The sequence below is a fragment of the Bubalus bubalis genome, chromosome 24 (assembly GCF_019923935.1).
Source record: "Bubalus bubalis isolate 160015118507 breed Murrah chromosome 24, NDDB_SH_1, whole genome shotgun sequence".
Classification (NCBI taxonomy): domain Eukaryota; kingdom Metazoa; phylum Chordata; class Mammalia; order Artiodactyla; family Bovidae; genus Bubalus; species Bubalus bubalis.
In genome coordinates this window covers 34,383,474-34,510,710 of record NC_059180.1, presented here as the reverse complement: position 1 = coordinate 34,510,710, position 127,237 = coordinate 34,383,474, and the positions used below count along the sequence as shown (strand labels likewise).

The window sequence follows — 127,237 nt, the reverse complement described above, 5'->3', positions numbered from 1 at the left end:
TCACTCATGACACTTGTTAAAAAGGTAAGGCAGACTTTGTTCAGGACTATCGGGATAAGTTAGGGACCACCGAAAAATGAGGATGGTTTTGGCACAGATTGGGCTAAACTCCAAATGCAGCAGGGAAAAGTGGAAAGTTATAGCCAAAGTGGGTTGGAAGCATGATGGATGGAAAATTACTAAGGAGAAAAAACATCACAGGTCAAGGACAGTTCTGGATGAACTAGCTAGCTAGGATTCGTGCTGAAGGCAGGTCAATGTGATCAGAAATCACCTCCCCCCACACAACCACATCTCCCCCACTAGCAACATCCACACTAGTAACATTTACTGGTTACAACTGACCACTGACGTATCATTATCACCTGCAGCCACAGGAGGGCCCACCAGCTTCACGTGGTCAAATTCAGCCAAACTTTTTTTTTGCTGCTTCTGGGGATTTTGCCCAGCTGATAAGGTTAGACAAATACTCTGTGGCATTTCCTGTTTCCTTCTAATTCTTCCATCATTTTGAAGAGCCACTTTATATCTTCAGGATGTTTTGGTGAGCAGGGCAAGTGACCCCAGCCAGCTGTGCTGGGCTAGGATTGCAGGTTCTCGGGCCACAGATGGTGGGTGAACTTAGCTCCACCAGCATCTGGATCTGGGGACACTCTCTTCCCCTGCATCTTCTCAGGCTGCCTCACTCTGGTCATTGCAGCTCACTGAGGGGACTGTCCACCCACCCTGAACTAAGTGCGTGCCCCCCACCAGTCTGTCCCATCACCCGTGGCTACCATTCACCCTTCACCCCATGTGAATGTTGTGGACTACAAACTGCCAGTGGCCATCTACCTATCTTATGTCCGACTCAATGGACATGCGTCTGAACAAGCTCCGGGAGTTGGTGATAGGGAGGCCTGGCCTGCTGCAGCCCATGGGGTCACAAAGAGTCGGACGTGACTGAGTGACTGAACTGAACTATCTACCTCTGCAATGAGTTAAATCACGTGCTGCTGACCTTCAACACCCCCTGAAAGGAGTTCAGGGTGGAGAGCAGGAAGGAGGTGCTCTATGCTCTGGGGAAAACTGGCAGAATAGGTCTTCAGATAGTTAAATATTTTCAGGAACTGATTTTAGGAGCCCAATACTTGCATCCCCTTGTATCTAGAAAAGCATTAAAATCCTTTATGGTGATGACTGCTCCTTGTGACTACCAAAAGCCTCAGGAGACCAGTAGAAACCTTTTGGAAACATATGTGTTTGATCGCATGTACTCCCCCTTCACCAAAATCGCATATATACTGACCTTCCCCCCTATCTCTTTGGGGCAGTTTCTCAGAGCTCTCTCCCAGGCTTCAGTCCTCATTTTGCCCCAAATAAAACTTAACTTACAACTCTCACGTTCTGCATTTTTTTAAGTTGACAATGAGGTATTGATGCACACACACACCACACACAACACCCATATCCCCCCACCACACACACACACACACACACACATCACCTATGCAAACACACACAGTTAAAAACATGTAAAACTTCACACTGTCCCACTACACGGCTTTCTGGGTTCTCCCCCAAAGGTTTTCTGGATCTAGAGATAGTCCCCCTGCCGCCTCCTCCAGGCAGACCTCAGGGTTCAGTCTCAGAGTTCTGAGGGCAGAGAATGGAAGGCAGTCATTAGGGAAGAAGTCACCCCTATCTGGTATGCTCACTCTTCAGAGATTCGGCCTCTGTTGATGCCCAGGGGACAAGAATTCCCCCCACTCTCAACCCTCTGCCCAGGAAGCGATGGAACCTAGAGTGGAGGCACCTACAGTGGGCTTCCCATGTGGCACCAGTGGTTAAGAGCCTCCCAGGCAATGCAGGAGACATGAGAGATGTGGGTTTAACCCTTGGTTGGGAAGATCCCCTGAAGGAGAGACTGACAACCCACTCCAGTCTTCTTGCCTGGAGAATCCCACAGACAGAAGAGCCTGGCAAGCTACAGTCCATGGGGTCACCAAGAGTCAGAAGCAGCCCGTCTACCTCCCATGCCTCTTGCCCCCAGCTCACCACAAACTGGAAGGAAGAGAAAGCAGACGGGCTGGAAGTGCAGCCCAGAGACGTTAGGTGACATCCCTGTATAACCCAGGGCTCCAGGCTCTTCTTGCTGACTGATGACCCCTCTGATGGACAGGAGGACTGGGTGAAGCACAACCACTCCCTAGATTAGAGTTTCTCCATCTGCCCCCCGCCCCCACCCGCACCCCCCAGCCCCTTGGGAAACCAGCCCGGCTTCCATGACTTGCACAATAATTACAGTTACCACTCCTTCCTCCAGATTCCTTCTTCCTTATCTCATCACTTCCCTGCGAGAGCTGGGCCCTTCTGGGAAGACAATGAGCAGGAAGAAAAAAAACATCCCATCTCCCTTTCCCCTTGAGCAACCCCGGCTGTCAGAGTCTTTCTTTCTGCAGCGCGCAGAGAGGGTGAGGGAGGTATCAAGGGTCAAAAGCAGGAGAGGACCAGGGCTCCCCAGGAGTCCCGGCTGTCAGAACTCCAGGCTCATTCCATTCCCAGGACGGCCTGTCCACCCCTCTGCCCCCACCTTGGCTTTTGGGACTCTGCTTATTTTCATGTATTATTGTCCTGATTGTTGTTGTTCAGTAGCTCAGTCGTGTCTGACTCTGCGACTCCATGAACTGCAGCACACCAGGCTTCCCTGTCCTTCACCATCTCCCTGAGTATGCTCAAACTCATGTCCATTGAGTCGGTGATGCCATCCAACCATCTCATCCTCTGTCGTCTCCTTCTCCTCCTGCCCTCAATCTTTCCCAGCATCAGGGTCTTTTCCAGTGAATCAACTCTTCACATCAGGTGGCCAAAGTAATGGAATAGAAGGTAGGCATGGATGAAGGGTCAGCCAGCAAGGTAAAACTGTCTCCTTGAATCTTCTTAAGACCCTTGTGTGCATGCTAAGTTGCTTCAGTCGTGTCCGACTCTATGCAATCCCATGGACTGTACCCGGCCAGGTTCCTCTGTCCATGGGATTCTCCAGCAAGAATACTCAAGTGGGTTGCCATGCCCTCCTCTAGAGGATCTTTCCGACCCAGGATTGAAACCACATCTCCTATGTCTCCTGAATTGGCAGGCAGGCTCTTTACTACCTGTGCCACATGGGAAGCCCTCCTAAGACTCTTGCTGCTGCTGCTAAGTCACTTCAGTCGTGTCCGACTCTGTGCGACCCCATAGACGGCAGCCCACCAGGTTCCCCCATCCCTGGGATTCTCCAGGCAAGAACACTGAAGTGGATTGCCATTTCCTTCTCCAATGCATGAAAGTGAAAAGTGAAAGTGAAGTAGCTCAGTCGTGTCTGACTCTTAGCGACCCCATGGACTGCAGCCTACCAGGCTCCTCCATCCATGGGATTTTCCAGGCAAGAGTGGGGTGCCACTGCCTTCTCTGCCTAAGACTCTTAGCAATAAGCGATTATTATTATTACTTTTGATGCTTTTGAACTGTGGTATTGGAGAAGACTCTTGAGAGTGCCTTGGACTGCAAGGAGCTCAAACTAGTCAATCCTAAAGGAAATCAGTCCTGAATATTCATTGGCAAGACTGATGCTGAAGCTGAAACTCCAGTCCTTTGGCCACCTGATGGGAAGAATTGACTCCTTGGAAAAGACCCTGATTCTGGGAAAGATTGAAGGCAGGAGGAGAAGGGGATGACAGAGGATAAGCTGGTTGGATGGCATCACCTACTCAATGGACATGAGTTTGAGTAAGCTCCAGGAGTTGGTGGTAGACAGGGAAGTCTGGTATGCAGCAGTCCATGGGGTCACAAAGAGTTGGACACGACTGAGTAACTGAACTGAACTGATACCCATTTTACAGAGGAGGAATCTGAGGCTCAGAGAGGTGAAGACTCCTGCCCTGGGTTACACAGCTGGGAAAGACAGAACCCATGCTTTAACCATCTTCTTCCTCCTCCCTGCCAGATCTTATATAGGGGATGCAAAGGTGAAAAACAAACAAAGAAACAACAACAAAAGGGCTCCTCCAGGAGCCCCGAGCTTGCCCTCACAAAGCTGAAGTTTTAGGGTCAACAATGACCAAGCCAACTAAACAGGAACAGGACAAGCCCAGGCAGAGGTAAGAGCTGTCAAAACTGAACCAGGTAGGCTGGCTGATCACGGAGAACTCATCCTCAGGAAAAAGGCCCAGGAGGAGCCCAGCCAGGCCTCAGGCCCGCCCCATGCCCAGATCTGGGTGCCGAGGACTGGGATCCAAGGGGCCGCATGGCCTGGGGCTGGCCTCTAGCCCTCTTGCAGGTTGGCCTGAGGAGGGATGAGGTGGGACGGGAGACTTCAGCCCCAGGGCAATATGAAGGCACCAGGCCAGCCTTAAAGGGACGGTGGCAGGGGCGGGTTGGCATCCTGGGCTTCCCTACGCGGGGACGGGGGACCTCTCCGCCCGCGGAGCCCCAAGGGAGGAAGCGAGGCTGCCCCGCGCAGCCTGGTGCTGCCCCCTGGTGGCGATGACTGGGATGGCCGGAGACCGAGAACAAGGCGCATCTTCATTTCCCTCTCAAGAGTGTCCGAGCTCAGACGCACCAGCCGGTGTCCCAGCCCTGCGTTATGGGGACCATTGCCCCCAAAATCTCCAGAGAAGGAGGCGGTCCCCAACTCTATCCCGAGATGTATAACCTCAAGCCTATGCAAAGCCCCCTGCGCCCTGGGCCATAAAATCGGAAGGATTTTAAGCCAAATGGGGTGGGCGGCTCATTCATTCATTCACACAGTCAATCTGTATTTGTGCAGCTCCTCCTCTATATGCCAGCTGGGGCATGCAGAGGGCAGAAAGCAGGCATCAAACCGCAGACCACAATGCACACAGAGATATAAAGTGGTCCGAAGGAGACGGGGCGGGGGGCGGGGCAGGGGACAGAGCGAGAAGAGGGAGTGGGCAACGAACGCAAGGACGGAGCAGGCGCGCCTCGCTAGCTGTTTCAAGACTCTCGGGTGTGAAAACCATGGAATCGGTAAAAGAGCTGCAGAGAAGAGGGGTCAGAGGGCCCCCGAGCAGGGGAGATGGAGCGGGAAGAGGCGCTCCAGACCACAAAGGAGATACCTTTTTTCCAGGGAGACAAAATCTCTGTGGGAATCAGGAAATGGCTTCCTTAAGGTGCTTTTTCTCCATCAGCTGAATAACCCCGTTCGAAACAATTCACAGATCTAACGTATCTGTGATGTAAGTGGCTCTGATATGCCAGGCACAACTACCTTCATGCTCATATTCTCTGCCTTTGCAGGCGGCACCTCCATATCTACTGCCTCTCACAGCTTGGCCTGTTTCAGAACTTCAAATATATAGGCTCATAGGAGACATACTCTTCTGAGTCGGGCTTCTTGTGCTCAAAATCATTTTTTGAGACACATTCATCTTGCTGAGTATACCAATAGTTCATTCCTTCTACTGCTGTGCAGAATTCCTTGCAATAAATATACATGATGTGATGATCCACCCACCTGTTGACAAACATTTGGATGTTTCTAGATTTGGGGCTATTATGAATCAAGTTACTATGAATTTTCTCATACAGGCCTTTTTTTTTTTTTTTTTTGAACATGTATTTTTATTTCTCCTGGGTGAAAACCTGGGAGTGGAGGGAATTCCCTGGAGGCGGTCCAGTTGTCGGGACTCTGCACTTTCACTGCTGAGGACCAGGGTTCAATTCCTGGTCAGGGAACTAAGGTCACACAAGCCATGCAGCATGGCCAAAAAATAAAAACATTAAGACCTAGGGGTGGAATTCCTGGTCCCAGGTGTGCGGATGTCTGCCTTCAGGAGAAACTGTCGGTTTGTTAAAAATGATGAAGCATTTTACACTCACACCAGCAGAGTAGGAGGGTTCTAGTTATTCTGCATGCTTGTCAACACTCGGGATTGTCTGTTTTTAAAAGTTGAACCAGTGGAGGGACCTCCCTGGTGGTCCAGTGGTTAAGACTCCGGGCTTCCACTGCAGGGGGAGCAGGTTCAATCCCTGATAGGGAACTAAGATCCCATATGGCGCACGGCCAAAAATCAATCGATCAATCAATAACTAAGTGAAAAGACTCCACTTCCCTCCAACTTATTTATAAATAAAAAATAAATTTTAACCATTGGTAACTCAGCCTTTTATTTGCATCTCCTAGCTGAATAGGGATGCTGAGCATCTTTTAATGTGCATGTTGGTCATTTCTGTCTCTTCTTTTGTGAAGTGTCTGTTCAGGTCTTCTGCCCACTTTTAATATTGTGAGTTTTTCTTAGTTATGGAGTTGAAGGAGTTCTTTTGTACTCTGTATACTTGTCCTTTGGCCTGTAAATATTTTCTCCTGACCTGTAGCTTGCCTTTTTATTGTATCTATAGATGGTATCTTTTAAGAAGCAGGTGCTTTGATGAACTAGTCTTTCAAGTTTTTCTTTTATAGCTTGTGCTTCGTGCCTCGTGGTGTGTAAACTCTTGATACATGATCACATTTGTTAGCTTTCAGTTGCTTTCCGTTTTTTGGTGTTGCTTTTTTCTTTTTGATGTACTTCCTTTTTAATGAGTAAAAATAATGATATGGTTCCAAAGTCAAACTCGTGAACAAGAGAGAGAGAACCGGCTTCCATTTTCAACTTTAACCATTTTAGTTCTTAATTAATCCTTCTTTTATTTCTTCTCGGAGATTATTTATCTCCCTCTCCGTTTGCTTACATTGAAAGGAGTGCTAAATATGGGGAATTCCCTGGTGGTCCAGTGGTTAGGACTCAACACTTTCACTGCAGTTGCCTTGGTTTAATCCCTGGTTGGGAAACTAAGATCCCACAAGCCACATGGTAATGACCAAAAAAAAAAAAAAAGAGTACTATATATACATAAAAACACATATCTTCTTGTTTGTTTTTGGACAAGATATCCTGGAGAGGTTGCTCCATAGTAATATATGAAGATTTTCCTCTTTTTTCTCTCTTTACCCCTTTCTCTCCTCCCTCTCTCCCTTTATTTTGGGTAGCTGAAGAGTCCCTATATAGATGGACATTTGCGTTATTCCTAGTTTTTTGTTGCTACCCTGAATAGCCTGGCACCTACCTCACTTCATATTTTCGCTAGTCTATCTTTAGCAGTCCATTGGAGTCACAAAGAGTCAGACACGACTGAGCAACTGAACAACAACAAATCTTTAGGATGGATTTCTAGAAATGGTATTGCATGGTCAAAGGGTCACCCATCTGTAATTCTATTATGTACGTGTGCTCAGGTGCTCAGTTGCATCCAAAATATTTGCCACCCCATGGACTGTAGCCTGCCAGGCTCCTCTGCCCATGCAATTCTCCAGGCAAGAATACTGAAATGAGTAGCCATTCTCTTCTCCAGGGGATCTTCCCGACCCAGAGATCGAACCTGAGTCTCTTATGTCTCTTCTGCGTTGGCAAATGGGTTCTTTACCACTGTGCCACCTGGGCATTCTGTTGGATATGACCAATACCACCTTCTCGTTCTTGTATGGGAAAACTTGTTCCCCGCCCCTTCCCATCCACTGTAACTTTTGGTTTCTGCCAATTAGATAGAAGCAGGGCTATCTTAGACTATCTTGGACATTCTGGAGGCGTAATGAGAAGCCGTGGAGTATACAGGTCAAGCACACAGATGTCAATTCATGCCTTAAGCCCAGCTATGCGCTTCCTGGCCGTGACCCTAGGTGGAGCTCGGAGCCAGCCCCAGCGTGGAGACTGCCCTCTACAGTCGGGACCATCTCTTCCAGCTGTTTCATGTCACCAATCATCTCCCAGTAAAAATGCTGGCTTTACTCCCTGTGCCGAACCCTTTACCTGGGTTATGACATTTGATCCCATAACAACCCTATGAAGTAGCTATCTTACCCCCATTTTACAGATGGAGAAGCCGCAGGATGGAGGGTTAGAGAGAGTTAGGGTTTTGCCCTAACTCACAGCTAAACAAGCAGGAGAGGTAGCTAGACCATGAGGTGACATATAGACTGACACGTTTGTGTGCACATAATACCTGCGTGTTTATCCACACAACTGTGTGCCTATATTCATACACACCTGTATGTGTGTACTTGTGTCTCTGTGTGTGTATATATATGTGTGTGTGTGTGTGTGTGTGTGTGTGTGTATTCCCAGGTGGCATTAGTGGTAAAGAACACGCCTGCCAAGACAGGAGACTTAAGAAACTCAGGTTCAATCCCTGGGTCGGGAATTTTCCTTGGAGAAATAAATGGTAACCCACTCCAGTATTCTTGCCTGGAGAATTCCATGGACAGAGGAGCCTGGCGGGCTACAGTCCATAGGGTTGCAGAGTCGGACACAATTGAAGTGATTCAGCACATATATGTATATATACACGTGTGTAGCTGTGTACATACACCTACCAGCATTTCTAAAGAAGATGTGAACATCCTCACAGCTACATCTCTGTGTCCATGGGATGAATGAATGAATTGCTCACAACAGAATAACTTGCTCTTTTTTCTTTGACCGTGCCATGCACCATCTTAGTTACCAAAGATCAAACCTAGCACCCTGCAGTAGAATCATGAGTCTTAACCACTTGGACCACCAGGGAAGTCCCGGATTCATATATCTTTTTAAATATTTATTATTTGGCTGCATTGGGTCTTAGTTGTGGCGCATGGGCTCAGAAGTTCCACGACATGTGGGATCTTAGTTCCCCGACCAGGGATTGAACCCACGTCCCCTGCATTAGAAGACAGATTCTTAACCACTGGACCACTGGGAGAGCCCCCCGGATTCATATTTTTAAGGCTCCCACCCTGCCCTCTGATCCCGGCCACTTTCTGACAGGCCTGCAGCATGGGAAGGGGGCGTCATCTGATCTCTAAAGAGTTCTCAAGCTGGGCCCGTGGAGACCCTGCCCCCTCCCACAGGGAATGGGGACCAAGCCCCCCCACCCCACCCCTGGCCACTGGGAGGATACACATCACAATGGCTGTTCCACCCGAGCCAGGCCCAGCAAGAGGCCCTGGGGTGACCTGCACTCCCGCCCCCTGCGGACAGCCAGGCTGCAGGATGGGGGCCTCCCGAGGCCAGCACCGGGCCGCTCCGAGCTTGGAACCCAAAGCTGCCTCAACACCATTGCCGGAACAGACCTCCTGGGCCCCAGGAGGGTACTATGCCCAAGGTGAGGGTCTCCTCATTCAGGTGACACGCTGACTGCAGGGGCCCCCAGGCAGGGGCAGGGAGGCTACGGGTCCCCTTGCTGAACTGGGTCTGATTCCCGTCCTCACCCCACAAGTCACATTGCCCCCATCCACCCGGGGACCACGAGACCTGATGGGGACAAGGTGGGGCCCCATCAGGGTGGGGCACGGCCTGTACCCTCAAACTATCCATAGACTGATGAAGCCCCCATATCAGGTATGACATGCCCCTCCACCCACAGCCCACCCAGGGGCCAGAGGCAACCTGGAATGCCCTGGGGGTTTAGGGGGGAGGAAGGTCCCGGCCACGCTGCCATGGCCTCAGGTAAGTCCCCAAACCTCTTTTCTCATCTGAGAAAGGGTTGGGAGGGTTCAAAGAGATGATGGATGTAGGGCTGGGCAGTCAGTAACCGGGTCTGAGCTCAGAAGGACTTTCCAGCTGGTGGTCCCGGGCCATGTGGTTTAATTCCTGACCATTAGTTTGTGCATCTGTAAAATGGGTACAAATTCCAGCCCAGGCAGGGCTGCAGGGACCAATTGGGAGAGAAACCACTCGGGTCCCACAGAGCCTAGACTGAGTGGTGGGAAGTGGGGAGGGGCTTCCTGTTCTCCGGTTGCCCCCACTCTGGGAGGAGCCATGGGTGGGGGACAGCACAGGTGCCCTCCTCAAGCCTTGAGACTCCTTTCCTGAGAGGACCAGGTCCCCATGCAAAGCCCTGGAGAGGTTTCCAGTGAAAACACACAGGGACCCCACCCATCGGCCACACTGGTTAAGATTCGGGGGCTCCCCTCCTCCCCTCCAGACCTCTCTCTAGATACCTGGGATCCCAGAATTTCCTCCTCCAGACACCCTCACGTCTGCTTCCAGGGCCTGGGAGAGGAGGCTTCCCAGGGCCCTGGGGGCGGGCCGAGGGCTGACTCCTGGGAGGCAGGGTCTGAGCACCTGGTAGGGCAGGAGGGAGACAAGGCTGAAGAAGGAAGCCAGCCTGGGGCCCAGACAGTTCTTCTTGGAAGCAGCAGATGGAATGCTGCATCTTCTGGAGCCGTCCTGACCAGAGGCAAGGGACATGGCACTTAGGATCCTGGGCTCAGGAAGCAGGCCAACTTCAGTTCCATCCTTGACTCTGACGTCTGTGCTGGGTGATGTCAGGCAAGCTGCTTAACCTCTCTGAGCCTAGCTTCCACATCTGCAAAATTGGAATAATGCCACAATCTACCTTATTGGTGTTCTGGCGAGAGTAATCAAAGTAAGGCACATGAAGTGTTCAGCACAGAGTCTGGCACATAATAAGGGCTGATTATGAAAGTGTTAGTCACGCAGTCGTGTCTGACTCTTTGCAGCCCCCATGGACTGTAGCCTGCCAAGCTACATGGGATTCTCCAGGCAAGAATACTGGAGTGGGTTGCCATTTCCTTCTCCAGGGATTACAAAAAGAAGGAAAGAAAGAGAAGGATAGATTATGGGGTCTGTGTTATTTCTGCAGCCTCAAGCCCCTGGCATTGCCTTCAAGAAGAGCTTGCATCCTATGACACCCAGAGCAGAGTGTGGTCAGGAAATGCCTGGGTTCAAATCCAAGCTCTTCCATCTGCTGGCTGAAATCCTACTGGCAACTTGATCCATCCCTCCAGGCGTCAGCTTTCTCTCCTATAAAATGGGTCGCTGCCTCAGACCAGCCAAGTTTTCAGCTCAGCACCTGGCATGCAGTCAGCCTTCTAAGGGTCTAAGGGTGTTTCTCCTTCTTTCCTCCTCCAAGGACCTCCTCCTCCTTATTCTCCTTTGCCTCCAGGACTTGGAGCACCTCCGCCTCCTCCCCCGATGTCTGTTTATCCAGGTGAGTGTTCCTGCTGTCCTCCCCCTCGCCGCCTCCACACCCCCTTCCCCAGGCTTTCCCTGTCTTACACCCAGCACCGCTCTGACCATTCGCCAAGACTGTCCGAACAGCACCTCCTCTGGGAAGGTGTACGTCCTGCCTCCCAAGTGGTGTGATCTCTCCCTCCACAGCTGTGAGCCCCACACTGCCCACGGCCTGGAGCCCTTCTCTCTGATGTGCAGTCGTTGGTGGAAGGGGTTGGGACACAGTAGGTGCTCAGGAAATGTCTATGAAAAGAAGCCCTGTTCTCAACTCTGCAAATCCATCGCTCTTGAAACCAAAGAGAGGAATTCAGACAGCACCCACCCACCCAAGCTTGTAGGGTCTGGGCTTTGGGGAGATTTTTTTTTTTTTTTTTTTTGGCTGTACTGCTTAGCGACTTCTGGGATCTTAGTTCCCTGACCAAGGATCGAACCTGTGCCCCTAGCAATGGAGGCGTGGAGTCCCAATACTGGACCACCAGGGAAATCCAGAGGTGGGGGAGGGATTTCTAAATAAAGAAAAAGCTTGAGAGCTGGTGGGCTGGGTTGTCAAGTCTAGTGTGAGAGAGTGAGCTTTAAACCATGGGTCACCCCCGTCTAGCCAAACGTAGTTCTTTCCCTTGGTTTCCTGCCAAACTAGGGGTGAGGGTGCCACATTAGAGCCCAGCTCTCCAAACCCCAGCACCCCCTCCCCTCGGCCCCTCAGGAACCCAAAGTCTATAATGGTCATAGGCCCCTCCTCATGGCTTGACAGTCCACCTGGACCAGACGCCAACCCTTCCGTCTAGAGCATGAAAACTCCCTGGAATCCTATTTTCTTAACAAAATATTCAGCCACCACCAAAGACCTCACCTCTCTGCACACCCAAGACTATAAAAATGGTTGTTGTGTTTAAAAAAGCTAAATACAGATCAACTTTTTTTTCTGGAACCCCCACCCCAGAAAGATGCTGTGCTTGGGCAAGAAGAGGCAAGAATACCAAAAGGAAGTTTTTATAGGGGGTTGTTGTTTTCAAGCTACTGCGTCCCCAAGGGTGTCACTTAGAGTTATTGCTTTTTAAAAAAAAAAATTGGACCTATTCCTCTACAAACGCCTGTGAAATAAATGCTGGAGGTCTTAACTGAGCGAGAGCCCTGAGCCCTGGAGGCTGGTGGGTAGTGGGTAGTGCAAGGGGGAAGCTGGGCCCATTGGGACGGCCTGGGGGGCTCAGGGGAGCACAGAGAAACTGCAGCTGGGGCGGGCCCCCGTGTTGGATATAGGATGGGGGGGACAGGGGTGTGGCGTAGGGCCTGACATGTCCCTCCCCCAAGAACTGTTCAGGGTGCCAAGGCTGCAGTCCCCAGACCCGGTACAGTTCACATGTCCATACTGCATGAACCGGATCGTCACCGTGACCACACCGGTCCCAGGCATGCTCACCTGGCTCCTGTGCACCGGCATCTTCGTGGCTGGGTGAGTGGTGCCCCCTCGCCTCTGCTGGGGCCCTGGGCATCCGTGCTGGGAGCCTGCTGGTTTGGGGGGGTGCTGGCATGGGGCATGGAGGGAGGGGTGGTTTCCTAGCCCACCTCGCTGGCCGGGCAGCCCCAGGGGTGGGGTGGGGGGCTCGCAGGCTTGGCTTGGCCCCCAGTGAGTCCCCGCTGCTTCCGAGGCTGCAGGTGCTTCTTGGGCTGCTGCCTCGTCCCCTTCTGCGTGGACAGCTTGATGGACGTGAGGCACACGTGCCCCGTGTGTCGGCAGGAGCTCTTCCTCTACAAACGCCTGTGAAATAAATGCTAAGTGACTGTTGTCTGCCCACGTCTGTCCGCCAGGGGAGGCCGGTGAGTGCTGGCACACAGGAGGTGCCCTGTACTGACTGACCGCTGAGGGGCTGACCGATGGATGGTGTGCGTAGTGGCCCTCCCTTCTCAGGCTCCACCCTCTTCTTTCCTTCACAACTCTTTCCCATCAGACTTCCCTGCTGGCTCAGATGGTAAAAAAAAATCTGCTTGCAATGTGGGAGACCTGGGCTTGATCCCTCGGTCGGGAAGAATCCCCTGGAGAAGGGAATGGCGATCTACTCCAGGATTCTTGCCTGGAGCATTCCATGGACAGAGAAGCCTGGTTCGGGCTACACTCCATGGGGTCACGAAGAGTCGGACACGACTGAGTGACTAACACTTCTTCCATCAGTCAAGCTCCGTTGTCTTTGTGACAACGTCTCTGCAACTCCAGCCAGGTAACCTGCAGAGACGCACCTGCCCTTCGTGCTGGCAGAGAGCCTGTGAGCTCCCCTGGCTAAATCCCGCATCCTCCAGGCACTTTGCTCTCTTCTCTATCTGTCTGGGTACCCTTGGGGCTCAGAGGTAAACTATCCGTCTACAATGTGGGAGACCTGGGTTCAATAACTGGCTTGGGAAAATCCACCGGAGAAGGGACAGGCTACCCACTCCAGTATTCTTGGGCTTCCCTTGTGGCTCAGCTGGTAAAGAATCCGCCTGCAATGCAGGAGACCTGGGCTGGATCCCTGGGTTGGGAAGATCCCCTGGAGAAGGGAAAGGCTACCCACTCCAGTATTCTGGCCTGGAGAGTTCCATGGACTCTATAGTCCATGGGGTCGCAAAGAGCTGGACACGACTGAGCGACTTTGACTTCCCGACCTGCCTGGACCCTCGGCAGCCCGGGCCCTCCCTGCCACCTCCCCTGTCCGGCAGTGATGCTCTGGCCACATCTTGCACATCCTCTCAGCACACCCTGTTGGCCTGCTGTCCCCCCACCCCAGGGTCCTGTCTTGAGCCCTTTCCCTATTTAAGCCACTCCTGAGGTTTCCATTCTCACCTCCTGTACCCTACAGCCCTCCCCGGATGCCCAAAGGCCCCCCCAAACCCATCAGATCTCCAAGTCACTCATCTTCCCACCTCCTCAGGTGCCCCTGGCACGGCCACCTCTCTGCATCACCTCCTCTTATCCCTCAGCCCTCAGCCCCTCTCTGCACAAGCCCTGGGTCCTGTCCCCTCTGCCCTGCAATGATTTCTTTACCTCCCTGCTCCCCTACCCCTCTCTTCCTTAAAGGAGGCTAGAGTCCCTGATGGCGTCTCCCAGCTCCCAAGCCTTGACCATGCCTCCTGGTCCTCCCCTGTGGCGATGGCTGGCACAGAGTAAGCGCGATGATCAGGACAAGAGTTAGGACCTTTGGCTCTGACACAGCCCAGTTAGTGCTCACCACCAAGACCAGGCTCCTTTTTTGCACTTCCGTTTGTTTGCTTATGTTTGGCTGGGTCGGGTCTTGGTTGCTGTGTGCCGGCTTTCTCTAGTTGGGATGAGCGGGGGCTGCTCTTCCTTGCGGTTCACGGATTTCTCCCTGCAGTGGCTTCTCTTGCGGTGGAGCACAGGCTTCAGTAGTCGTGGTTCTGGGACTTGGTGGCTCTGCGGCAGGTGGGATCTTTCTGCACCAGGGATTGAACCCGTGACCCCTGCACTGGCAGGCGGAGTCTTAACCACTGGACCAACATGGGGCCCCTTTGAGGCCATTTGTGGTTCCTGCTCCCCTGAGCTCCAGCCAGCCAGAACCAAGAGAGCCCAAGTGTTCACCCGAGCGTCCAGACTCTGTCCCTGGCCTCTCCTGCAACTCCGTGCCTGCCCCCTTCTCTCCCCACCAATTCCTTCCAGCCCCATCACTGGCTCCTGGGTCTCTGTCACTTCCCCAGACCCCGGTGACCCCAGGTCCTGGCAGGGACAGATGGGTTTTTGGGAGCTGGGATGAGGGAACCAGTCTTCCCAAATCTCTGTGCCCAGTCCCCAACAAGAGGTTTAATCCTTTAAATCCCTTAAATTCCCTCGAGGCTACAGTAGAACAGCTTTTCTGTCCTGTGAAGGAAGCTATGCAGGAGGAATCTGGCAAATGCTTAGGACGTAAAAAGGTCCCAAGTTGGCTTCTGGGTGGGACCACTCCTGGGTACCCTGTTGCTGGCCTAGGGGGCAAGGCCAAGTGGGGCATGGGCTGAACATCACAATGAATGAAGGGATTTTTTTTAAAAAAAAAGAATTTCTATCTTAGCATGGAAACATATACATTGTGCATGCGTGCGTGTCAGTCGATTCAGTTGTATTCGACTCTGTGCAACTCCATGGACTGTAGCCCGCCAGGCGCATCTGTCCATGGGATTCTCCAGGCAAGAATACAAGAGTGGGTTGCCATGCCCTCCCCCAGGGGATCTTCCCGACCCAGGAATAGACAGCCAGTGGGAAATTGCTGTATGACTCAGGGAGCTCAAACTGGTGCTCTGTGACAATGAAGAGGGGTGGGATGGGGTGGGAGGTGGGAGGGAGGTTCAAGAGGGAGGGGACGTATATATACCCATGGCCGATTCATGTTGATGTTTGGCAGAAACCAACACAATATTGTAAAGCAATTATCCTTCAATTAAAAATAAATTTTAAAAATAATTTGTATCATAGGGCATTTCCCCTGTGTCTTTATTATTATTATTATAATTTTTGGCCACACAGCACAGCTTATGAGATTTTTAGTTCCCTAACCGGGGATTGAACCAGGACCTCTGGCACTGAGAGCTCAGAATTCTAAACACTGGGTTGCCAGGGAATCCCCTGAAGGGATATTTTCAGTTTTGCAAACTATAACAAATATTACTCACTCCTCTTTTCAATGAAAAGGAATTTGCTAGAGAAGGGGCAGAAGCGGGAGAATTAAGAGGCAGAGGAGGACGAGTAGTCAGGTGGGATGGTCACTGAGCTATGGCTTATTCACCAAAGGTGGCAGCTGCTTCCGTCCCTGCTCAGCACCGTCTGGGAAGGCAGATGCAGAAGCTGAGGCCGAGAGACGGCCAGTCTGGATCCAGTGACCAGACGGGGAGCTGGAACCTCAGCTCTGCCGGCCCGAGGCTCCTGCACAGGCAGAAGAGGGGCCAGGGTGGGATGGCCTGTGTGGAGAGTGGAGACGTGGCCGGGGAGCTGGCGTGGAAGCACCGTGCGGCCTTCAGGTGGTTGGCGCTGCTGGGTTGGTGCTGGCAGAGCATGTCACACCAGCAGGGGGAAAGGACCCGTAGGGGGATGGATTTCTCTGGATCTGGGTGTCAGCCTCCCTAGAGAGGCTGGCGGCAGCCCCTCTATCCCCTCCCCCGAAGATGCCCCGGAAAACCCGGGAGAGCACTGAACTCTGGGGGTTGCACCAGCTGCCGGACGGGAAGCCGGCTTCCACATCCAAACGGGGACCCATCTGTTTATGAGCGCACCCGGAAGCATGCAGAACTTCCTCGACCAGGGATGGAACCCATGCCCTCCCCCGCCCCGCAAAGGAAGCGCAGAGTCGTAACCACCAGACCGCCCGGGAAGCCCCTGGGACTTAAGATTTTTAAGGTTAGAAGATGAAGCATTTGGGCTTCCCTGGTGGCTCAGTGGTGAAGAATACACCTGCCAATGCAGGAGACACAGGGGATCCCTGATCCGGGAAGACCCCACGTGCGGAGGAGCAGCTAAGCCCATGAGCCTGCCTCCGCTATGGAGCCTGTGCTCTGAAGTCTGGGGGCCACAACTACTGAGCCCCCGTGCTGCAACTACTGAAGCTCGTCACCCTGGAGCCCATGCTCTGCAACAAGAGAAGCCCTTGCAACTAGACGCCCACACATCCCAGCTGGAGAGTAGCCCTCTGCTCACTGCAACTAGAGGAAAGCCCGGGCAGCAATGAAGATGCAGTGCAGCCAAAAATAAATTAAAAAAAAAAAGTGTGTGTGTGTGTATATATATATAAAGATGAAGATGAAACATCTGACACAAACTAGGCATCTAGCCCTGAGAACCAACTCATTCGTAATACATCAGGATGGGGGGCACCAAGTGGACCAGCTGTGTGTACTGACCACCAGGGAGGCCAGGCAGGCTCACGGGCCACCACGACCCCGAGGAAGGGGTGTGGAGCTAGGACTTGGTCAATCTGTGATTTGGAGGCCCACAGCCCCGCAGAGACACCCAGGCCAGGCGGCCCAGAGTCACTGAGCCTGCCTGGTTCTGCCAGAATTGGGCCAGGACCCAGACCCATATGCAGAGCTCCAGCCGGTGGTCTGATTCTGCACCCATCAGGCAACCTGCTGGGTTTTACTCGGACCTCCAGAGAGGTCCATGGGCAGAAGCGTTCGGTCCCATGGCCAACACTGTGCCAGCTATGGGTGGTGTCCCGGACCCTCCTTGATCGGCCTGCTTCAGTCACCATGGTCCACCCATGAGACCCTGTCTAGCTCCCCAGCAGTGCTCCATGAGCCCAGGGAGCCACTCCAGGCCTCTCTGACTCAGACTGCCCAGTGTCAAGTTAAAAAAAAAAAAATCCAGATTTTTCGGCTTCAAAATCTGTGCACAGGTGGGTTCAGTGGGTTTCGGGCTGTCCCCTTGGCCCAGCCCCTGAAGTCCCCATCATCCCAGAGCCTCCTCACTCGCTGCCTTGAACGACTTGACCTAGACCACCCTTCCTACTTCTTAGTCTAATTATTTTGTTGCTTTTTAATATTTATTTGGCTGTGTTGGGTGTGTGGGCTTAGCTGCTCCAAGGCATGTGGGATCTTAGTCCCCGAACCAGGGATCAAACCTGCATCCTCAGCACTGCCAGGTGGATTCCTAACCACTGGACCACCAGGGAAGTCCCACCCCTTGATGTCCGATGCCTTGGTTCTGGGTCCCCAGACCTCACTGTAGACCCAGGCTGGGGCGCATGGGACCCTCTTCTCTCCCTGAGGCTTTCCCAAGCTCCTTCTTCATCTGAACCGACCTCTGGGGCCAGCCAGGAGGGGCCGGGGCTCGGGCTGGGGGAGGCAGAGGAGGTTGGCCCAGCCCCTTTCTCCCAAAGCTCTCATCTTAAAGTGGGGTTCCCCTCCTTTCAGCAGGGAGGCGGCACTCAGAAAGGGGTGGCAGTGAGTGTGGGTCTCAGGGCTGGCTCTGCACTCAGCAGGCCGAGTGCCCAGCCAGGGGGCTTCACTCACTCCCTGACCTGGTCACTTGCCTCCTTGCTGGCACGTGGTACGCTCAGTGGTGACAGCCGGTATCAGGACCCTTGCTCTGGTTTTCCCAACCACATGGCCCCCCAGAGACGAGACAAAGAACACCCCCACCCCAACACAGGGGCACAGTGTGGCAGGCACTGGGGACGCCTCCCACGGCTTCCTGCCAGAGGTACCGTAGGGTCAGGAGAGCCAAGCGCGGCCACCTTGCCACCCTGTGTATCCACCGCCTGCCCAGCGCAGGGTGGGGTAGAACGAACCAGCCCAAGAGCAGCCCCAACCTGCGCAGTGCGGGGTCTGAACAGATGAAGGGCCGCCTCTCTGCAGTGGGGAAGGGACTGGGCGAGGCTCCACGGGGCTCTGAGTGCAGGTTCTCTCCCACAGCATCCCATGAACTCTGCATGCAAGCTGACTCGCTTCAGTCGTGTCTGCCTCTTCGCGACCTTATGGAGCCCTCTAGGCTCCTCTGTCCACGGGATTCTCCAGGCAAGGATACTACAGTCGGCACATGTATCAAACTGGCTCTATCTTGCTGTGAATGGGACTTCCCAGGTGGCGCTAGTGCTGAAGAATCTCCCTGTCAATGCAGGAGACCTGAGACGCGGGTTCAATCCCTGGGTCGGGAAGATCTAGAGCAGGGCATGGCAACCCACTTCAGTATTTTGCCTGGAGAACCCCACGGACAGAGGAGCCTGGAGGGCTACAGTTCATAGCGTCAGACACGACTGAGAGACTTTGCACACACACCACCCGGGATCCCTCCACTGATGATGCCTGCCCGCCCCCCTCCAACCCCAGCAGGTCAGCGGCCTCTCAGATCTCTGCTGAAAAGGGACCCTGCCTCTGAATGTGCAGACACCACTCTGATCAGCCTACTCCCCAAGGTGCCCAGGACCCTGCTTCCAGGTCTCATTAGAAGTTAACAGAGGGCACGAGGTGCTGAAGGAGGACCTTGGGGAACTGGGCCCTTATTTCGTTTGGTTCCCACCCTGCCCCTGGACGCGCCCACGGCTTCCTCTAATGAGGAGGTCAGGAAAACTCGCATGCACTGATGACGGCTTTATATACTAACTCAAGACGGCTCGAGGGAGCTCATCATACCATCACCACACAAAGCGAGGAAAATGTGGTCAGGAGCCTCAGTCACATGTGGCGATTTACAACTAAACCAGGGACTTCCCTGGTGGTTCAGTGGTCAAGAAACTGCCTTGCAGTACCAGGGACTCTGGCCTGATTGTTCCCTGGTGGCTCAGTGGGTAACATATCTGCCTGCAATGCAGAAGACCAAGGTTCCATCTCTGGGTTGGGAAGATCCCCTGGAGAAGGGAATGGCAACCCACTCCCGTGCTCTTGCCTGGGAAATCCCATGGAGAGAGGAGCCTGGCAGGCTACAGTCCATGGGGTAGCAAGAGTTGGACATGACTTACCGACTAAATCACCACCACCAGCGGGAACATAAGCCCATGCCACGTTGAAAGATCCTACATGGCACAGGTAAGCCCTGACTCAGCCAAATAAACTTAAAAAAATTAAATCAGTGATCAAAATTCACCTTCTGCTACTTCAGCCACATTTTAGATACTCAGTGGACACCGGGGGCGTGTGGCTCTCTCCCTGGGCAGGGGCACAGAGCATCCCCCAACCCGCCATGACTTAGGTCATTCTACTGGGCAGTGAGTGGTCAGGACGCCAAGGCCTAGACTGGCAGAGATGCCAGCACACGCTCAGTCGCTCAAGTCCTGTCCAATCTTTGAGACCCCCATGGGCTGTAGCCTGCTAGGCTCCTCTGTCCATGGAATTTTGCAGGCAAGAATCCTAAAGTTGGTTGCCATTTCCTATTCGAGGAAATGCCAGTATCGTCCATCCCACAACAGGGATCTGTGGTTTGACCTTGACATTTGAAATGGATGTTTGCAAACAGTTTGCTCCTCTAATCAAGGAGACTCTCCCGCTGTACTGCTTCTGGTAGTAACAGGAACCTCAAGCCCCTCGAGAATGATACACTGTGGTTCTGGGGTCCCCAAGCGAGGAGTTATTTTCAGGTTCAGCCCCATCCCCACTACCCCCATCGGTTTTATGAACTTGGACTCAAGGCTGTGGCTGGAAGGGAATGGAAAAGAATCCCATGCAGTGTGTGCTGACCACCCACACTGTTAAATGGCCTTTGAGAAAAGCCTACTAATAACTCGGGAGTAAGTTTCAGTGACCCAAGACCATCATCTACCATCGGCCAAAACCTAAAAAACAAAAAATCCCGAATACTTAAATAGATGTTCAAAGTTGCGCACCCGGGGAGTGACTTTCTGCAAAGACAGCGCCATCTATGGTCACTGCGGGGACCCGGGCAGGAAGGCCCTCCTCCAGGTGGAGAGCAGCCAGCGGACACGCTGTGTCAGGTGGGGGACGCGAGGCCACCTCCCCCTGGACCACACCTTCGGCCATTCCCGTATTTATGGTCATCTTAGTGTACTCGACTCCTGCCTGGAAAACCTCAATCTCTTAAGCTTCCAGAGGAGGAGGAAGAGGAGGCAAGAACCCCCAAAACCTTGCCATGAAGTGATAAAATGTTCCCCGGGCCTACCTGCAGGGAGAGCTGATGGCTCCCTCAACTTCCACGTCAACTCACTGAATTATCATTTTTATAGAAAATTTTATTCAACATACAACATTTTCCAGCAAAAAGGCAATATACAGGAAGAGTTGGTGTACACTGCTGCTACAGAAACAAACAAAAAAGTACTGGAAAAGGATGAAAACTAAGTGTGATCTGCTGATTCTATTTTTACTGCACTCAAAACTAGACACGCGGCTGGCGTCAGCTCCAAAGGAAACGGCCGGACTGAAAGAAAGCCACACACGATGAATGTCAACATCAGTGGGGGCCACTCAGTCACCCGACAGAAGCCACCACCTCCTCCCCGTGGTCAATTGTACATGTTCATTCATTAAATATACAATCTCATTTTTCCTTTTTTTTTTTTGCTTTTTTTTATTTAACTTTTTTTTTTTTTTTTTAACTTTTTTTATACAAAGTCAACAGCTTGCGAACACCAGTGGGCATACCCTCTTAGCTAAAAGGCCCTCCTTTCTTGGTTCCGTCTGTCCCATTTGAAGCAGACGAGTCTATTTATAATTTTTTCACCTGCTTGAATGAACTCTTGAGATCATTAGGTTTGCCCAGAGGCAGCATAGTACACCTTAATTGGATTTGAACAGTGTTTTTTTTTTTTCAGTTGAATAAAAAGACCCCAAAGTGTCTGGTCAAGCCTGTATTCAGTGCATCCGCTCTGCAAATGGGCTGTGGGACGCGGGGGCTGACGGAAGGGAGACGAGTTTATTAAAAAGACCCAGGCAGCCGGGGAGACCCAGGAAGGGGCGACAGGACACCAGTGAAGGAAAGAGCGCTATTTATTAGGTTGTGAGTTTCTCTGCTTCGCCTTTACAGATGCACAAAAGGTCATTGAAAGTATAACTGAGGGAAAGACGTCAGACGAGCCTAAACAGAAGACTTCCTAGCTGCGGGCTGGCGGCCGGGCCCCGGGGAGGGGTCAGCCGCGCCCGCCCAGCGCCGCGTCCGCCGGCCGCTCCCCGGCACGCTGACAGTGCCTGGCATCGTGGTCACCGTAAAATAACTCTCATTGGCATCCAAGCTTTATAAAAACACCTTCATTTTTCTCAAAAAGGGCAATCAATAGATACAGAGAAGCCAAACTGAACAGCCTCAACAAAATAAAATTAACACCAGCAGCAAATCCTCTTGCTGAAGACGTGGGGTGGTGCTCGCGCACCAGAGTTCCCGGCTGTTGGTAAGGGGCACACCCACCGCGGTCCGTCTCGCCCGCCCCTGGGGAGGAAGTCAGTTATGGATTTTGATGGCCTTTTCAAGGTATGTGTAGCGACTCCTCTTTGGGGCTTTGTTGAAGTGGTCGAGCCCAAGCCACGGCCGAGGATGAGACATGTTACCTGGTGGGGAGAGGAGACAGTCAGACCACTGAGCCAGCACTCGGGCCCTGGGGTCAGGAGAGGTCAAGGGGCCTCCTGGGCAGCATGGGTCCCACAGCTGGGACCCCGCACCCCACCAAGGTCACTGGCTCCCCGCGTAGCACTGTCAGGCCCTACCCCACTTGCCATCGTGTGACACCCACCAAAGTCACCGGAGGCAGGCCGCTGTCCCTCCCTGCTCCGCAGAGGATGAGAACGAGGCTCACTCCCCAGCCAGGAAAGGGAGGCCTGGCCCTTGAACACGGGGCCACCTGCCCCCTGGGCCCTGATGGCCTGCGTCTCCACGGGAGGGCTCTTACCAGGCTGAGGTTCAAAGTCTTTCAAGTTTACTTCATACTCATCTTCATTTATGTACTGATGTCGGCCCATCATCACAATTGCAAATTTAAACTGACAGACAAAACCAGAAAACTCCGTTAATTCCCAAGAGTAGCGAAACTCACACCGCGGGCAAAAAAAAAGTCAAGACTTCAGCATCCCACCCGACAAATGACTTAGCTGGTATCCAAGAAGCGTGTACCTTTTCAAACTCCTTTTCCTGGATGTCCAGCAGACTCTGAATCCGCTTCATCACTTCTCTGAAATGCTCGCCCTGTGGATGACAAAGGGCGTGTATGCTCACACGGTTCACCAAGCGGGGCGGACCCGGAGCGGCCAGCCAGCTGGCAGAAGGGTGCCTCACCTGGTGTATCCTCAGCAAGAACGGGATCCCGAACGTCCCGAACACCTCCTTGTGGAAATGAGCCACCGTGATGAGCATCTCGTTCTCCTTGTCGATGTCTACCTGGTCCAAAGGTATCTCCTGGGGACATACAGAGTGGACAGATGTTCGGTTAAGGCCAACACAGCACTGCACGTTTTAATTCTGAACTCTTGACTCGTTCCTCCAGCAAGAAAGTGAGGGCAGATTTTTGCCACAAGGTCACGTTAGGGGCTCATGAGAATGATGAGGGTTTAAAGTCAGAAGAAAGATCTAAACCTCAAAGAAAACACCGAGTTTCAAGAGACCAAATGGTGAATCACCGCAGCTACTGTGGCAATCTCAGCCGCTTCACAATTAACAGGGCTCGGTCATTTCTGGCTCGACGTAGTGACCACCGCTGAAATCAATTTCTAGGCACAAACAAGCGAGGCACTGGGAGTGGGGGGTGGGGCGGGGGCCTTGGGGGCAGATGGGCAGCGGTGACAACTGTCCAACCACACGGACGTACTCATGTCACCAAATGAAGCGGACACTTGAAACAGTAGCTTTTAGGTCAGGTCTACTCTATAAACATTTAGATTTTCAAAACCTGGGAGAATTAACCGCAGGGATGGCAGCATGTTCTGGGAGTTGCTGTGTTACCTGAACAACCTATGGCCCCCACCTCCCACCAGGTCATAGCAACCCCCTCCCAACTCCCCAACCCCCGCCCTCCACTGCAGTCAGAGAACACGCACCTCTATTCGAAACGTTCGACTCGTCGCAGGAGATAAACATTCTAATAGTTCATCTTCTTGATGCACACCAATAATTTTGTAGCTTACAATTTCTAGCAGCCTGTGCAAAGTAAGGAAGAAAATCAACTATACAAACTTATGGGGGAAAACCAACAAATGCTTTTCTACAAGGGTTTTATTACAAAGTTATGGAGATCTGCTTGTCCTTATGAAGATCTGAAGTGTCAAAAGCAGGTATCCGTGGGGAGCAGACAGAACACTGGCCATGGGTCCCCTCGGAAAGCATGGGAAGGCCAGTCTGAAGGGGACCCTCGGGCCAGGGCCCGGGGAGGGACCTGTGCAGGCCTTTCCCACAATGGTTCCAGAGAAAGCAGGGTTGGTGATATTCTTCTCACTCGTTAGATAATAAAGGCCTCATTCTTCTGTTAATTTTGCAAGGAAAACATTCTGGGGACCAAAAGCCCAAAAGACTGTTTCATCCTCTGTGCTGCCCAAAAGACAAGGTGGTAAGAACCGCACCCAACTCTTGGAAATAAAAACTGATCATCAAATCTGGTGCTTCTTCCCTCGGCCCGAACATGAGAGAAATGGAGGAGAAGCGACCCGATTTCCCCGACACAAGCGAGCCCCAAGTTTTCCAGTTTCAGCCAATCATTCTGCTTGAGTTCACTCTTCTCTGCTTCACTTTTTCTGCCTGAATTTCCCTTTGCACTGCTGCTAATTAGTGTCAAGAATTAGGGAGGGAAAAACCATGAAATATTTAAATAAACTGCTGCCAAAGACAGAAAAGCTGAGTACGGTGATGATGCGTCAGGGGCAACGGTGGGGTCGGGCTGGGGCCACCCCAAGCTCCACCTTCGGGAAATACTCGCCTAAGTTTCCCTGATGCCTTCTCGCCGAGCTCCACAGCCTTTTTACATTCCTCTAACAGGTCTCGGACGCACCCGTGCTTGTCTGGATATAGTGTTATTTCCTAAGAAATGACAAGATCAAGGCTTTAGGGGAACCATGACACATGTGGGGCCTGTGCACTCAGCTCTGACACCTCCCCACCGACCTTCACGCAGACCACCCGCCCAGCCTGGGACCCACCCCACAGTGCTGTGCAGCTATCAAAGGCCATGTTGAGGCAAAAAGCTCGTGGTTCCCAGGACAGCTCCTCAGAATTTCTCCCCCGGAACAGTCACTAAGAGCCTGTCCAGTTCTCAACGCTGAGACAGAGGACGAGGCCCAGGGTGGACTTTGTCTCCTTATCGCGACAGCGCGCGGCGGGCAATACTGATGGTGTGTGCTCCAGGTCCCTCTCCAGCCGGTGGGGCCAGAGGCGAACGGCTAGGGGTCTGACTTGCCAGAAGAGCCACCCAACACGGGGCAGGGTGCCTTCAAGGTGCCAGGAGAGGCTGCCGGCCCCAGGGCCGAGCATCCAGGTCCCCGTCTGTGACAACAGTCCCCGATACCGTCACACCGTCACACCGTCACTCCACTGCAGCCCTGGGGGCCGGGGAAGGACAGAGCTCACCCCACCTCCCATCTAGTTCTCAGACTCTGGGGCAGGGTCTCTAACACACGCTGCGGCTTATGAGCTTTCTTTGGTTGTTTCAGTTATCAAGGTCTTGTTTAGTCGCTTCAGTTGTGTCCAACTCTTTGTGACCCTACGGACTGTAGCCCACCAGGCTCCTCTGTCCATGGGGTTCTCCAGGCAAGAATACTGAAGTGGGGTTGCCATTCCCTTCTCCAGGGCATCTTCCCGACACAGGGATAAAACCCATGTCTCCTGCATTGCAGGCAGATTCTTTTTCTGCTGAGCCACCAGGGAAGCCCTTTGACCCTGTTACCAGGAGTTTTTCAAGGCCTAAGTAGAGAGAAACAATAAACAAGCCACAATAAAAATAAAAATTTCACATCATGAAAATACTTACCTCTTCCCTAAATTGGCTGTTTAACCATATACACTTAAAACTTCGCCTGTTCTCAAAGTCTGTGATTTTCATCTTAAGCTGTTAAGAAAAGAGAAAGGCATTTTAGACCCGTCCCAACAGAAACCCGGGTCTTCTATGACCCACGGTCTGTTAACTTGGGCTCATACCTGCTGATAGTACAGTTTCTTAGGTTGTCTAGGCTTGAAGAACTGTAGCAGATCTCTTAAAGTACCTTCATAATTATGTCTAAGAGGATTACCTGGGCCATCCCTGTAACTACACAAGAAAACAGTACATCAATACAAAGCTTGTTTATTTGCCTAAAACACACACGCGTGAGTGAGCATCAAAGCAAACCTCTGCTCTGCCCCCTCGCCCTGCAATGTGGCCCCCATCCCTGGTCCCCAGTCCCTGTGTCTGTCACACACGAACGTTCTCTGAACGGTACATGGAGTCCCGGCTGGGACGGGCCCAGCCAGAACACGGGAGGGGAGGCATGCGGTCTTTAGAGTAAGGCTGGCTTTAGACAAGGCTGCCGGCTGTTCTGACACCTTGAGCTGTGGGGTCAAGATGTGAGTGGTGACAATTCTATGCTGAAACTAGGCGAGCGAGGTGGCCGGCTGCGAGCTGTGTCCATCGAGGGCTCTAACTGACGGGCGGGCTACGGGAAGCGTGCAGGCAGGACCCGACGGCGGGTGTCTGCGCATGCGGCTCACCCTTGAGACTTGAAGAACTGGAGCAGCATCGGGTCGGTGTTGAGCCTCTGGGCGACCGTCTTTGCCACCTGGGGGGGAGCAGAGAGTGAGGCTTCCATCCGCAGAGCAGACTGAGCCAGGCCCATGCACTTAGCACTGACTAACTGCTTAATGTTCTTAAAAAATGGGGCATAAGCTGCCAGAATTTAAATGCCCCAGAAATTTATTATTTAACAGGAATAAACTATACTTCTTAGTATGTATCCATGGGAACAGCATATCTGAGGAAGAACTTTAAAAGCACTTTTCACTTTTAATAGGGAGGTCTATATTTTCTTTAGACGATTTTAATAGCTCACACTTCGCATTATTAAAACGGAAGCAAAGCTGCTGTTAAAATTATGATCTCTGAAACCACCTTATGCCAGGGGTAGGGAGGATCTTGAAGAGAACACGGCCGGGGGCGGGGGAGTCGGGGGGAAACTGCTTCTGGTCCCCTGGCACCGACAACACCAACCAGCCTGGAGCAGAAACTTCCTCAGACAGTGGATGGTAACCCCTCCCCCAGAACCAAATCCACTGCACAGCCTCATGGGCAAGACAGTTTTAACGTAAGAAGGCAGTCTTCCTGGTGTGGAATCTGAAGAGAAAAGTGTTTGATCCAATACCTGGAAATAATTCATCCTGTTTGACAGCGTCACCACGAATCCAGGATCGTTGGGGATCGTTTTATCACAGAAAATCACATCGACACGGTGGTAGAGGTCTCGGAAGTATTCCTTTGCAGTGGGTAATTCACTGTTATCGTTTTCGGGGTCATCCCTGGGGAAGCAAGAGAAACACAGACGATCGAAATCCAGGCCAAGGTTCACTGTTCACTTGTTTTAAAAAGGCACCGTCTCCCAAGCAACAGTGGCACGAGCGCTGCAGATCTGAACTCAGGCCAGCGTTTCCCAAAGCCGGGAGCCTGCCCGGCCACCAGGAAAAGGGGACCACGGACAGAAGGTGTGCCCTGAGCGGCATAGGGCAGCTGCTTTCCACGCCTGATCTCACTCCCAAAACAGAATGGTGCCCTCTGGACAAGGGGGAGGACTCAGGACGCACGGCGGGGCCCACCCTGCCAGCTGTGCAGGCCCCTCCCTGACCGGGGCTCGGTGGGCTGGCACTTGCCTTCGAAGGAAGCCGGTCACCACTAAACCTACAGTCCTCACTGCCTGGCCCTCAAGGAGAAGTCTGCCGCCCCACTCTTGGCCCCGTGTGCGGCGGCCTCCCCGTGGCCAGGGTCCAGGACTGTCCTGCCCAGCCAGAAGGCCTCAGGAGCCCGGCTGTGTCACCAGGCTGCCTTCAGACCACACACCTGCTGGCTCTCAAGCGATTGCCCGAGTAGGTGCAGGCTAAGGAATTTCATGTTTTCAGGAAAACACAACGCTTTCGCTATTCCATAAAGACCTCTGTCCCCCTGCAAACAGTTATCACGCTCACTGTTGCCATTTTTAGGAACTAAAAGCATTCAGTGAGGAAAAAGCTCACCACCCCTAACTCCCAAACTCGAGAGGCGGCCAGCTGCGGTCAACACGCTGCCAACACCAAACAAAACGTGTCTCAGGGTCTAGAGGTGATCTGTTTTCTGGTTCCAGGACTTTGGATCTTCGTGCAAAGAGAGAAAAGCCCTTCAAAGGGTACGTACTTCTGAAACACTATAATGTCACCATCCATTAGCTCATCGAGGGCTTTGTCAAGAGACACATCGTAGTCCTGAATTCTCTCTGTTAAATTCGGTTTAACTTCCTGCAGTGAAAGAAACGGTATGGTTATAACGCAACGCCTGTCCAGTGTTTAATGCGGCCACACACTGAATGTCCTTCCTCTACACCCAATTCCATCAGCGCTACGTTTTTAATAATAATCATGGACACCCAGAGGGGACAGTCAGAAGTGGACAGAGAGAATCCTGACACCACCCCACTTGGCTGTGGTCTTCACACTGCAAATTCCGGGGAGCCACACAGACAGGACCCGTCCTTCCCAAACCACCACCAACATGAGGATTACAGAAAAATAAGGATCCAAACCTCATAGAGGATAAGGCTAGTATCCTGGATAAATCCTGCTCTGTCACACATAACCGGGAGCAAGTCACCTAGGTTCAAGAAAAATAAGGAATCCAAGGCTGCGACATGTGGCGACTTGAGCAAAACCTGTTCAGAAGGCGACTGCAGTCAGACTTACGTATTTTACAGGATATTGGTGTGTAGATATGCCCACAGTAATTCAAGCTCCGTGTTTTGGGATCGTACATCTTCAAAAATAACATCACATCATCTGCAGGGTTAACAGACAGGCTGTGTTGGGATCTTCCAGTCAGTGCAATGCTAACACATATCCACAGTAAGTTTCAGGAACAACTGAACCGACAGCGTGGAGCACTGGCGGTTACCGCGCGCCACGAGGGTTCTTAGAGGCTGCGCCCAGGACTGGAGCGTCATTTCAAACATGAACCCCACGGAGGTGCTGCATTTGCAGCAGCAAAGATGAGAGAAAGTGCAGAGAACGTAGGAAACCTAGTTTCGAGACCCGAAACTCACTAGCTACCAGGGGATACCTGTTCAGGGTTGTGTCTGCATTTTTGCCAGAGAAGTGACCACTTGAAGCAATACAAAAGAGCACACTCAGACCCACCCGTTTTGTAAATAAAGTTGTGCTGAAGTAGGGCTCTCTTGCCTAATCTCTGTGGCCACTTGGTTGCTTCAATGGCAGGCAGAGGGTCATGGCCCACAAAGTGCCAAGGATTTACTGCCAGCCCTTGAGAGTGACCCTGCTCCGTCCCCTGTCACGTGCAGAGCAGCAGAGCAGGGGACATGACCAGTGGCCGCCACCTTCTCTTCACCTGCCAGATACTACAGCCCATAGTCGGTCTGACTTGACCTGACCATAGAGATGTTAACGAGTATTCTGGGGACTAGTGAGATTTCTTTGCGAGAAAATGCTTAGCCCTGTGTTTAGAACGATGGTCCAGGACTTAACTCTGCCCTCTGGGGGTGCCAGGCTGGGCGAGGGGGGCACTTACGATCTTTATCAAACTTGGGTAGCGTGGCTCCACTAGCAGCTAGCTCCGGATCAACTGTTTCCAGGAATATCGTCCAGGGGTTTTCATTATCACTGAGCTCAATCATCTATTTCCGAGAGAGAGGCTGGGTTTAGGAGACTGAAATGGCTGAGAGAGACTCGAGTAACTGACAAGTCCAATCCCGTGCCCCTGGACCACAGGCCGTACAGCAGGGCCCGCGGTGTGCACCGTGCAAGCCCAGCCGCTGGCCGCGCTCACCGTCTTGCTGCCGTCGGCTTCGTTGTCCAGCATGGCCGGCCGCTTGGTGCCGTTGCTCCTCGCCTGCATGGGCCACAACCGAATCTGATCTTGTGGGAATCCCTGGAAATATTCAGAGTTCAATTAATTGAAGCACAATCAGTTTGTAGTCTCATTTGACATCAAGGCGATGGTTCTGTGATTAGAAGGGGAGAAGCGATGCTGACACCTCCCCCCACGGGTGTGGGCGGCGGTGCGCTGGCGGCAGGGGGAGCCGATGAGGGCACAACCGGAAGGGAAGGAGCCCAGCAGCACCAGCCCCGGGGGTGACTACCCCACCCGGGGGTGGAGGAGGGAGAGGATCACCCGCAGGGGGACGCGCGCTCACCATGGTCTGAGAGAGGTTCTGGACAAACTCCGAAAGCGAGGAGTTTTTCAGCACTTTGAACACAGTGTATCTCACTTTTTCTTCATCGTACATGTCATTCCCTTGATGGCCACAAAACTGGTCCTCTGCAACGATCTGCCAAGAGGTGTGGAAACACAGGCCAGGGTTTACACCCAAAAGGCAGAACAGAACCAGGCCACACAGACGGAAGCCAAGGTTCCAACACTAAGAGCAAGAGCGACTTGTCTTTTGCCTTCTTCAGAAGCCCCACGCAGAGAAACCCCAAATGACCAAGCATGAGGTCAGATATTCATTTATTTAGAAAAGACCAAACTGAACATTTATATGCAGCCAGTCTAAACTCATCCACAAGCTTTAACTGCAAGTTCACCTGGGTGAGAATCCCTAATTATAAAGCCAGGATGCACACGTACTTTTTACCCAGATGGTCAGTCAACTTGTTACAATTGCCTGTTTTCTAATTGCAACTAAATCATGAACCAACAGGAGCCCTCGCCTACCCCGACAGCACTCTCCCGGGCCCTGCTCACCCGCTGTTCTCCAGGCCCCTGCCCGTTTCATGAATGCTCGCACACCGCTGCCTTCTCTGGCAGCTTGAGAACCTCTCCCATCCATCTAAGCCGCCCCCTGAATTGGTAAGAATACTCCGAACGGTCAGGGGACTAGCCCGAGTGTCCCCTCGGCTGTGTGCTCACGGGGCTCGCCTGCCCTGGCACCCGTACTCAGGAGGAAGCCCAGGTCTGTGGAGCTGCCGCGCCGGCCGGAGGCTGACCTGCACTTGCATGTAGAGATGGGCCTCCTGCCGCTCCTTCCGCTTCTGCGCCTCGATCCTCTTCTCCTCCTGCAATCGTTCCACCAACTGCTGAGGGATGTCCTGGTCGGTGACAGCTTGTAAAACCTCACCTGGGGGACAAAGGCACCTGCCTTCACCTCTGTGCATTACGCCGGCACGAACAAAGCCATTCTTTAGGGCAGCGCCACTCTCCACCCTCGGTCTACATCCAAACCCACGGGCTCATGCCGGCTGCTCCCAGGCGGCTGGGAGGCAGGGCAAGCTGCACGCGTCTGGACGGCGGCTCCAGCTCAGGCCCGCGGTCAGGAGGGGAGCAGGCCCGGCAAGGGCAGGCGCCCGGCGCACTCACTGAGCTTGGACTCGCGGATGTAGACCAGCATGTAGGCGTTGGTGCAGTGCCGCACCGACAGGTCGTCGTCGTGGCCCCCGTAGTTGTGCTCGATGGCTTCCTCCTTCGTGCACCTGGACACCACGTCGTCGTCAAACTTACACCACTGTGACGGCAACAACAGGGGTAAGGCACACAGGAGGAGGTGGCGTTTCCCTGAAACACATCCTCTGCCACGGGCGACCTGCAGAAACTTGCCAGCGCTCTCGCCTTCCTTGTCCCAAACTCCGGGGAAATTGCTGACATCCACCCACGGGCAGTTTTTATAAGGTGCTCAGATATCAGCCCAGCTTCAGCTCAGGCTCCATCTCAGTCCACCGGGCACTAATGCCTTCGGCTGCAGGCTCTGCACCTGGCCGTGGGGGTACCGCCATCAAATCCCCCTGCATGAACTAGCAGGGCTCAACCTGCTCTGTTCCTTGCTGGGCGTGGACACAGACCCCCAGACCCGCATCTGCTCCGCCTGGTGAAGGTTACGTGATAGGATCCATGTGAACCAGGCAAAGCCAGAGCATTCATTATACATGGCACACGCGGGAACAAGCATCAGTCGCCGCCCCACCCTCGAGGGCCACAGATGATAAGTGTCAGACGTAAAGGGATCCTGTCAGATCCAATGTCCGATACTAAGATTGTATATATAAAGGACTATCACAACTTAAATCCACTTTGAACGTATCAACAGTTAACACAGATCAGAATGTGTAGACACGTCAGAGGCCAAGAAGGAATCCTTGGCCGCTAACGCCAAGTCTAAAGCGAGCGTCACTGAATTCCCACACAGCCTCCTGACCACCCCACCCCCTGACCCAGACTTACTTTGCCATCCCCTTTGGGGTTGAGATAAACCACATAATGTCCACCATGATTATCTCCACTATGAACCAGGACTGCATGAAGAATGTAATTTGCAGGGTCTTTAGGATCAGTTTTTTGCAAAAATTCATCAAGTGGTAACTGTTCAGGAAATTCAAACCTATTTAAAAACAAAAAACCAAAAAAATCATTTAAAGAGAAATCCAGGTTTCACTTCCGGTAAGACACTTCACTGTAAGGTTTTATTTGCTACCAGGCTCTCTAATTCACTGGCTCCTTGTTATGTGGAGAGGGCAGGGAATTTGACATGCAAGGTCCCCAGAACTCCTTCAGAGGACTCGCACATTGACAAAAATCTGAGGCTTGATTTGAGAAAAATGCCTGCAGAGTACTGATACACCTACCGGAATCCCCCAATTCCAGGATATTGCGACAAAACACACTACCTTTTCTAGAGAGTGGGTATCTCCTGGAGGACTGCGGTGGGAGGCAGAGCCCGCCCCACACCGCCCTCAGGGACTCGGGGCCGGCATCATGCAATGTACCAAGTACTCTGCAGGCATTTTTCTCAAATCAAGCCTCAGATGCCAGAAATCAGGACTTCCATGTGACAGCTCATGACGTGAAAAAATGTTGGCAACTGATTCTAATAAAACCAGGAAGAAAACCAAGGTGAGGGCCCAACAAAGCTCCTCAGCAGGTTGGACGGGCCTGCGGGCGGCTGGTCTGCGAGCTCCGCTGTCTCAGGGCCCACGGTGAGGGGCAAGGACAGACTAGCAAGCCCGGCTTCTGCAGGAGATGTGGTCAAGCCGCGCCCTCCCCCGAGTCTCGGGTGACTGGCCCACGTCCAGGAGGCCGGTTACTATCAGGCAGTACCCTCTGACCACGGGGTCAGAGTCACCGGTCCAAGTTCTGTCTGCTGAACCAGATGAAGCTGTGTGGGGTACCAAACTTTTACAGGTGCTTTAAGGGCCTAGAAAACACATGGGGCGGTGGGGGGAGCACACCTACCCACACCAGCAGCCCTGACAATTCTAGCACATTCTGCAAGTCGATAGGAACCCAGATACAACAAGCCATTGGAGAATCCTGGGTAAAGCAATAGAGGGATATCGAGCCCCACTTCTAGGGCAAGCAGAGCCTGAGCAGCAGAAAGCACCCGCCCTGGGGCATCATCTGCCTAAGGGTAGACAGAGGGGCTCCCTGCGCAGGAGACATGGGTTCGCAGCCCCTGAAGCCATCCCTTCAAAAGTGTAGATCAGACTTCCCCAGCGGCCCAGTGGTTGGGACTCCACGCTCCTCATGCAGGGCACACGGGTTCGCTCCCTAGTCGGGGAAGATCCCATGTGCCGTGAGGCTCGGCCTCCCAGTGCACTGCCCCCCTCCACCCCCAGAAAAGTTTGTCCCGAGGTGTCTGTCTCGGGACACCTAGGCAGAGGGGAAACCTAAACAAATGAGAGATGAGAGCGAGAATACAAAGACTTTAACAAGGCACCGAGACTACTCCCGAGTCCGGATGCTGGGTAAATCTTAAGTCTCACAAGCCCACTCTAGATTACCTGTCATTGATCTTGATGTTTTGGTCCGTCTGAGGATCATACATAAATCGCATCAGTTGCAGATGTAACACTGGTGGCAGCGTCAGGAATTTCACTCCTTTTTCTGCTTCCTGAACATTGAAAAAGAAACGCAGGTTTAGTTCGCCTCTGGTTACTTCTCCCAGCCACCAAAGCATTTCACAGCAGGATGGGAACACGTGGGGGACGTCTGCTGGGGAGACAGGTACGGGGGCCTTTAAATGCTCTACATGTGAGATCTCCTCTCAGTCTACATCACACTATCTTATTGCCCAGTGACAGGGATGGGGAAGGAAACCAAGGCGCAGTCACTTGCTGCCCTAACAACACAGTCATTAGACTCCGAAATTCTGGAGAAGTATGAGAAAACCAAAAGGAAGAGAGGAAAGCTGCCTGTGGGCGCCATCAGTCCCCAGGGCAGTCAGTGCTGGCCGTCCACTTCCACTTCTGAACACGCTCCCTCTTGCTAACAGCAAGGTCCCCTGCCCGCTGGCACGGCCCCTGCCCAGCCCCCGCCTTCCTCCCCCACCTCCGCTCCGCCTCGGCCAGCTCTTTCCTCACTAAAAGCAGCCTTGGCCGAATCCAGCCGCCACCAGGCCATCAGCCCTTCCTTCTGAGCTGTGAACCTTACGTCCAACACCCGTGAGGAAACGCCCACCTGGAGGAACGGGTGTCCACGAGCAGCCACACCTATGTGGCAAGGTTCTCTGATGTACATTCTCGTATTTAGAGAACAGGGCAGTTCTGGGAAGAAAACCAAAAGCCCAGGAACCCATTGCCACGCAAAGGAATGGCATGGTTTTGGGACCACTCAGGAGAATAATAGAAGGCTCCTATTTCTTGGCCACTGTCTCCAGAGACTCTGATTCTAATATACATATTGCTCACCCAGACTCTAAAACATTCAGTGTGGGTAAGGGCGGTTCTTGTGACTTGTGTTTCCTAAGTATACAGCAGTATGTTCCCTAAGAGACTTCCTGATCTACACCCCAGCACCCCGAGTGGCCTGACCCGGCAGGAGGACAGCAGGTCTGTGGCTCACTGCAACACGGGTTCACTCGCGCACACACTGCTTTAGCAAGCTTGGTAAACACGGGGCGGTCTGAAACACTCATGAATTAGCTGAGGCAGTTGGTTGAGATTTACGGGGCCGGGTGGTTGGACCCACGTGGACGCTGCTGATCCACCAAGCAGCCTGACCGGCAGCCTGCACAGGCCACAGGCCACGCCCTGTGACCGCAGACTGTGGCTGGGTCACACCCTCTGGGCCCCGCGGAGTTCCTGCAAGGCCAAGTGGCAGAGAGGCGGGGACACCGAGCGCTTGTGCAACACCAGAAACGCGCTCCTCACGCTGGAAGTCAGGATTCTCAGAAAACTAGCAAGAAAGAAAGGCCAAGCACCATCGCCACCAGCCACCAAAAGTGGAGTCCAGTGACTGAGCAGCTCTCCCTGTGCCCAGGAGAGACAGGAGAGTGCCGAGTCGGAGGACACGCTGGGTCAGGGGCAGCGTCGGATGGAGTGGGAGGGGCAGGGGAGTCGGGTGATAGTCCCGCCTCCGATCCACAGGAGGATCAGCCACCTCCTGCCCACAGCCTCCCCAGCCGGGCACCAGCGACAAGACCAGCTCTCTGCTGTCACGTCCAGACTGAGAAACACGATCCTTCCGCGCGCTCCACACCAGCGGTGCGTGGACAGACTCTAGGGGGTCTCCAGCTCGTGGTTAAGCGCGGGGTCTGAACACAGAGCACCAGGACCGGAGGGGACAGCGGCCCACAGTCTCGGTTACCTGCAGGCCGTGCTCCCCGGCGTCGTATTTATTGTCGCCGTCCAGCTGTTCTACCGCCACGTAGTCCACAAACGATTCAAATACTTTCAGGAGAGAGAGAGGAAAGTCAGCCAAAGTTATCACTGAAGCTTCGATCATAACACAGCCAACCGCTCAATTCAGGTGCCAGAGAGGAACGAACATACCAACAACCGCAGCCGTGAACACGAACTCCCAGGTCTGCGCCTTCACTGACCCAGGGAGAGGTGTACACTCTTAAGCAAACAGGGTGCTGCTGAGTTGGCCAGAAAGTTTGTTTGGGTTTTTCGTAATATCTTACAACATTATCTTGTCTTATGATAACACGGAGTGGATGTTTTATTAATAACAACATCAGCAACATTAGAAACAGCCGAGAATGCGGCCACGTGTAACTCTGAACACTAGAACCTAAGTGTTCTCACCCCCTAAATTTAAAACAGAAATGGTAGTGAAATAATGGATGGGTTCACGGACTAGACAGGGGAGTAATTCTCTCACAATATCCATGCACATCAAATCATGATGAATACTTGTTAACCCTTTTATGATTGCATCAGTTATACCACCAGGAAGCTGAAAAGGAAGAACCCAGAATTCATCCAAGGATGGTAGCCAATGGACCAGCACAAGAGTCTAGAAACAGGCCTACACAGATACGCAGGGCTCACTGCTGACAGGGGGCAGGCAGAACACCTCGGGGCCACACTGGCCCCAAGTAGAAAGGAACTGCTCTGGGTGGGTTGGAGATCAACAGAAAAGATAAAAGAATTGTCTGATGACTTCAGGGAAGGCATTCTTAGGCACAAAAAGCAGAGTGAAACACTGGATTTCACAATTATGAAATTCTGTTAAACATATGGCTAGATGGCAAGAGCAAAAAAAGTGAGCCCCAGATGCAGGAAGAGCCCCAAAACCCAGCCCAGCGTCCAGAGGCCATGAGGAAGCAGCAGCACGGTGGTCGTGATGCGGAGCAAGCAGCGCCCCCCGCGCTGGACTTGATTACAAGGGCAGCCACCACTTTCACACCCTGAGTGAAGGCAGCGCAGGACCCCGTGAGCCTCCAAGGCCCCGGGTCACTTTCTGGACCTTCCAGGTGGCAGCGCTGGGGAGGGAAACCCCAGAATCTCAGAGTGTGGGGATTATAGAGGCCCCAGGCAGCTGGCCTCTGCAGGATGGAGGGCCCAGGAGAGCCCAGGCAATGTACTGAGGCTTCTCCGAGAGCCTTGCTGAGCACTGACCAGGGAGGGACAGTCCCCACAGCTCACCCCAGCCTGGAACAGCCCTGCTCTCTGCAGCCACAGTGAGAAAGCCCCACAGGGACGGGACCTCGGGCAGAAAACCTGCCAGATACTGCCTCGGTTGTGGGGACAACTGAACCCCACAGTTGCGGCAAGAGACCACACTTAAATAGGCCTTGAAAGCATCAACTATCTCCATATAACTGAAATGTGCCCCAGAACAGAGGTGAAGAACAGCCAACACCAACAAGATAAAAATCATGACAGCTGGCATGTAATGAAAGACGACTGGACAGGCAACAGGGCTGGAACTCACAGCCCGTGATGAAAAACGAGTCGACGGAGATAGATCCAGAAATCACAGGATTAGCAGACACGGACATCAAGTTACCGTGAACGACGTTCCGCACGTTCCAGGAGATATCCAAATCACCAATGAGCTTTTGAAAAGGTGAACTCTCCCTGACTTCTAGGCAAATGCAAATTAACCCAAGACAGCACCATCTTCTACCATCCTGATGACTAATTGGATGTGGAACAAGTGTTCGCACCTTGCTAAGGGGTGGCAGGGATAAATGGCTGCTTCTGTTAAGCTCGAAAAGAATGGCTTTCAAAGTCTTGTGTTACATCCCCAAAGCGGAATACTACACAGCAATGAAAATGATCAGGTAACTGCTGCCACAAGTGCGTGGAGGCAACGCTGAGATAAAGCAAACTGCCAGTTACAAGACTATGTCCTACGTGCTCCATCCTTGTAAACTAACCCAGCAAAGGATGTTAGAAGCCCAGTGTCCCCGGGAGGAGAGGCAGGCAGTGGAGGAAAGGGCCAACGTCTTCCTTAATTAGCAAACGTTTTAGTTTCTTGGCCTGAGTGGGGTTACCTGTCTGTGTTCATGAGATACATTCGTCACTTGGGCCATTCTCTATAGTGTATTTCAATAAAAACCACTCGCATCAATGAAGCATTACAATGAATTATGAAAAGGTTGTGCTATATGTACACAGAACTTACTGTTTTTCTTTCCTTTTATACTTAGCTGGATATCATAATAATCTTCTCTTCTATCAGATCGGTAGTCTACTTCTTTACACTGGATATAAGACTACAAATAAGGAAAATAAGGTGGCTTAAGCATTAAGCGTCAAAATACGGACACTGAAAAATTTTTACACAAATCATTCTTTAAAACTGGTAATCACATACCACCATCTTGCCTCTGAATAATTTAGGTATGGTGCCTTCTACACATGTGCCTTTCATCTTGTTTTCCACATTATCAAGCAACTGGAAGAGAAAGTTTTGGCTTTCAGAAAATGTTACGCTTAAGCATTATGCAGTAATTTGAAACGTGACTAGGAAATTTCAATGGTCAAAGAAATTCTAGACTATAAATATTATGACCTTTAGCATGCAATTATCAAAAACATACAAAATCTTCTTTCTTGGTTGGATATTTACAAAAATAACTACATGCAACAGTTGAGATTAACCCTCTATACAGCCTTTGGAATGAATTAGTAATTTGTAGTGCCTTTAGAAGCATTTTTTTATATTCATTTTTACCTCTGTGGAAAAGCATGTAAATTGAGCACTAAACTTAACTCGTATTGGTCCACACCAAGAGATTAATGAGGTTGAGCCTGTCAACAGGATTGACTGGTTTGTCCATGGATATTTAATGAACTGGATTCAATCCAGCTAGTGCTGCAAAAAAGAAAACACACCTTGCCCAGCCAATCACCTTGAATTGCCATTTCACGTGTGTGTGTGTGTGTGTGTGTGTGTGTGTGTGTGTGTCTTGCATCACGACTGGAAAGTGGGTGCCTGCTAGTGACTAGAGGCGGCTTGGGGGAGAATCACCCACACAAAGGTCTGCCTCAACCAGGACTCATTTCTTGGGTTACTAACTGGTAGATTATGCCAATTTAACAAATTAACAGTCCACTACCTATACGGTTTCCCCTCACACTTTCCTACCAAATCATTTTCAGTCTTTCTGACCTTTAAATGAGATACGCGCCATCTTTTCTTTCTAGCTTAGTCCTGGTCCTGAACAAAGATGGGCATAACTGGAGTAACAGTGACTAAAGTAGGTCTGAGGTTCTGTTTGGTAACAACTTCTGATAGTGCTTCGAAATATGAAATGTAAGAGGAAAAAAATTATGGCAGGAAACTCACCACTCGACAGAGCTCTTGAACATCGTGTTGCATGAAGCTATCTAACGTTTCCCACCTTAGAAAGATAAAATGAATATACATTGAAACTTCTAAATTTCACACAAGATTAAGTTAACAAACTACACCATACCACCAGTCATCATTCTTAAACTAATTTAGAGGATTATTTGGGGGGTTATAATTCAAAGCCAAGTTGAATTGTATCCGGACACCAAAACACTCCCAACTTTCTCTTGTTCTGAACGTCTTACTGCACGAGGAGGTCAAGTTTGCAAGTACACGCACAGAAAGCTTGAAGACCATTACCTATCCTTTTCCTGACAGGCAAACCTAAGTGGTGCATTAGTTCTCAAGCAAAATTCTAAGAGCCCCCATTTACAAAGAGGTCAAACCAAGAACACTGGTAAAATGCCTGACACCACTGCGCGCCTGTGCTATGCTCTCAACCCCTCTGCGTCCACTAGCTGGAAAGGTCTCCCCACACGCACCCGAATGACTTGGTCAGCTTCTTTGTTCCTACGGGCTTATCGCTGTGCTGTAACTCGTAGAACACTCTTTGTAATGCTAAAGGGACACTTTTGGATGAATCGTCGCCCTCTGTTGGCATCATGTACACAGCCTAAAAGAAGCAATTCAGAAGTAAAAATGGAATCTTATGTGAAAGTATCATTTCTACCACAACGACTAAGGTAGATGGGCAGGGCTTCTCACTATCCCCCCAAAGAGCCAGAATATTCTTCCAACAATTATGGACGTCTTTAGAGATAATCTAGAAGTTACAAGAAAGTGCAAAAACAATTTTAAGCATTACTCATAGCGTACCATCCAACAAGAATCACTTCTATTTCATACTTCTTAGAGCAACATTTTTTTAACATAACTTGACATATGAGCAAAAAGAATTGATGAAACCTTCAACGCTACTGAAATTATCCACACTCAGCCTCTGATCTAATCCTATCAAGGTAATTACTGCTTCCTGGAAGACTAGTGCGATGCAAATAGGAGTGCCAGCAGACCCGCCAATGTGTCTGTGCTATTCTCATGACCTTCCTAAAGTACAAGTAACTATCCTGTTAGATTTTACATTTTATCTATAAAAACTGAAAAATCAGATTACTGGCCAGTAGTCTTTCAACTCATCACCCTCCATATAAAACTTTTCATATCTTCCTACTACTGACTTTCATATTAAAAAAAAAAAGCTTGATTATTTCTAGCCTAATAACGTTAGGTTTGCTGGCTGTACTAAGCTTTTCATCACACCACTTGGCTTCACAAGTGTCTGAACATCGAGGAATGAGGCTACGTGTAAGCATGAGGCAGGGCCCTCCCTGGAGACAAGCCTGGGGCCGGGCTGTTCTTGCCCCAGAATCCTGCAGAGAGAAGGCAGGCTGGGGAAGGTTGAGCGAGAGAAACACCATCCATTTACCTTGCGTAGCTGGTTTGTGAAAAATAAAGTCTGCAGTAGGCTGTTCATGTAGCAAGTCGCTCCCTGATTCTTTAAGCCGACGTAGCCCGTGTGCTTCTTTGAGTCCCACCTACAAAATCAGTTTGAGGTTCAGGCAAGGCTGCGCCCCCACGTTTCTGCCACATGGCTGGGGCCGGCTGCTCTGTGCAACCACCTCCGCCCCCTTCCTGACACGAGGTGACGTCTGAGCACCCACCTCCAAGGGAGTTAATTCGTCGCAAAGCCAGGAGTCCTGCTCACCCGGCTCCCTCCAACGTCACCCGTGTGGTTCACTCAAGTGTGGGGACTAGGGGGAACTCGGTCTGACTGGAGCAGCTGCATGGCTGTCATGTGCCCAGGGCACTGCTTCCACATACAAGCTATACAGCAATCAGACTGGTTCCCTCGCACACGCATCACACACACGTTGGTCGTACAAGGCAGAAACCGCTGAAACCCTCTTTTCTGTAGTATCACATACGCGAGCAAGGACACGTATGGCGACAGGATCAGACCTCAACTCCTAGGGCCTTTTCTCGAGTCCGTTTTATCTCTGGCTGCTTAGGACAGTGAACCGTCTGCAGCACCCCCACAACCCCCCGTAGTAACAGGAAGCAGAGGAGCCCTCCCTCTGCACAATGCGAACACGTGGCCAATGCTAGACGTTTCCTGTGAGGTCAGCATCAGCAAAGACTCGGACACTGCGGGTATTAGGTTTTCTTAAGACAGTTTTGACTGCTAAGTCTGAAAAACCCAATCTGCTATTTTTGTCAGTTAAAAGACATATCGTAAGTATAGGGGAACACGTTTTTAAAACAAGGGCAAAAAAACCCCACAAAAAACTAGAAATACCACCTTGTTGCCCACCCTTGACCCCGGATATCTGAACATGATTCAAGTGTACAATTCAAGTGTGTGTTTCAAAAAGGAGAGTCTGATTTCTCTGAAAGTAGCCCAATTAATATGAAAACCAGCAGATCTCATTTGTTTTTTAAAATTCCCAGTGCCACCAAGCCACCCAGGTCAGTCTACACACTCTTGCCAGAGGAGGGCCACGTGGGAAGAGAAACACACGTGAGCAGGCAGGGCACCTGAGCCTGCCTCGTTCCTAGACCGCACTGTGCTGCTTTAGTGCTTGGCCTCGGACACCTGTTCAGCTCCAACCTGATCCCAGCGCACCAGCTGAGCCTCCAGTGGCCCCTGCAGACTCCCCTGACACCCTGCCCATTCCTCTCCCTTCTTACCCATCAAGGACCCAAAGCTACATATTCTTCAAGGCCAAAACCTTGCTCTTGCACACAGCCCTCCCAGACCTGGGAAAGGAGCGCATCCTTCCAGCTGCCCACCCTCTCCCCACCATCACACGCGTCATAGCGCTGCGCAACCCGCCAACAAAATAGCAAGTGCATATGCTGCCGCAGTTCCTGTTATTAACTCCTCTGCCCGACGGGTCCCCAGGTTCTTTGAGGCTGTAAAACCGTAGCTGCCTCGTTCACCACAGTTACAGCCCCCAGAGCCCAGCAGCGTGTCTGGCTCACGGAACTGTTACTTGCTCAGTCGTGTCCGACTCTGTTACCCCATGGACCGTAGGCCACCAGATTCTTCTGTCCGTGGGATTCTCCAGAGAAGAATACTGGAGTGGGTTGCCATGCCCTCCTCCAGGGGAGCTTCCTGACCCAGGGATGGAACCCGGATCTCCTGCATTACAGGTGGATTCTTTACCATCTGAGGCACTAGGGAAGCCCAGGCTCATACAAACTGCTCGATAAATGTGCCACACAAAGGCACCGACGTGAAGCTGGCACACACGTCTGTGTGCCACAGGGCAAGCACAGAAAGGGTGCGTCTCTCCTGACACAGGCACCTCTGCTCACTCCTTTCACTACAGCACCCAATCAAAGGAAAACTTACGCAACTCCATGGGGGGCGTCCGCCTGCACAAAGACTTCAAAAGTGACTTTGTCATCATCAATAAATCCTTTCTCAGGATCAGTCACTTCCTATAAAAAAAAAAGAATATCCAACTTGCATGAGAACACATGAATGCTCGCTTCATTTCAAACAATCACCCTGGTGCCTGGTACTTAACAGATTAAAATACTGCTTTTTCAAAACACTGAAGTTGTGCTTTCTAGTTCTGCAGTGCTCTGGCCTGTTTTCAACAATGTTGTCCTCTGAATGAAATCAGCCAAAGTCTGGATGCCTCCTGGAGGAGTCGGGGGAGACCACCTCTCAGACCCAAGGCCTCCATGTCCACTTAGCAGGCAGGGTCCCAGGAGGCCACCGAGAACACTCTAGAGAGCTGAGCAGGGTGTTCCTACGTCCTACTGGCTTCTGCTCCTGCAAAAGCAGCCCCAAAGCACTGACGTGAGAATTCACTGGTTACTGGAATCTCCCTGCACCGTGCCAGCCTCAGTATTATTTTTCTTAAAGGAAATCTAGCCTATCCAAAAAGCGCTAGACTACTTTACCTTACAATGTCTGATCGGAACACTGGCTGCTGAAAACCTCAGCAAGGAATCGGGAGGAAACCCGTTTTCAGTTACCTATCCAACTCGCAGAGCAAATGTTTCTGATTCCGAAACGAATGGACAGAGGAGCTGAAGAATCAAGGATCAGGGAGCGAGGATCGGGGCTCGGATGATTCAGTCTGAGTAACTGCTACTTACGCTCCAGGCCATGAAATTGGAAAATCCCCAGTCGTTCTCTTTATGGAAGAACAAGTGACTGATGCGCCGGCTGAACGACTTCTCGTCATCTCTGTAGTTGATGATCTTCAGCACCGCCTGCGCGTGACAGGACCAAGACCTGTGCGAGGAGGGCGACCTGAGCCTCAGTCCACAGGCGGACCCACACCGACCCCGTTTTTAAGAGCACACAAAATCGCCCGTATCATTTCCTTCTATTTTTGTTTTAGATGGAATAAAGGGCACACATGTCGATCTTTAATGAAGAAAGAAGTGAAGAGGGTCCCGGGGTGCCCCTGTGTAGTCTGGAGGGATTTCAGTCTACGTTTTATGTCTTTTTGATTTCTAAAAGGTTTCAAGTTTTTTCTTGATATCTATAAAACACAAGTGTTTGAACTTCAAATAGCGTCCTGAGATTTGACAAGAGACGATAGCTTTTTGGTCAGATAGCAGTTCTAGTATCACATACGCTGGGGCTGCTTGAAAAGCACTGAAGAATGATGAACCTGTTGGTTGTCAGATGGACAGACCTAAAGCCCCAGGTTCTACAGTGTCACTCCTGCCCCTCCCCCGGGGCTGCGAGGCTCCCGGGTCGGGCTGTGCAGGGGGCTCCGAGAAGGACCCCGCCACTGGGGAGCGACTGCAGGTGCAGACATCCGGGGCAGACTGCACGTTAAATGCTTGAGGCCCAACTCAGAGCTCACAGGATGGCTTCAAACGACCTCTGACATGCCGCAGACCCGAGAGCACAGGGGCAGCAACTGCTGTCCGCTCGGGCCCCCGTGTGGGCTGCGCCTGAACCAGCTGCTGCTCAGGCTCAGGCTGTCTGCTGGACTAAACAAACCCAGCCCAAAGGCTTGTCCGATCAGGTCAGATTGTAATGTGAACTGAACACAGAAGTAAAAACACAGCCGAGGCCCTGATTGCTCCTTAAAACTGGCTTCTGAAACACTCAGGTAAAGAGGAAAAATGAAAGGAGCTGGGTCCCCCCAGGGCCGCGGCAGACTGCTGGAGCCAGTTCGGGAGCATCTGCATTGAGGTGCCAAGAGCCACGATCTGGGGGCGGCAGGCAGACGTGGGCCAGGGAGGCGGCCTTCTCCTGGGATGGTCAATGGAGAATGAGGCAAGGAGACAAAGTGAGCTGGGATCCCCTCAATCGCTCAACTGCGCTGCTGAGAAGCACTGGGCAGCAAGAGCTTGGTCTTTAAGTTTCCAAATAACCCACAGAGTCAGTTAACATACAGTGCGGAGGTCTGCCTGGCGAGTTTTCCTTAACTATCGTCTTCCCCTCTGGCAGTTATTGGTAGGATAAGAATTACGGTAGTCCAGAGAGGCCCTAATTCCATGTTCCACGGGCAGGTAGATTCTCACATACACAAAGTTTAGTGTTTTATTTGCAGGAAAAATATACACCTTTTCTAGTTTGGAGATAATACCTACCAGTGAGTTTTTAAAGAGGGAAATGCATTGAATCTAATTGAAAATCAAATTGCTATGTAGAGGCAGCAAGGAAATTCACAGAGAAATCCAAAATTCAAAGAGGCCAATCTGGCTTATAACTAATTGTGGATTTGTAATTGCATCATTTAAACTGTCTTACGTGGAATCAGATTCAGCATTGCACTGGAGAAAGAATCCTACGCTTTTTTGGTGTGGTCTGTCTGGATAAAAGCGTGGCATCACCATAATCTTCCACGGCAGATTTCGCACAAAACACGGAGGGCTAAGGACCGACTCACTCAGTCTGCTGAAGCGCTCGACAGTGAACTGAAAGGTTGCCTCGGAGCGCCAACTCGTGTCTGCAAGAGAACGCTTTGTCAATCACAGGGCCCAGGGACCGCCGGACAACACTGAAAGCAGGACAAACCTGGGATAAACATTCTCTACGATGGCAATTCAACTGCTGAAGCCTACCCCTCTGGGGCAAGGAGAGCATCATCTCCAATTCAGTATCAGTCTAAACTGTGAGATGACATACAGGTTGTGTGAATAAAACCCCAGACTGAGAGGGCCAGCAACACACATCTGCCTTCCCACCAGACCGGCTCAGTGTGATTAAGAATGTCTACTCTACTCTGTCTTAATTCCCAAGTAATCTGCAGCGAGTGGAGAGACTGGAGGAAAGGAATAAACTTCTGTCACATCTGTTCAAGGACAGGGCTTCGGGAGGGAAAGAAAAGGGCTTGAGACCTGGGCTGAGTGTAGAGAAGAGACATGGATTTGCAGGCAAACAGGGCCTTCTGAGGAGTGGGGACAGCCATCCCTGGGAAGTGCAGCACTGCTTAGAGATAAGACCATTCCTAAGAAGTTAGCTAAAATAAACATTAGCTTCACCAGTTCACCATTTTGGTGAAATAGCACACTAGATTCTCTAAGGGGAAACATTGTGGGGGGTGAAAAATGAAGAAACTGGTATTCCTTTGGACCTGAACAGAATGAACAGTTAAATTTACTCAGCAAGACCAAAGGCCAACTTAAGGAATCAAGGTTTCTTCCAATAAAAAGCAAAGCATTGGTAAGAATTAAACTAAAAAGTCACATTTTGAATTCTAGCCTTTTCTGCTGGTGACTACTCATTTCAAGTGACCCCAGGCAGTGATACTAAGCGCCGATAACCCATTAGCCTTCTGCAGCTGTCCAACACCCCCCCCCCCAAAAAAAAACCTGTTACCGGCCAGCACATACGAAAACTGCAGCGGGGAGGACAAATTGCTACACAACTTTCCAAGCAGGTCCCTGCTCTTTATAAGCCTGTCTCGTGGCAGGAGGGGTAGTGCACAGGCGCAGGGGCCGAGGGCCACACGTGACCTACAGAGTAACAGGAGGGCCTTTTCTGGCTGAGCAGCAGGGGCTACTTTGTCACCCCCAAGTCCAGGCACAAGTGGGGTTCTCAGGCCTAGGGAAAGGGTGCCGAGAACACGCCCAGGCCCTTCACACTTCACTTCTTCGCACACAGAAACTGCCCCCACTGTGGCTGAGTTTGTTCTTAAGAAAACATGTCCATCAATCCTCATGAGAGGGTAATATTCTTTACCAAAGAAAGAAAACCCCACAGGATGTGCTAACAGCGCTTTTCTCTCCATTTAAAGGCTCTGTCCCCACTTGTTTTACTACCCATAACCCGGCTCTTTGCAGAGGCCCTCAAAGCAAGAGCAGCTGCATGGCATGCGATGCATTCAGGCCTCTGCAGGGGTCATCCTCATCCGTTCCCGACATAAGAGTCCACGGAAAAGGCAAAACGCTTGTTGCAGAGAATGCGGTCCAGAACGCCGGGGAGAGAAGTGGGCCACTCCTCCACAGCCACATATATCGTATTTGAGCAGAGTCCAAACCCCGCAGCCAGGCAAGGCAGGTGCGACTCAGCTCCCACATTACAGGTGGGGACACCAAGGCTTGCTGAGGTTAAGTGGCTTGTCTCATCCAAGGTATCACAGGGGGTCTCAGGACCCAAGAGCTGTGGACACTAAACACAGTGACCAAAGCCATCTTAAGAGTTTAGGGGACCACACCCAGAGCCCGATTAAACCAGCCACTATCTGGTGATGACAGGACACGTTCCGGGACCCAAAGACATGACGTCACAAGCCCCCACCTGCGTGACTTTCCGTTACCATTCAGGTTTTTGTAGGATGAGTTTTATACAAAAAAATGCCTTTTTGCTCTTCCTCCCCACACTTCAGTCAAACAGGACCACACGAACCTGGCGTGGGTGCAGAAGCAGGCCAGCCCCCCAGGGCTCCTGGTGCCGCCCTAGCCCGCCTCCTCCCCTCCCCTCCCCCACACAGTTCACACTTGCTGAATCACACACCAGATGTGAGATGCTGCTTCACGCCCAAGGCACAGGATTATCTTCCAAAATATGCTAATCAGGAGGTTTGATGTGAGATTTCATGTGAATAAAAATGTCACCACCCCGTCTTCAAGCCCTTCGTACCCATGGCATTGGTGGCCGAGACCAGAGCGCAGCTGCCCCCCAAGCTCTTCCCGCTAACGGAGCAGCTGAGAACCTGTACTAAGTACCAGCAGGTCCAGACAGGCAGGGGTACAGCAGAGCGGCAGACAGGAAGCCCCAGTCTCTCTGGCGGACAGGGCTGGCCTCGTGACCGTCCTCTGAGGAGGTAGGAGAGAAAACGGGTGGAAGGTACCCAGGACCCCATGGACTATTTATGCAGCTTTCTCTATCTGCAATGGCTTCAAAGTGAAACCCTTTTGGGTAAAAGTGGTACACTTGGGATTATAAAGACTACCTCCTATCCTGTCGGATTATTGCCTCATCCAAATAGACTCTGACCTGCCTGAGCACCACGGGACATTGACTGACCCACGCTAGCGTCTGTTGGCGAGCTTTTGTGCCGCCTGTTGCCCTCACATATCCTGGCAGAAAACCTGGTCCCCCAAAAGGTGGGCCTGAGGTTCCCCCAAAGGGCACTCTGGCAGAAACTGTATCAAACCTCAATTATTCGTTCTAATACAAATCTCTGCACATCCCAGTTAATCACCCCCGCCCCATGAAAAAAACAAAAACAACTATTCCTCCGCGGGCACCAACCGCCTGCATCTACAATCCCTCTACCTCGACTGGACATTTCTCCCACCTCTGCTGTCAGCCACTCAACTGCCGTGTAAGAGCCTCCCCGCCACGAAGGCGTCTCTGTGTGGACTGAGGCTCCTACCCTGCGGTTCCCCACACCGTGTGCCCTCCCTACATTACGCTGCCAAAGGAGACTCGGGAAAAAGGGGTGCTAGCGTATCAGAGGCTTGGGGAATCATCAACAACAACAAAAAGGGCTTTCGGAGAAACATGTTAGGAGGCTAACGGCTCACAAGTACTCAGTAAAGAAACGTGCTTAACCCAGCACTCCTCTCACTTTCTGCAGATTTCTGAACAATTTCACACGCACATATTCTGCCATTAAATGGTTCAAAATAACTATCACCACGGCCCCCCGCCCCACAGACACCATCTTTTCACTCTCCTGCCCCTGGGCCTTTGAGAAGACCAGGAACAAAGGGTATTGAAGACCACTGCTACTTTGTCCTGTAAAGTGCTTTTTCCAGCTGATAATTCACAGTAGGAGCATTTCTGCTTTTAGGTTCCGTAACGCCATCATTGACTACTAACAATTTAGTACAATTGGCCTCAAAAGGAAGGGATGTTGTGTACACTGTGCTCTCCTTACACTGGTTCTCAGGTGAGGCAATCTGGGGCCCCCGGGAGACTTCTAGCCACTATGAGAGACATCTGGAGCTGTCACGACTAGGGAGGGAGGAGGGGATAACACGGCAACCTAAAAAGTACAGGACGGCCCCTTCTGAGCAAGAAGGACCCACCAAAAGGCTTGGAGGCCTCGGAAGCCTGCGCCTGGATCCACATCTGCGCCTCCTCCCGAGCCCTCCCTCCCCAAGGACACCTGGGGCGACGCCAGGACGAGCCTGCACTGTGGAACCAGCTAAGGGCAGGGCTCTGGCTGGCTGGGGCGGCTCCCTGCTCTGGGAGAGGCTACCATCGACCCCTGCCTCGGGCCTTCCCCGCGGCGCTCTCTGAACCACTGCTGGCCTCTCCAGGGTCTGCGATGGAACCAAAGGGCCCCCGCAGCCGGGGGGCCACCCCACACCGTCGCCCTCTGGTCTGCGGTGGAAAGCGCACTCCACAGGTAACAAAGCAGCGGGTCAGACCACGCCTCTTTACCTTCCTCAGATATGGCCTCAGCCCGCTGCCAGGGGTAAAGCGCACTGTGAGAGAACTCTCAACTACGGCTGCAGTTTCTCATGGAGGCTGAACTTTTGGCAGGAGGTCTGAACAGCAGTCCTTCTGGTGGTGCAGCCCGTGACTGACGGTTTCTTTCAACTGCCCCGTTACACCCCTGGGAAGGACACAACCCTCATGAGGATTGATGGACACGCTTTTGACAGAACACGGTTTCATATTACACTGCAAGACTCCGGGGGGCCGCATAAAGTGACTATTGGCTGCTACCTTCTCGTGGGGTTGACCTGGCAAACGCACAGGTCACACCCGTCTGATAAGGCATAATGAAGAAATAGCCTCGAGAGAAAGTGCTTCCCTAGGCCCAAAATGCCCATGCATGTACAAATGTGTATACTTTGCGCAGAGAAGATAAAAGACCAAAAGTCAGTCTGGGGGATGAAGCCCAAAGCTCGATTCTGATTTTTGAACCTAACCGGAGGGGGGAGGGGTGATCAGCTACAGACAACTGATACACCTGCTACAGTAAGAATGCAATGGGAAGCCACGTTCCAGTGTCTAGAAGTAGTGTGCTGCAGACGGAAAGGAAAGGACAGTAAGGTACTTGTTCTGAGTACTAGGAGTGGCTGGAAAATTAACTGCAGGCCTGAGCAAATACCCGTCAATTACAGACTTCTGTATTTCCACCTTCTCGCCTAGGCTGGGGAGAATCAACTTACCTTGAAATTTGCAGGCAATCGTGAAATTCAAAACCAAACCAGGCTCCTAAATTTTGCTCAGATACAACTTCCTGAAAACTAGCTACTCTTAAAGAGACTCAACAGTCCTCACGGAAGAGGTGTCTGCTTCTGACCTCTTTTTGCCCAACACGAGGAGACGAAGCCCGGATACTCACCGTCCTCCATATCCTCCTCCGTGTTGCTGTGCCCGTCACTCATGGCCACATTCCCGTTGATTACAGGGTTTTGGGTAATTCTCGGTGGGTCATCTGTATCTCCAGCTTTGAAGGAAACAAAGAAATTCCACGATTTTTACCTTCCTGGCTTGGATCAAGTAAACAAAAACATATCTGTACTCTGGACGATTTCCAGTCACTAATAAGTTCCAACCATGCCAAATAACTATACTCTACCCCAAAAGATACTTACTGGTATGTATGCTAAACAAACTTTTGTTCCTTTCAAAATGCTAAGTGGGTTCTGAACACACAATAATCGGCTGAATTTGCAATGAAATTTATTTTGAAAAAGGTTTCTACTCATTAAAACTCAATCCTAGAGAAAATATTGTTTGGGGGTGGGGGGTTTAAAACAGCATACGTTAGAATCTTCCATCATGGATACACGTGCCTTAAAACAGCAAGGTCATTCTAAACTGTTACTGGACACTTCAATCATATAAAGTATGTATCCATACCAAAGAACAGGAATGGCATTTTGGGGTGTGGGGAATTTGAAAAGGGGATCCCTGGGAGGATGAGAATGGACAAAGATCCTACAAAGGATCTTGAGATTAGCAGAATGCTTGCTGAAGGCTGGCCTGGAAAACATTTATATAAAATCAGAAGTGAGGATTTAAAACTTTTAACCAATGACTGGCAAGTATGAAGTATAAACTCCAACTGTAACACTCCCATCCCTCTTCATTCATTAACTACAATCTTCTTTGAGACATAGGGCCATGGTTTAAAAGAAAAAAAATTTTTTTAAACTTCTGGCAGGAATTAGGATTTAAATAGCCTCTAAGAACCCACGGAGGATGAAAGGAGTGAGGAAAAGGGGGACATGGAGGTTCTGGAAGGTTGTAAAGGCTCTAGTAATGGAGCCCAGGACCACGAGGCTCCTGAGCCCTTCAGCAGCCCAGTGTCTGAAAAAGGGAACCATCTCCAAGGAGTGGCTGGATGTTACTTATTCAAGTGTCTGATAAACGTTAAGGAGGTGGTAGATGACGCCTTGGTTGAAGTGCACTGGGTTGAGGGCCACTTTCCCTTTTTACTTCCATGCATTGGAGAAGGAAAGGGCAACCCACCCCAGTGGTCTTGCCTGGAGAATCCCAGGACGGGGGAGTCTAGTGGGCTGCCGTCTATGGGGTCGCACAGAGTCGGACACAACTGAAGCGACTTAGCAGCAGAGGGCCAGAACAGGGATTTGATGAACCCGCTTTGTACTTATATACGTAACCAAATTTTCAGGCTTGTTGCTAGTTAACTCCAAAGTTCTCACACAGCTGGGAAAGTTCTATAAAGCCGCTTGCTTTGAAGAGTGGCCTGGGCGGGGCGGGGGTGGCAAGCTGAATTCCATCATTAGCCCACTAGTAACATTATGTGGAATTGTCTTAAAAAAACAACAAATGAGTCCATTTTTAAACACCTGCCTCCTTTAAAAAAAAAAAAAAAGAATTACAGGGCATTGTAGTATGGTAGTTCAGAGAAAGAATTGTGGTGATCAGCATCAACAAAATGCCATCAGTAAACTCATAAGGGATTTAAACCTGACTTAAGCTGATCCCTTTGGAGAAAGAATTGGCAACCCACTCCAGTATTCTTGCCTGGAAAATCCGATGGACAGAGGAATCTTGCAGGCTGCAGTCCATGGGGTCACAAGAGTCGGACACGACTGAGTGACTTTGACTACTCTGACTTGACTGACTGGTCAAAATGGCCATACTTTTAATTTAATCCTGTCCTTCTGGCAAACAGAACAGTTTACTGCAACTAATGATGTTCTGTGTTTCCTTGTATGGTCAGCTTTCCCTGGCAACTCAAACACTCCAACAGAAATTAAGAATACCAGCTACAAACAGGAGATGTGGTTTTTTTAAAGTAGCTACATAGCTGTGTATTTGGACTTCAGTATTTCAGAGCCTTTCCACCACTCCAACAAGCAGTGGGTCTGATTCAGCACCATGGACAGCACCCTTCCCTTTCTCCTCTAGGCAAGTTCCAAACCTCAACTTCAGGTTACATTTCTCAAATAATTCCTGAATATAAACCGTCCTTTTTTTCCTTGAGTATCTCAAAACACACCTTAGAGTTCCTTGGAAGCCAAGAAACAGGTATTACCACCCAAATTTAGACCACTGCCAGTCTTGATGTTTTTGTTTTTATTAAATATCAATAAACCAGTGAAGTTGCTCAGATGTGTCTGACTCTTTGCGACCCCATGGACTGCAGCCCACCAGGTTCCTTCATCCATGTAATTTTCCAGGCAAGAATACTGGAGTGGGTTGCCAAGAAGGATCTCCAGGGGATCTTCCCGAACCAGAGATCAAACCCAGGTCTCTCACATTACAGGCAGAGCCACCAGGGAAGCCCAAAGTGAAAGTCACTCAGTCATATCCAACTCTTTGCGATGCATGTATAGTCCATGGAATTCTCCAAGCCAGAATACTGGAGTGGGTAGCCTTTCCCTTCCCCAGGGGATCTTCCCAACCCAGGGATCAAACCCAGGTCTCCCACATTGCAGGCAGATTCTTTACCAGCTGAGCCACTAAATATCAATATATACATTTAATTAATTTTTGTCAGGGTTATCAATAAAAGCTGTTTATGAAAACACAATTTTTAAACTGGCCCCCCAATCATGACACCCTGACAAAAAAACTGGAAAGTAAGAAGTAAGGAAAGTAGAAATTCCTTTTCCCGTTGCTTATCTAGCTTGAACCATATATGGTAAAAATGTACTTTGACTGAAATTTCTACATTTACCCTCCTAAATTAATTACCTCAAACCATCAAAAAATATTTTGAGGAAAAATCCTACAAAGGCCTATGAAATAAACAACACATTCCACCAATGGAGTATTATACAGCAGTTTTTTTTTTTAAGGTTCTTGGGGAATTCCCTGGCAGCCCAAGTGGTTAGCACTCACACCTTCGCTGCCCAGGGCCCAGGTTCAATCCCTGATCGGGGAACTAAAGGTTCTCAGTGTACCTATATGAGGTTCTGAGTTAATAATATTAAATTTTTTAAAATGAAGATGCCATATCTATCATCATAGCTATAAAAGAGATAAGAGTTTTGTTGGAGTAAGACTATATAAACTCTTATTGCCCTTTACACCAATAAACAAACACAGACTAGAACACAAGCTAGTAGGAGGTTCTGAAGCAGTGGTGACTCCCCCCTGCAGACACACCCCCGTCACGTGAATGCACCAGGGATCTTGAAGCCATTTGCTCGACATGTGCCTGGTACTCTGACTGTAGTTCCTCAGGTCTTTAGAAGAGCTTTAAAGCATGGTTTATAGTGCACACGTGCAAAAACGACAAGTTTCTCTGAAGTTGGCTCCTAAAGGCAAGGCGGGTAGGGTTCCACAGTTAGAACGAGGTTCTCCTGAGCACCGTCCCATCTTCTACATAGTACACATTCCTGCTGGGCTGACCAGTTTTCCACACGTCACAGGCATGGTGACAGTGGCCCAGGCCGGTGGCTGTCCAACTGCAGAAAAGCCCCCGGCTGGCCCGTGACGTACGTGGGCAACTGTCGGCAACAGGCCCTCCCAACCAACTGGCACGGGACCCGTGGAGAAAAGGTCGGCAACTCAAGTCTAGCTCCTAAGGGACTGTATCCAGTTAAAATAAGCTCCTCATCAACGAGTCAGTTCAACAAAAGGATTAAAAATTTAATTAAGACACAGTAAATCCCTGGACCAGAATTAAATGATGGAAGTGCCTGATATCACAATCTGAACTAGGCTTCCAGAAATATCCTAAACGATAAGGCTATCTATATCATCAAGGAAGAAGTGCAAGATTGGCATTTATGTTTATTTATCACCATGTAAACTGATCCTGTTCTGAATTTCTTATCTTGCTTAGCTGGAATTTTCTCAAGTATGTTAACTCTCATTCGGCCAAATATGAGCGAAGACACAATGATTAGAAACACCACTGACAATAGAGAATGCCTCAAGTATACAGACCAAGTCTCTGGTACACTTAAGTGTCAGGGAGGGGAAGGGGGTGATTATCATTCTGAAATATACACATGACGCCCAGAAATACAACAGATCATTTCCATTACTCATGATTAGTAGGCCTTTTGACAACAGCATTGTGATAGTATCAGTGGCAAATTTTAATACACACGTATGGCACAAAATACCTTTTTAAAAGAGTGACTTTAGAAACACAAAAGGCTCCCCTGTTTAGTTACAAAGCCTGTATTTCCTCCTTTTTTACTGGGGCTCCCTGTGCCTATCTATATCCAGCTTTACTCTTCTCAGACCTCTGTGATGTCACAACCCAGAGCCGGCCAATTGCTATGGAAATGAGGTGGTCCCGATTTAGCGCCTGAATCTCACTCCAGGAGGAGAAAAACAGAAAATTCCACTTTGATGGCCTTGACGTCTTCCATCACTTCTCAAACTTTTCCCAAAAAGGTTGGGGAGAGGGGACCAAACAACCCCAATAAAACCTCATGGCCTTCCAACTAAGTCTATATGCTGCCCCCAGGAGCTAGTTGGGCCACAAGGGTCCAGCCATGCCTCAGAGTCGCTCTCCACTCAGGAACCCCCCCATCCCTGCAAACTTCTCCTCAAAATCCCAACTAGTGATACAACCCTGTGAGCAAAACCCATGACTTGGTTTAAAAAGGGCAGACAGGGTAAGTGGAGGGCCACAGACACCATGGTGACCTTGACATGGAAGGCTCCTTGAATGGGTCAAGCAGAGCCTTACCAGCCCAGCTTAAGCCCCACCCCACCAGTCCACCCTGACTTTCAGGTCAGAGCCCCCAGGCTTCTGCTTGGTCCCCCTCCTCTCCTCTCGGAGTCATGAGGCCCCCTCTGGGCTCGCGAGTCACCTTCTGGTCCAAGTGCGCAGTTCCCCGCCATGTCTGCATGGCTCTGCAGCAGAATCTGCTGGGGGTGGGGGGAGGGGAGGGCAGGGTTCTCTCAGCCACATCAGAGTGACTGCATAGAACCTCCAGGAGCTCTCGCTCAGCATTCTCTTTTTAAAGCTGCCCACAGTTATCAGGCCCAGACACATAATCAAGCAACCATCAGTTGAGATGATCACCTTCAAAAGGCAAAGTGGTCCAGAAATAGAGTTTTGTACAGGTCCGAACAGAGATGTGCATATATATCCTGTTTCAGCTCCATCACTTTCTCTCAAGAATTCAGATACACTCGATTTCCAAAGGTTCTGATCCACAAAACCCCTGGCTCTGAGCTCAAAGAAGCAACTGATAACTCAATGGTGAGAGACAGAAGATGAACCACTCCTGCTGAGCCCGGCTGAGAGGCTAGGCTGATTAGAGGAAGGCGTGGTGGGGAGTGGGGGCGGGGGGCAGGCAGCAGCTGGGGCCCCGCCCCCAGCAGAGGATGGGGAGGAGGGGGTCTGATAAGGCTTCCACAAAAGCAGAGACCCACAGGTGTCAGCTGTCACACTCCCCAAGAAGCCAGAACCTCCTGGGTGTTGGGAAACAATTCCGGACACCCCTACAAAACCTACAATTCTGTGGGAGAACTCTGCTCGGTGTCAACTCCGGTCCTCCTGGGGGAGTCTTGGGGCAAGCCGGGCCTTGCACAGATGGGGAAGAGGCAGAGGACGCATCCTTGGGCAGAACATGGAGGTCACCGAGGACACAGACATGGGGCGGGATGGCCAGTCTGAACTGTCTGCTCTCACCACCCCAGCAACCGCCGGGCGGGAAGGAGCCAGTGCCGACCAGGCAGCAGAGCCCACAGGCTCTGCCAACAAGCTCACTCCATCCTGGCCCAGTCGGACAAGGACCACAGTGCCCGTGGGCTGTGAGCAAACGCCCTCCCTCCCTCTATGATACCTCCTAGAAATGAAAAACTTTGACTACGCTTCAAAAAAGTCATTTCGAATCCACTATCACACCAGCAGGCTCTCCATTCCCTCAGGGGGTAGACTGACTTCCTGACACTGGTCTGCACACACGACCCATCTGGGAGGCGAAGCAGGCTGCCCTCCTCTCACAGAGGTTAGTCCCTCTCCCAGCAAGTGTCGAGATGTGTCAAGAGCAGGCTGGGCCGGGCGGCGGGGAGAACTGATAAGCAGACCCTGGACACGAGGGCTAAGGTGACAGAAGGGCAGACAGACACACAGGCCGGGACCAGAGACAGGGGGCTGGCCGGGCAGAGGTCCCGAGAAGCACCTGCCAGGCTCCACAGTGAACAGGAGCCAGGCTGCGGGCGGGCACAGGGGGAGGTGGGCAGTGAGGCTCAGGCAGAGGGCGGGCAGGGCCTTGAAAACTCCCGAGTGCACACAAGCACCCGTCCCAAGAGGAACCACCTGCGGCCCGGAAGCACGTGACACTCGGAATAGGGGGGTCAGGACTGAGAAGTCCTGGGTCTGGACCTGGCTGCCAGCCCCAGGCAGCCATCTGACCGAGCCTGTCCAACCACCGCGGGCCCAGGCATCTGTCCGTAGCTGGTCCTAGGAGGAAGTGGGGAGTGTGCATGTGTGTGTGTGTGTGTGTGTGTGTGTGATAGAGAGAGAGCTTCTGTGCTCTCGTGTGTGTGTGAGAGAGAGCTTCTGTGCTCTCGTGTGTGTGCGCGTGAGAGCTTCTGTGCTCTCGTGTGTGTATGTGTGTGTGTGAGTGAGAGAGTGTGCTTCTGTGCTCGTGTGTGCATGCGTGAGAGCTTCTGTGCTCTCGTGTATGTGCAAGAGCTTCTGTGCTCTCATGAGTGAGTGTGTGTGCATGAGTGTGTGTGTGTGCGAGAGAGAGCTTCTGTGCTCCCGTGTGTGTGTGTGTGTGTGTGTGTGTGTGTGTGTGAGAGCGTGTGCTTCTGTGCTCTCGTGCCCTGGCCCCCAGGAAGGGCAGCCTGCAGCAATTCTGGACTTCCTCTGGATATGTTAACAGTGAGACCGTGACTTGATCAACACTAAGTTGTGTTAACACGTGCTCTGGGTTTAATTTTATGCGCTCTGGCTCCGTAAAGGGAGCTGGAAGCCCATTCCCTGCTAAACCGGGGCTTCTCAGCTCCTGCCTTGCGGAGAGCCTGAAAGTTCCAAGCAGAAGCAGTGTGCTGAAGCCCAACAGCGGGCTCCATACTCTTAAATAATTCAGATTTACATCAGTTATAGGAAAATAAAGCCCCAAGGAAGGCCACGGATAAACTTGTGTTCCTTAAATAAGATTATTTGTTTGGGGCTCTCCGTTTGGCTTCATTATGCAGTTTGGCTTCATTATGCAAAAATCGTCTGTTCTCTGGAGGACCGTGCTAACCCGCCATCACGTCTGCCCCACAAACCACGACTGCAGACTGGTGTGGACACTGGCCAGGCTCAGAGAGGGGCGTGCACCCGGCCCAACTGAGGAACCTATAATTACGTCCCAGCTGCTTTCTTACATGTCCTGTCTCATCTGCTCTACTGCGTAGGGCTGTCCGGTTGCCGGGGAGGAAAACAAGTGCCAACAAGCCCAGCAGAGGGGGCACGATGTGGACGCTCCAGGACGGAGGAAGACTACGAGCAGCCCACAGCAGCCAGAGGGTTCACGAGATGCTGAAGCCAAGACGACACAAGCCAACTGCAGCCAAGGAGAGGTCCTGAAGAAATACAAGTAACAAGTACGCCCAACCCCCCTAATTAACAGGACACCCCTTTCCGACTACCACATCAACAGTGAAAAATACTGGAGATGCCCACAGATGCGGAGGGTCTCACATCATAAAATGGGTGCCAAGTGGCTAGAGTCTAAACTTATAGTCAAATCATTCTCCCCAAAGGTGATATTTATGAAAGCCAAAGTCGTAACTCAGAATGTCATTTCTAGACACCTATTCTCAGAAAACTAGCATATATGCCCCAAATTGTACACAAGCATGTTTCTTACACTTCAGCACGCTTCACAGAGAAAACCTTATAAAACACAAGTGCTCATTAATTCTAAGGGCCATATGTGGTGTGGCTCCATTCGTTCGTATCAGGTGTTCAGAAGAGTGATTTCCACAGAGTTAGAAGGCACAGTGGCTGCCCAGAGCTGGGAGGGAGACTGGAAGGGCGATGGCTAAGGGGCACAGGGTTCCTCTTAGGCAACATAAACCGATTGCAGCGATGGGTGAATACGTTTATTAAAAACTGATGAATTGCAGGGTATATGGAATATCTCAATAAAGCTGCACTGTTTGGGGGAGGAGGGGACAAGAACTGAATAGAAACAGGCCATTCTGCATGGGGACAAACCAGTTTCAGAGAGCACAGCCGTCCTGAGGGCTCTGCCTGGAACTGCTGTGTGCACTGAATGCCTGAGAGTGAAAGTGAAGGTCGCGTCTGCCTCTCTGCGACCCCACGGACTATACAGTCCATGGAATTCTCCAGGCCAGAACACGGGAGTGGGTAGCCGTTTCCTTCTCCAGGGGATCTTCCGACCCAGGGATCCAACCCAGGTCTCCCGCATTGCAGGCGGATTCTTTACCAGCTGAGCCACAGGGGAAGCCTAAGAATACTGGAGTGGGTAGCCTATCCCTTCTCCAGCAGATCTTCCCGACCCAGGACTTGATCTGGGGTCTCTTGCACTGCAGGCGGATTCTTTCCCAACTGAAGCTAAACATCTGAGGCAGGTGTAAATGCTCTACTTCCTGCACTATTTCTCTAGAAATAAACATTCTGGGGCTCCCCTGGAGGTGCAGTGGTAAAGAATCTACCTGCCAATGCAGGAGACACGGGTTCCATCTCTGGTCGGGGAAAACCCCAAGTGCTGGGGAGCAACTAAGCCCATGCGCCTCAACTATGGAGCCCACGAGCCTGGGAGCTCTGCAACGAGAGAGGCTGCCACAGTGAGAAGCCCGTGACCACAGCTAGAGAAAAGCCTGTGCAGCGACAAAGACCCAGTACAGCCAAAAATTTAAAAAAAAAAAAAAAAAATCCATTGTGGTGTTTGAAAAACCCATTTATCTATAAAATTTATTTGTGCGTATGAATTCACCCCACATTCGTGTAGTTTTAAAGAAAGCAAGACTATTAAGGGAGAATGTCCACCCAGAGAGGACTCTGAGCAGGAAGTCCTTAGGGGAGAAAGCGGTGTGTGTGGGCAGAGCAACACCCCTCGTGCATTAAGTACACAGTGTTCACCCCTTGGACGGAGCCTTGCTTGCCCTCCTGTCGCCTCAGCAAGTACACATGCCTTTACAGTTCAGTTTGGTTGCTCAGTCTTGTCCAGGACTCTCTGTAACCCCACAGTGCAAAGAAAAGGCACGAGCAGAACACAGCCTGCAGCCTGAGCGCACCAGCCAGGCTGCAGCAGGCAGGAAGGGGTGCGGAGCTGCCCTTCTGGGCAGAGGCGGCGGGGCTCCTCCAGCAGACCCACACAAAGGAACTGCCTCCCTTATCTGTGACCATGGGGGTCGGCCTTGCACACCTGGGCAGACAGCAACACCCGCCCTTAAATGCCTGCATTTTCTACTCACAGAGACAAGGAAATCCGGGGACTGAAGAATGGGGTCAGAAGCAGAGGAGAGATTTTAAAATACATACTCTGACTGTGCTAATTAAAACTTTAACAAGCCAGTCAAGCGCAGCCCATGTCAGGGGAGTTCCTTTATTGGTATAAAGCCACAAACAGAACAGTCTGGGACGGAGGACCAAGCCGTTTCTGGTTGATGTTTTTTTTCTCCCCACATTGGTGCCATTGGACTATCACTCAGGCCTGACCCTACTTTTTGGGGGGCCCACCCAGACTATCAAGGAACACTCACATCCAAGACCTTCTAAAAAAAACTATAGTGTCAAAAGAAAGTGGGAGGAAGACTAGTTTCCCACGTAAAGTCACCAGAGCAGGAGACTGACCACGTTCAGGGGCTGGAAGGCGGGGTGAAGACTTCAGTTCTCCCCAAATCATTCGGTATGTTGATACACAATTCCAGTCAAATTCCCAGCACAGTAAGGGAAACAATTCTGAAAGGAGAAGTTGAGTTGCTCCAGTAGCTGAGACGGAGCTGTGTTAGCAAAGGGGTGGACTCAGAACAGAACAGGAGAGTCCACAAAAACGCCCACGTCAACATTACTGCCTGATTCTTGACAAAGGTGCAAGTAATTCAGAGGAAAAGAGACAGTCTTTTCAACACACAGTAAAGAAACAGTTGGACGTTCATAGGCAAAAATAAATAAACTGCAACCTCGCACCTTCAAATTCTAACTCATAATGGACCTTAGGTGAACAAACATTTAAACTTTAAAAAGTAATCATGTGATACCCAGCAAAGAATTGTTAGACATAACACCAAAAGGCAAGATCAATAAAAGAATTTTAATAAAATGGACTTTTCTGTAAAGACATCATTAAGGAAAAAAACAGACAAGCTATAGGTTGGGAGAAAATATTTGCAGATCACCTGACAAAGGACTTACACTAAATACATCAAGAGCTCCCCAAACTTGACAGTAATAAGAATTTTAAAAAGCCCAATACTTAAGCAGACACGTAAGAGAGGGTACAAGGATGGCAAATAAGCAAAAAGATGTATGCCTGAGCTATCAGATATCTGTGAATTAAAACGACCGCCACCTATAAGATGACTGAGATGAAACCTCTGGCGAGGCCGAGGAGGCGGTGCAGAGGACCCAGGCGCACGGACAGCAAGCAGGTGGGCAGTTCCCCACGGAGCACGCCTCACCCAACAACTCGACACCTTCCTCTAGAGAAAGGAAGACTCATGTTCACACAAAAGCCTGAACATGGGTATTTATAGTGGCTTCATTTGTAACTGCCAAAAACTGGAGACAACCCAGATGTCCCTCTGTGGAATAGAGCCCAGGAATAAAAAGCAATGAACTACTGATCAGGTTACAAGCTGTACGATTCTGCAAGATGACAAGACTGCACAGAGACACACGGGCAGCTAGGCGTGAGGGGCTGCTCCGGGCCCCGCCGGGCCAGGGGGCACACACAGACCTGCCCCCGAGCTGAAACGCTGAGCTGCCAAGCTCACTATATGTAAAACCAAGGGAAAAACACCTGTAGGGCAAGGAGAAGAATGTGATTTACCAACTCTCTAAATAAACACCGCCTTGGGTTATGAGTTCAGAACTTTATCCACATGGGAAAAGAAAACAGAGCATAAAAGATGCAGGTCTGAGTCTTTCTACCCCAGGACCTGCGGGCGGCTGTGCCCATAAATGACTGCAGCACAGCTCGTTTTCTCTGGGGAGAGAGGGAGAGGGAGTCGGGTACGTCAAGAAGCCAGGAAAACGGGAGGTCAGATACACACTCTGCTCCAGTGAACTCGGGTACATAAATAAGGTGTGCTGTTTCAAAAGCTATGTTTAAATTCAGAGTTCCTCCAAGTGTTCCACACAAGCCACTGGAAAATGGAGAAAGTGAGGGGAAAGACCCAAAGAGAATAGGAAGTGGAATGCTGGCCATGAGGAAGGAGCGGGAAGCAAAATAATAAAAATCACAAATTATTTCTACTTAATTGTCCTCTCCTTGAATTCTCACAGAATATCTGTTCATCTTAATGGAACCTATACATTTTTATGTATCCATAAAAATACATTCTATATATTTTTAAGTGTGTGTGTGGGACCACAGGACAAGTTCCCATTGCGGGGGACCACCCAACACTGCCTGAATCTGGAATTAGCTGCTGTAGACAACTAGGCTGCCAGTTGCTAATTATCATCCAACCATCTTCACTGGGTGGGCTTCCCCGTGGCTCATCTGGGAAAGAAACCAACTGCAATGCAGGAGACCCCGGTTCGATTCCTGGGTCAGGAAGATCCCCTGGAGAAGGGATAGGCTACCCACTCCAGGATTCTTGGGCTTCCCTGGTGGCTGAGCTGGTAAAGACTCTGCCTGCAATGTGGGAGACCTGGGTTCGATCCCTGGGTCTGGAAGATCCCCGGGAGGAGGGAACAGCTACCAACTCTGGTGTTCTGGCCTGGAGAATTACATGGACTGTGTAGTCCATGGGGTCTCGAAGAGTTGGACATGACTGAGTGACTTTCATATTCACCTGCCAAGTAGTGGGGACTCGAACATATAGATCGAAAGTCACCACTCTTTGTGCCATGAGCTTTCTGGAGATTTAACTACAACCCTGCTCCCAATGAGGTAACAGCGATGGGCTGAATGAAAATGTGATGTTTTAAGGACTTTTTAATGTAACTGTACAATGAAATACACCAACATTTAAAAGGTCTGTAAACTGTGAATCAGAATTTTCAAATGACCAATGAATAGTATTAGAAATGCAGCATTCAATGTTCAAGACAAACCAATGAGTTTTAATGTAATAGAGCATGAAAAGTTAACTCAGAGTTTTCAAATTGCATGTTGCAATGAACCCAAGCTGCTACCAAACTGTGGTGCAGTATGAACGAATGGCCACAGTTACCTGGGCAAGGCTGTACCTCTGTAAGTATATGCCTTCTAAGACTGGGTTTCTTTATCTCTCCAGTAAAATTTACATTGCAGCTGTCAGCAAAAGCAGATATGAAAATCCAGCTGACTCCCATCAAGCCTGACAATGAATCTGCAAAATGTATGAACAATGCCATTCCTCATTAAACTTCATTTTGGAAAGCATCTCCTGCACGTGTGGGTGTCCCCTGGCAAGCCGGTGGCTAGGACTCTGTGCTCTCACTGCCAGAGGCTCTGGTCGGAGAACTGATATCCCACGGCTGTGCTGCATGGCCAAAAAAACCCACTGTATTAAATGTGCTACCACATACTGATTTATTCTAAATGAATAACTAATTTTTAATTTCTAACCTGGCAAATAATGATAGATATAACCCACCTACCCAGCAGCTCTCCGGGGTTCTCAGCAGTGACAGCCCCGAGACCAGGCCGCCTGGTGGATGTCTGTCACCCGAGCGACCCTGCAACCCAGGCCCCTCCCTGCGGAGCTCCAGCAGCGAGGAGGGTGCAGCAAAGGAGCCCCGTGTTGCCCAACGCCCGGTGCTTGTCTGCCTCCTGGCCCCTTTGCTTTGTGAGGACAGCACCAGCAGGCAGGGAGAAGCCCACAGGGATGCGCTCCAGCCTCGCTCACCCACCTGCCACCATCTTCCTTCGCAGCCCACGGGCCAGGTGGCCTCCCGTGCCAGCGCCAGTAGACAGCCAGCAACTCGCAGAGCTGCGCGCGGGAGAAACCTAGTAAGTGCCTCCATGGGCTCTACTGCTGCTGACAGCCCTCCCCTGACACTGATACACCCTCACCCCGCACCACCCGGCTGCTTACATTCGGCGGTGAATCACATCCTCAACAAAGTTCCAAGTCCCTTTTAAAAACATTGAATAAAACCTCTTACAGACGACAGAATCATGAGAGCCTGCACATCTTCTGATCCCACACAAATCACAGCCAGGCGCCACAGGATGGAATACTATTGAGCAATAAAAAGGGACAGCGCGCTGATCCTTCCCTCTCATGCTACAGAAAGGAGCCAGACGCCAGAGGCCACACGAAGTGTGAGGCGGCTACACACGTCCACAACAGGCAGGGAGAGGGCAGACTGGGGGCTGCCTGGGGCTGAATACAGGACTTCTTTAGCAGGTACAGAGATGTTCAAAATTTGTGCTGATGGTCACAATAAATTGAATGCTTTAAATGGGTGGTTTAAATTGTGACGGATGGGAATCATCAATATAACTCATTATTTTAAAATTTGTGGTGACTACTGACATTTTTTCAGAGACTTGCAGACAGGCAGATGCAAATCTAACCTTTACAATAGTTCCCAAAGCAGGTAAAATGAAGGTTAAGTGGCACTGCGCACGGTGGCCCTTCCTGGCCTACTGAAACTAAAACATAAAAACACAGTGCATTCAGTTAACTGGTAGAAACGGCGGCTCACGGTGGAGAGACCGGAATGCCGATGGCCTCAGAGACGAACGGGGGGAGAGCAGAGAAACACAGCTCAATCCACACGCCCGGGCAAGAAGCAAAGAGGTCTCTGCCTCCATCCACCCAAAGCCAGACCGCTGCCACTCTCGCCTCGAGTCCTCAGAACTCACACCGTAGCCCCTCCCCGCTCAGAGCCTGGGCTCTGCACCTCTGTGGCGGCCATCCCTCTCTCTCCACATTAACTGTGCATTCCCGGGGCCGTCTAGATCCCTCGGACTCCCCTCCGGCTGACACCTGATCCCCTCTTCCTCTGTGTCAAGCACCCGGGCCAGCGCCTGAGGCAGAGATCTGAGGCGAAGGGCGAACAGAACAGGCGCTCGGGGGAGCTCGGGGGAGTCAATCTGCAGATCCCTCTTCCTGGGTTTTCTACAGAAGAAAATGCTTGGTTTTCTGTTACTCTGAGCAATCCGCTCCAAGGCAGTCTCCCAAAACCAGTTCACAGGCTGGATCTGGAGCAGCAACTGGCCACTAGAACTGTCTGTGACGATGGAGACCATCCACCGCTGCGAAGCGGCGAGCCACGGGTGCTACGTGCCCCTTAACAGATCTGGTGAGACTGGGGAGCTGAGTATTTACTTGACTTCAATCACTTCACCCTCCCGGAGACTTGGGTCTCTTGGCCTCTAGAGTAAGGGGTGTAATAATCACAGTCTGCTCTAAAGCAAAATCACATGACCACGAGCCCTCCAACAACACAGCCACAATGAAAGCAATATTTTAAGAACAGCAGCCCTTAAAAAGTATAGGACTGAACTTCATCAAAAGAGAAATTAAGATTTTAAATAATAACCTCTGATTCCCAAGAAAATACTGGCTATCACAGAAAACTCTCGAATCTGTGATTCTCACTCCTTCCCCGAGCCCTCGGGGTAAGCAGTGACCACCTACAGGAGAATTCTGAGGACTGTTAACAGCTCCCGGGGACCCTGCCTGTAACATCACCAGGCCCATGACCTGGGCGTCCGGCAGGAGCCCACAGCCACCACCAGTCCGGACCCCGAGGGGCAGTGTCTGGATCACTGCCCGCCACATGCCTTGAGGCGGAACAAGTCACCTCTACGGATCATTTGCGTTCTGGGTCTTAACCAGGACGCCCCTGAGTTACCTCGCTTATCTCCACCTTCTCCAGACACCCCCAAACCACGTGCTTCAAGGTCGCAATTTGGCCAACGCAGCGGTGAGTGTATTAGCAGTATGTGTGTATCTATCTTGTGTTTTAAACCTTTAAAACTGTCAGGAAAAGAGGCCCAGGAGGAGGACCTTCAGGATACGCCCCCATGCTGCTAGCTGATGTCAGGAGTGAGGGGACTGGCTGGCCTCTCAGCCCCTGCCTGCTGAGGAACCCAGCTCTGGCCCCTCCGACCCTGTCTTCTTTCCACCTGGTGAAAGCTGCTGCCTTAAGAAAACAGATGGTTCAGGCGGCTCTGAGGAGACGAATTCAAGTGGCTGCAGCTTGGAGACAGAGTGGGGGGACAGCCGGGATGGTGCCATCTGCGTGGCTGAAGGAGCCTCATCTGCTCACGAGCGGAGGCAGGGCTGTGTGGGTGAGCTGACCGGAGGACCGGGGTGGACGAGCGGCCTCGGGGGCTCCAACCTGTGGCTCCGCAGAGCTGGGGTCTGTGCCCTGAGCCCTGGCAGACAAGGCTCCCCGCCTTATCAAGTTTAAATCTCTCCAGATGCCCAGAGCCCTGAATGGTTTGTTTAGGGTGATTCACTTCGGCTCAGGTTCACGTTACTGAGGACCTGATTCAGTGAGGAAGGCAAGTATCTACCTTCAGAAACATCTCGAGTCTCCCTCTGCCACCCACCACTCCCCACGTGCTCAAGCAGAAGGCGGCCCCGGCTGACTCTGCAGTGAGCTGCCTTCTACATTCAAAGCATGTGGTGAACCACACAAAAACCTTCCGACTAAGGAGCCCACCTGCAGCCTGCCACTTTGGGCGGGGAGACAGGAACCGTTGGAGAGGGCAGCAGAGGGGTGACCACGACGTCAGGACCAAGTGTCTGCTGAATGTGACGAGATGCAAATTTCTGTGCCGCTGGCTGCCTTGATTCAAAGCCTGCCACTGCCACCAAGCCCTGGTAGGCTGTGGACTGTGCTCAGCACCTCTGTTGTGCTCAGGGGTGAAATGGGGATGCTGCTGCCGCTATGTCAGAGCTGTGGGAAGGAGCCAATGAGCAGACATGGGCACAGCCCCCGCGTCCAGCAGCCTGGCCCCGGGAGGGGCGGCCATGCTCTCCCAGCCTCTGTGCAGCTTCCCGGACACCTGCCTGCCGCATCTCATCCGCTCCCTGGACCCTGACCTATTTCCTGGCAGCTCAACACATCGCCACAGTCTCACTGGCTTAAACAGCACATACTTATCCTTTCAGCTTTGGAGGTCAGAAGTCCACAATGGGCCTCCCTGGGCTCCAATCAATGTATCCGCAAGGCAAGGTTCCTTCTGGAGACGGGACCTGCTTCCTGGTCTCCTCCTGCTTCTCCTGGGTTCCTCACCTAGCCTCAAGCCAGCAGCAGCCTCTCACATCACGTCACCTTGAGCCTCTTTCTCAGGGGAAGGAGGGCCCTGTGATCACCCTGGGGCCACCTGGCTAACACTGGATCACCTCCCCACCCAGTCAACGCCAAAGGAAATCAACCTGAATATTCACTGGAAGGGCTGAAGCTGAAGTTCCAATACTTTGGCCACCTGATGCGAAGAATCGACTCACCGGAAAAAACCCTGATGCCAGGAAAGAAACACGGCAGGAGGAGAAGGGGGCGACAGAGGATGAAATGGTTGGATGGCCTCATGAACTCAATGGACATGAGTCTGCGCAAACTCGGGGAGATGGTGATGGACAGGCAGGCCTGGCATGCTGCAGTCCATGGGTTCGCAAAGAGTAGGACACAACTCAGTGACTGAACATCTCCCCATGCGGGGATCCTGAACTTAACCACACCTGCGAAGCACCCTGTCAGGCAGTAGTGGTCACAGCTTCCAGGGGATCAGGACAGACTCTGTGGGCCACGATTCTGGGGCCACAGATCCTCTCCCACTAGGTCCCAAGGCCACGGTGCTGTTCGCCACCTCCCGCCTGAGCACAACACCCTCATGCTTCTACTGACCCACCCCTTTAGGCCAGCCCTCCCTGCACATGTTCACCAGGAGCCCTCACTCAAGCACAGGGGGCGGCCAGCACGGCACTGCCAGTCGGGAGGGTCCTCTATCTGAGGACAGAAGCCCTGCAGCAGGCTCAGGGGGCGGCGGACTCAGGAGCAGGCCTGGTGCTCAGAGAGACCCAGCAAAAAGTGGGGTGGGGAGGACCAAGGGCGCCTTTGCAGGAGCCTGCGGGCTGGTGCCATCTTCGGGCCTCACCGAAACGAGAAGCAAGGGAGGAGACTTTTCAGCAACCTGACTTTCCTGACACATCCGAGCACGGGCTAGTTTACCCGCTGTCAAACTGGAGAGTGGCGTCATGTGTCCCACATGGCTCCCAATGCACACCTCTGCAGCCCTGGACTCACGTGCATACTATTTACGGTTGGTAAAACAGACATCGAGATGGCCTGAATCAACACGCTCCACGAGGAGCAAGGATGTCCCCCAAGCAAACAGGAGCAAGATTACTTGTTACTGAAAACTAGTCAGTGGGCTTCCCTGGTGGTTCAACGGTAAAGAATCTGCCTGCCAATGCAGGAGACACAGGTTCTATCCCTGGTCCGGGAAGATCCCATACGTGGAGGAGCAACTAAGCCCGGGCGCCCCAACTACTGAGCCTGTACTCTAGAGCCTGCAAGTCCCAACTGAGCCCACGTGCTGCAACTACTGAAGGCCAAGCACCCTAGACCTGTGCTCCCCAAGAGAAGCTAGTGCAGTGAGAACCCTGAAAACCCGCAACTGGAGAGCCGGCCCCACGCGCCACAACCAGAGAAAAGCCTGTACAGCAAGGCAAATGAAGACCCAGCACAGCCAAAATTATCAAAAACAAAACAAACAAGACCAGTTGTATATGTGGCATTCCTTCCAAGTGCGCAAGTAAGCTTTTAATATGGGGAACTGCTATTTCACACCAAACTGTTTAGTTACCACAGGGGCATGACAAAGTCACAGGGGCACAGCACAGTTCCGCATACTAATGGCCTCTACACACTTTCAGTGGATATATATAACTTCTGCCAGTCTTTCTTTCTATGTGTTTGTTCTAAGTGATAACTGCTGAAATGTGACTTTAATGTAGTAATGATGTGGGGTGTGCATTCTGTATGTGCCTTTTAATTTCATTTCTTAAATAATTTGTTTACCCTGTATTGCTTACCAAACACAGAAAGAAACTGTCCACAAGCGGACTGGAAATTTAAAAAAGACAAATAAATTGGATCTTCCACAAATAACCGAAGAAAGCCTGCTCTGTAGCATTTGCCTAGGAACTATTTATTCACTCATTTTAATTTAGCTTTTCCAGGACACACTGTGTCTTTCCAACGCCCAACGTGACACTAACGCTACCAGAAACACCGCTAGCTAAGGCTCCAACCAGACTGTTCAGGCGAACTCTGGCCACGAACACTTTCTGCACGACAGACACATGCTGTATCTGCTCGTCCCGGGTGGTGGCGTTGGCCACGGGCGGCAACCAAACCCCTGCAGCGTGGCTGGTCAGTGAAGGACTGCGATTGCCACCATGTGGCCAGTGGCCACCTTACTGCACAGCGCAGGTGACACCCTGAGCATCCTCTCTCCTGCTCCCAAGACCCCGAGCGGCCTTCTCCAGCAGCATGGGGCTTGGGAGGAAAACAGGTTTAATCTGTCCTCATCAGTAGCAGCAGGAGACTTGGAGTGCTTCAGAAAGAGGAGGAGCCCTCTGGCTAGCACGGGCTGGACGTCACTCAGAGCTGTGTGAGGAGGGGGACTGCCCAAAGCATGGGGCTCAGCTCAGCAACCTCACCAACCAGCTTCTTGGGGGACATCCTGCGGGCCAGGCACACCAGCCCCATCTGCTTTGCCCACACAAGCTAAAGACAGGAGGGAAAGGCTGAGATTCGTGGGGAAAAACTCTTAGTGGTCCATCGATGATGGTTATAGAAGAGGAACTGAGGTTAGGGATTGAGGAATGTCTTTAGCCAATTCACACCCAATTTGTTTGACTGAATAGTTTCTCCTCCAAGCTGACAAACTACCAACTCTAAGAAGCAAGCACTTCCAAATTACCTACTACCAACTATACTTCTATTAGAAAACGAAAACTACCTGCCCTTCACTATTTCAGAGGAGGAGCTGGAGATCTAACCATGTAACAGGCTAAAGACTATTACAGGTGCTTGTTTGAAAACCACAATTGCACCGGGTCAATTAAGAGCCTTGAAACGTAATTTATTCCCCAAAGTCATATTGATGAAATGTACTTGCAATTCTAGGTGCATAAGCCTAGTTTGCTCAGCCTATATACCCTAGAGAAAAGCCCCCTCAAGTCCTTCTGAAAGCACCATAAAGGGGGTGGTGGGAGGGAGCCAAGAGGTCAGACTGCCACCCAGACACCTGGAGTCACGCCCTGGATGTGATGGTGCTCTGCATCACAGATCACCCCAACAATCTCACACAAGCCCTCTCCCAAGCACAGGCCAGTTTAACAACTTACTGCACGAGTCAGACCTTCCCCTGGTTGGTATTCTGGGGCTGGCACCTCGCACGGGACGCTGCCCTCCCAGTAGCAGGACCTCAGGGAAACCAGTCACTGGCATCCCTCGCCCAGGGAGGGCGGGCCGGCCTGGTTTTCAAATATCCTATGCCAGGCGGGAGAAGCATGTGGAACTGTTGTGGCTGCACAAGGAAGGGAACTTCCCTCTTTATCATTTAGGTTCCCAGTTCAGTCGTGTGCAACTCTTTGCGACCCCATGAACTGCAGCACACCAGGCCTCCCTGTCCATCACCACCCCCGGAGTCCACTCAAACCCCCCAAATGACACAAAAAGAAGGGCAAACCACCCACCGCCCTGAGACTCAGACATGGTGCTCACTCACATTTGGTAAGATAAAGCCCCGGTCAATCGGGTGACCTGCACTCCCTGGAAGGACACCCGGGCATCTCTGTGAACATTAACAGCTGTGCCCGTGCTAACAGGGTCCCAGCCAAAGGGGCATCAAGGCAGCACCAGCCCCCGCCAGCGCACGCGAGCAGTGCGCCCTCCAGTCGGGGGTCTCTGCCTAACACCAATGGCAGTGACGCTCCTCCCCAAGGTGTGACCCCGGGACGCCCCTTCCCCTCATCCCCACACCCCGGCTCTAGAACTAGAGTTCACGCCAGCATCTTCGTTAAGTTCTGGAAGCACTCACTCTTATCCAGGTCGGTGTATTTCCCTACCCAACAAACTTCCCAGTTACCTCCACTGCCAACTTCCAAGTCTATACCACCAACGCTCAGAAGTAGGCCTGCTTCTCTTCAAGAGGGTTTCAACACATGTGACTTCTCATTAGCCGAGTCGTGTGTTAACTTACTACCAAAATGGCATAACTGACTTTCTTGCCTACGCCTGACACTTAAAAATCCTGCTTCCTCCAACTTTCCTAAGTCCAAATTAGTTCAGAACAAGAAGTTTGTGAAGCAGGTGACATTTTAACATTTAACTGTCATAGTACATGTCAAGAAATACCATGTTACAACGCCAGTCTCCAAAGTTCCTTTGCCTTGGAAATCAAGGAGAAGCAGCCAGGCTACAAACTACTCAGGCAAAAAAACAGAAACAATAACAAACTCAGAAATACTCAAAAGGAAACATCATTAAGGTTCATTGATGCCCTGTGTGTGGAAAAGGACTTTTTCCTGGCAAAAGGATCAAAAATGCCAATCGAAGCAACTGAACGTTAAAAGCAATAAAACTGAATTAGCAGCTATCAAAGCGAAATTGGTTTATGGCTTCGGCATTCTCTTTCACACCGACTTGGCCAGCCAGCCACCTCCGGTACTACTGTTTTGCCGTTTCCTGAATGAGTGTCTCCCACAGAAACACTTAACAGAAAAGGAACAGTCCCGGGGTGAGGAAGATGAGGATACAGTGGCAATCCCACAGGTCAAAGACACAGCTCTCATGCAAGGCTAGTGCCTGAGACCACCAGACAAGTTTGGGAAAATGAATGACAGGCTTCTGAGCCTCTTTCCTGGGGTCTCTGCGCTGTGTGCAGTCAGGGAGAGGCAGACACTACCCATGCAAGAGCAGGGCCTGAGAGCCACGGCTGAACCCTGTGCAGTGCAGGTGTGTGCGCGCGCTCGGAGCCTGAAGCACAAACCGGGTCAGGGATCCCATCAGTAGGCCTGGGCAACTAGCCATCACCTGCATGAGGAAGGCAGCCCACCTGAGTCCTTTAAGCAGGGCGGGGACCAGGCAGCCGTGGGGGGAAGAGAGGAAGCAGGGAACATTAAGAGGCCTATTGCAAAGTCCCGGCATGAGGCAACAGGGGCCTGGCGGGTGGAACACCAAAAGGGCTTGGTAACAGGATGTGGGATTTAGAGACAAGAATTCAGGGCCAACTCCCACGTTGGGACACTCCTGTGACCTGGCCTCCCTGTGACAAACCTGATTGGCAACCATGTCAATTTTGGATGCTGGATAATGGTCAAGTAACACCCTCAGCAGAAGGCCCCCAAGCTGACCAGGTGTCACGAGCAGTGCCCCACCGCACCAAACCCACCGTCCTCTCCTCCTGAGCCCATTGCACTTTTCTTAAAATATTCTATCATTAACTTTAAATATCTACTTAGGAACATCAAGCCCATTCATAAACAATGCTGCTTGGACCGAGGCCGGTCAGTTTGCGTCCTAATCCGTGTTAGGATATAATTACTGCAGAACCACGAATGCCAACCAGCCCCGCCTGTGCACCTGATTAACCTGCGCCTGTCCCCGCCCAGGTGCGACCCTGTCGCCATCACCACACCGAGACTGAACGCCACAGCGCCCCGCTCCGCGCCCAGCACTGCACACGTGCTTTATGCCTCCACCCTCATGACCACCCTGCAGGGTCCCACCGACCTCCTTTTCCAGGATGCCACAACTGAGAGCTTAAGCAAAGTGCTGAGGTCACACAACAATTAAATGGCAAAGTCCACGCTCAGACTCGGGCCTGGCACTAAGCCTGTACTCGCTCTCACTCCACTTGCCTTCCTTGAGTTAACTCAACAGCTTCTTTCTCCCCTTCCACAAAACTGACTGCACTCCCACCCCTAAAAAAGCCAAGATGAAGGTATACACTTCTTCCCCAATACGTGTGATAAAACTTGATCAATCTTTTGTTTATCTTAAGTCAGCAGTCTGGAAGAATCAGGAGGGTAAATGCCTGTGGCGAGTAACTTCCAAACCCATCAAAACTTGACAGGCTCACATCACAGTCAGATGTTTCTAGGTCTGGCCTAAATTCTTCCATTTTTTTTCCCCCTGGATTCTCCAAGTTGATGCTCACTTCGAAGGGTTCTTTTACCAACTGAAGCTACTGTGAGAGGATAACCTATATTCTCATATTATTTGACTTTTGCCTTGTTACGGTGCTATTTGAAAAGGAAACATGCCTTAGACTAAAATGCCCAGGTGTAGTCTATTTGGATGCATGTACACAAGGCAACTCACTTTCTATTCCTAAACCTGCTTCAGCAGAAAAGTAACTTGAAACTCTGTGAAATCTACCCACACAGGTTTGAAAGAAAAAGAAATCCACCACTGGGGCACCCCAAACAAAAAGACACAGCAGTCAGTGACGAATTCTTTTCAGAAACGGTAGACCACACTCATTCATTTGCTCCCACCTTGGCGTCCTGATAGCAATGGTCTGAGCACTGTACAAAAGTACAAAATGAAACTGTCTGTCCCCATTAGTCTCAAAGATGACACTCAGAAATAGACTGCTCACACGGGCAGCAGAATCTCACCAGGGAGCAGACATCGAGGTACCGACACTGGTGCCAGCCAGCCCAGAGCAGGAGGCAGGCCTCGGGGAAACTTCCTGTTGACTCCGAGGGAGCATGAACAGCCCTGATTATCTCAAGTACTCCAGAGGGCAGAGGCCAGTGCGGGTCCCTCCTGCAGCCCCCTGGCCTGCACTGCCTCTGAGTTGGAGGGTAAATAAACTGCCGAGCAAATTCATTCCTGGCCAGGCCCCGACGGAGGCCACGCCTCCACGATGCTGTTTGCCTCCCAACCTGAAAACGTGCACAGGCCTCACAGGAAGGAAGCATGTGGTCTCGACCCCAATGAACTGCCACCATACCCGCCCCATCTTTTCCCTCGCTGCCCTTCCGAACTTTCCCAACTGCTCAAAACAAGACATTTTAAAAATAACTTGGCCTGGGCAGTTTTTCTCCAGCAGACATACAAAGGCTGTGCAGAGTCAGTCAAGAAAAAAATAAATAAATGCGACCCCTTTACAGCAGAGCAGAAGGAGAGCCAATTAACCTGTTGATAGGGGAAATGCGCCAATCTTACCAGCCTCTCCGGCTCCCGGCTCCTTTGAAACCACCCTGCCTAGGAGCAGTGGGAAAGCAATGCTCCTCAAGGGCAGAGCTCCTCAAGCTGATCAGAGCCCTGACAGCTTTCAGCTGCTGAGTCTATGGGAACCAAGGCGAACACCAAACAGGTGCGAGTCATTCCCAGAGCCTGGCTTATGAAGCCAGGCACAGTGGATCACCACAACCCCACCCTTCTCCCTTTTTAATAGGAAGGATTCTTTTGCTCTTCCCGACCCTAAAGTACAATATATAAACTGAGCACCACACTTGAGGAGTGGGAAGGCTTAAGAAAGGCTGACAGAGATTGCCTGAGACAGGGGCGGCTATCTCACCTGTAGGTGCTCACAGGGTGTCGACAGCCATAAGCCTACCAGGACAAGGTGACGACTGTAAGCCCTACAAAGACAAGGTACCTTCTGGAAAATAAATCCAGGACAGAGACCCACTTGAAAGAAACAAGACTTGTAAGTTTATAGAATGAGTAATAATAAACTACAACCTCTGCGATCCAGTTTGAAATGGCAGTAAATTTGCAGATTAGTGATTTTATGGGTGACTTTTCCAACGCAAACTTGGATATGAGAACCAAAAACTCCTTGAAAAAATAAAGTAGTCTTAAAAGCAGGCATGACTTCTGAAAATTCTTCCCCCACTCAACACTCTCTGGTCTTAGAGAAAAGCCCTTGTAACTTGTGGACATGACTACTTCCCCAGAGACGCAGCTCTACACCAGAAATCTGCTCTGCAGTGGGGTCCATGCTGATCAGCTCTTGTTCCTGTTCAAAAGACTTAAAAAAGTGCTAAGACAACATAAATATTGGGTTTTTGTCTTGATTGGATGATACTTAAAAAGGACACTAAAAAGCAACCCCTTTTTTAAATATTCAAAATCCTCCCGGGCAATGTACTCCTCTGGCTAGTTGGCTTACTGACACATGACAAAAGCTCTATGAAGTTACTGCCTTGCTGGAGTCAGAAGACACAGCCCCAGCCTGGCCGCGGACGGGCTGCCCTGTCTCGCATTAGTGGCCACTGAAGTCCCAGTGGGAAGTGCCTTCTGCCGGCATCTCCACCACTTTGCCTTTTGCCATCCTGTAGACCAATTTTTTTCAGGGCACACTGAATTGCTGGCCGCCCCTTGTTATTCACAGGGGAGTACCAGTTACGGTGAGAGTTCCCACCAACCAGGGTGCAGCACCCCACGGTAGGAACGCTTCCTTAGCGCCCCTGTTCATTTCCGCAGCTCAAAATCTCTGGCTAAAAGCAACATAAGTACAGCTCATTCAATACCCCCTTCATTCAGAAGCCCTCTTTTTGACTCCTGCCTGTCTGTCCCCCTCTCGAAATAGCTAAGGACCCTCTCTGAATACTTCTTACACTTTGCCCTTTCAAGCACTTGGGCCACGAGCCTTCGAACCACCAGCACTGATTGCTCTATGTAAGCTCAAGCAAGACCCTTTCCTGTCCAGACCCTCTACATCAAACCTCTATTACCAAGCCCTTGTTATCATCTCAAAGCTGGGTACTCTCAAACAAACTGCCGGCACCTAGGCAAAAAATTAAGTTACCTTTCAAGTCAGGTTGAATTCAGAGGTAAGGAGTCGTAGGCTGGGGAGAGGGTGTGTGTGTGTTGTGGGCGGGGCGGGGGGGGGGGGGTCACGTAGTTTCAAACGCATACCTGGCCGGAGGCACCTCACACAGCCTGGTTACCTAACTCCCCGAAAAACGGCTTAACTCGGAAAGGAAGAGCGCGCCCGGTTCCGAATTCTGGGCCCGTCCAGAGGCTGCGAGCCTCTACGCCCCTTGCAGGTGTTTCCAAACCAAGCCCGAGGCCAGCAAGTGTTGCTACGGAGCGATCGGGGTGGGGGTGGGGGGTCGGGGGGGAGCCCCGCTTCGAAGTCCCCGGTGAGCTCTCCGAGGGAGAGAGAGCGTGCGCGAGCAGGTGCGGCCCGAGCCCCGGAGCCCACGGAGATCTCGTTTCCCGAGCGTAAGCGGGGAAACCACGCGACGCCCCACCGGGGCCGTGGGGGACACAGCTCCCCGGAGCCCGGCTTCCCCAGCCGGGGCGCACGGCAGAGCCCGCAAGCGCCCGCGTCCCCCCGCGGCCGGGCCCGGAGCGCCCTCCTTTACAACTCGGGGGGCTCCGGGCGCTTTGTGCCGGCGAGGAAGGCCGCCTGGGGGCCCCGCGGGCCGGACAATGCAGCGGGCGGGGAGGCGCGGGGGAGGGGGGGGGCGCACGCCGCCCGCCCCCCGCCCGCCGGGCCCCCGGCATGACGGTGCAGCCTCGCCCGGGCCGGGGCAGCCGGGCCGAGGCCCGCGGGCCGCCCGGGGCCTGCGTAAAGATGGCGAGCCCCTCGCGTGGCTCCCGCGGCTCTCCGCCCCCCCCCACCCCGCCCCGGCCACAATGGAAGGCGCCCCCCGGCCCCCGCCGCGGCCGGCCCGCGGGGCCTCACCTTCCATCTCCATGTCCTCGGGCTCGCTGAGCTGCTGCTCGCCCGCTTTCTGCTGTTGCTGCTGCTGCTGCTGGTGGTTCATGTCGGCCGCGGCCTGGGCCTCGCCTGCGGCCGGGGGCCGGGGCTGCGGGCCCGGCGGGCGGGCGGCGGCGGCGAGCCGGGGCGGCGGCGGCGGCGGCGGCGGCGGCGGGGCGGCCTCCTCCTCCTCCTCGCGCGCGTCGTCGGCGGCGGCGGCCCCGGGGCGGCCCACGGCGGGCGGCGGCGGAGGCAGGGAGACGCGCACGTACTTGCTCGCGATTCGCCCAATCTCGGCGCCGAGGCGGGCGGGCGGGCGGCGGGTCGGGCCGGGCGGCCTCGTCGCTCGCTGCTGCGGCCGCCGCCGCCTCAGCCGCCGCTCCCGCCGCCGCCGCCGCCGCCGCGGGGCCCGCCTCCCGCCGCCGGGGCCGGGGCTGCGGGGCCGCGGGCCGGCCGGGGGCGGAGGGCGGCCGGGCGGGGGCCGCGGAGTCAGCCCCGCCTCGGGCCGGGCGCGGCGGGCGGGAGGCCTGGCCGGCCGCGGCGGGCCTGCGGGGCCGGGGGCCGGCGGGAGCGGCGGCGGCGGCGGCGGCGCGGGCGGGCGACGGGCCGGCCGCGCTCGGGGCGCTGTGGCCTCCGCCTTATCGGCGTCGTCGTCGAGGCTCCGGCAGCGGACGCGGCGCCCGGCGGCTCGGCTCGGCTCGCTCTCAAAATGGCGGCGGCGTGAAATGTCACATCCGCATGGGGGGCCCGAGAGCGAGCTTGCGAGCGACGAGAGCGGGCGGGCGGACGGGCGGCGCAGCGAGCGGGCGGGCGGGCGCCGCGCTGGAGGGCGGAGCGGGAGCGGGAGGCGGAGCGGGGAGGCGGAGCCGGGCGCGGCCAGCCCAACGCCGCCGCCGCCGCCGCCGCCGCCGCCTGGGTCCGCCCGCCCGCCTGCTCGCGGCCCTCAGCGCAGCGGCCCCGCGCCCCGCGCCCCGCGCCCCGCGCCGCCCGCCTCGGCCTCTCCCGACCCGAGGGGCCCGCCTCGGAGCCTCGCGGCCCAGCCCCGGCGTGCGCGCCCGGGGGCCCCAGCCCTAGCGGGGCGAGTGGCCCCAGCAGGTGCCCGGCAGGGCGTGTGGTCAATCCAGGAAGCCCAGGGCAGTCCGGGGAGGGGGGCGGGGGATGCAGGGGCCGAAACCCTGCCCGGGGCCCGGTTGACCGCGGGAGGGTTGGCTGATGTCGCCCGGGGACTCGACAGAAGACGGCCCGATTGGAGCGAGTGGCCGGTGCCGGTCAGCCCTTGCTGGCCCTGGTGATGATTATTTTACCTCTTTGAAAACAGATGTGTGATTCATTCAACCCAGTACCGCGCTGTGCGAGAACTTTTCTCACTGTAGCCCAAACCAGACACCAGGTTTTGGTCCCCTCAAAACCAGCCAAAGTATCTCTTGATCTGGCATCAATTGATTCCCTTCACATCAACCCAATCTGATTTAGATCCTTTAGGGCCTGCCTCCTTCCCATTCCTTGGGAGACCGGCGATAGGGGTCTCAACTTTCTGATGAAATCCAAGGCAGTGTGGATGAAGAAGGGAGTGGAGAAGGATACGTACATCTCTGCGTCTCTACTGTATCTCTTAGTGACCGTCTCCAGGGAGAATATAATTTTGCCCTCAAATGACCAGAAAGATTTTCTATCTGCTCATCTGTCCCTGCATTTTTCTCGGGTTTTCTCTACTTGATTCACTGTCCGTCTCCCTTCCGGGAAAAGAATGTTTTGTTCTCTGTGGTATCCCAAGCACCCTGAGACAGAACAAGTACTCGGATACATATTTGTTGAATGAATGTGTAATTAAAATGTGATGAGATCCAGGCCCCCACCCCCTATCCCTCAAGCATTTCCCACCAGTGAATTTCTAGCTGGACCCAAGCAATGACATTCAAGAGGGAAGGAACCACTTCACGACGAATCAGTCCAGCCCCAGCTTCACCCCCCAGATTAGGAAGAGGTGTTGTTATTCCCACAAATGCTAATGAAAGGTTCTCAGATGCAAATGAACCCTTCTCACTTGGGGGAGGGCAGACGGGACCGCTCTGGTGGAAGGGGTGGCAGGCAACGATAATGGTGCCTATCGGGTTCCACACTGGCCAACCTTATCTTCATCACTTGGGTTCAGAACCAACCCGGGAATTAAAAAAGGATAAGAGTAGGGAATACCTTGCATGATGGTTAAACTAAATGTGGTACACCCAGTACAGTAAAATACTATTTGGCAATGAAGAATGGATTAATATAAATTAATTAAATGTATATCTATTATATTTAAATTATTAATGACATCATTCAAGATGCTCCTATTCTTATTTTTTCTGCACTTGATAAAATATTCTCAGAGAAATGCTAATGTCTCACTATGATTATATATTTTTTCTTTTCCCTCTTATTCTGATTTTTTGCTATATGTATCTTTGTTTCTTTGTTGTTAGGTGTCTAATGATTTATGATGCCTATCTTTGTGAATTATACCTTTTATCGTTAGAAATATTCATCGTTTCATTTAAAATAAATTTAATTTTTTTAAAAAATTGGATGAGGCTTGAAAACACTGTGCTGAGTTAAAGAAGCCAGACAGAAAGGATCTTATGGTGTATGATGATTCCAATGACACAGAATGCCCAGAGCAGGAAAATCAACTTATAGAGAGATAAATTAAGGACAGTTAAGGGTTTGGGTGTGACTGCTAGAAAGTACAGGGTTTCTTTGGGGGGCGGGGTGATGAAAATATCCAAAATCTGATTCTGGTGATTATCCAACTTGGTGAATATAGTGAAAATACTGAATTGTGCACTTTAAATGGGTAAATTATATGTTATGGGTCAGATTGCAATAAAATTTAAAAACAAGAAAAAGATGAGGAGACTTCCCTGGGGGTCCAGTGGCTAAGGCTCCACACTCCCAACACAGGGGGCCCGGGTTGGATCCCTGGTCAGGGAACTAGACCCCACACTCCCAACATAGGGGGCCCGGGTTCGATCCCTGGTCAGGGAACTAGATCCCACGTGCTGCAGCTAAAGATACTGTATGCCACAACTAAGACCACCGCAGTCAAATAAACATATAATAAAATTTACAAATAAAAAGATGAGAATGAGAATAAAAGACCCGAGTGAAAGCTGTTCGTAGTCTAGGAGAGTGCTGGAGATGGAGTGGCCTGGGGTGGGGGCGGGGGTGGAGATGGAGAAAACAGGTTAGTCTGTAGGCAGGTCAAGTTGCTGATAGCCTGGAGTTGGGTGGGACAGAAGAGAGAAGAATCAAGTATTACTCTCAGATTTCTGGTTTCAGCAACTAAGTGAATGATGGTGCCAATTACCAACATGGGGGAGAAGTCTGGGGGAGGCACAGATTTGGGAGTAAAATTGAGAGGTTTTTCTGGCTTTGCTTTAGGGAGCTGGGAGGGGGTTGTTGTTTTTGTGTTTGCCTTTTCTTCTTTTTTTACTGTATTACATTTGAAGTGCTTGTTAGATATTATCTATGCATGCCTGCTCAGTCATGTCCTACTCTTTGCGACCCTATGAACTGTAGTCCACCAGGCTCCTCTGTCCATGGGATATTACTGACAAGAATGCTGGAATGGGTTGCTGTTTTCTCCTCCAGAGGATTTTCCCAGCCTAAGGATCGAACCTGCATCTCCTGAGTCTCCTGCATTGGCAGGTGGATTTTTTTTTTTTTCCTTTTTCTTTTTTAAATCACTGAGTCACCTGGGAAGTCCCAGACATTATCCATATGGAGGTGTGAAGAAATTAGTTCAACAGGATTCTGGACTGAGGGGTAGAAATGTGTGGAGATGGTATGAGAGCCTAGAGGTCACTTAGGGAGGTGGGGATATATTATATATAGCAAATGTGGGCCACAGTCATATGCTGATACAAAGAGGGACCCACAGAGGAGACGACAATTCTGGGAACTGGTTTACTTTTTCATAGTACTTCCTAGCATTCTTATTCCCTACAACCTTCATCCTTGATGGCTTCCCTGGTAGCTCAGGTGGTAAAGAATCTGCCTGCAATGCAGGAGATCTGGGTTTAATCCCTGGGTCAGAAAGATCCCCTGGAGAAGGAAATGGCAACCCACTCCAGTATTCTTGCCTGGGAAATCCCATGAACAGAGGAGCCTGGTGGGCTACAGTCCATGGGGTTGCAAAGAGTCTGACAGCTGAAACGACTTAGCAAGCACGCATTGTACAGCAAAAAGAGAAAAACAAACAAACAAAACGAACATGTGTAAATAATCTCTGTCCACTCCTAGAAGCATCTTGATGAAAGAAATTATCTTTCTCACAGCTCTGTCCACAGAACCTAGCACAGTGCCTGACACAGCAGATGCTCAATAAAGGTTGAATCAATGCTTCCACCCCAGCTGATGCTTACTAACTGCGTGTGAGGAGCTAGGAGCCGTCTGGGGCAATGATGGGAAAGACAGTGCCTGCTTGCTTTCAAGGCATCTCAGATGGATTTTCGTACTTATTTGCTCTTTTCTTCCTTTGCCCATCTTTCACAGAGGAGTGGATGGCAGGTGGAAAATTTATCCCTAGGCCCCCATGGCTACTAGGAAAGCAAGACCAGTGCATTTTTAGGCCTACCAAGAAGGCCCAGACTCAGTTATTCCTGAGGGCTATGCTAGTGTGTTTTCTTCTTGGCCCAGTGGAATTATAGCCCCTTTACATGCAGAAGGGGTTGTTGGAAAAGAACTCCGCAGAAGATGTGAATCAGCTGCGGAAAGCCTGCTTCCTGGGAGCCTTAATGCCAAGATGCTTCAAAGAAGCTGTTTGGAGAACTCTGTTTGGGCAAGAGGATTGGCACTATTTCTGATCACTGCCAATTTGTTTTAAATTTCACAACCCCTACCCTGGTTCCGAGAAACAAGGGACCAGAGAAAGAGAGAGAAAACTGGGGAGACTGGAACCTCTGGACCAGCTGCCTTGTCAGTAGGTAGAGCCAAGTAGGGAGGGGCCACCCTATCACTACTGTCTGAGCAAAACATATTTTGCTGCTCCCAGGGCCCCAGCCATGACTCGGCATAAACAGCTGGTCAGGTTTTTTTTTTTTTTCTTGAGACCCACCCAGACTATTTACCTACTTGGAAGGTAGGTTCTCATCAGGGTCTAAAATAAATTAATGGACATGTCAAAGAAGAAATGGGAGTACCAAGCACATTTTTTCTTTTTCTTTTTCTTTTTTTTTTCAGCGTAAGTGTTATAATCCATAGTTAGAAAGATACAACTTAAACCCCTAACCCCAAGGTTAGTGAGGATGTGGGCATAGAGATAAGGCATTCGGTAAAGATCGTGTAGCTGTAAGCAGTTCGGGAGGGTAAGGGGCTTTAGGGTGAGGAATCAGGTGGTCCAAGGGGGTTCCGCAAACTTGAACTTGGGAGACTGACCCAACCTCTTAGAACTCAAGGTTCTTATCAAGGAAATGGGGAGGCTCGTTTCTGTCTAAAGGGGCTGTTATGGAAACCAAGTGAAAAGATAAGACTTTTCTCAAATAGTTTCCCATCCAGAGCTTGCGAGATGGTTCTTGTAAAAGAATGGATGAGACCCTAGCCCTTCCCCATTCCTGACACATCATCCTTTCACTCAAAACTATTCATAGGCCTAACCCTAACCCACTGTGTGAAAAGGACAGGGCTGCCTGAGTTAAACAAATGGCAAAAATGACCATCAGTTCAGTCGCTCAGTCGTATCTGACTCTTTGCGACCCCATGAATTGCAGCACACCAGGCCTCCCTGTCCATCACCAACTCCCGGAGTTCAAACTCACGTCCATCTAGTCGGTGATGCCATCCAGCCATCTCATCCTCTGTCGCCCCCTTCTCCTCCTGCCCCCAATCCCTCCCAGCATCAGAGTCTTTTCCAATGAGTTAACTCTTCAAATGAGGTGGCCAAAGTACTGGAGTTTCAGCTTTAGCATCATTCCTTCCAAAGAATCCCAGGGCTGATCTTCAGAATGGACTGGTTGGATCTCCTTGCAGTCCAAGGGACTCTCAAGAGTGACCATGGGGGTGGCTAATGAAGTCACGTGGCCAATATGCTTCTGGGCTGTGAAGCAACAAAACCTTAATTCCTTTCTTTCTTTTTTTTTTTAAAGATTTCTTTGGATGTGGAGCATTTTTTTTTAAGTCTTTTCTGAATTTGTTACAATATTCCTTCTGTGTTATGTTTTGGTTTTTTGGCTTCTAGGCATGTGGGATCTTAGCTTCCTGACCAGGGATCCAACCTGCACCTCCTGCATTGGAAGGCAAAGTCCTACTTAACCAGTGGACCACCAGGGAAGTTGCAAAACCTTAAAGCAAACTCTTTTCGTGGTTGGCTGGTGTGCTATAGATATTGGGATATCGTTTACTCAAAAAAAGAAAAGAAACAGCTCACAAAAAGATGCTTTGGTAATATGAATGGGTTGCCTCAAAGTTTAAAGACAAAGATGCCCTAATGAGAGGCAGTGAGACTGTGGGTGCCTTCTTTTTCTGTTTCTGTTTGTTTGCGTTTTAGGAAAATTTGTCAGACAACTATCACCCCTCTTGGTCAGATCTTCTTAAAAGAGTAAAACTGTGGAAGTGAAAGTGAAGTCACTCAGTTGTGTCTGACTCTTTACGACCTCATGGACTGTAGCCTACCAGGCTCCTCCGTCCATGGAATTTTCCAGGCAAGAGTACTGGAGTGGGTGGCCATTTTCTTCTCCAGGGGATCTTCCCGATCCAGGGATCGAACCTGGGTCTCCCGCATTGCAGGCAGACTCTTTACCATCTGAGCCACCAGGGAAACCCAAGACTATGGAACAATGGGGTAATTAAAAAAGAAAAAAATATATAAGTGCTCCGTTAAACAGCCCTTATTGTGAGGCAGGAACTTGTTGAAGCACTTCATGTGTTACCCAGTTCATTTCATTCTCACTGCAACCCTGTGAGGCAGGCGCTCTGATGCCCATTTCATGGAGGAGGTCACTGAGGCTCCCGGTTAAGTAACTGGCTCAAGGTCACACAGCTGATAACGAAGAAGTCCAAATTTGAACCCAAGCAGTGTGGCTCCAAATTGCCACAATAAAAAAAAAAAAACATTGCTAAGCAACTCATTTGATACCCACAATGTGAAATCCTCCCACCCCACTGGAATCAGGACCCTCACAATTTGGTGACTGTGTTCACACTATCTTCTCATTCTGAAAAGAGATACAGGCCACCTTTCAATGGCACTGCTCATGCCAAATCTTCAGGAATCTTCCTTTCTGTGGAGTCTTATAAATTTGATTTATAATTTTATTTTATTTATTTATTTGGCTGTGCTGGGTCTTCATTGCTGTGCGGCCTTTTCTCAAGTTACAGGGAGCAGGGGCTGCTCTCCAGTTGCCATGCTCAGGTTTCTCAATGCAGTAGATTCTCTTGCTGTGGAGCACAGCCTCTATCTAGAAGGTGAGAACTTCAGTAGCTGCAGCACGTGGGATCTTCCTGGAGCAAGGATCGAACTGTAGCCCTCAAACGAAAACTTGTACACAGATGTTCATTGCAGCAAGAGGCATGATAGTTTCCTATCAAAAGATTGTTTCCATGGAAACAACCAAATTTCCAGGGACAGATGAACAGATTGACAAAAGGCGATGTATCCTACAGAAGAATATTACTCAGCCCTTAAAAAGGAAGCGTGTATACCTGTTTCTCTGTCCATGAGATTTCCCAGGCAAGAATACTGGAGCGGGTAGCCATTCCCTTCTCCAGGGGATCTTTCTGACCCAGGGATTAATCCCAGATCTCCTGCATTGCAGGCAGATTCTTTACCTCTGAGCCACCAGGGAAGCCATGTTTTATTTTAGTTTTATCATTTATTTATTTTTTTGGCCTCACAGCACGTTGGATATCTTAGTTCCCTGACTAGGGATCGAACCCACGCCCCCTGCATTGGAAGCATGGAGTCTTAACCACTGGGCCACCAGTGAAGTTCCACCATCCCTTTGTTTTAAAAGGCAATTGACTCGTGTTTGACCAGTATCAGCCTAGAAGTTTGTCGCATCGCACACATTCTTGACAGAATTTTCTTAGCACGAATTGTAAACCAAATAATAAGTAACTCCTCAAAGAGCCAGGTGGCATGCTTTGTGTTTGAGCATCTTAATCCCCACAATCAGATAAGAGCAATAGTAATTGCTTGTGTTTATTGAGTGCTTCCCTGTGCCAGGCACTGAACCAAGGGCTTACAGTAACTCCTTCGTTTAGTCCTCTCAACTGCCGTTTGAAATAAAACCGCGCACCCCTCTTTACAGGAGAGGAAACCAAGGCGCAAAGAAGGAAAGGGCTAAGAGGTAATAAAAAACAAGGGAAGGGATTCTTAATACAGGTTAAACATAGACTTAGCACGGGATGACCCAGCTATGCCACTCATGGAGATGTACCCAACAGAATGGAAAACAGGGTCTCAGACAAAAACTTGTACACAGATGTTCATTGCAGCAAGAGGCATGATAGTTTCCTATCAAAAGATTGTTTCCATGGAAACAACCAAATTTCCATGGACAGATGAACAGATTAACAAAAGGCGATGTATCCTACAGAAGAATATTACTCAGCCCTTAAAAAGGAAGCGTGTATACCTGTTTCAATAAACCTTGAGAGCATTACATTGAGTAAAAAGCCAGCCACAAAAGGCCACATACTATGAGTCCATTTATATGAAATATCCAGAATGGCCAAATCCAGAGACAGAGAGCAGATTAATGGCTGCTAGAGGCTGGGTATGGGGGTGGAAGGCATGACTACTGAATGGATATGTGGTTTCTGGGAGCAAGGTAGTGAAAATTTTCCAGAAATACTGGTGATGATTGCATAACATGGTGAATGGATGAAATGTCATTAATGGTAAATTTTATCTTATGTACTTTAACTATACTAAAACATAAGGTAAAGATTTGAACCAGGGTGGCTTCGTGGTAAAGAATCCGTCTGCTAATGCAGGAGCAAGGGTTCCATTCCTGGGTCCAGAAGATCCCCTGGAGAAGGAAATGGCAGCCCACTCCAGTATTCCTGCCTGGAGAATCCCATGGACAGAGGAGCCTGGAGGACAAAGGGTCGCACACGACTGAGCAGCTAACACTTCGCTTTTTCCCTGCACGCTGTAGGATGTTTATCCGAATCCTTGGTCCACCCACTGAATGCTGGCAGCAGCTATGACAAACACAAATGCCTCGCGACTTGGCATTGGCTTGTTCAGTGACTCGACTTACTCTTCTCCTAATTAGCCTAAAAATAAACTGCAGACCTGGAAAACTATTTTCAAAGACATTTGAAAACGAGGGTGGAGAACATCCATGCGTTCAAAGTAAAATGTATTTAACCTCACATCCAATCATTCACTCATGCAACAAATGCAGAATGCTTCTCCAGCACCCCCATACTCAAGGTCTGGATGAAGGCAGAAAAAAAGGAACGTTGCTTCAAGGCCATGATGTGGGTCCCCTGGCCAGTGAGGTTGTCACATCCTTGGATCCCCTGTCTCCCATCTCTTAGGACACATGGACACAGGGCACAGCTAAGCTATTAATACTAGGCTCTATGGCTGGTCGGGAAATAAGTCTTTCCTTCCATAGTTCTTGCTCAGGAAAAATTTTTTTTTAATGTTTATTTATTTGGTTGCCCTGGGTCATAGTTGTGGCATGGTAAGTGAAAGTGTTAGTCGCTCCGTCGTGTTCAACTCTTTGCAAGCCCACAGACTGTAACCCTCCAGGTTCTTCTGTCCATGGAACTCTCCAGGCAAGAATACTGGAGTGGGTAGCCATTCCCTTCTCCAGGGGATTTTCCCTACTCAAGGATGAAACCCCGGTCTCCTGCATTGGAGGCAGATTCTTTACCATCTGAGCCCCCAGGGAAGCCCTAGTCGTGGCCTGTGGGAATCTAGTGCCCTGACCAGGGATTGAACCCCCTGCATTGGGAATGTGGAGTTTTAGCCACTGGACCACCAGGGAAGTTACACAGAGTAATATTTTGATTGACTCACTGAATACACACGCTGGCAACAAGCAGATTTTTTGCACCACTGTTTGGAGTTCAGTGACTGTTGCAAGCAGCAACTGGATTTTATCTGCCAGATGGGATCTCAGGGAATTTAAATTAATTAAAATAATGGCATTTGGTATCAAGGTTGATAGGGAAAGAGTCTCAGGTTCTGAGGCAACCAACTTGAGAACACTGAGGTCCCTTTTAAAGAAAATTACATACAAAATGGACAACTTTTATTAAGCAGTTACTATGTGCCAGGCACCCTGGGGATTTTTTAAGATAATATCCCATATTAATAATTATTTCTTTAGAGTAGTTTTTATTCATAAATAATCTCTGTTCCTGCTCAGCACATCAACCAAAGGAAAGTAGAAAGGAAATTCTTGTCAATACTTTAAGAATCTACATTTTGAGAGAGCCTTTTGAATTTCTTCTTTTTTTTTTTTTAAACAACTATAGTATCTTTAAATGGCAAGGAACAATGTGTTTCAGGATTTGGTGTTATCAAGATATTTTTTTCTTACAATAAAAATGTTCAAGGCCTAGAGAAAGACTGTCCTTGTTAGCTGAGTCCTAAAAACCTTGTTTTTTCCTGGATTAATTCTGCTGTTGACTTGAAGTAATGTCCCAAGAAGATAAATGCAAGCAGGCAGTGGTAAATTAATACAGAATTCAGTTCTTAGATACTCTGAGAGTAGAAATTCAAAAGCAGAGGACAAAGTAGATAAATCTGCAATTAATAAATCTACATGGATGCTCAAATGTTGGGTTAAATTAACTGGGCCAAATTTAACTTGAACTGCCCTGATTCTGTAGGAGAATGCTTATCATTCTGGAGTATTTTTTAAAATCAAATGATGCAACACACATTTTTGGAACATCTACTAAGTTATCCTAAAGATAGGAACCATTTATGTTAAATCGTTTCCATTGTTATTTATCAACTCTGACTTGCTTTATCAATTAAAAAAAAATAATAATAACGTGGGGGGGCTTCCGTGGTGGCTCAGTGGTAAGGAATCTGCCTGCCAATGCAGGAGACACAGGTTCGATCCCTGATCCGGGAGGATCCCAGATGCTTGGGAATAACTAAGCGCATGCACCACAACAATTGAGCCTGATTTCCGGAGCCCAGGAACTACAAGTACTGAGCCCACAAGCCCTAGAGCCCATGCTCAACAAGAGAAGCCACCGCAATGAGAAGCCCTCACACCACACCTAGAGAGTAGCTCCCACTCGCTGCAGCTAGAGAAAGCTCTCACAGCAACGAAGACCCAGCGCAGCCAAAAATAAATAAAATAAATAAGTAAAATTATGAAAAAAAAACAAAAAACAAAAAATCGGACTTCCCTGGTGGTGATGTGGTTAAGAATTTGTGTTCCGCAGGCAGTGGGGATGGGTTCGATCCCTGGTCGGGGAACTAGATCCTACATACCACAACTAAGACCCAGCACAGCCAAATAAAAATATATTTTAAAAAAGTATGTTTTTAATCTGTTACATTCAAGGTATTTAAGGAAGTAAAAAAACGGTTTGGGCTTTTTGGGTTTCACTGAAAATTATGATGCCACCTGGCTTATTTTATTTTGCCTTTATATAAAAACTTGACTTTTGTGCTTTTAGCCACAATACTAATATGCAAGAAAATTAACAGTGGTTTCCTTGGAGGAATTTGGGAACAGGAAGAGATTCCATGTTTATTTTTTTTTTTTTTTAACTTTACTTTTCCACAGGAATTAGTAAACTAAGGCCCACTGGCCAAAAATGCAAGTACTTGCTTTTAAAAATAAGGTTTATTTCAAGGAGTAAGAGATAAACTGGGAGACTGAGCTTGAGATATATATATATATATATATATAATGTGCTGTACTTAATCATTCAGTCCTGTCCATTCACTGGACTGTGGCCCACCAAGTTCCTCTGTCCATGGGATTTTTAGGCAAGAATACTGGAGTGGGTTGCAATTTCTTCCTCCAGGGGATCTTCCTGACCCAAGAATCGAACCAGAGTCTCGATCTGCTAAGCTACTGGGAAAGTCCCATATATACAATACTACTATATATAAAGTAGATAATTGCTATACATCTGAACTAACACAAATTCTTAAAGAGATGGGAATACCAGACCACATTACCTTACTCCTGAGAAATCTGTATGCAGGTCAAGAAACAACAGTTGGAACCGGACATGGAACAACAGATTGGTTCCCAATCGGGAAAGGAGTACGTCAAGGCTGTATATTGTCACCCTGCTTATTTAACTTATATGCCGAGTACATCATGAGAAACGCTGGGCTGGATGAAGCACAAGCTGGAATCAAGATTGCCAGGAGAAATATCAACAACCTTGGATACACAGATGACACCACCCTTATGGCAGAAAGCAAAGAAGAACTGAAGAGCCTCTTGATGAAAGTGAAAGAGGAAAGTGAAAAAGTTGACTGAAAACCCGGCATTCAAAAAACTAAGATCACGGCATCCAGTCCCATCACTTCATGGCAAATAGATGGGGAAACAATGGAAACAGTGATAAACTTTATTTTCTTGGGCTCCAAAAATCACTGCGGATGGTGAAATTAAAAGACACTTGCTCCTTGAAAAAAAAGTTATAACCAACCTAGACAGCATATTAAAAAGCAGAGACATTACTTTGCCAACAAAGGCCTGTCTAGTCAAAGCTGTGGTCTTTCCAGTGGTCATGTCTGGATGTGAGAGTTGGACTATAATGAAAACTGAGTGCCAAAGAATGGATGCTTTTGAACTGTCGTGTTGGAGAAGAGTCTTGAGAGTCCCTTGGACTGCAAGGAGATCCAACCAGTGCACCCTAAAGGAAATCAGTCCTGAATATTCACTGGAAGGACTGATGCTGAAGCTGACTCCAATACTTTGGCCACCTGATGCGAAGAACTGACTCATTGGAAAAGGCCTGATGCTAGGAAAGATTGACGGTGGGAGGAGAAGGGGACAACAGAGGATGAGATGGTTGGATGGCATTACTGACTTAATGGACATGAGTTTGAGCAAACTCCAGGAGTTGGTGATGGACAGGGAAGCCTGGCGTGCTGCAGTCCATGGCATCGCAAAGAGTCGGACACGACTGAGTAGCTGAACTAAACACAAATTGTAAATTTCCATATTGAAAAATTAAATTTTGGCCTCCCTGGTGGCTCAGTGGTAAAGAATCCTCCTGCCATTGCAGGAGACATGGGTTCGATCCCTGATGCGAGAAGATCCCACTTGCCTCAGAACAATTGGACCCTTGTACCAAAACTATTGAGGCTGTGCTCTAGAGCCCATGCTCTGAAACAAGAGAATCTACCACAATGAGAAGCCCACGAGGCCTGTGCACGGCAATGGAAGATAGCCCCTGCTCGCCAAAACTAGAGAAAAGCCCTGGCAGCGATGTAGACCCAGTACAGCCAAAGAGGAATATAAATAAATAAATAAAATTATTTAAAAAAATTAAGTTTTGTTGGAACACAGCATTCATTCATATGTGTGTTATCTATCACTACTTTCACCAGATGAAGACAAAATTAATAGCTGCAATAGAGATCAGAGGTCATACACAAGGCCCGCAAAGCCAAAAGTACTTACCAAGGACTTACTCGGCCCTTAATGGAAAGTGTGTCAATTCCTGCTGTACTGTTTGAATTTTTTCTGTGCATGTAATAATTTTATCATGTGCATATAATACTGTAATAATAACATCTGGAGGAAACATATCAAAACCATATAGCATTAGAGCAGAGCTCCAGGGAACCTGAGATGAGAAGGCTGAGAACCCAGGGCTCTCGAGTCTTGGTTGGTGGTGGGGGGTCCAAGGGGCCCTTATCTGGGACCTCCACCCTAGTACCATTTTTCTTGGTTGCCTCCTCCAGGGTACAATGGGCTCCCAGGTTCTGCCAGAGCTGGCGCTATGGAAAAACTCTTTTGTCCCCTTTTCCCCCGGGGGTCACCAGAACTTCTCTAGCACTTTCTGACCCACATTATACAAGTCATCCCAAAGCAGGTTCTCAGAACATGGTCCCAGGGCCTTCAGCATCACCATCCCAGGAAAGGCTGTTTGTTTTTTAAGAACTCGCCTCTTTGAGGTGTTCAGTTCAGTCGCTCAGTCGTGTCCGACTCTTTGCGACCCCATGAACTGCAGCACAAGACGCTTACTCCTTGGAAGAAAAGTTATGACCAACCTAGATAGCATATTGAAAAGCAGAGACATTACTTTGCCAACAAAGGTCCATCTAGTCAAGGCTATGGTTTTTCCAGTGGTCATGTATGGATGTGAGAGTTGGACTGTGAAGAAGGCTGAGCACCAAAGAATTGATGCTTTTGAACTGTGGTGTTGGAGAAGACTCTTGAGAGTCCCTTGGACTGCAAGGAGATCCAACCAGTCCATTCTGAAGGAGATCAGCCCTGGGATTTCTTTGGAAGGAATGATGCTAAAGCTGAAACTCCAGTACTTTGGCCACCTCATGGGAAGAGTTGACTCATTGGAAAAGACTCTGATGCTGGAAGGGATTGGGGGCAGGAGGAGAAGGGGATGACAGAGGATGAGATGGCTGGATGGCATCACTGACTCAATGGACCATGATGGATGGTCAGTGGACCAACTCCGGGAGTTGGTGATGGACAGGGAGGCCTGGCATGCTATGATTCATGGGGTAACAAAGAGTTGGACATGACTGAGTGACTGAACTGAACTGAACTGAGGCCTCCCTGTCCATCACCAACTCCTGGAGTTCACCCAGACTCATGTCCATTGAGTCGGTGATGCCATCCAGCCATCTCATCCTCTGTCATCCCCTTTGCCTCCTGCCCCTAATCCCTCCCAGCATCAGAGTCTTTTCCAATGAGTCAACTCTTCGCATGAGGTGGCCAGAGTATTGGAGTTTCTAATTAATTCAGGTGGAGCTTTAGCATCAGTCCTTCCAAAGAACACCCAGGACTGATCTCCTTTAGAATGGATTGGTTGGATCTCCTTGCAGTCCAAGGGACTCTCAAGAGTCTTCTCCAACCCCACAGTTCAAAAGCATCAATTCTTCGGTGCTCAGCTTTCTTCACAGTCCAACTCTCATATCCATACATGACCACAGGAAAAACCATAGCCTTGACTGGATGGACCTTTGTGTAGTTCTGCATAAATCTTTTATGTATTTACTGCTGCACCGGGTCTTTGTTTCTGCACACGGGCCCTCTCTAGCTGTGGTGAGTCATGGCTACTCTTGGTCCTGGTGCTCAGGCTTCTTGCTGTGGAGCACAGGCTCTAGGCTCATGGGCATGGGCTTAGTTGCCCCGCGGCATGTGCAATCTTCCTGGGCCAGGGATGGAACCCATATCCACTGCATTGGCAGGTGGATTCTTAACCACTGGACCACTGGGAAGTCCTCCTAGGTGTATCATTAATTCAGATGTATTCAGAGATTTGTACAACCATCACCATGGCCAATTGAATATTTTCATTTCTCCCCCCAAATCCTCTACCCACTGGGGCTTCCCAGGTGGCCTTAAGTGGTAAAGAACCTGCCTACGAATGCAGGAGACATAGATGACACAGGTTTGATCCCTCCTCCCTGGAGAAGGACATAGCAACCCACTCCAGTATTCTTGCCTGGAGAATCCCATGGACAGAGGAGCCTGGTGGGCTATGGTCCATAGGGTCGCAAAGGGTTGGATACAGCTGAAATGACTTAGCACGCATGCACTAAGTCCATATTTCCTGTCCCCACAGCCTTTGGCAACCACGAATCTGCTTTCTGTCTCTGTGGATAAACTTATTCTGAACATTTCACATAAATGGAATCAGAGCATATGTGGCCTTTTGTGTCTGGCTTATTTCACTCAGCCTGTTATCTTCAAGGTTCATCAAGATGGCGTGTATCACTGTGTAGGTCCTTTTTCTGGCTGAATAAAATTCCATGGCAGGACGTACAACTTTTATTTCTCTATTCATCTGTTCCTAGGTATTTTGAGTTACTTCCAGAAGCTAAACCTTGACCCTTCATTGGGCCAGTTCTTGGATCAGTTAACCTCCTCTTCTGTCTTGGCTTGCCCGTCTGTAAAGTGGGGTAATGGCTCCAGGTCGTAGGCAGGGCCAGGACTCGCCTACACAGCCCCTTTGTTTGAAATAGAAGTGCCCCTCTTGGCAGACACTTGTCTCATCACAGGGCGGTGTGCACAGACAGAGCCTTTGTTACCGTACAGGAGCAAGAGTGGACAGAGGTTCTTGGGCTGGGTTTTACACCCTGCTGCTAAGTCACTTCCGTCGTGTCCGACTCTGTGCAACCCCATAGACGGCGGCCCACCAGGCTCCCCTGTCCCTGGGATTCTCTGGGCAAGAACACTGGAGTGGGTTGCCATTTCCTTCTCCAGTGCATGAAAGGGAGAAGTGAAAGTGAAGTCGCTCAGTCATGTCCGACTCTTCGCGACCCCATGGTCTGCAGCTTACCAGGCTCCACCGTCCATGGGATTTTCCAGGCAAGAGTACTGGAGTGGGGTGCCATTGCCTTCTCCATTTACACCCTACCCTCTACCTTTTTCAAAAATGTCCAGTGCTTTGATTTTAGCTTCATAGTTTCCATTAAAAATGCCATTGTCCAAAGTCATTTAAGTCAGCTTCTATTTTCTCCCGCCCCCTTCAGTGAGCTTTTGTCAAATACTTGTAGTATATAGTTGGATTCATTTGTTACTGTCTGCATTTTGTCCTGGGACCACCCTGCCTCAATATCCCTCTTGACTTTTAACACAATTTGTGTGCATTAAAAGTTCACTCTTGCTACTTCCCTGGTGGTCCAGTGGCTAAGACTCCGTGCTCCAACTGCCTGGGGGGCCCAGATTCCACCCCTGGTCACGAAATTAGATCCCACATGCCACAATCAAGACCCAGCGCAGCCATGCACCAAATAGATGACGTTCATTCTTTGTACAGTTCTATCGGTTTTACAAATGCATAGGGATGAGTATCCCCCTCCCCCACTATCAAAATGAACATCCTAAAAATTCCTCTGCCTCCCCCACCCCCACCCCACTGTTGACTTTCTCCCTTCTCCCTGATCCTCCCTTCTCCCTTCTCCCTTCCACCTTCTCCCTTCTCCCTTCTCTCTGACCCTGCCCAACTCTGATCCCTTGCCTCACACTTGGTACTATGCACACATTAGACAACCGCAAGCACAGCTCTCTGCCCGTGGGGTTGTTAGGACACGTAGATGAATTCGTGGGAAGCACTCAGGACAGGCTGGACAATCCCCGTGGCTCAGCGGTAAAGAATTCGCCTACAATGCAGGAGACGCAGGAGATGTGGGTTCAGTGGAGCAACTAAGCCCGGGTGCCAGAACGCCCTGGAGCCTGTGCTCTGCAAGAGAGAAGCCACCGCAAGGGAAGCCACTGCAAGGAAGAGACACCACAACCAGAACCCATCTGCAGCAGCGAAGACCCAGCACAGCCAAAAAATAACTAATTAATTATATACCTAGGAGAGTTGTGCAGTATGTAGACGATATCTCACTAAAGCTGTTATTTCAAACAAAACAAGACACAAAAGATTTCTACTGTTGCAGCTTTAGCCCCGCTCCATAGGAGGTCACATCAGCTTGCTCTAACTCAGGCAGGCCTGTCAAATTTCAAACCCACATCCCAGAAATTCCTGGATTAATACTCTGCCACTGAACTAATACAAACAGCCATTATTTAGCCTGGCCCACCCTGTGCCAGCTACTTTCCTTACTTTTTTTTAAAACTTATTTTTCAAATTTTACTTTTTGATTGCACACATGTGGAATCTTAGTTCCCAGACCAGGGATCAAACCTGTTAAACCCAGGTCCTTTGCATTGGCCACTGGACCATCAGGGAAGTCCTGTTACTTTTTTTTACTTTTAACTCCACTTTTCACACTAGCTGGGTAAGATGGATTCCAGGCTCCCATATTTTCTGGGCAGGTTGTGTTCCTGAAGACTTGGCAACATTTATAAAGTTTAATCATTCAAAATTACCCTTGACAATGGAAGGCGGATTATTTCTGTTTACCTGCTCAGGTGGGGTCAGAGTAGAGACACACTAAGTCTTCTTCAGGCCTCTTGGTCCTATGAGCCTTGAGATTACTGGAGCCTTAAATAAATGTGGGGGTCAAAGGAATTTGGGCTTCCCTGCTGGCTTAGCATTAAAGAATCCACCTGCCAATGCAGGAGACTTGGGTTCAATTCCTGGTCTGGAAAGATCCCCTGGAGAAGGAAATGGCAACCCACTCCAGTATTCTTGCCTGGGAAATCTCACGGACAGAGGAACTGGCCAGCTACAGTCCATGGGGTTGCAAAAGATTTGGACACAACTTAGCGACTAAACAAACAAGAACAAGCAATTTGTATTACTTCACATGAGGACAAAAAGTGAGGTTTGACCCATATTTTTATGTCATTGATTGAGATTTGAAAAACGACAACACTAAGAGCTGATTGGTTTATGCAGAGGTTGGCAGTAGTTTGTCCAAAGTCACACAGCAAGTGTTAGGACCAGGATTCTAAGTCTGTCTACACTCTGAAGCTGGGGCTCCACCGCTTGGTTGACTTAATTGCTCCCAATGCAGGGGACTCAGGTTGGATCCCTGCTTAGGGAACTAGATCCCAGAGGACCCAACCAAAGATTCTGAAGGCAGCAACTGAAGATCCTGCATGCCACACTTGAGACCCATCACAGCCAAATGAAGAAATAAACATTAAAAAGAAAAACCCACCTGCTGAGTTTAAAGTGGGTAGCCCTGACGGGATCCAGTTTGGCAAGCAAAGTATTCAAATAACTATTCTCAAAGGGACATGGTATTCTTTCTTTGAAGTATTTAGTCTTGGGAGGAATTTGTTAAAACTTTAAATTCATTACAAACTTAAGTTTCTAAACCTGTAACAGTTTGGATTTGAATAAAAGCTTTTGGCTTCCAATGAACTGTTTGCTGTTGGCTTCTCCTTTGAGCATCTGTGAGCCACAGGGCAGAACCCAATCAGCTCTGTGCCCTCTCCTCCCTGAACCTGCCTCTGCATGCGTTGAAAGCGGAGAATCCTGCTTCCGTCAATCTCACTGAGCTACAGTCAAGTTCAAAAGCGATAAAGCAAGGGTTGGCCGACTATAGCCCGTGGGCCACATTTTTCTGGTCTACTTCCTGTTTTTGTATAGCCCGAGAATGAAGAATGGTTTTTACATTTTTTGTCAACGGTTGGGGGAAAAAGATCAGTGAATAGTATTTTCAAAAATTATGAAACTTTACATTTCAGTATCCATTAATAAGGTTTATTGGAACAGGGCCACAGCCATTCATTTATTGCCTGTGGCTCTTAGGGTAGCACATTGGAGTGGTTGAGACAGATTGTGTGGTCCAAACTATTTAATATCTGAACCTTTACAAAAAAAAAAAAAAAGACCGAAGATGCAGAATGCTCTGGGTAAAATGGCACTTACCAGGTAAATTGTTCTTGTTATTGTTTAGTTGCTAAGTTGTATGCAACCCCATGGACTATAGCCCACCAGGCTTCTCTGTCCATGGAATTTCCCAGGCAAGAATATCTGAGTGGGCTGTCATTTCCTTCTCCAGGGGATCTTCCTAATCCAGCAATCGAATCTACATCTCTTACATTGGCAGGTGGGTTCTTTACCACTGAGCCACCAGGGAAGCCTGCCATATAAATATCAACTACTATTTATTCTTCTTTATCAATCATTTTCCTAATACACACACACCAATCTTTTTCTTAGCTTGTATTTTAAATTAATTAGATTTATTTGCAAGCATTCATTTTCTTCTAGAAGATTATTTTTCAAAATATTTAGTTGGGAATTCCCTGAAAGTCCAGTGGTTAGGACTCTGCACTTTCAATCCCTGGTCAGGGAACTCGGATTCTGAATCTGAGCAGTGCAGCCAAATTAAAAAAAAAAAAAAAATATATATATATATATATATATATTCTTGTTAAGCCAACAAATGGCAAATAGGGAAAAAATACTCATGAAATAAACAAACAAAAATCATTGTTGTTAAGTCAATGAATGATAGAGAAAAAATAGTCATGACATAGACAAAGGATGGAAATCCTTCTTGCGGAAAAGAATATTTTTCGATAAAAACAAAGTTTTATTAATTAATTTGGCCATAAAACCAAATAGTAAATAATGAACAAACAGAAGGTAGCCAACCTAGTTACTAGCAAAGAAATCTAAATTAAAACAAGGTACTTTTTCACCCAGCAAATAGACCATAGTTGAAAACTTAAAGGATGAATACCCAGTGATGGAGATGATTCATGAAAATGGACTTCTATTGCAGATGGGATGTTATCCTGAGTAATAATTTTTTGGCTTTTAGGACCTAAGTTCTTCAACCAAGGACTGAACCCAGGTCCCAGCAGTGAAAACACCAAGTCTTAATCACTGGACCGCCAGGGAATCCCCATGAATAATAAATTTTAAGTGTTTAAAATTTTTCAATTTAAAATGTCTTTAAGTTTAAAACACATAGGTTTGAAACAAACAAAAAAATTTTTTTTCCCCATTATTTTTTCAACAAATATTTGAATGAGCATCAAATGAGTGCCAGGCCATGGGAAAGAATTTACATTTGATATATTTGGAATGGAGAAGCCCATTGAAGTGTTTTAGACAGGGAATAGCATGGTCAGATTTACACTTTTAAAAATATCTCTGGCTGTTGGAGGAGATTTGGCCCTGGAGCAGGGAGACCACAGGTGGCAGAGGATGAGATGGTTAGATAGCATCACTGACTCTATGGACATGAGTTTGAGCGAACTTCGGGAGATAGTGAAGGACAGGGGAGCCTGGCGTGCTACGGTTCATGGGGTCGCAAAGAGTCAGACGCAACTTAGCGACTGAGCAACAGCAATAACAACAGAGAGACCAGTTAGCAGGCTTTGGCAATTACCATTTAAATATTATTTATATGTAATAAATATACTTCATTTAACTCAATTATATCTAAGCTTATCTCATTTTCTTTTTGGCCACAGTATACAGCTTGCAGGACTTTAGTTCCCCAACTAGGGTTTGAACCTGGGTCCCGTCAGTGAAAGTGACAGGAGTCCTAACCACTGAATCGCCTAGGAAGTCCCTCCAAGTTTATCATTTCAATAGGTAATTGACATAAAAAATTAATAATGGGACACTTTACATACATAATTTTTCTCGGTAAATCTTCAAAATCTGGCCTATATTTCACATTTACAACATATCTCAATTTAGATGTCAAAATTTCATTGGGAAATACTTGATGTCCATTTAGATTTCAAAAAATTTGCCCTTGAAAAATTAGTCAAAATGTTATCAAGAACAGTTTAAATGGTATTTCTATGTATTTCAAATTTCCTTTGAAGATAATATCAATATTCAAAAGTAGAACTATATAACCAAGTTATTTCAAAAACACTTAAAATTTCTTCAGTAACAGAATCAAGCATCAGTTCTTAAACTTGAATTAATTCAAATTAAATTCAATTAGATGTTCAGCTCCTCAGTCGCACTATTTATATTTCAAAGGCCCAGCTGCCAGGGGCCTGTGGCTGCTGTTCTGGGCAGCCCTGATATAGAACATTTCCATTATGGCAGAAAGTTTGGCTTGAAGCACAAGGTTAGAGGGTTATTATGAAGATTAATCGAATTCATGGGTTTAGTTGTGCTTCCCTGGTGGCTCAGTGGTAAAGAATCCACCTGCCAATGCAGGAGCCATGAGTTCAATCCCTAGGCCAGGAAGATGTCCTGGAGAAAGAAATGGCAACCAACCCACTCCAGTATTCTCGCCTGGGAAACCCCATGGACTGAGAAGCCTGGTGGGCTACAGTCCATGAGGTCACAAATGAGCTGGACACGACTTAGTGACTAAATAACAGCAACAACAAAGAGTTTAGTTAGCACTTTTCATCTCCAGCTCTCAAAAGATTGCTGAGTACCATGCAGGTACTTCACTGGAACAACCTCCAGGTAGCCCAGTATTCCTAGATGGGTCAAGCCCAAGTCTGTCCATCATATGCCTTATCCTCTCTTCCTGCCTGGAACTCTATTCTGCCTCCTAAGAGCTCCTAATGAGTCACCTGCCTCTGTCCATCCCTGCCTGCCCAAGTTCATGCCAATGTTCTTTCTCACCCTCCTGTTCATCTCTTTGACTCTCTTTCCCCTCTACCCTCCCAGGGAGGCCCCGGTTTTCCAGGCCCATCCATTCAGACACTCCCAGGTCTAAGCCACTCCTCCCACCATAACCAGAGTCATCCTTTCAAATGTGATGGGATAACTCCCTTAAGAACCTTCTAGATACCACCTTGCTTTATCTGGACCCTCCCTGCCTGCCTTTCCACCTCATCTTAAATCTGAAGGCCTCAAGGACTTTCTGGAGATGCCCATCTAACGTTTGTCCCAGGTGACATCATTCACTTTCTTTAAAAAAGAAAAACAAATTTTTATTTCATATTGGCTGGGCGGGAGCGCTGGGGGGCTTCTCAAATGGAACTAGTGGTAAAGAACCTGCTTGCCAATGCAGGAGACACAAGCAACGCAGGTTTGATCCCTGGGTCAGGAAGATCCCCTGGAGGAGGGCATGGCAACCCACTCCAGAATTCTTGCCTAGAGAATCCCATGGACAGAGAAGCCTGGAGGGCTACAGTGAGGTTGCAAAAGAGTTGGACATGACTTAGCACTCACACAGGCATAGCGGATTAACAACGTTTCCATAGTTTCAGGAGAACAGAGAAGGGACTCACCCATACATAAACATGTATCCATTCTCCCCCAAAGTCCCCTCCCATCCAGGCTGGCACATAATCTGGGCAGATTCCATGTGCTATACAGTAAGTCCTTGTTAGTTATCCATTTTAAATATAGCGGGGTGTATAGTTCAGTTCAGTTCAGTTGCTCAGTCGTGTCCGATTCCTTGTGACCCCATGCACTGCAGCACACCAGGCCTCCCTGTCCATTGCCAACTCCCGGAGTTTACTCAAACTCATGTCCATGGAGTCAGTGATGCCATCCAACCCTCTCATCCTCTGTCATCCCCTTCTCCTGCTGCCTTCAATCTTTCCCAGTATCAGGGTCTTTTCAAATGAGTCAGTTCTTCGCATCAGGTGACCAAAGTATTGGAGCTTCAGCTTTAGCATCAGTCCTTCGAGTGAATATTCAGGACTGATTTCCTTTAGGATGGACTGGTTGGATCTTCTTGCTGTCCAAGGGACTCTCAAGAGTCTTCTCCAACACCACAGTTCACAAGCATCAAATCTTCGGCGCTCAGCTTTCTTTATAGTCCAACTCTCATGTCCATACATGACTACTGGAAAAACCACAGCTTTGACTAGACAGGCCTTTGTTGGAAAGTAATGTCTTTGCTTTTTAACATGCTGTCTAGGTTGGTCATAACTTTTCTTCCAAGGAGAAAGCGTCTTTTAATTTCACGGCTGCAGTCACCATCTGCAGTGATTTTGGAGCCCCCCAAAATACAGTCTGTCATTGTTTCCATTGTTTCTCCATCTATTTCCCATGAAGTGATGGGACCACATGCCATGATCTTAGTTTTCTGAATGTTGAGTTTTAAGCCAATTTTTTCACTTTCCTCTTTCACTTTCATCAAGAGGCTCTTCAGTTCTTCTTCACTTTCTGCCATAAGGATAGTGTCATCTGCATATCTGAGGTTATTGATAATTCTCCCAGCAATCTTGATTCCAGCTTGTGCTTCTTCCAGCCCAGCGTTTCTCATAATGTACTCTGCATATAAGTTAAATAAACAGGGTGACAATATACAGCTTTGACGTATTTCTTTCCCTATTTGGAACTAGTCTGTTGTTCCATGTCCAGTTCTAACTGTTGCTTCCTGACCTGCATACAGATTTCTCAAGAGGCAGGTCAGGTGGTCTCGTATTCCTATCTCTTTCAGAATTTTCCAGAGTTTGTTGTGGTCCACACAGTCAAAGGCTTTGGTATAGTCAACAAAGCAGAAATAGATGTTTTTCTGGAACTCTCTTGCTTTTTCCATGATCCAGTGGATGTTGGCAATTTGATCTCTGGTTCCTCTGCCTTTTCTAAATCCAGCTTGAACATCTGAAAGTTCATGGTTCACGTATTGCTGAAGCCTGGCTTGGAGAATTTTGAGCATTACTTTACTAGCATGTGAGATGAGTGCAATTGTGTAGTAGTTTGAGCATTCTTTGGCATTGCCTTTCTTTGGGATTGGAATGAAAACTGACCTTTTCCAGTCCCGTGGCCACTGCTGAGTTTTACAAATTTGTTGGCACGTTGAGTGCAGCACTTTCACAGCATCATCTTTCAGGATTTGGAATAGCTCAACTGGAATTCCATCACCTCCACTAACTTTGTTCATAGTGATGCTTCCTAAGGCCCACTTGACTTCGCATTCCAGGATGTCTGGCTCTAGGTGAGTGATCACACCATTTTGATTGTCTGGGTCGTGAAGATCTTTTTTGTATAGCTCTTCTGTATATTCTTGCCACCTCTTCTTAATATGAAGACCTACAAGACCTTCTAGAACTAACACCCCCAAAAGATGTCCTTTTCATTAGAGGGGACTGGAATGCAAAAGTAGGAAGTCAAGAAACACCTGGAGTAACAGGCAAATTTGGCCTTGGAGTACAGAATGAAGCAGGGCAAAGGCTAATAGAGTTTTGTCAAGAGAACGCACTGGTCATTGCAAACACCCTCTTCCAACAACACAAGAAAAGTCTCTACACATGGACATCACCAGATGGTCAACACCAAAATCAGACTGATTATATTCTTTGCAGATAAAGATAGAGAAGTTCTATACAGTCAGCAAAAACAAGACTGGGAGCTGATTGTGGCACAGACTATGAACTCCTTATTGCCAAATTCAGACATAAATTGAAGAAAGTAGGGAAAAACCACTAGACCATTCAGGTATGACCTAAATCAAATCCTTTAGGATTATACAGGGGAATTGAGAAATAGATTCAAGGGATTAGATCTGATAGAGTGCTTGAAGAACTATGGATGGCGGTTCCTGACATTGTACAGGAGGCAGGGATCAAAACCATCCCCAAGAAAAAGAAATGCAAAAATGAAAGAAGAAAGGCAAAATGGTTGTCTGAGGAGGCCTTACAAATAGCTGAGGAAAGAAGAGAAGGGAAAGGCAAAGGAGAAAAGCAAAGATATATCCATCTGAATGCCGAGTTCCAAAGAATATTAAGGAGAGGTAGGAAAGCCTTTCTCAGTGATCAGTGCAAAGAAATAGAGGAAAAGAATAGAATGGGAAAGTCTAGCGATCTCTTCAGGAAAATTAGAGATACCAAGGGAACATTTCATGCAAAGATGGGCTCAATAAAGGACAGAAATGGCATGGGTCTAACAGAAGCAGAAGCTATTAAGAAGAGGTGTGTACATGTGCATCCTAAACTCCTTAACTATCACTTCTCCCCATTCTTTACCCTAGAAACCCATAAGTATTCCATATTTATCTGAAATATATACTAGATTTCAAAGATTTACTAAGAGAAATGATGCAAAATGTTTCCTTCATTTTCTTAAGGTCCTCTGTAGCACCCATCACTGTACCTGATACTTCTTCACAGCCATCGTGGCAGTTGATTAAAAGAACTGATGACTTAACACTTGTTATGTGTTTTGCCATTTTTTTTCTTTCAATTTTTGGCTGTGCCGCATGGCATGTAGGACTTAACACCTGTTATGTGTTTTGCCTTTTTTTTTTCCTTTCAATTTTTGGCTGTGCCGCATGGCATGTAGGATCTTAGTTCCCCGATCAGGGATCGAACCCACGCCCCCTGCATTGAAAGTGCAGAGTCTTAACCACTGGACTGTCAGTGGTGTTTTGCCAAAAATCCCTGTTTCACCTTTTCCCTACTAGATGTGAGTTTCTTCAATGAAGCAGAACCCCATTCCCTAGGGCCTGGTACACATAGGTGCTCAATGTGAGCTGACATTTTGCTAAATATAGATTAAAAAACAAAAAATCTCTGTCTCCTCCAGCAGAATGTATCCATCCTCCTTAAGGTAGTAACTGCCCTTATCTCATTCTAGTTAGAATCCACAGGAAAGACTCAAATATTGCCTAAAGGAATAAACCAATACCTTTGTAGGGTTTGTAGGTTTCTCTGAGCCAGGATGTCTGTGGCAGCTGTGGGAACTAGCAGAGCTTTGCAGGCACCCCACCCACTAAGGAGCACCTTCCTCCAACATCCCCAACTCCAACCTCACCCTCAGGCACACAACCCTCTCCCTGTCTGTGGGGTTCCGAAGGCTGAATTCCCTGTGCAGGTAAAACTAAGTCACTTTAGTTGTGTCAATGGACTGAAGAAGCTAGGCTCTTCTGTCCATGGGGATTCTCCAGATAAGAATACTGTAGTGGGTTGCCATTTCCTGCTCCAGGGGATCTTCCCAACCCAGAGATAGAACCAGCGTCTCTTTTGTCTCCCTCATTGGCAGGCAGGTTCTTGACCACTAGCGCTACCTGGAAAGCCCTTATCCACTGCGTGTGGGCTCAGTCGGGTCCAACTCTTTGTGACCCCATGGACGGTAGCCCATGAGGCGCCTCTGTCCATTTGATTCCCCAGGCAAGAAATACAGGAGTAGGTTGCCATTTCCTCCTCCAGGGGGTCTTCCTGGCCTGGAGATCGAACCGAATCAAGTGTCCTGTGTCTCCTGCATTCGCAGGTGGGTATTTTTTAACCACTGTGCCGCCTGGGAAGCCCATCCAAGGAATGGGGGACTACAAAAAAATATGCAGAAGGAAGCTGAAGATGGTGTTTATGTGATGCCCAGAATGTCAGTTTCAAAGGGATGGGAGTAAGGGCCGCGAGCCTCAGATGAAACCAAGGGAGGAAAAAGATCTTACAGAGATAGAACAAATGCTCAGTATTTTCATGTTAACTTATACAACGTCAGCTCTGGACTGAGGTGATTCCAGATTTGAAGTTTTTTTTTTTTGAAGGAGGGAAAAGTAATGACATTTCTAAACACAATTCAGCTGTACTCAATTAGGTAATCTTGTTCTTACCTTGGAAGATAACTGGATTTTAAAAAGGTAACAAAAGTGACTTAAGGGATTTTCAAGGGTGATTATGACTGCTCTTGGGCATCTGTGCCCATCCCATGTTGGAGCCTGGTGCTGTGGAGGAGCGCTTTTAGCCATGATCCTGGTTCAACTGATAAAGCACCCACCGGCCTTTCCTCTTCACCCATCCACTAACCTCTGTGCCCACCCCTCTCTTTCCACCCAACCTCAATTTGGTCAATTCAACTTCCAAAGAGAAACCACCAAATGCAAGAGAAGGAGAGACAGAAGCTCAACTGCAAAGGAAAAGATGTATTTGCATGCAGACCTACATCCTCCCTGGAGAAGAAACAAACCAGCTCTGGAAGGCAAAGTTAAGATTTCTGTAAGGTGGCCCATGGCAAGATCTACCTCCCTAAAATCAACAGCTTTCTTATGAACCAGCAATTGAGTTGGAAAACGTCATTGCAAAGAGCATACCTTGTCTTGTGTTCCTCCAGGCTTCCAGGAACCACCTGCAGGCTAAGCTGGTGCTGGGGGTGTTAGGGGAGAGCTGTCTCGGCAATTGGGGTCCATTTGACCCTTTGGTCCTCCGGCCATACACAGGCTTTCGTTTCCGTTTCTGAGGTGTCCTTGACTTCGATAGCATGGCAAATCTCAAGACAGTCAGTTGTCTTTGAGCATAAAGAGGGCCCTGCGTCTGGGAGAGCCAGCAGTAACGGGAAAGAGTTCTGGTCCTTCCCTTCTCAGCCTCCACTTATTATAGGCTCCCTCCCACCACCCTCCTCCCTACCCCAGCTCTTCCGAAGGCAGGGTCTGGAATCCTCACTCATTTGCATAGCTTAAAGGTTTACTCCAGGTATGGTTCCAGATTAGGGTTAGATGGCAACAAGGACTGCGGTTACAGCAATTTGGAGTCTCTGCCTTTTACTGAATTACTGTGCAAAATCCACCTTGTACTTGGACTTTCACTCAAATATTCGCTATGATATTTTCCTAGGTAGGTAGATAAGATAGATGATCAGATCAGATCAGATCAGGTCAGTCGCTCAGTTGTGTCCAACTCTCTGTGACCCCATGAATCGCAGCATGCCAGGCCTCCCTGTCCATCACCAACTCCTGGAGTTGAGTCAGTGATGCCATCCAGCCATCTCATCCTCTGTCATCCCCTTCTCCTCTTGCCCTCAATCCCTCCCAGCATCAGAGTCTTTTCCAATGAGTCAACTCTTCGCATGAGGTGGCCAAAGTACTGGAGTTTCAGCTTTAGCATCATTCCTTCCAAAGAAATCCCAGGGCTGATCTCCTTCATGGTCCAAATCAGTGTCTACCATTTCAACTGTGCGTCTCAAGAATGGGTTTATCTATGAAACGGAAACAGACCCGAGAACACAGAACAAACTTTGGTTGCCAAGGGGGAGGTGAGGATGGGAGGAATGGGTTGGGAGTATGGGATTAGTTGTTGTTTAGTCCCCAAGTCGCGTCTGACTCTTTGAGACCCCTGTGGACTGTAGCCCGCCAGGCTCCTCTGTCCATGGGATTTCCAGACAAGAATACAGGAGTGGGTTGCCATTTCTTTCTCCAGGGGATCTTCCCGACTCGGATTGAACCCGTGTCCCCCTGAATTGGCAGGCAGATTCTATACTGCCGAACCAGCCACCTGGTAGCTGTTCAGTTGCTAAGTCGTGTCTGACTCTTTGCAACCCCACGAACTGCACCACACCAGGCTTCCCTGTCCTTCACTATCTCCCTGAGTTTGCTCAAACTCATGTCCACTGAGTCAGTGATGCCATCCAGTCATCTGATCCTCTGCCCGCTTCTCCTCTTGCCCTCAGTCTTTCCCAGCATTAGGGTCTTTTCCAATGAGTCTGCCCTTCACAACAGGTGGCCAAAGTATTGGAGCTTCATCATCAGTCCTTCCAAAGAATAAAGAAAGAAAGTGTTAGTCATTCAGTTGTGTCCAAATCTCTGTGACCCCTTGGACTGTAGCCCACCAGGCTTCTCTGTCCAAGGGATTTTCCAGACAAAAATACCTGGAGTGGGTTGCCATTTCCTTCTCCAGGGGATCTTCCCATTTAGGATTGACTGTCTTGATCTTCTTGCTGTCCAAGGGACTCTCAAGAATCTTCTCCAGCACCACAGTTCGAAAGCATCAATTCTTTGATGCTCAGCCTTCTTTATGGTCCAGCTCTTACATCCGTGCATGACTATTGAAAAAACCATAGCTTTGACTATGTGTATATTTGTTGGCAAAGTGATGCCTCTTCTTTTTAATATGCTGTCTAGGTTTGTCATAGCTTTTCTTCCAAGGAGCAAGCGTCTTAATTTAATGACGGCAATCACCATTCACAGTGATTTTGGAACCCAAGGGGGAAAAAAAGATGTGCTTTTCATCATGCTGCTGCTGCTGCTGCTAAGTCGCTTCAGTCATGTCCGACTCTGTGAGGACTGGAATGCAAAAGTAGGAAGTCAAGAGACACTTAGAGTAACAGGCAAGTTTGGCCTTGGAGCACAAAGTGAAGCAGGGCAAAGGCTAATAGAGTTTTGCCAAGAGAACGCACTGGTCATAGCAAATGCCTTCTTCCAACAACACAAGAGACAACTCTACACATGGACACCACCAGATAGCCAATACCGAAATCAGATTGGTTATATTCTTCACAGCCAAAGATGGAAGAGTTCTATACAGTCAGCAAAAACAAGACCAGGAGCTGACTGTGGCTCAGATCATCAGCTCCTTATTGCAAAATTCAGGCTCAAATTGAAGAAAGTAGGGAAAACCACTAGGTCATTCAAGTATGACCTAAATCAAATCTCTTATGATTGTACAGTGCAGGTGACAAATAGATTCAAGGGATTAGATACGACAGACACAGTGCCTGAAGAACTATGGACAGAGGTTCTTAGCATTGTACAGAAGGTGATGACCAAAACCATCCCCAAGAAAAAGAAATGCAAGAACGCAAAGTAGTTGTCTGAGAAATCCTTCCCAACAGCTGCGAAAAGAAGAGAAGCGAAGGGCAAAGGAGAAAGGGAAAGATATACCCAATTGAACGCAGAGTTCCAAAGAACAGCAAGGAGAGGTAAGAAGGCCTTCTTAAGGGAACAATGCAACATAGAGGAAAACAATAGAATGGGAAAGGCTAGAGACCGGTGGTGGAAGTAAACTATTATATTTAGACTGGATAAACAACAATGCTACTGTATAGCACATGGAATTATATCAATTTCCTGTGACAAACACTAATGGAAAAGAATTTGAAAAAGAATGTGTATACCTATATAACCGAGTCACTTTGCTGTCCAGCGGAATTTAACACAACACTGTACAGCAACTATACTTAAATAAAATAAATTAAAAAAAAAAAAAAACGCTGTTCATTTCATCTCACCCATTCTTTCCCTGAAGACTTACCCTTTCATAGGTTCCAAAGTTGGCTAGGTATGTTGGGGGCTATTGAAACTAGGTCCACTTTAGATATTTCCCTTGTAACCTTAACACATTATTCATTGTTTAATCATATTACAGTACAAGTTCATTGTACAAAGGAAACATAATTTTATACAACATTATTATATGCCATACATACTGTACCATATCGATGCCTACTTCACAAAGTTCCCACTAACAAATTCACTGCTGTGAAATAATCAGGTAATTTTAAAAGCTTTATATTTTGAATAAATGCTTACCAGGTTGTCATACGGGTGTTTGAGAATGCTTTGGGAACATACTATTTAGGTAGGAACATATTATTCTTTCTCTAATTAAAAAAATTTTTTTAATGTTCTTTTAAAATTGTTTAGTTTATTTTTGTCTGCACCGGGTCTTTGTGGCTGCGTGGGCTTTCTCGAGTTGCAGCAAGTGGGAACTACTCTCTATTTGTTGTGCCTAGGCTTCTCATTACAGTGGTTTCTCTTGTTGCAGAGCATGGGCTCTAGGGCTTCAGCAGTTTTGGTGTTCCAGCTTTGCTGTCCCATGGCATGTGGACTGGGGATGGAACCTGAGTTTCCTGCATTGGCAGGCAGATTCCAATTGGACCTCTAGGGAAGTCTGAATTATTCTTTTTCTTTAAGTAATAGGATATACTAATAGCAATAGCAACAACAAAAGCCTTAGAAATAGCTCAAGTGTCCATCAACAGGAGAATGGTTAAATTATTTTTAGTATAATCATACTGTGGAATACTCTAGAGCAAAGAAAAGTGAAAGTTAGTTTCACAGTCGTGTCGACTCTTTGCGACCCCATGGACTATAGCCCGCCAGGCTCCTCTGTCCGTGGAATTCTCCAGGCAAGAATATGAAGTGGGTTGCCATTTCTTTCTCCAGGGCTCTGTAGCAATAAAAAAACAAATTATTGAGATGTGACAACATGACAAACATTTTATTTACATCAACTACAAGAAGGGGAAAAACTAATCAATGGTGCTAGAACTTGGCATCATGGTTACCACTGGACAGGGAAGGGAGAAGGGGTATGGTGAGGGGAAATTTGGGGTGCTGGAAATATTCTGTTAGTTGGTGTTGGTTTGTATGGTGGTTGCAGGATATGGCTACATGTAAAAAGTCATCAAAAAAAAAAGAAAAGAATAAAGTCATCAAGCCACTACACTTAAGATTAGGGCACTGTTTCCAGTAGTCTGTACTTATGTGAGAGTTGGACCATAAAGAAAGCTGAGTGCCAAAGAATTCATGGTTTGGAATTGTGGTGCTGGAGAAGACTCTTGAGAGTCCCTTGGACTGCAAGGAGATCCAACCAGTCCATCCTAAAGGAAATCAGTCCTGAATATTCACTCAAAGGACTGATGCTGAAGCTGAAACTCCAATACTTTGGCCACCTGATGCGAAGAACTGACTCCTTTGAAAAGACCCTGAAGCTGGGAAAGATTGAAGGCAGGAGAAGGGGATGACAGAAGATGAGACGGTTGGATGGCATCACTGACTCAATGCACATGAGTTTGAGTAAACTCTGGGAGTTGGTGATGCACAGGGAAGCCTAGCATGCTGCAGTCCATGGGGTTGCAAAGAGTCGGACACAACTCAATGACTGAACTGACGATCCAACCTGCCAGTTGACTCCTAGGTATTTATCCCAAAGACATGAAAAGAGGCAGCCATAAAGCCTTCCAGTCAACATTTCTTCAGTCTATGCTGTGATTAGTCGCTCAGTTGTGTCCAGCTCTTTGCAACCCTGAGGACTGTAGCCCACCAGGCTGCTCTGTCCATAGGAATTCTCCAGGCAAGAATACTAGAGTGGGTTGACATTCCCTTCTCCAGGGGATCTTCCCAACCCAGCGGTCAAACCCAAGTCTCCTGCAGTGCAGGCAGATTCTTTACCAAGGAGCCTCTGGAAAAACCCTCAGTGAAAGAAGCCAGATGCAAAATACCACACGGAATAGGATTGCAATTATATGAAATGTCCAGAATAAGCAAATGCATTGAGACAGAGAGTGGATTAGTGGTTGCCCGGGGCTGGTGGAGCAAACGGGATTAACTGTAAATGGACCCAAGGGATCCTTTGAGAGTGATGGAAAGTTTCTAAAATTAGATTATAGTGGAAGTGCATGTCAGTAAACTTACTAAAAATCATTGGATTGTACACTTTAAATGGGTTAATTTTATGATGTGTAAATTATACCTCAATAAAGGTGAAAAATAAAACCCTTCTAGTGCTGATGCAAAATCTGCTGCAGATATAACCGTAAATATGCAGCCACTTGAGTCATAAGTACTTCAAAAAGGACTTGCTGGCCTGACAAACTGCCACTCCCTACAAAACCCCTCATGCTTAGCTACCCAGGGTACTTGGAGTTCTTCTAATGTCAGTCACTGCTTTACTTTTTTATTTCTTTTTTGCATTTTAGTTTCTTATTATATTTTTAAAAATTGTATACAACTTGAAAGACTATTTTCCACTTCCAATTATTATAAAATATGGGCTGGGACTTCCCTGGTGGTCCACTGGTTAAAAATCCACCTTCGAATGCAGGGGACGAAGTGTTGATCCTTGGTCTGGGAACTAAGATACCAGATGCTACAGAGCAACTCATTCCACATGCCTCAACTACTGAGTTGAGTAAACTCCGGGAGTTGAGTTGAGTGTGAGTAAACTCCGGGAGTTGGTGATGGACAGGCAGGCCTGGCGTGCTGCAGTCCATGGAGCCGCAAAGGGTCAGACACGACTGAGCGACTGAACTGGACAACTACTGAGCCCAAGCGCCACAACTGGAGAGTCCGTGCACCATAACCAAAGATCCCACAAAATGCAGCAAAGATTCCATGTGCCACAACTAAGACCCAATGAAGCCAAATAAATAAACAAATACTAAAAAAATTGGCTATATCACCTGTGTTGTGCAATATCTCATCCTTTAGCCTATCTTACACCGAATACTTTGTATCTCCCGCTCCCCCCATGGGGCTTCCCAGGTGGCGCTAGTGGTAAAGAACCCACCTGCCAATGCTGGAGACATACGAGATGTGGGTTCGATCCCTGGGTGGGGAAGATCGCCTGGGGGAAGGCATGGCAACCCACTGCAGTATCCTTGGCTGGAGAATCCCATGGACAGAGGAGCCTGGTGGGCTCTAGTCCATGGGGTCCCAAAGAGTCAGACATGACTGAAGAGACTTAGTTCCCCTCATAGCCCCTCTCCCACCCTCACCCCCACTGGTAACCACTAGTGTGTTGTATCCCTGAGTCTGCCCCTTTTTTGTCATATTTGATAGTTTGTTGTATTTTTAAGATTCCGCATGTAAGTAATATTATACAGTATTTGTCTCACTCTACCTCCACACTTTTGTTCCAGCAGTTTCCATGGCCCACAGGAGATGAAATTCTGGACATTTTTCAGAGTATTTCTCAGATTTCTGCCCTTTCAGAAGGCTTCTCCAGTAGCCCCGCTCTTCACACTCTACGCCTGCCTCACTCCCCACAGAATGGATTATTCCCTGCTCCAGCTTTGGTCTAACTGCATGATGAGAAAATTCCAAAGACCTGCTGTGCAACCTAGGTCCTGCGGTTAACATCGTGGTGTCGTGAACTTGGGCTTCCCGGGTGGTTCAGTGGTCAAGAACCCGCCTGCCAAGGCAGGAGATGCACAAACTTGGGTTCGATCCCCGAGTCAGGAAGCTCCCCCGGAGGTGACAGTGGAAGCACCCTCCAGTACTCTTGCCTGGGAAATCCCAGGGATAGAGGAGCCTGGTGGGCTGCAGTCCATGGGATCGCCAAGAGTCAGACATGACTGAGTGAGCACGCACGCATGTCACTCACTTAAAAACTTGTGGAGAAGGCAGATCTCAGGGTGAGTGTTTTTACTACAAAAGAAGAAAAAGAAAGAAAGAAAAAAAAGAAGGGACACAAGAAATCTTTGGGAGGTGATGAATATTTTTGTTCCCTTGAGTGTGGCAATGGTATCGTGGGTATATATGTGTGTGTCCAAACTCCCAAGATAAATACATTAAAGATGCATGATTTGGGGGACTTCCCTGGTGGTCCAGGGACTAAGGCTTCTCACTTCCAAAGCAGGGGGCTCGGGTTTGATCCCTGGTCAGGGAACTAGATCCCACAAACCACAATCAAGACCCAGTGAAGACAAATACATAAACAATATATTTTTTTAAATGTACAATTTTTATATTAAGTATGACTGAGTGGTCAGTCACTCAGTGATGTCTGACTCTTTGCAACACTGTGAACTATAGCCCGCCAGGCTCCTCTGTCCACGGAATTTTCCAGGTGAGAATACTGGAGTGGGTTGCCATTTCCTTCTCCAGGGGATCTTCCTGACCCTGAGATCAAACCTGTGTCTCCTGCATTGGCAGGCAGACTCTTCACCACTGAGCCACCTGGGAAGCCCATATTACATACACCAAAGCTGAAAAAAGAAGCAAGAGATGGAAAAATAATTACATAAAATAATGTTGAAGATTCCCTGGAAGAGGGCATGGCAACCCACACACCAGTATTCTTGCCTGGAGAATCCCCATGGACAGAGGATCCTGGCTGGCTACAGTCCATGGGGTTGCAAAGAGTTGGACACGACTGAGTGACTAAGCACAACACAACACATTATCTTAAAGGGAATTTTTTTTCATTTTTTTTCATTTTGGCTGTGCCAACACAGCTTGGGGACCCCCGCAGCGAAAACACCAAGTCCGAACCACTATCACCATCGAATTCCCTTAAAGGGAATTTAAAAAACAGATTCTATTGACCCCACTATTGTGAACTTTGTGTCACTTTTAGTTTGTTATCTGAGGCTCTGCATAAGAGCAAGACATGGAACAGGGCCTCAAAAGTTGAGGAGGTCAGGAAAGAATGGGGGAAGGAGAGAGGAGGAAAAAGTGGATAGAGGGGATATAATTGAGCAGTGAAAGGAAAGTCCCCAGTGGTTTCACTCATCCATTTCCTCACCAGATCTTTACTGAGCACCTACTATGTGCTCAGCCTTAGGAACAAGAATGTGAACCCAGCCAAGTCTAGCAAGGGTTTCAGTCAATAGGAGAGCTCCCAGAATGGTTATGATTTTAAAGGGCTAATCAAAGTCAACTGAATGCCTTTCTTTCCAAATCCAATTATTTTCGGGTGTGTGCAGCAGCAGGGGCTGAGTCATCAGCAAGTTTCCTTTGGCCCTACATTCTCCTGGAGGAGTCGGATTAAAAAATAGATACATCTCAAAGTGCCAGGAAGAGAAGCAAGGCAGGCTGAGGGGAAGAGAGGGTGGTCCAGGAACGCCTTCTAAGGAGGGGCGGTGGTAGGTAAGCATCCAGCAGCCCTGGTATCTCTGCCCGCCAGCCCTGCTCTTGGTCAGGGGTGAGGGGTGGAGCTCCCTGTGCCTCAGTGTTTGGATTCTTAGCAACGGAGACAGTCATGCTGGCCCCAGCATCACTCTGCAGATAGAACAGAGCAATGCTCAGAGAACCTGGGCACTGGCTGGGCAGGGAGCCCTGTGTTTCTAGAATGTCTCCTTCAGACTCTGACGTGCAGTGAGGTCACTTCACCCTCATACAGACTATTCAAAATAATAATAATAATCGTTGTTGTTGTTGAGTCAATCAGTTGTGTCCGATTCTTTGTGACCCCATGGACGGTAGCCTGCCAGGCTCCTCTGTCCATGGGATTTCCCAGGCAAGAATACTGGAGTGGTTTGCCATTCCCTTCTCCAGGGGATCTTCCTGACCCAGGGATCAAACCTGGATCTCCTGCATTGCAGGCAGATTCTTTACCACCTGAGCCATCAGGGAAGTCCCCTGTGGTAGTAGTAATAATCCTAATTTGTTCTGATAGTTAATATCCATCTCCCGGCTATTGATTGTCAGCTCCACAAAGCAGAAAGAATTTCCTCTGTCTCTTTTTGTCTCCCCAAAGCCTGCATATGACTGGGGGTAAAGAATCTGCCTGCAATGCGGGAGACCTGGGTTTGTTCCCTGGGTCAGGAAGATCCCCTGGAGGAGGACATAGAACCCACTCCAGTATTCTTGCTTGGAGAATCCCATCGAGAGAGGAGCCTGGCAGGCTATGATCCATAGGGTCAAAAAGAGCTGGACACAATTGAGCAACTCACACACACAATAGCAGTTTGGTGAATGAATGAATGGGAAGAACTCTTGTGTTTTGACCTTAGAATCAGATTGGCTTCTCTCTACTCCCTTCCCCTAAGTCCCTCCCATTCTCTCACCTCCAACACTTCTGTGAGGGCTTGACTTTGAAGCTGAGCCTTGAAGCTAGACTAGGAGGGAGGAGAAGCAGATGCTCTGCCTTAAGGAGTGAAAGAGCTGGAGGGCAAACGCCTGGAGGCTGGCTTCTGTGTGAGCTGCAGGAAGACAGGAGGGGTCCAGGAAGGGTCTGGTGGGTGCCATCAGATATGTCCTGCTGGGTGGAGATGGATTAGACTTCTAATCTCAGCCCCGTTATCACACCCAGGTTGACCTTGGGCCTTCTCCAATCAGGAAAACTGTCCTCTCTTGGGCCAAGACACTTTCATAAGCTTTTCGAGGACTGCTCCCACCACTGTGGAATGTTCCCGTTTTTGTGCTTCCCTGGTGGCTCAGATTGTAAAGAATCTGTCTGTCATGTAGGAGATGTGGGTTCTATCCCTAGGTTGAGAAGATCCCCTGGAGAATGAAATGGCAACCCACTCCAGTATTCTTACCTAGAGAATTCCATGGACAGAGGAGCCTGGTGGGCTACACAGTTCATGGGGTCACAAAGAGTCGGACACGACTGAGTGACTAACACTTTCACTTTCTGCAGCCCAAGCGTCAGTGCCCCCACTCAGAACCCCACAGCAGATCCTCACCTGGCCCCCTACTCTTTTTTTTTATTTTAATTTAGTTTTGGCTGTGCAGGCTTCTCATTTCGGTGGCTTCTCTTCTCTGCAGAGCACGGGCTCTAGGTACAAGGGCTTCAGTAGTTGTGGTGCTCAGGTTTAGCTGCTCTGCGGCATGTGGAATCTTGCCATACCAGGGATCGAACCCATGTCCCCTGCGTTGGCAGGTGGATTCCTAAGCACTGGACCACCAGGGAAGCTCTGGCCCCTCACTTTTGCCCCCTTGCCACCTGCATGAGGCATTAGGACTCCTTTCAACAGTTGGGTGCCTGATAGATGAGCACCTATGGGATGCTCAGCCCTGTTTGGGGGCACCGGGGAGACAAAGTCTTTGGCCTTGAGCAACCTTCATTCTAGGGGAAGAGACAAGCTGAGAAGTAAGATACACAGGGTCCCAGGGGTCTCTGGAGAGGAATAAAGCAGGGAGGAGGGCAGGCTGGGGAGGGTACAGGTAGAGGGCTGAGGGACAGGTGAGGCATGGTGGTGTGGGGGATGAGGGAGAGGAGGGGTCTTGCAGGACTTCTGGCCCTCCTCATTGTTGCTGGTGGGACGTCAAGGCTGGGGAGAGGTGGGCTCTTCTGGGGGTGGTGAAATAGGTTATGTTTCCCGGCTTCAACCCCAAAAGACCCCTATTACCCTTAGGACAAAGGCAAAGCTTCCCCAGGGGCAGCCTGCATGGTCCTCTCTGCCCTTGGCTTCCTGTCTCTCCCACGCCCTCTCACCGGCCACACGGGCCCTAGGGCCTTTGCACGAGTGGCTGCTTCCTCTGCCAGGACCATTCTTCCCCTCCCACCTCCCTAAGGGGACTCCTAGCATCTTTCACCCCTGACTCTTTCACTTCATCCATGACGCTGTCTCCCAGGTGCTCTGACTGGTTCACACCAGTTGTCATCTCCTCTCCTGGCACCTTTCATCTCAGCACCAGCCCAGGGGGTAAGTGTGCGTTCCTTTGAGCTAGCGTTTGAGGATCATCTCTCTTGCTGTCTGTTGAATCCCCAGCGTCTGGTAAAGGACCTGGCACATAGTAGGGGTACCACTCATGGCTGTCGAATGAAAGAATAAAAGGAGGGAGGTACAAGGGGACAGAAACATAGCCCAGTGGGTCTTTGTATTCCCAGTAGTGCGGAGCATGTTGGGATAAAATCCAGGCTGAGCCACTCCCAGCCCTGGGACCCTGGGGCAGGCACAGGGGCTCTTTGACCTCAGTTTCTCTCATTTGTAATAAAGGAATGATCACAATACCTCCTACCCTAGTGGACTTTGGGTGTGTGTTGGGGGAGGGATGTGAAATATACATAACATAAAGATGTGACATTTCCCCATTTTAAACTGCACCATGCACAAGCTTCTGGCAGTAAGCACACTCACAATGTGGGGCAGCCATCGCCACTATCCAGTTGTTCTAGAACCTATTGGGGTTTTATTTTATTTATTGTAGCATCACTGACTCGATGGACGTGAGTCTGAGTGAACTCCCGGAGTCGGTGATGGACAGGGAGGCCTGGCGTGCTGCGATTCATGGGGTCACAAAGAGTCGGACACGACTGAACTGAACTGATCACCACTATCCAGTTGTTCCAGAATCTGTTGGGTTTTTATTTTATTTATTGTATTTTTTGGCCACACCACGCAGCAGTAGGATCTTAGTTCCCTGACCAGGGATCAAACCCGTGTCCCCCCTGGCATTGGAAGCATGGAGTCTTAACCACTGAACCACCAGGGGAGTCCCCCTATTGGGTTTTTATGAAGATTATAACATACATCTAAAGCTTTCACACTGGTTCATGGATTTGGGAAGAGCTTGGGCTTCTTTGGTGGCTCAGATGGTAAAGAATCTGCCTGCAATGTGGGAGACCTGGAGGAGGGAAGATCCCCTGGAGGAGGGCATGGCAACCCACTGCAGTATTCTTGCCTAGAGAATCCCCATGGACAGAGGGGCCTGGCAGGCCACAGTTCATGGGATTGCAGAGTCGGACACGACTGAGCGATTAAGCGTGCGCACACACACGGAGAACATTAATAACTACCTTCAATATTAGTACTGCTGACGGTACCAAAAAACACTTCTTCCTTGTTTTCTGTCTCACAGGCATCAGGTGCACTGGGTCCCTGACGTATATTAACTCATTCACCTCTCCGTCTGACGCATGAGGGGCAGGCCTCTGTGAAACTGAGGGAACAGCGCAATTCAGTAACTTGCCAGCATCACACAGCAGAATCAGGGATTGAACCTGGCTCTGCAATCTACACTCTTGATTTCCGTGCAATGCCCAGCTCAGGTGATGCCAGAAGAATCGGTGTTTTCCCAGGAGGGTGGGGCAAGGGATAAAAGTCTCCCAGGGAAAAAACTGAGGCAGGGTTTTCCTTCACTCCAGGTGCCACCTGTAGGGGACACAGCCTGCTGCTTGCAGGGAGGTAGGGCGGAGGCTTGCTCCTCCTCCTCCTCCTCGCCTTCTTTCTCTCTCTCTTTTTTTTTCTTTATATATTTTATTGAAGTGCAGTTGACTTGGGCTTCCCTGGTAGCTCAGATGGTAAAGAATCTGCTTGCAATACGGGAGACCTGGGTTCAATCCCTGGGTTGGGATGATCTCCTGGAAAAGGTCATGGTAACCCACTCCAGTATTCTAGCCTGGAGAAGCCCCATGGACAGAGGAGCCTGGCGGGCTGCAGTCCATGGGGTCACAAAGAGTTGGACATGACCGAGCAACTAAGCACAGTTGACTTACAACACTTCAGGTGCACAGCAAGGTGATTTGTTCATACATATATACATATACTATTTTTGGAATTATTTTCCATTATAGGTTATTACAAGATATGAACTCATAGTTCCCTGTGCTATACAATAAATTTTTGTTGCTTGTTACATATCTATTTTTTTAAATAGATATTAAAATTTAAAATAGATATTAAAATTTCTAGTAAAATAGAAATTTAGTGTTCTATTCATACTAAGTCAAACAAGTGGAATCAATATGTCATAAATTTTTTAGTTAGGTAAAAATTTATATTTTCTAAAATATATATTATACATATGATTTATATATGTATAAGCAAAAACCTTTCTACTCTGCTTGATAAATGCTTGAGAAAGAACATCAAAAAAAAAAAAGAGAGATGGCAAAGTTGGCAAACACAGACTAAATGAAATGGGAGCACTGAATATGAAATTAAAGTGAAACAAACTGGATAAAGGTAATCTGATGCTCCTTCTTGTATAGCTGTCATCTTGTTAGACTGGCAGCGGGTGAGCCTTTATCCCTGGGGGCCAGAGGAACCAGCTCTGGCTCCGAAGGACTGAACTGCCAGACTAGAAACCAAGAAACACTCACTGACTCCTGGGCAGTCCAAGAGCTGATTCACACCCATGGCTCAGCCTCGGCTCTGCACATGTGCCATAAGAGGGGCGCCAGGCTGCAGCGGGGGCAGAAAGGAGACAGAGCAGGCATGTCCGTCCCTACCACTGATCTGCCTTACGCCAAGATGCTCAGGACATCCCAAAGACTGCAATTTTCTTCTCCCTTCAGAGGCTTGCTACAAAGAGAGGGCAGTTTTCAACGTAATAAGCACAAGAACGCCTGGGGTGTTTTTTAAAAAATGCAGATGGGTAGGTCCCCCTTTTTTTAAAAATTATTTTTATTTATTTGGCTGCACCAGGTCTTAGCTGCGGCACAACGGATCTTGTCTCTTCCTTGGGGCACGCAGGATCTTTTTTTCTTTCAGTTGCTGCATCCGGGATCTACGTCCCTGACCAGGGATCACACCCAGGCCCCCTGCATTGGGAGCCCTGAGTCTTAGCCACTGGACCACCAGAGAAGTCCCTGAACTGAGGTTGTATATCTGACTCATTAAGGCCAAGTGGAATCCTTTTCTGGGGAATTTGGAACTGAGACTAAAGAAGAATGTGAATTCTGGACACTTTGAGGCTGCTTGACTCCAGATCCAAGCGCCACTCCTTAACACCTGGGTGGTCCTGAGCACGTTGAGTCTCCTCCCCAGGCTTCAGTTTTCACATCTGTGCAATGGGAATAGTTACATTAGTATCTACCTCATAGGGCTGTTGTAAGGAGAAAATGAATTTACACATAAGGTGCTTTGAACAGTGCCTGGCACACAGTGAGTGCTCGAAATATGTTTGTTGTTGCTGTTGTTATAAGTTAGGATTCTTCTGTTCTAAGGGTTCTAGGCAGCACACAACTTTATCTTAAGTAAAAAAATAGCCATTTGTTGGAAGGAGAGAGGATAGATCAGAGAATCCAAGGAAAAGCAGAACCACCCAGACCCAGGAAGGGAGAGGAGTAGCCCTGGGATCCATGAGGTAGGCTCCACCAGTCTCTCCAGGTACTGCTGCAGGGTGAGCAGACACCAAGATTTAGATTTTAAGACAGATCTAGTCCCAGCACACCCTTACCCTTTGGTACCTCGATCAACAAGCTCAGTCAAGCTGCAAGTAGTGGAGAAAGAGAATTTCCTTTAAATTCAAGGGCCGCAGTTGGAGGATGAGTTCAGAGAAAAGTTTGCTCTGGGTATCACTAATCCATCCAACAGCTTTGCAGAATTAGAGGAAGACCTTCCCAGTGGGTAGATGCAGCCTCACCCTTAATGAATGGCTTGATAAACACAGGAGGGACTAGGGTTCAACCCTCCAGGGGCTTCATTGCTCAGGGGCCCTTGTGCAAGGTGGAACCTGCCTAACCATCCGTGGCCACCCTTCCTCCACTACCAGGCACACAGAGAGGTTGAGAGAAAGACTCTGTGTGGCTAGGACTGAGCTCTGAAGCTGCCACAGTTCCTGGGGTGGTCCAGGAGCACAGGGAGTCAAGCTGGAGAGAGAAAGGAGGCATGCAACTTGCAGACAGAAACTGAGCCAAGATGCTCTTGAAATGCAGATCCGTTCTGTGTTTCTGATGGCTTTCCACTTCTGGACCCTCCTGAGGTCTTTAGGTTCGGCGAGGTGCTCCCATCTCCCGAGTGTGAGCTCTCCCTTTTGCTCAAGCTGGCTGCCTTCCTGCCCCAGCTGACTCTTGACAAGGACGGAGGAAGCATTTGGTTACAGCTGTCATTCTCCTGGGTTGACGGGGAGACATTTTTGCTGAACACCACTGGGAGGTGAGATGCCGATGACATCCAGTCTACTAAAGGGAGTGGCGTGGTGCTGGAGTCCCTGGAGGTAGTGATGAAAAATGATGTCGGATTCTCTGCAGTTGATGGATGAGAATATACCACCTCCACCCCCTGAGCTGCAGCTATTCTAGGAAAGAGGCTCTGGCAGCACTGAGAGAAGCTTCCACAAGGAGGAGCCTCTGCGGGTAAATTAAAAGAGATCCCTTTGATGAGCCCTAAATCAGTCCTGCTAGACCTTCTGACTCCAGGCCTTTCTGGGTCAGAAGGCCCAAGATGATGAGCCATAACCAGCAACACGGTAAATGTGGCACTTTCTCCCTCCCCTGTAACACTCCTCACCCCGGGAATGTGGGGGGTAGGATTATTTTATATCAGGTCTGTGATTTCATAATACTGATTGATCTGCTGTGCAAATACAGGGTAACCTTGTGTAAACTGAAATGTCCCTTCTCTGGTTCACACTACCCTCAGTGATAACATTGATGGGAATGGAGTGAATGATCGCAGTTCCTCGGTGTAATGCTGTGTTGCTGTTGTTGTTGTTTTAGGCTCTAAGGCGTGTCCGACTCTTTTGTGACCCCATGGACCGTAGCCGCCAGGCTCCTCTGTCCATGGGATTTCCCAGGCAAGAATTCTGGAGTGGGTTGCCGTTTCCTTCTCCAAGGAATTTCCCAAACCAGGGATTGAACCCACGTCTCCTGCGTGGGCAGGCAGATTCTTTACCACTGACTGAGCCATCTGGGAAGCCACATGGCAAGAATATCCATGCAAAATAAAGCCAGGCAGCAAGCAACTCAGAGACCAGAGAGAGAGAGAAAAGGAAAGAGAAAGAACTTAGCTCTGAAGTTCCCAGGGGTTTTCACCAATCACTTACCTCCAAACTAACCTCTGTGAGTTTGGGTTTGTACTCAAAGGAGAAAGTCACATCAGGGATTCCAGTTGATGTGATTTTGGAGTGGTCTTCCTCAAGAAAAAAAAGATTTAATCACCATTATAAAATTGTTAGGAAACCAACAGCAGGCCAGGTTTGCTTCAAATGCTATTGTTTGCCAACCCCTGATCTAACGCATCAAAAAACGGACCCTGTAACTTGAAAACACATCACCTAAAATACATTATCCTCTTACACTCAGGTCTTAGGAAGGTAGAAGTAAGGGCCTCCAAAACTCAAGCTTCATGAGCCTCACACTCCCTTAAGATCAGTCATTTCATTTGTTTGCATCTATTACTATTTGAGGTGGTGGTGGTGAATGTTCTCAAGCACTGCCTTATGATTGCATTAGTTTCTGAGTCTGTCTTCAAGGCACCTGACAGCTGGCAAATGGTTAAGAATATTTATACTCTTTCTCTTTTAACTGTACCAAACAAAAAGAGAAAGAAAGAAAAATCTATCCTGCCAGGACTCTCTGTTCTCCTTTGGAAACCAATTTAGCAGTTCCCTGCACTCAGTTGGCTCCCACTAACAACACAGATAAGCTTAATAATAGGTGTGAGGCACGGTGCTAAGTGCTTTAAAGGCATTTTCTTATTTAATCTTCTTGATAACCCTGGGAGGCAGTGTGGGGGTCATTGTTGATTGCCTACTCAGCAACCAGTCTGGCTTTTCTTGAAATTGAGATGCATGTAGCTCACGTGACTGAGGGCCAGCCAATCCCGTCCCCCAGCTTCAAGACTGGGCTCTGATTGGTCTAAACTTGGTAATCCCATTTTGCTGCCTGTGATTGGGTCAGGGATCCAGGCCCAAGCCAATCAGCTTCAGGCATCCCCCAGTGAATGGCTTCTCAGACTTAAATTGGACCAATTAGACTGAAAGGACAGAGTTTTAGTCCATGATTTTGGGCGTGAGTCTCTATTGCTCGGTTGGATATGAACACCAAGGCATGTGGCCTCAGCTACCACGAGAAGTCTTCCAATAGCCACAAAAGAACTGCAACCTTGGTCTGAAAAATAAAAGTTTCTGGGTCCTCTATTCAGCTTCAAGATTAGCCATTTCTGAAGCCCACCCTCCCTCCGGGCTTTTTGCTATGTGAGATGATACATTTTCTTATGGTTGATACACATTTTTGTTCCTTACAGCCAAAGACATCTCACTGATGCATGTAGATATTTTCCCTCATTTTACATTTGAGAGAGCTGAATTCAAAGGTGTTACGTAATGTAAATGAGTCACTCAGCTAGTAAGTGGCAGATCTGGGTCTCTATCACTTCCATGCTAATGCCTTTAATCACGCTGTGTGAGGATTAGCTGGTGCACCCATGCCATGCCCTACTGCCCGCCCCCCACCGCCCCGTTTCTGCAATGCAACTAATGAATAGCAGCAGTAATCATAATGGTATATTATACAATGGTATATAATACTTGGGCTTTCCTGATAGCTCAGTTGGTAAAGAATCTGCCTGCAATATAATATTGGTTTCTACAAACGTTTTTATTTATTTGTTTATGACTGCACCGGCTCTTCCTTGCTATGCAGGGGTACTCTCTAGTTGCCGGTGGCGGGGCTTCTCATTGTGGTGGCTTCTCTTGTGGCAAGGGCTCTCAGTGAATGGGCTTCAGTAGTCCCGGCAGGTGGGCTCAGTCGTTGTGGCACTTGGGTTTATTTGCCCCTCGCCACGCGAAATCTTCATGGACCAGGGATCAAATCCGTGTTCCCTGCATTGGCAGGACTCTCAACTAGGAAGTCCCTATAATACTTGCTGGATGTCTAATACTACATGTCAAGTCCTGTTCAAACTCACCTGTGTTCATTCTTGTAAATAGTTACTATTGTCTCTGTGTAACAGATAAGGAAACTGAGGCACAAGGGTTTGAGCAACTTATCCATGGTCACATAATTGCTCAAGTTCCAACTATGAGTGCTCTTACTCTGCCAAATAGAGAAAATGTAGTTTAGGACCGACTTCAGTTGCCTAAGCCTGGAAACTTGTTGCTATGGATGCCACCATATTCCATCATCTTACAGTCAAGTGGCTTCACTTGTTTGCAAAACCAGCCTAGCTCCTTTAGGCATTTGGAGTTTCCAAACCTTAGGGCATAGCACAGAGGCAAAAAAAAAAAAAAAAAAAATAGTGACCGTTATTTTTCTGTGTCCATTTATCTCCTGGCTAATTTTTCTTGCTGGCTAACTTTTTCCAGTTTGCGTTTGTAGCTGCACCACCACCCACTTCCTTATGTTAGGACTTTAAATGAATTGCATTCTTGGAACATTCACCTCCCTTCTTTCCTCTCCTGTCTGAAGCTCAGGAAACCCAGCTGGCACTAGGTTCATATTTTACTTGTTTCTTCTTGCTTATCATTAACTTAGGCGCTAAAAACCATCCCAAGTCTATAGCCAGTGTCTAAAGGATGCCTGCCACAGGCCCAGCACTGCCCCCAGGGCTTAGCACACATTTCTGGCAACTATCTCTGAGGCAAGTCCTATAATTATCATCTGTCCTTTAGGGATGGAAAAAAAAAACCTGAGGCACAGAGAGATGAAGTAATTTGCCAAGGTCATACAGCAGTATGAAACAGAGCAAAGATTTGAACATAAAAGGTCTGACTCATCACTCATTGTGGTGGACCCTGGTGTTACTATTGGAAGAAGGGAAATCCAATATCAACGCGCTTTCAAGATATTAGTTAATAGGACTTCCCTGGTGGTCCAGTGGTTAAGAATCCACCTGCCAATGCAAGGGACATGGGTTTGATCCCTGGTTGCCGCGGGGTAACTAAGCCTGTGGGCCGCAAGGACTGAGTCCCCTCCCTCTGAAGCCCATACTCTGCAGCAGGAGAAGCCACGGCAGTGAGAAGCCTCACACCACAGCTAGAGAGTAGCCCCCACTCCCCATAGTCAGAGAAAGCCAGTGTGTAGCAACCAAGAGCCAGGGCAGCCAAAAATAAAAATAAATAAATAAATGATTAAATAACATATTGGTTAATAAGACATAACGAATAAGGACCTACTGTATAGCGTAGGGACGTACACTTAATATTTGGTAACACCCTATAAGGGAAAAAAATTCAGAAAAGAAAATTTATCTACCTGCCTATCTATCTATTTAAATCGCTGTGCTTTGCACCTAAAACTAACATGACATTGTAAATCAACTATAGACAATTTTTAAAAAACATGTTAAAGTGAATAAACCTAAACATATATATGTGTGTGTGCATATATATATATATATGTATATATAATTAATATATACATTAAAGCGTGCCAGCCCCCTACTGGGCCCATCTTGTATTTGGTGAAGATTCTATCAAGCGAGGACTCGTATTTCTCAGATCTGATCTTTCCCATTCTGGTCCTTTGCACTCAGCCTGGTTTCCTTAGCATAAAATGCTCTTTGAAGAATTCCTCCTTGGCTCTTCCATTCCTTCAGAGCTGGGCTGTTCAGCACAGAAGCTGCCACTCACACTCGGCTACTGGAAATGGGGCTAGTCTGAACCAAGATGTGCTTGTAAGCATCAAACATACACCAGATTTCCAAGAGTTAGTAAAAAAAGAAAAGCAATTAAAAAAAATTCACCTATTTCTTCTTACTTTGAAAACGTGGCTACTAGAAAATTAGAAATCACATATATGGCTTGCATTATGTCTGTATTGGATGGCATCCATCTAATGCCCCCTCCTCCAAGAAGCCTTTCTGAACCACTCCACACAGAGTAAGCCCTCTCCCCTATAGCTGGATTCTAACCACAGGTATTTATTTTTCTGTCACCTAAAAGTCCAAAAGTGGGCAGTGCTAGGCTCGGCTGAGGTTTCATGGCTCCTAGAAGCCAGACTCCTTCTACCCTGTTGCTCTGCTGGGCACAACCTTTATTACATGGTTAAGACAGGTGCTCCAGCATTCTCCCATCCACCCTGTCTTTTAGGACCCTTCCTGTAAGGGGCACACATGGCTTCAGCTTCCAATCCCATTGGAGAGGACTCAGTCACATGGCCATGCCAGCTGCCAGGAAGCCTGGGATGTTCCGCATGGCACAAGAAAGTGTTAGTCACTCAGTCCTGTCCAAGTCTTTGCAACCCCATGGACTGTAGCCCACCAGGCTCCTCTGTCCATGGAATTCTCTAGGCAGGAATTGTGGAGCGGGTTGCCATTCCCTTCTCTGGGGGATCTTCCCGACCCGGGGATGGAATCTGGGTCTCCCGTATTGCAGGCAGGTTCTTTACCATCTAGCCACCAGGGAAGCCCTGCATGGCCACATGCCCAGCTACGAATTGGGGGGATCTATGACTTTAAAAGAAAGAAGAGCTGTGGGAGGACAATGGACAACGGACAACCTGTATTCTGTCTCCAGTAAACAGTCTCTTCTTTATTTCCCAGAACCGGTCATAATCTGTTATCATTTGAGTTGCTTATCTGCTTCCTTTGGGACACGCTCCCCTCTTTGAATATAAGCTCCGAAAGGACAGAGATTTGTAAATCTTTCCAGCTCTGTGCCCCACTGTTTGATGGACTACCTGGCACAAACTAGGCATGTAGTAAGTGTTTGTTTAATAGATCACTGTTAGCGCCAGATCACTTAGAACAAAGCCATCATGCAGTTCATGAGTAGGGTTTGTAGTATTTTTTCCCACCACAAAGTCAAAGTATTAAAAGAGATAATTTTCCAGATCATTGCTGGATGGGTGGTTGGGCTGGCAGTTTCTCTAACTTCTTTTTTTTTTAATTAATTAATTTTTTATTGAAGGATGATTGCTTTACAGAATTTTGCTGTTTTCTGTCAAACCCCAACATGAATCAGCCATAGGTATACATATATCCCCTCCCTTTTGAAACTCCCTCCCATCTCTCTCTCTCTCTCTTTTTTTTTTAATGTGTATTTATTTGGATTCCCAGATGGCTCAGTGGTAAAGAATCCACTTGCAATGCAGGAGACTTGGGTTTGATCCCTGAGTCAGGAAAATCCCCTGGAAAAGGGAATGGCAACCCACTGCAGTATTCTTGCCTGGAGAATCCCATGGACAGAGGAGCCTTGTGGGCTACAGTCCATGGGGTTGCAAAGAGTCGGACACAACTGAGCATACACACATATTTATTTATTTTTATTTATTTATTTGGCTGCGGTCTTAATTGAAGCATATGAGATCTTTGTCTTTGTGATGGTATGCAGGATTTTTTTTTTTAGTTGTGGCATGTGAGATCTTTAGTTGCAGCATGGGAACTCTTAGTTGTGGCATGTGGAATCTAGTTCATTCCCTGCTGGGCCCCCTGCACTGGGAGCATGGAGTCTTAGCCACTGGACCACCAGGCAAGTCCTACTAACTTCCTTTTAATACTAAACCTAATACCTTTTAATACTAAACCAGTGTATTGCCTGCCAGGCACAGTAGCCTGCACCTATAGTCCCAGCTACTTGGGAGGCTGAGGCTGGAGGATCTTCAAGACCAGGAGTTCTGGGCTGTAGTGCATTATATCTTGTTATTTTGGGCTCCCCAGGTGGCTCAGACAGTAAAGAATCTGCTTGTAATTCAGGAGACCCAGGTTTGATCCCTGGGTCAGGAACATCCCCTGGAGAAAGAAGTGGCAACCCACTCCAGTATTCTTGCCTGGAAAATCCCATGGACAGAGAAGCCTGGTGGGCTACAGTCCATGGGATCACAAAAGAGTCAGACTCAATTGAGTAGTTAACACTTTCACTTGCAGTGTATGGCCCAAGTGAGCTGTTTCCAGGAAAAATGAATCCTTTGAGTGGCTAGGGTGCTAACACTCTCAGATCAGATCAGTCGCTCAGTCATGTCGGACTCTTTGCAACCCCATGAATCACAGCACGCCAGGCCTCCCTGTCCATCACCAACTCCCGGAGTTCACTGAGACTCACGTCCATCGAGTCAGGCAGACAGCTCTTCAAATGTTCCCTGGAATTAATGTGACAACCCAACAGCTCCCTAAATGCCATTAGCTCCTTTCCAAAAATCTCCCGGTGTTGTCAGCTGTTTGCTCCGATGCAAATCCCCATGACCGTCACTGGAGGACTTCTCTCTTTTCTGATTAGTATGGAGAAGATATGGCTGTGACGTCCCACAGACCTGGACTCACATCCTGCCTCCCCTTTGACTCCCTGTGTGAGTGAGTGAGCGAGTGAAGTCACTCAGTCGTGGCCGACTCTTTGCGATCCCATGGACTGTAGTCTAACAAGCTTCTCTGTCCATGGAATTTTCCAGGCAAGAGTACTGGAGTGGGTTGTCATTTCCTTCTTCAGGGGATTTGCCTGACCCAGGGATCAAACCCAGGTCTCCTGCATTGCAGGCAGACGCTTCTGAGGCAAATTACTTAACTGCTCTGGCCTTCATTTCCTCATCTGTAGAATGGGGATAATAACACCCACCTGATAGGGAGGCTGGGTGGAGAAGAGGAGACAATGATTGACTTCAGAACAAAGCAGGGTGTGTACACTCACCGCTTTTCTCTCTGTTATTACTTTGGCTGTATTCACCCTTCCATCTGGCCAGGCTGGTCTGATGACCACACCCATTCCTGCCACTAACAGCAGTGATCCTGAGAATGATGAAAACGACTCTTATTTATTAAGGCTTTTTCGGTACCAGGCACTGTCACGGTCACATTATAACTTTTCTGGGATCTTCCTCCATTAAAAAAAAAAAAAGACTATATTTTGTGACTGTGTTGGTATTAAAGGCAAATACAAGGCATGCAGGATTCTATTCTTTTTTCCCTCTGATATTAAAATTATTTCCATGGGCCCTTACCCAACAGCATCCACAGCAGGAAGGGAGAGTCAGCCGTAATTACAGCCACTTTCTCCTTATCCTTGTCTTTATATCAGAATGGGAAAGGTTTCCCAGACCAGCCACCCACCCGCAATGGACTCCCCATTATGGTTCATTGGCCAGAGTTGGTTCCCATCAGCAAATCATTTCCTGTTAAAGAAGAACTGAACTGCCATGACTGGCTTAGACCAGTGGTTTTTGGTCTTAGCTGCCTCATAGTATCACCTGGGTATTTTTAAAAAGATTATTGTGTGATGCCAGAGGTGGTTAATTTTTTTTAATTTTATTTTGGCTGTGTCGCAGGGCGTGTGGGATTTTAGTTTCCTGATCAGAGATCAAACCCGCACCTCCTGCATTGGAAGTGCAGAGTCCCAATCACTGAACAGCCAGGGAAGTCCCTAAGTCCCTAAGCTTTTAAGAAATGCACGCCCTGAGTCCACCCACAGGTCAATGACATGACAAGGGCTTTGAGTGGGGCCCAAGGTTTTGGCATACTTGAAAGGATTGCTTCCCCAAATAATTCTAAATTACAGCCAGAGTTGAGAACCACTGACTTAAACCGGGGTCAGCAAACTGTTCTACAAAGGGCCGGATCCTGAATATTTTTAGCTTTGTGGGCCATGGTTTCTCTTGCAAGTAGAGAGCTCTGCCATTGTAGTCCAAAAAGTAGCCACAGACAATCTGAAATGAATGGATGTGACCATGTTCCAATAAAACTTTATTTGTAAAGACAGGTGGCAGGCTGTCATAGAAGAAAGAGATGTGACGATGGAAGTAGAGGTTGAAGTAACGTGATTAGGATGGGGAGGAGTCACAGGTCAAGGAATTCAGAACTGAAGGGGGGGCAGAGACACCCCTACCCCCAGGACGTTCCTCTGGGTCTCTTGGCACCGCCGCCCTAGACTGTCATTAGCCTGACTGGATCAGATGCCAGTGGAAGCTCTGGACTGGGGTGGAGGTGTTACCTGCAGTCCTGGGGCTTTGGAAACCTGCTATTCATGCCCCCTGGGGGCGGGGAGGGCAGGCCGTGCGCCCTCTAGTGGCCACTGGGAGGAAAGAGTCAGAGATTTGGGAGCTGGGTCCCCACTGGGTGCCGAAACTCAGACTCACCTGTTCTTGCCCTTGTTGTTGTTTAGTTGCTAAGCCGTGTCCGATTCTTTGTGAGCCCATGGACTGTAGCCCACTAGGCTCCTCTGTCCATGGAATTCTCCAGGCAAGAATATTGGAGTGGGTTGCCATTCCCTTTTCCAGGGGATTTGCCTGACTCAGGGATTGAACCCAAGTCTCCTGCATTGTCATTTCCTCCTCCAGAAGATCTTTCTCGATTCAGGGATCGAAACCTCATCTCAGTGCCTCCTGCATTGGTACGTGGGTTTCTTTACCACTCAGCCACCTGGGAAGCCTTCATAGGTGGTCTCTAGGAGCTGGAAAAGGCAAGGCAAGGAATCCTTTCCCAGAGCCTCCAGAAAGGGAGGCACCAGGCACAGCTTGATTTTAGCCCTTTTGTTGGGTTATTGTTTGGTTGCTGAGTTGTGTCTAACTCTTTGTAACCTCATGGACTACAGCATGCCAGGCTTCCCTGTCCTTCACCATCTCCCCAAAGTTTGCTCAAGTTCATGTCCATTGAGTCAGTGATGCTCTCTAACCATCTCATCCTCTGCTGCCCTTTTTTCCTTCTGCCTTCAATCTTTACCAGCATCAGGGTCTTTTCCAATGAATTGACTCCTCGCATCAGGTGGCCAAAATATCAGAGCTTCCGCCTCAGCATCAGTCCTTCCAATGAATATTCAGGGTTGATTTCCTTTAGGATTGACCGATTTGATCTCCTTACAGTCCAAGGGATTCTCAAGAGTTTTCTCCAGCACCA

The 127,237-nt window shown here is 49.1% G+C and overlaps 2 protein-coding genes and 1 long non-coding RNA gene across 6 annotated transcripts; 1 reads left to right on the top strand and 2 right to left on the bottom strand.

Annotated features, from left to right (window-relative positions):
• Nucleotides 1-10,663: 10,663 nt before the first annotated feature.
• LITAFD (LITAF domain containing) lies at nucleotides 10,664-12,789 on the top strand. Its single transcript, XM_025275308.2, has 3 exons — nucleotides 10,664-11,004; nucleotides 12,336-12,477; nucleotides 12,681-12,789. Exons 1-3 carry the CDS (start codon nucleotides 10,989-10,991, stop codon nucleotides 12,787-12,789), a joined length of 267 nt encoding a protein of 88 aa, XP_025131093.2. The 5' UTR covers nucleotides 10,664-10,988.
• An 8,185-nt stretch (nucleotides 12,790-20,974) lies between these two features.
• USP7 (ubiquitin specific peptidase 7) lies at nucleotides 20,975-75,312 on the bottom strand. 4 transcript variants are annotated; one of them, XM_025275262.2, is made up of 31 exons: nucleotides 75,164-75,312; nucleotides 49,312-49,416; nucleotides 44,310-44,508; nucleotides 42,692-42,830; nucleotides 41,934-42,022; nucleotides 40,005-40,113; nucleotides 39,061-39,191; nucleotides 38,573-38,627; nucleotides 37,598-37,678; nucleotides 37,406-37,496; nucleotides 35,135-35,217; nucleotides 33,331-33,440; nucleotides 31,775-31,931; nucleotides 30,917-31,061; nucleotides 30,547-30,677; nucleotides 29,754-29,888; nucleotides 29,387-29,488; nucleotides 29,129-29,234; nucleotides 28,291-28,383; nucleotides 28,134-28,201; nucleotides 27,749-27,849; nucleotides 26,730-26,883; nucleotides 26,083-26,150; nucleotides 25,534-25,642; nucleotides 25,367-25,444; nucleotides 24,320-24,420; nucleotides 23,448-23,547; nucleotides 22,690-22,809; nucleotides 22,528-22,599; nucleotides 22,307-22,397; nucleotides 20,975-21,968 (listed from the first exon to the last, which is right to left on the bottom strand). In XM_025275262.2, the coding sequence occupies exons 1-31, from the start codon at nucleotides 75,243-75,245 to the stop codon at nucleotides 21,862-21,864; spliced, it is 3,312 nt and encodes a 1,103-aa protein (XP_025131047.1). In that variant the 5' UTR covers nucleotides 75,246-75,312; the 3' UTR covers nucleotides 20,975-21,861. The 4 variants fall into 4 exon arrangements, with proteins under 4 accessions (XP_025131047.1, XP_044792202.1, XP_025131048.1 ...); XM_044936267.1 differs by lacking the exon at nucleotides 75,164-75,312 and adding an exon at nucleotides 72,688-72,803; XM_025275263.2 differs by lacking the exon at nucleotides 75,164-75,312 and adding an exon at nucleotides 54,221-54,266.
• A 40,506-nt stretch (nucleotides 75,313-115,818) lies between these two features.
• Nucleotides 115,819-119,248, bottom strand: LOC123331515. Its single transcript, XR_006548177.2, has 3 exons — nucleotides 118,524-119,248; nucleotides 116,937-117,689; nucleotides 115,819-116,540 (listed from the first exon to the last, which is right to left on the bottom strand). It is a non-coding gene; the product is annotated as an uncharacterized LOC123331515 (long non-coding RNA).
• Nucleotides 119,249-127,237: the final 7,989 nt, after the last annotated feature.

What these genes read in the sequence shown, in the direction of transcription:
- LITAFD (XM_025275308.2), top strand. An exon ending in ACCGGCATCTTCGTGGCTGG is followed by an intron (nt 12,478 to 12,680) that starts GTGAGTGGTGCC and finishes CCGAGGCTGCAG; the next exon opens with GTGCTTCTTGGGCTGCTGCC.
- USP7 (XM_025275262.2), bottom strand. Translation starts at nt 75,245, where the DNA reads ATGAACCACCAGCAGCAGCAGCAGCAACAGCAGAAAGCGGGCGAGCAG. An exon ending in CGAGGACATGGAGATGGAAG is followed by an intron (nt 49,417 to 75,163) that starts GTGAGGCCCCGC and finishes TTTCCTTCAAAG; the next exon opens with CTGGAGATACAGATGACCCA. An exon ending in AATGCTGAATCTGATTCCAC is followed by an intron (nt 42,831 to 44,309) that starts GTAAGACAGTTT and finishes CTCCTCGCACAG; the next exon opens with GTCTTGGTCCTGTCACGCGC.